Here is a 112,454-nt window from a genome sequence, read left to right on the forward strand (position 1 = left end):
ATTCCATTATCTTCTGACAGATTAAAAAGAGCCGTTATATTTAAAATGCAAAGTAAAGTGGATGTAATGACTGTCACACACTGGTAAAAGATCCCTGTTCATAACTGCTTTTTAGCACACAAGTTTCTAACTTGGATCTTTGTATATAATTTTTTTTGTACTCGTACTGTAACATGCAGGTTTTTTGTTCATCACTCGGACTATCTTAAAGCTAACAAGAGAAGTTACATAAATACGTTATCTGTTTTGTACTTTACACTAAATGATATCATTCACCTGAGTACATTAAATCAGGAGGAGTAAGCTTGGAAGTGATGGGTAGGTAGGCCTTGAAAGGTTTGTACAATATATTGGTTGAACGTTCATTCATCTAATACTGACTTTTTTTTTCTTGAGAGAATATTTTTATACTTTTCTTTAAATATCGGTCTTATATGCAGATCCTTTAGATTTTCCTGGCTTTAATTAGATATACTGGAGGAATGTGGAGAAACTCGGGTTTAGACGCTATTTGACATGGTTGAAAATGATAAAAAAAAATAGACTATGGTACATGTAACTTCATATAAAACATGGAATATCTCCTGGGTTGGGGTTAACGGCTGCCCGTTCTTTAATTACAAAACATAAGCCTTAAACACCCCCCCCCCCCAAGAAAAAGTAACCTTCAGAGGCTATTTTTAATACTGTCAGTGAGTAGATGATGAACCTATGGATAATTTAAGCGATGAAAACGAGGGAGTATCATTCTTTAAAAGTATAAGTCTCAAAATGTCTAATCAAATCTATATAATGCATAAACTTAATAATTTCTGCTTTAGATTCAGTATATTACCGTGAAACTGTTTGACCATGGATCCTGAAAATAATCTCCAAGATATTGTACGGTGCACAGTTTGTGAAACTTTAGAGGCCTCCATTTATTGTTGGATGTGTGACGTCAATTTGTGTAAGGGTTGCATAGAGGAACACCTCTCAGATACATTGAAAGGTCATAAAGTGATGCTTATCAAACACAAACGATTTACCCCAACATATCGAAGGTGTGAGAAACATCCCCAAGAGCATTATGAACTTGTTTGTCAAAAATGCCATAATCTTTTTTGTAAACAATGCATTGCTTCTAACGAAGAGGAAGGACATACAATAGTGCACATTTTAAAAGAATTTAACACAAAAACGGGAATTTTAAAAGAGGATTTAGCAGAACTAAAGAATATTATTTATCCAGAATATAAAAAGATTGCATTAAAAGATATACTTCAGAGACTTGATGTAGAAGATTCAAGAAAACTCCCAAAAGCTTAAAACAGCTCTGGACAAACATGGAGATAATTTGCGCAGAGAAATAGATAGGGTTATCGATCAACTTAAATCCGATTTTGATAACACAACTTCTGAACATATGGTTATTTTAAAAAAAGAGGAAGAAAAGATAACACAGTCTATTTTTGAAATAAAAGAAACCATAGAATTCATTCAAAATACACTGGAGGCTAATGATTTCTTCAACATTTTAGTGTTTCAGTCTAGAAACACTGAGTTTAGGAGACTGCCTCATTCACTCAAAGTTTCCTTGCCAGTTTTCACCCCTAAAAAGATATCTAATGAACAAATGCGGCAACAGTTTGGTTCTCTATCAAAGTTATTTCTTAAAAAAGAACTGCTGGTTGAATCAATCCATATCAAAACCATGAAAACTGATCATGATTCACTTTTCAATGTTACCTGTCTACGAGATGAGGTCAACTGGACCAGTGGCCGGGACCATTTTATTAGACAATATAACCTCCACGGAGAACTAGTGAAGACAATCGAAACAAAGCCAGCGCCTTATGATATAGAAGTGACAAAGAGTGGGGATCTAGTTTATACCGATTACGATGCTGGGACAGTGAACTTAGTGAAAGATACACATGTCCAGGCAGTAATCAAAGGAGGGTTGATAAGGCCATGGAAACCGCTAGGTGTATGCAACACCTCCGTTGATGAACTTCTTGTAGTTATGGTCCATGATCATTATACACAAACAAAGGTTCTGCGATACTCTGGGTCAACAGAAAAACAAAGTATTCAACACAACGAAAACGGAGAACCTATGTATACATCTGACCATGGCAGGAAATACATCAGCGAGAACAGAAATCAAGATATCTGTGTGTCCGACATCGGAGCCCGTGCAGTAGTGGTGGTCGATCAGTCCGGGAAACTCCGATTTACCTACACTGGTACTCCTAATACTAATATGAGAGAATTTCATCCACGTGGCATCACTACAGACAGCCAGGGTCAAACCCTGACTGCAGATTATAACAACGATTGTATCCACATCGTAGATCAAGACGGACAGTTCCTTCGCTATATTGATGTCTGTGTTTTACGCGAACCATTTGGTTTATGCGTAGACACCAATGATAATCTCTTTGTTGCAAAAAAACACAGGTGAGGTGGAGAAAATCCAGTATTACAGATGACATTCTGTCAGCATACCGTGTACATGTACAATATAGATCATCTTAATTCAAAATTGAATTAGCAAATTCTTGATATGATATCGATATGTTTGCCAACAAACTCCATTTTGTGATTGATTTATTTATTTGTTGATGCATATATAAATATGAAGAATTAAAATGTTGGCATGCTTGCCTAACTGTTGTAATTGGTGTCTAACTCGCTAACATGAAGAGTTAGCTTTATCTGTGTAAAAAAGGAAAGCAGCAAAGTATACAAAAGCTTCCTTTTGAATATTATAACGCCATAAAAACATAATGTTCGCCAACAGACAAACTGGAAGATCGTTACTAATATGAAAATTAATAAAACTAGACACAATCTCGTTGCGAGCAACGAGTGTGTCTTCCGGTTGATTATGAATAATGATATGGTTAAATCAAAATGTTGACATTTTGTACGAGTTACTATATCAACTTTCTTTCTTTTTTGGACCTACACTGCAATATTGAGATTTCCGGAAAAGGTCATTTTAAAACTGCAATATCTCTGCAATACGTTATATATATATAAGTATATACCTATAGGAATCACTTCCGATGATGACCGGAAGTAACGGACGACCTCCTCATATTAAAATTGATAAGTTTAAAACATATTCTGATGAAAAGAAATTGTAAATTTTTTATTTGAAAATATCTTTAATACACTATTTTCTAAAAATGCTGTTTGAACGGACCGGAAGTGACGGACGGTCATGGTTTTACCTGATCGGCACTTAGAATTCAAAAATATATTATTCCTGAAAATTTCAATGTTCTATCTTTAATTTAATCTTTAATCGTTTTTGAGAAAAAGGGAATATAAGATCACTTTATAAAAAAAAGAAAAACGAACATAACGGCCGACCGGAAGTGAAGTCATCAACAAAAATGTACATGATAAAAGACCTTGATATTTTGTATTATTCGTGAAAACTTCATAAAAATCCCTTGTAGTATATTCGAGATATTTGAGTTTTTAGAAAAATGTTAAGAAAAAAAGAATAATAATAATATTGAAAAATAGAGAAAAAGAAACCTAACAAAAACAATAGTATATTGTAAAAAACAATAATATTTTTATCGGTAGTGCCAATATTAAATCTTGTTTTATGTTGTCATAATAGTTTCTTTAAGTAGATAAATAACAGGTATTTTACAAGATTGCGAAAAAAGTATTTGCAATAAAACAAAAAAAGCCACCTTAAGTGATACTTTTTTATTTAACTTTTCAACAAATAGTAGTGAATATCAGAGATAATTTAATAAGTTTTTTTTCAAGACACCTGAACCGATTATATGAATTGAATACATGTATCAGTAATGGTGATTAATGAAGACCATCTACGTAAAACTAATTGGTACTCATTTCTACACCCTGCCAAGTTTCTTCACTTAGTATTTTTAACTTTTTAACATCACGTACACATGTATTTGCACTAGCATGCTCAAACGATAAAATTGTGCATTGGATTTTTTTAAAATGCTTATCGATTGACAGTTCACAACGTATTTCAATATAATATTAACACTATAGACAGCTGTAAGAAGATTAAGTTTATACAATTGCACTAAAAAATCACAACACAGGCTGTCACTTTAAATTTATCAAACTACTTAAATTATATAAAGATTTGGAGGTTTACAGGAAATGACCGTTTACATAATAAGCAGCATAAAGTGATAGCCAAAACTGTGAACCTTGTGTACTGGTACAGTGGGAAAGCCTGAAAACTCACTGTACAGCGATTGTCTCAGTTCATAGACTTTAACCAACATTGAAGAATAGACAACTTCCACCTTCTCTATCACACATCTTTCTTGGGCTTTTTTAAAAAAATTAATGCAGCTATTATCTAAACTAACTACTCAATTCTGTTAACTGACATACAAAATTGCTGAGAGCGAAAACACAAGTTTAAAACTGAAATCTTTTTATTGCTTAAAACATAAGACCTACTAAACTCTAAACAACGATACAACAGCTTTATCATGAAGATGGGACTTTTTAAAAAAAATATCGATGTAAAAATCAAACTAGAGGTACTGTGAGCAAGCTCACAACTGATACCCCCCGCTAAGAAAAAAATTATAACGCGTGTATTTATGTTATTATAGAAAATACTGGATGAATCTATTTCACTGCCCATTTTCTATAAATAACAACTGCTCTATTTTTTAAAACTGTTAATGCTAATACAGGTAGTAGTAAACAAAGCAATTTCTATCCTTTAATCCCATTTTATTTTAATTTAACTGTTTATGCATGAGGACATTTGCATCCTTCTGTTAACAACCATGACTCGTATCAAACGAAATCCACATGTCAAGCAGCCATTTAATATTAAAACATTTTGAATTATTGGTAAACTAAGCCCGATTTTTTCAAAAAAAAAACTTCCACACTTCTTTTTCCCAAAGAAAAATTTCATCGGGGCAGGCCATTTTCAGGGAGATGGGGATGAGAATCTAAAAATAATTTTGTGTGGCCTGAGAAGAGCAAGCTTTGTGTCAAATTTTAGCTTCTAATATTTCCATTAATACAAGACATGACGAAGACAGAATTTAGCACTTTTTCTGCCAGTGACCTTGACCTTGCCCGATTGACCTTGGGTCAAAGTCATGACACACCCTTAGGTTTTAAGCAATCTTTGTGTGAAATAAGAACTTCCAATGTTTCTCCATAAGGAAGATATGGACCGGACATAAATTTTGCATTTTTTTTCTACCAGTGACCTTGACCTTGCCCAAATGACCTTGGCTCAAGATCATGACACACCCTTAGGTCATAAGCAATCTTTGTGTGAAGTAAGAACTTCCAATGTTTCTCTATAAGAAAGATATTGACCGGACACGATTGCACAGACAGACGGACGGACGGACAGACAGACGGACGGACGGACGGACGGACAAGGTGATTCCTATATACCCCCCCCCCAAACTTTCTTTGCGGGGGGTATAATCAAACAAAAGTATATACTTGTTCTCAAAGTTATTAAGATTTTCCCATCAACAGATTTTTGTTCACATAGATATAAACTGACAAATATATAACAGCATGTACAATGTATTGTCACTTTATAACATGTACTGACAATTTACAGCATGGAATGAAAGCATGGAGTGAACGTTTACAGCATATATGCAAAATATTTTTACAAAGTTCAAAACCTGAAGTCTAAAGTTGTTTTAAAATCACAAAATAACAATGTTATTAACAAATATCGATATTGATATCCATCTTTTGTTTATTTGAGGAAGATATGCTACGACAAAAGTAGATTAATATTGAAACAAAGGAAATTCGGACTATTTTTTTAATTTTTCTTATTTTCTCTCAAAAACTTTTTTGTTGCAATGTAATTGCAAAAGTTAAGTTTTTATGAGTTTTTCATACCATTTTACATATTTTATGGTTGCATTAACTCCTGTTCAATTTTATATCATTGGCAGACGCGCAATTTAAAAATTCTTTTAAATACATATATTCAATTCAAGACAAAATATCTCGAAAATTTTTATCATTGACCTTATAAATGTTAATGTCAACCGACTAACGGCAATAAAGACAGTTTAAGGCAATCAATGGTTTGGAGATCCTATTAGTCATTATTTTTGTACTCAAAAATGGGTACAATTTTGAAAATTGATAGAGGAAATTCGGACTAAAATAAACTTAACATATGAGCTTAAAACGATTTATTAAAATATGAAAGTAGTAAAGCTTTTCGTATTTTATCATTTATCGACGAACAAATTGTTTTATTATCTCTTATAATTACAAAATAAGGAAAACCTTGGAAAGGGTGGACAATTTTGACAAATTTTAACAAAGTTTTCGATAAACATTCAGAGGTCACTAGCATAAAAAGTAGGTCATTGACCTAGTTATTTGAAAGTGAAAAATAGTACCACAATAGTGGGGCTACAATGTACAATAAGTAGTTTTTTTGTTCCTATTAGTGGATTTTTTTTCGCCCCTGAGGAAACATAATCCTTAACATTATAGACGGCACTAAAAAGACATAGGTAACACTGTTCACTGACATTACACAACACAAGCTGTCATTTCACTGAAAATTGTAACAATCTACTAGAAATGACAGTACTCATAACACAAGTAAACTATATGGCAGCCAAAACTATAAATCTTATAATCGTAAACATTCAAAAGTTAACAACCGTTAAATATGGTTTTACAGATGAAAATGGTACTTAACAAATCGTAAACTATAGTTTAAGGTTCGTAAACAAAACGTATCTTGGATTAATAATACGCATCGGTAATAATAATAAGTACATGTGCAACGACAAGGTATTTCTTCTTTTATATCTTAAGAAAATCGATTGTAATTCATACAGAAATTTACAAGACTGAAATTTTCGCGACAAAACACCAATTTTTAATGCAGTGTTTAGCTGACCGAAAATTAACTTGAGTTCAAGTATAGCTATATTTACTTAATAAAGTATTGCTGTCCATTGCTGTCTTTTTTCTACTTCTAGTGTCGACTTTGCGTAAATTACTTTAATTAACTCTAAGGACTTCCACAGGTTGACTTCAGACATCCATTAAGTTCTAGTACCTATGGTAACTTTCGCAAATATGGAAAATTAGTTTTCCTTATCGTAAATACTAATTTTATGCACCTTTACTCACTTCTTATGGATAATAATTAAATAACTCGGATATAAATCTACATATAGACAATTAAATAAGTTCGTTGGTGCATCACGTGGGCTATGAATTCAAAAATCAATGTGCAAAAATAATTTATATGTTTTCTGCAATGTTAGCTAGCTACTTTTATACCCAAAGTCAAAATAACTTTATTGTTTTAATAAATACAGAAAGAGAATCCACATCTTGACCTCTTTGAATTCTCTTCACTCTGATCACTGACTAGTGTTGACCACTCGCCACTTCCTAAACTCTAGTTATTCAATGGTTTCGTCCTTCCTTCCTTCGGCTGCTTTTGACTCCTAGTGTGTTTTGGGGGATTTTAACCAGGCTAAAATAATTTCAATTCAATTATGATTTTTTTAAAAAAATGTTTAGGTCAAATTAGTGTCATAAACCTAAATTATGGATACGTGTTATACATAGCTGATTTTGTGAATGGGGCCAAATGCCTTAATTGCTTGTTCTAATGAGACAGAGTGACCTATTTTATACACATTTTAGCTGATAATGTAAAGGGGGTCAAACTTTTAAGAAATTCAGTGAGGTATCTAAGGCGATCTTCAAATGATACGAAAAAATTACAAGATAATAAAATATACCGGTAATATTACTGCAATCGCTTCTATGAATTCAAATGTTTTGCAGAATATAATAATCTTACCATCGCCTTCTAGATAGCGATATGTCGAAATGCATAAGTCAGGATCGTAGTTACACTGCCGTAGGAGGGCCAATATGTCCTGCCTGTCCCCCCAGGTGGGCAGGGCTTCCTCCACCTGGTCCACCAGCTTACCCACCATCTCATGATGGAGCTCCCACCCAATGGACAGCCTCATCCACTGGCCCTGGGTGTGGTCGTAGAAACAGTGAACGTTGTGCTTTCTCTGCAAAACAGAGATGGGGGAAAACATATTTTCATTGTATCTTCTGGCAATGCTTGCTTGTGGAACTCTTTCCTATAAAGGAAGACTTAATTTAACACGAGGGTTTCCCATATTTAGCTATTCAACCACTTTAAAAATATACTGCTACAATGTCCTCATTTCTATTTTTTATTATAACTGAGTGAGATTTACCTGGAATATGTAGGTGGGGATGCGACCTCTCTTTGGGTGGTTGAGCACGCCCTCTCTATCATCCTGTCCACTCGAGGACTGTGCCTGGGGCAGCCAAATGGACTTCACAGCCCCGGACGAAGACTGTTGTTGCTGCTGTTGACGACGTCTATTCTCCTGTTTACCGAACCAAATATTAGTATCATCATTTCACTATTAATTCATTGATCACAAACTTTTGTAGATTTCTTAGATAATTAAATCCACGAAATCAAGAGTTTTACAAAGTAATCATTATCACAAAAAGTTATAGCACCCTTTTCTAGTATTTCACCTAGTCAGTGTTTCAATATTTTTATATTTCTGAAAAAAAGATATACAGGTACCTGTCGCATTAGAGCTTTCTAAACTAAGTACTGCATGCTTTGATGAAAAGATCTACGCATAAAAACGGATTTTTTTTTATATAAATTTAGGAAACCCTTAACGAGACGTGATCAATAAGTAAATTCAATGCAAAGATTAAAGATGGTGTGCATTGGAATATTTATTGAGTGTAAATACTTTAGAATACTAAACACAAGGGGACATTCTTGTATAAATAAAAAGCAATGGATTAAAAATTGATCTAATCATGTTATAGGGGGATGTGCAGCCATCTTGTACATTTGAGGATAAGAATGTAATCATTTCTTGAACTGGCTTGTCTCTGCCAAAAATAATGCCAAAAGACATAAAAACAATAAATATGAAGTCCCACATGTCATTTTGTTTGAAAATTATGCATATATGAACATGACAATGCCTTTTTTAATGATTCAGAACAGATGTCGAACTGCGCAGCTACATACATGTATTTATTTTAAAGATTTAAAAATCTGAAATAATATGAAGGAGGTTAATTGGTCTCCTCTCTACAACCATTTCCACTTTATGTTCATTCCTTGTGTGACCCACAAAAAGACATTCACCCGTTAGTCATTTCAAGTATTTATGCTGCCACACACCAGAAAATTATAGTGTTAAAATAATCGTTTCATATGACCTTTAACGAGTTTTAATTTACACTGCCTAAGGTTGCTTTCAATAAAGTTAAAGCTTTTTTAGGCAAATGGTTTTTTAAAAGAAGATTTTTAAAGGTTTTTCTCTATATATTCCAATGTAAATTGCCCCCCCCCCTCCCCGGTTGTGGCCCCATCCTACCCCCGGGGGTCATGATTTTAAAAAAAATTGAATCTACCCAGTCCCTACCTGAGGATGCTTCCACACAAGTTTTAAAGTAAATTTTTAAAATTTATTTTTTAAAAACACGAACAAACATTTTAAAAATTCGTTAAAAATACATGTAATATCACTATCATCAGATTTATATTTGGTATGTATATGTTTTGGGGTCTTCTTTAAAAATTGGAATAAACTGTGTGTGTATAGAGCCACCTTAAGAAAATGATTTTGATTTTTTTTTAAATTATACTTTAATTATCTCTACTTTTAAAAAGTCGTGCTTCCAAATTTTCACAACTCTGAATTCCCTTTGCCATAGGGTGCGTTGTGCCAAGTTTTGTTGAAATTCGCCCAGTGGTTCTAGAGAAGATGTTGAAAATGTGAGAGTTTACAGACAGACGGACGGATGGACGGTCAGACTGCAGACAAAATGGATCAGAAAAACTCACTTGAGCTTTCAGCCCAGGTGAGCTAAAAAGTGTTACTTGAATTTCATTAGTATAATATTGAAAATGGATGATGTTTGCAAAGTGCTATATTATAGACGACATTGTTTAGTAAGTGCACAATAGCTTTTTTTTTACAGAGCCAATTTTCATGAAATTGCCTATCAAGGGTATTATATGTCTTACAAAATATTAATGAAACTACAGTATTATATTTTAATAAACATACAACCAAGATTATGAACTTTTTAACATATTTTTTGCAATTAAGTTTGTGTTGACTTAAATATTTTTTTTTTTGGAGTGAATATTTTATTGGCTCAACAATCATGGTACATATATTTTTAGAACATAATTCAAAACGTTTCACAATAGAATAAATGATAAATGGCATTGAAACAGATCAATATATGAGTACCTTGGACATGGAGCTAAAATATTAACATGGATCTAAAATATACATGCATCTTAGTTTTAACATGGTACAAAGCATTAATCAGCAATCTTCAAACAATCAAGACAATCCATATAATACTGAAAGACTACAGTTTATAAGTTAACTAATATTGGCTGCCATAATTCATAAAAAATGAGCATTTGATTCTTCGAACAAAGATAATTTTCTTTCGCATGAAGTTTGTTTCTTAGAAAAATTTTAAAAGCAATGAACTCAATTTGTTTGCCAGGAGATTTTGAATGAATTAGATGTATAAAGCATTTTCCAAGTAAAATACAATAATTTAGTGGAACATTTTTTACTTTGTAGATACCAAATATGACATCTTGCATTGTTAAGTGATTGACATTTTCTATATGTTGTTGCCACCAATATATTAGATCTTTCCAGAAAATTTGTATGCTTCTACATTGGAAATATCTATGATGTATAGTGTTAATTTCATTACAGTTGTCTGTGTTACAGTTCGGACTTGGAATCAATTTCATATTAAAAAGCGACTTGTTATGTACTATGATTCTGTGTAATATTTTGAGCTGAAGAGATTGTGCGTTAGTTTGTGTGCAACACTGAAAAGGTAAATTAAATATCTTTATATAATCAGAGGCTGGAATTTCTACTTCAAATATTTCTGACCATTTTTGGATACAGAGAGTAATTTCCTTGCAACTGTTAATTAAAATCCAATATGCATCTTTACATTTTAATTCACTTAATGGTAGAAATTTTCCTTGAACAGACAAGGAGTGCATTATATTCCCTTCGCTATGGGGAGGATGTGTTTTGTCTTTGACATGTTTTTCCAGTTATTTGGAATAGAGGAAAGGAGACTGTTGTATTGAAGAAAAGAGGGTTTAAATTTAATTTTTTCGTAAAACTCATCTAAAGTTAAGAAAGAACCATCATTGTTAATAATATCTTTTAAAAACATTATTCCATTTTTATACCATTCAGAAAAAAAGATTGATTTATTGTCGATGCATATAAAATTGTTAAACCACAAGCATTCTGTAAAAATGGGTGGGTTTATGCTGATTTCATTCATACAATTTCTAAATATTTTCCATGAAGTAATTATATTATAATAAAAGGTAGGTAACTTTGCTGGAAAACTTGGCAGGCTACATCTTGTTAAGAAAAGATCAGTAATTTCTATTTTACTAATAAAAGCATTTATTAATTTTTTCCATTTTGCATCACTCTGACTTAGATATTGCTTTGAATCTTCTTTAGCATAATTATATTTTACAACTTCATAAATTTCTGCAAATGAGATCTTACGTTTTCCTGTTTTTTGACCACTGAGTTGGTGTTGAGTAATCCCTCGTTGTACCATCTCTTGGGGAACGGTTGCCATTCCTGTAAATCAGTGATGAATAATTCATTATATTTTATTTTCAGAGAAACAAACCATAAATATCCAGAAGATGATATAACTGTAAGGGAACTGCAACTAAAAATTGTGTGCACTATACCCGGTGCCTAATAAGAATATAATCATGTATATCTTTAATAGTACATTTCATCTTACCAAGTTTGTTAAAATACTATTTGTATTGACTTCCTCGTGGTACAGTGAACGTACATTCTTACTTACTACATCAACCGAGATATCGGAGAAGGTTCTGGGTTTCTTTTGCCGTAATCCAAAGGATCTATTGCGAAAAACAGTTAAATTCACCGATAGGGGAGATGGATTTCCCGGAACAAATCACTTTTTAAAATCAAAGTTTTTTTTGTTATTTTTTATCGTACATATTTCTAAATTGTTCGAATTTGCATTTTGAACCTATCATATTGCTCTTGCAATTTTATTATTAATCTTCAAAGTTTGTTAAAACAGCATTCTCTCAGTGAAACTGTATATTTCTGCATGGTTTTTTTCCTAGATATCCTTCAGGACCAGTCTGCCTCTAAAAAGTTTGATCAGTCTAGTTCAAAGGAATAAATGAAGGTAGAATTTTTTGGGGGCATCCCCGGCGCTGGAGTTTAATTTTGCAAAAATCCGTCAAAAATTTTTTGAAACTGATTTCAATAATAGTGTTCTATATTTACAATAGTATGAGTAACTTCTGGATAGCTCAGTAGGTTAAACCGCTGGCTACATTACATAGGACGTTTTTTGTGTCCTTGTTCGATTCCATCTACCGGCATGCTACCGGTATTTCTGTTTTAAATTATCGGTTTGTGTAAACAGCTTTTTTATTTTCATTTTTATACAGGATTGTGCATTTTGTATTTTACTCCTATTTTCTTCCTTTAATGGACGTTTGCTCTTCCAATTGAAAACATTTAATACAAAGTTTATTGTAAACTGGAAGCACTCAGCCGTCACTATACTTTAGTGTAAGTACGCTATGTTTGACGACAAGAATCATTCACTCTGTGTTACTTGAAATAGGTGCCACGTAAGAAAAATTTTGTCCAGCTTTTGCCTTTGTTTTTACAGAGAGAACATCAATAGGAAATGGTACAATTGTGGAAGAAGTTCTGCAAAGTATTTGCAGTTCGTTCTTCGCAAAGAACGTGTGCAGTGGTGACATTTTATACCAAATATGGAGTAGGAAGGTTTATAGATTAGAAAAATGGATGAGTCGGTTAGACAATTGACAACAAGCATTGTTTTAATGAATAACTGACAATATATATATATATATTTTTTGATATAATTTGCATCTTACAACAATGACATTTTTCATCTCCAAAAAAAATAGTTGTAAAAGGACGTTTGTACATTATTAGGATTAGCAGCTTCTTAACTGCCATGATTACATTTACTAAAGAAAATATCATGCGTGTTTTGAAAAAGAAATGCTAAGTTTGCGTTATCCTCCCACATTAAGTACCACATCGCTTAAAGCATCCGTATCAACGAGAGACATTAAAATAAGAACTTACTTGTCAATTGTTGTGGAATAATAAGTTCGAATATCAAAAAAAATCTTGTAAAAACATTGCTACTGATTAAAGCAAATGAATATGTTCTTCTTGCTGATACGGATCTGTTTCATAAATATTGAATTATCATGTTCAAAACTGAATGATATATAAGGAAAATAAATACCCGATTTTCCCGTCATTGTGGACACGGCATATGTTAGAATTACACCATCATAATTATAATCCTATACGGGAATGAAGTAAAATAATACAATCCTTATTTTTTAAAGGATATTGTGTTAATGTTCAAAAGAATAAGAAAAAATTGATGCATAAAACGATCTTTAAAATCGCGTCAACCGAGACTTTCGATAGTTGCTAATATGTCCCTGGTTGTAAATAAACGCATGTAAAGTACATGTATCTTATTATAGAGAGTAAACTGAAAATAGAATTTAAAAATAATAAAATAAAAAAGCGTCTATTACTCATTCTGCTCGAACAACGACTGTGGAATTTTTTTTCAATCACTATTATTATGAGAACTATAACCCAAATGCCAGCGTTCGCTGTGTATGGCCAAAAATCAAGAAACGGAGCGGAAATCGATATGGCATTTATAAAGACAGAAACCAATTCCAGCTCTATAGATCAATTCCATTGTAACAGACAACCGATCCTTTACTATCCATACTAATGCATTCTTCCGTCACTTTAATTTCAAACAGTTTTAGACTCAATAAATAATATATGTGATTCCTCACCTTTGACCCCCAGTCGTCCAGGTAAAACCTCATTCCATCTAGGTACATACACTGGAACTCTTTGCCGCTCTTATGATAGAACGTCTCAAATATGATGTCCTCATGGCTCATCTACAAAGACAACGTAATAAAAATCTATACCAGAATATCGACGGTTTACTGTTATTAATGTTTGAACACATTTATTTTTATGATTGTTCGTAGTCTTTGTAAAATTTCATTAAAAAAATATGAGTAAAGATTATTGTACTGAAAAATAGTATATCATTGGCGTCAGTAATCGAGTTTTAATGAAAACAAAAGGCCCATGGGTCCACATCGCTCACCTGAGCAACAATGGGCGTTCAACAGATATTGTGCCATATGGCCCTCGGTAGAATAACAAAAAAAAAATATTGTAAAGTATTCGAATTTTACACTTATTTTTGCATACACGTAATCTTTGACATTGCACCTTCATGAAATACTGTTTTTACACTAATAAGAAAATCCTGCGCAAGATATAGAACTAAATATTTGGTTGGGGTTCACTGTTATATAACTTCTATTTCCCTGTATTTTCGTTTTGCCCTCCCCCCCCCCTCCCCACTTAATACAGCGATCAAAATATATGAGAGCATATAGGTACATTTTCTTCCTCAACTACTTACTAGTTATTGTATTTTTTTTTTAAATATAATAGTTATTGTATTTTATCAAAATAATCCTACATGTATATATTTGAAGAAGAAAATTGCACCTCAATGCGCTCAATTTCTCAAATAAAAAATATTCAACAATTTTATTTGTGTTCTCCATTATAATTAAATGACTGTTGTTTACCTCGCGTACACTCGTGACTTTTATAACTTTACCCACACTTGATTGATGAATACACTGGAATGAAAAATGTTGTCACGTGACATGTTAAAGAGCTACAAGTGAAAAGCTGTCAATGTGACAGCAAACCTGTTTTTCTTTAATGTGAACTGTATCCATAATCCATGTCAACCCGTATCCAGTGAAATGGAGTACCTTATATGCAATATTTTGCCAAAAAAGTTCAAAAGCTGGTATTTTATCACAAATTATCGGAAATCAAAATCCTAGCAATATGCACACCTCTGATATATGTACAATTGATCTGCAAAAGAACAACTTCCTATCTTGAGAACTGTAAGAGGAGTTATCCGTACAATGAGGGTATCCTTGAGGGCAGCCGCCCGCCCGCCATTTTCACCATTTTAATAACCGGATTTTTCCGTTGTTACCATATTGACAGGCACATCACTATAATTTACTATGGCCCATCCATTATTTTCATTTTTATTCAAAAATTACAAATGGCTACAAACCAGGATAATTTTCCGCTGTAATATTTTCTTAGGAATAGCGATAATTCTTTTATCCCCGCAACAGAAATGTGTCAGAACTATGGAAACTGTTTTAACGATGTCGTTTTTATTTACTCACATTTCACATTATTCATTATATAAAGAGAGGGCCCCAGAGAGTATTTATATACAGCATATCATTCTTTAATTGTTTTGTGTACAAGTATTTAACATACTCTAATTCATATAGAATTTCTAATGATCAACCAAAGTTTCAGCGTCAATCGTAGAATTATAAGCAAGATGAGCTCTAAATTTTGCTAGTTTTGAGTTATATTTTTTTCACATGAGTTTATTACATTCAGCTTAAGATTTTTAACTTGGTATTTCCTATTCGGCATTTAAAATGGAAAAAAATGAATGGCCTCAGATCTGTGTACAAACATAGAATTGTGAGCAAATCTCTGTATCTTACTTATAATTCGAAGCTTAACACTCAAATATGGCAAGTAAATAGAAAATGTAAACAATTAAACACAAAAACATGCACCATAACAAATAAAGAACACAATTTATTTTTCAAAATGAATCATATACATGTATATACCTACATATTTCAGTCAGCGATATTAAACTCTATTTAAACTGAATAAACTCTAGAAAATACCGTGCATCTCAACAAAACATATTGCATTATTCTACCATTACGCAAAAGATGATACCGAATTACCGATAGCCTGAATGAATTGCATTTTAGTTCTTTCTTTATACATCAGATGTTGCTTAATTTGCGCAGGTACAGTTAACTGTTTGATTTACCGAAGTCTCTGTTTGATTTGATACGTAAAAATCAGGAAATACAAACGACAGTTCCCAGATTAACGCAAAGCATAAATGAAAACGAAACAAAAATCACAACAAGCTAACACCACCGTCATATGTGAAAACTGTCAATGCATTGAACTATTTAGCCTCTATTTACTTCACAAAATCGGCACCAATGTATTTTGCATGTTTCAAAGATTCCCTTCGTACACGGACTGTTGCACAACAAACAAATTCATCATTGTCAGATCGACCCGTTTATCATATAGTGTCATGGCTGCTTTAAACAAAGAACCTCGTTTTAGAATTATGGAATACGAGTCTTGGAAAAATGGGTATGCAAACCCGGACCGGGGCAAAATAAAAGCCGGGGCAGATCGGCAATCGTCAATTCCAATTACGCATTATTTTGCAGCAATATTTACAGCGAATACAAATATACTGGTCAGTAAATATCTTGAAACTTTAATGAGATTGGCAGATTAATAACTGTCAATCTTTTGTTTTGCCCTGGCCCGGTCATGCTTACCCATTTTACCAAGACTCATGGATGCTATAAATTGCTTGAAACACGCCTTTTCTTTCTACTTATTTTCGTAAAAACTCCGATTTGAAACAGAATTAGCCCATAATTTTTGCAATTAATATTTTCCTTCCCATAAGGATTATTCATGCTAAATTACGTTGAATTTGCCTCAGGAGTTCTTGAGAAGAAAATTTTTTAAAATGCACCCCCTTTTTTACAGTTTTGAGGTTTTCTCCGCTTTCAATGAAAATTTTTCTTTCATTTCTGCAATTTATATTCATCTTTCCATAAGAATGCTTTGAGCCAAATTTGGTTGAATATGGTTAAGTGGTTTTAGAGAAGAAGTTCAAAATGTGAAAAGTTTACAGACGGACAGACAGACGGACGGACAGACGGACGACGGACAAAATGTGATCAGAATAGCTCACTTGAGCTTTCAGTTCAGGTGAGCTAAAATCATTTGTTTCTCCAAATAATCGATTTAATGTTATTGACCACCTTTATAAACTGTGCAGGGTCTCTAGGTTACTTATACTGGTCTGGTCTTATGAATACATGAACGAATTTAGTCAAATTTAATTTCTTTTTGTAAATCGATTTGAATCACGTCATGGAAAGAATGATATCCCATATGTCAGCTGCCAATTTGTAAAACACTGCTAATGTAAAGTATACTATGTAAAAAAGCGTAAAGGGCTGATGCACATCTATCACAGGAAGGTGTGATTTGATATTTACATAATTAAGTTACATGTCCCTGAATTGATCGAAGGGTGTTTGTAACATAAACAGCTCATTTTGGGACGCCGACTGTAGCTGGATCACTACATGGATATCTTGGATGGTTGTTACAGTCTTCAAGTTGGTAGTGCTTGGGTTGCAGGCATAGTATTCTTCAGGTTGTTGTTTGTATTCTACCTGTGATGTTTAGGGTCAATGCATCATATCTTGCCAACTACTGAAGAGTTTAATATAGTTGTATGACATTCGGAGTTCAGTGAAGTGTTTTCCGTTAGTTTATTACTAATTACCTGATAATTATGGAGGCCTTAGTTAAACCAACAGTGTTATTCTTTATTCTTGCATTTGCCTGGGGTTGCCTTTCTCAAGATTTTAAGGTTCGTCAACAAAATCGTAACACACTAAAGTGTCTTTGATTAAGTCATTGCAGTCTCCGATTTATTTTTTTAAAACCTACCTGACGAGATTTTGGTTTTTGGGTGTCTTTCTTCTTTTCCTGTTTGAGACCCGCTCCTTCAGCTGAGTATCGCTTCTTTTCCTTTACTTGTTCTGTAATCAATTCTTCTCCTTCCATGACCTAAAGACAGTTAGCTTTGCAGATGTTATTTAGACTTTTCGTATTGATAATTATTCTTTACAGACCAAGGCTTTAAAACTACTACTAAAAGTATTGCGACTGATTACAAAATATTAAAAATAATCATGAATTTCTGATTTTGAAATAAAATTCAAGTCACTGAATATGATTTGTTTTTTATTACAAAGCAGTGTGTGCAGGAGACAATAGTTAAAAAGGATTATATCACTAGCAAAGTGGCGTCTGCTTTGCCTTTAATTAGAACAACAGAGCATAGCGCTATTGACGTCTGTATTCCGTAGGTGACAACCAGACATTTTAGGAAATATGACTTTTGTTTTGTCGCGTTCATCGCTATTTGCTTGTATTTTATTGCCCTGAAACAATTGTGAGTTGGTTGTAACCTAAACGACATGTTTTGCATAGACCAAAGTTATAAATGTACACCGTTTTAGGTGTCAATAAATTACTGGTTATTTTTGTGAATTTTGGGGTTCCATGCAAAGTATGTATTTTTTTTTGTATATTTCTTAGTTGTAGCTATTTAAATTCATAAAGATCAATGAACTGAATCATCTTGTTTGCTGTTTGAAATCTAATATGGTTGCATTCCATACGCATTATAGAGTGCTTGTTTGTCACATGCTTGTAAAGGTTTCGTTGAAATCTACCCAGGAACTGTTGTGTCGGTTGACTACATGGTTGTCTTGAGTTTGTTACCTAAGATACTTACCTGAAGAGATTTTGGTCGTTGCATGACTGTTTTCTGTTCCTGTTCGAAATCCATTTCTAGAGTCCCCTGTAGTTCATTTTCCTTTACATTAAATGTATTTTCTTCTATTTCGTCGTTGACCTGAAGATGAAAACGTTTGCTGTTCATTTTTATTACGCAAATTTTGACTTGGTTTTAACGACATTATTTATCAGGGAAGAAACATTGTCCCACGCTAAGGAAATATATTAACTAAAGTATTTCTCTATTGGAAAGTAATGGATGCAACATTTTTCTGATAATGACCAAAGACCAAAGGACATGTTTACATGTCACGGGCATTCATTGTGTCAAATTTTAGCTTCTTATCATTTTCCATTTCCAAGATATGGCCAGAAGAATAATAATCGATTTTTTAAACAATGACCTTAAACTTGCACAACTGACTCTGTGTCAAGTTCATGACATAAGCAATTGTGATGTGAAGTACGAACAGCCCATGTTTTTTTAAGACCGGACGCAGACAATGAAATTTTTTTTCCAATGACCTAAAACTTGCTCAAATGATCTAAGGTTAAAATCAAGACACATCCTAAGGTCATTAGCAATCTTTGTGTAAAGTAAGAACTTTAAGATGGATAGGGATCAGACACAAATTTTGCACTTCTATTTCCGGTGACCTCGAACTTGCCCAAATGACCTTGGGTCAAAATCAAGACACACCCTCAGACCGTAAGCAACCTTTGTGGTAAGTAAGAACTCTCAATATATATATATATATATATATATATATATATAATTATATATATATATATATCAAGTCAGACCAACAGACAGATAGATATACGAACAAGGTCTTTCATTTATACCCTCCCAGACCTTGTTTGCAGGGGTATAAATGAAGTAATGTTGCCCAAAAACAAAGTCAACTATTGTTTTTGATAGATAGAAGAGCAAAACTACTAACAAAGGACGTGTTTGGAAACATATGGTTGTAATTTTGCAAAAAAGAACAAGTTTAATTTTATGCTGAATCCATTTTCTAAAAATATCTTTAACATCAAACGATTTCTTGTCATATTCCACCTCTCGGAGCAATTACGCTACAGATGGTATAAATCCTTGTATCCGTTAAGCTATAGCAAACCGCTACATTCGGTCGTCCGTGGTTTAGTTGTGTAGACTGGTTTCCTTTATGACGTGACCTAGTTTAGGAGTCGCAAAGGTTCAGTTACAATATAATCAACGAAGCTAAGAATCAGAAGCAATTTATTGAAATGGTTGGAATATCCTGGTATTATTTCGAGCTAGTCGACATTAGAAAACATTGATCATACAATACTTTTTCGGACGAGCTGGCATTATTACAGTTACCAACAAGGATATATTAGTAATATTCTTAATCACAAAACTACAACTATACTTTAACTATTGCTTCAAAACTCTTCAATTACAAACAAACACTACAAGACCTTAATATCGAACATAGATAATTCTACAACTATAGTCCTACGTCATTACTGGCGATGTTAATAGATGTATAGTAAAAAACGAAGACCCAAGATCACTTATTATGAAAGGGCCTAAATGTAGGGAGCCTAGATACTTCACATGGCGTCGTAATTGAATACATATCATGAATTCTGTTGAAGATTACGCCAAGCGATTGGTCAATTTTGAAAAAGAAGACCTTGACATCTTGTCAGAGTGGGTTAAAAGCAAAATCCCGTATTGAACGACTGAGAGGCCACATGTAAACCATCTATCCTTCTTTTTTCAATAAAGCAGAAGTGAGAAAAGAACTAAATAGATTGTACGATCAGTATGTACTGGTCCCTGCTGACAAGGCATGTAACAACATTATCTTTGTTTGTAAGGCAGTTTATACTAATTGCATTTTGAAAGAACTAGGTTTCTAGTCTATATTGGTAATCCTACTTAGCAGCCTTTCTAAGCAGGAAATACTTCAAAATCATAAATCGGTTTTTGATATCATTAATATGAACCGCCTTTCATATTTTAGATTTTTAAATATTTAAAATACGTCTGTACCTGCGCAGTTCGACAGGTATTTTAAGTGATTAAAAGGGCATTGCCCTGTTCTTGTATATTACATACAAAACAACATATAGCATCTATTAATCATTGTTTTTATACATTCTGGCAACACCTTTCGACAGTTTCGGGCAGAAACAAGCCAGTTCAAGAAATGCTCAAATGTACAAGATGGCTGCACAAATCCCTTAACGTGCATCATTTGGGGTCTGAACTGAACTTTATTTATTTTACAACGATTTATAAACAAGTTCTACAACTTATATTAATATCTCTCGTTGGCACGGATGTTAGCGCGAGGGGGTCATTGGTGTAGGAAGAAGCAAAAGAACCCGGAGAGAACCCTTGTGTCCAAGCGGGCGAACGCCAAACCATATCACATACAACCACTGTCGAGAAGCGAGTGCTTTGTCAAATACGCTTCTTGGACACCTCGAGTTTGGTTTGGCTGTTACATACATTGTTGTTTTTGTGAAATATGGGTTCTTGCTTGATATTTCGTATACATTTGTTAGTTGTAACCTATATGAGATGGTTCAACGAAATAAGCCATCTTTTTACCAGTTTCAGAGATTAAGATAGTTACTGGCTCTCTTGGTTTAATTAGAGGTACTGTGAGCAAGCTCACAATTGATACCCCCGCTAAGAAAAAATCATAACTCATGTATTTTTTCTATTATAGAATTATTGGATGAATCTATATCACCGTCCATTTTCTATATATAACCACTGCTCTATCTATACAACTATATTAAAATTATAAACTCGAAGTTTTGGTCTTTAATACCGAGAAATCGGAAGAATACTGTCTTTTGTTTTATACATTTTAAACATCATTGGTACTTGAAGATTACCAGTTTGTTTTTATTTTTTTCAATAAAGCTTCGCCAATAAATAATCAACGAAAATTCCTTTAAAAAATCCGGAAATCATCAGGATTTTTTGGATTTTACATTCTTGCGCATATGCTTCACATTCACGCTAAATCACGGGGGGCTCTTTAGTTTATGTTTCCACAGTATCACATTTGCATGGATAAACTCAGAAACGATAAAACAAAATTAATACGTTTACATTTTCATTGAAAATTTGCTATATCCCGAGAGTTCTGAATGTCAACATGTGTGTAAATTCAAAGCGAGTAAAAACGTTGGTGAAAAAGTGTCGAATTCTTCATTAATATGGATTAAATTTTTAGATGAAAGGTATTTACTGCCTCAAAATGGTTTGTTATGTATATTTTGACTGTTTTTTGCAATGCAGCCTCATTAATTTTCTCCAAAATCGTTTCAGGGCGATTCTGCAGTTTTCTGCTACATATATATGGTATTTGTTTTGCCTCGGACTAGAATGTCGCGACGTCATTGGATGAAACGCGTCACGTGGCTGCCTTACAAATTTCGTTAAAAGGCAAGCGTCAAAATTTATAGGGCAACATGGCGGACGTAACGTTATTTGAACTGATTTTCTACACAAACGTTTGTTTACATATCAAACTTTAGGTCCTCGACAAAACAAAACATTTATTAGGTTTGTTACTGACTGTTTAAAGAAATTTGTGGGGTCGGTATAGTCCATAGAAGGCTCGGCTCCGCCTCGCCTTCTATGGACTTTACCGACCCCACAAATTTCTTTAAACAGCCAGTAACAAACCTAATAAGTAATAATATATGGTATATGGGAGACATTTTAACTCTGGTGGCCTGTTCCGAGACAGTTAGATTATTCTAACTGATCAGAGTGTAGTGAAATTAACATTATAGCATTATTGTAGGCTTAAAGCTTGGTTATGTAAATCAACAATGCGGTGTGTCGATGTATCTATTCCGTGAATGTCCGATATCAGATGCAATGTGTCAACCCGTGCATGCACGGGTCAAAGTCTAGTTTTTTTAAACTATTAATGCTAATATGATTACACAAACCAATTTCTATTCTTTAAATTCCATTTAAGTTCAAGTCAACTGTTAATGCATGAAGACATTTGCATCCATATGTTAACAAACATGATTTGAATCAAACAAAAATCCGAATGTCAAGCAGCCATTTAATATAAACATTTTAAATTATTGGTATATTGAGCCCAATTTTTCTTTAAACAATGACCTTGAACTTCCTCATTTCACCTTGGGTCAAAGTCATGGCACACTCTCAGGTTATAAGCAATCTTGATGTGAATTAAGAACTTCCAATATTTGTCCATTAGAAAGATATAGACTGGACCTGAATTTTGCACTTATCTGCCAGTGACCTTCGCCTTGCCCAAAAACCTTGGGTCAAGGTCATGACACACCCTTAGGTCATAAGCAATCTTTGTGTGAACTTGGAACTTCCAATATTTCTTCATAAGAAAGATATGGACCGGAATGAATTTTGCGCCTTTTTTTTCAGTGACCTTGACCTTGCCCAAATGACCTTGGTTCAAGGTCATGACACACCCTTAGGTCATAAGCAATCTTTGTATGACTTGGAACTTCCAATATTTCTCCATAAGAAAGATATGGACCGGAAATGAATTTTGCACTTTTTTTCAGTGACCTTGACCTTGCCCAAATGACCTTGGTTCAAGGTCATGACACACCCTTAGGTCATGTGCAAACTTTGTGTGAAGTAAGAACTTCCAATGTTTCTCCATAAGAAAGATATGGACCGGACACGAATTTTGCACTTTTTTGTCAGTGACCTTGACCTTGCCCAAATAAGCTTGGTTTAAGGTCATGACACACCCTTAGGTCATAAGCATTCTTTGTGTGAAGTAAGTATGTCCAATGTTTCTCCATAAGAAAGATATGGACCGGACACGAATTGAACAGACAGACAGACAGACGGACGGACAAGGTGATTCCTATATACCCTTCAAACTCCGTTTGCGTTGGGTATAATGAGTACTATTATGTGTCATTATTAACATATGTCTGATAGTATGGAATCATCGTAAATTACCAAAGAGTGTTTGGTTGCCATATTTTTGTTTAAGTTTGGTCGATACCTGCCCACGGACTGTTGAGTAGGTCGCTACATTCCCCAAAGTGTGGGATGATTGCATGGCTATCTTGGATTTGTTATCTACGATACTTACCTGAGGGGACTTTGGTAGTTGCGTGTCTGTTTTCTGTTCCTGTTCGAGATCCATTACTGGAGCCCCCTGTTCCTCGTTTTCTTTTTCTTTAAATGTAATTTCTTCTACTTTTTCGTTGACCTAAAGATGATTACGTTTGCTGATCATTATTATTTTATTGAAAAGGGTTGAGGGCAATATCTATCATGTAAGCCCTTGAGGGACGACATATTGTCCGACAATATATTTGTTTAAAGTGGTATAAAATAACCAATGTTGCCCCAAAACACAGTCAACATTTGTGTGTTAGATAAAAAATCTACAGAAAAATGAAGGATTTGAAAACAAAAACCTGTTATATAACATAAAATTAGAGGAGTTAAATTTTGAGTTTAGTCTATTTCTATCAAACGATCTCTTGTTAAATTCCGCTGCTTGTAGCAATTAATCTACAGATGTTCTACCTATTTCTACTACTCAAATGCTTGTATCTGTTAAGCTAGCAAACTGATAGATTTGTGCGTCTAATGTTTACTTGTCTAGACTGCTTTTCAATTATGACGTCCCCTTGTTTCAGAGTTGCAAATGTACAACTACAGTAACATCAACGAATCTACGAATCAGAAGCAATTTATTGATATTAAAGACTAATTTCCTATAAAACGAGCATTCCGTTAGTTTAAAGTGTATACAAGAGTGAAATGTTAGTAAGAGGGATCAAATTAGATTGTCTAAACAAACTTTTAATATATATAATTTTCAATTCTTGACAAGTTCTCATAGGTATAATTTTTTCTTCAAAAAGTCAGTTCCGTTATTCTTCTTTGCATGTACCGTATATAGGGGTTTCAAAATTTGCGGAAATGGGGAAAACAAGTAACTTTTTAAATTTGTCAGTCACCATTTTCCGATGTAATAAATTCCTTATTGAAATTATACCTGATATAATTACTGCGTATTTAATATTTTGCGATGTAAAAGTTATCGCCCAAAAATATGAGAAAATTGAAACATTGTAAAAATTACCGGTTGTACGGTAATTAGACTTTGGCCTTTGACATTTTAAACTTACCTCCTTCTGTAGTTTAGTTTTTTCAACGGTTTCTTCTTTCTCTTCGGCAGTTTTTGCTTCTTTAGTAGTTTTTGGGGGATTTAGCCAGACTAAAAAATTAAATGTCAAATAAATTCATTCGTGGTTCTAAATGAAGAAAAAAAATCTTGAGTAATGTATTACATTTCTTTATTTGCGGTCCTAAACCAAACTTTTACATATTTTAACTGATAATTTTAAGGGATTCAAAAAATCCTAATTGACAGTAAGGCATTTATAACCATTTACAAGAATTATAGAAAGATGTATAGGATTCTAGAGTGTGATTGAGCAGCAATGTCCGATGGTCACGTCGAAGTCCGATGTTGTTACATGCTTAAGTCCGATAGTTTAAAATGCAGTCGCTAAAGTCTGACAATCGAGACCAATACGCACAAAAAGGTTTGTCCCAACAAAACATGATGATTCGTTAAAGAATTCGAATAGTGTTTAGATAGCCTTTATGCAATGGCTCGATTAAATGACCCTTAAAGGGACATGGTCACGATTTTGATCAAAAATTATTTTTTCGATTTTAATGTTTACAATGCTTCAGTAAGACATTTTGAATAGGCAACAAAAATTTGAGTGTCATTTGGTTAGACCTAAAATAAATGTGTTAATCGTTAGGAACTGTTTATTTATGCAATGAATAATAAGATAGACAAACCAGCTTTAAAAGGATTTTTACTGGTATATTGAACACATGTAAACAAAAACAGGGCACGAGCCTTATTTACATGAGGAGGAATTGTGAGCCCTGTATCTTGCTTAAAACTCAACGACTGGCATCCAAATTTCATTTGATCATTAGAAATGCATTTTTAAAGCATTGCAAATAATAAAAACAGAAAAATAAATTTCGACTAAAATCGTTACCATGCCCCTATGATATGATGGTTTTGCTCGAAATACAAAAAAAAAATAAATAGGGGATAAAAAAGATGGAACTAGACTAAATAGGATTACTATTTTAACCAAACGTGCCTTTGTTTAATTAAGGTGGTATGGGACACTTCCATGTCGTGACGTATTGTTTATCGAAATATGGTAGAACAGATTTATTACTATCTATTTCATATGTATTTATTCGTTTTTGGATTTTCTATTTTCGTTTTGTGCAGTGTATTCTTAAATATTATTCATCTAAAGTTTAATTGCTCGCGTATGGTTGGTTCATAACATTATCCAATGATTCTCTATTAGTATAAGTAACAGTTTAAACTAAGTCAAATTGGGGAGTATTTCATTTTCAACGACGTCGGACAATCCAGTGTATATCAGCTGCATCTTGTGGAATGTTAGTTATTTATTTCTTTATTACCATGATAGTGATTTGGGCATATTATTTTAATTGCAAGGTTTATACTCTATCGTATTTTTGTAGTTAATCTTGCCATTGTAATTTCTGAAACTTGTTTGTAAGTTCTACTATTAAATTGCTAAAAAAAAATATGTTTTACCATATAAATGAATACTGAAGTAACGGTTGCTTTTTATCAACGAAATATCGAAACTAAAACAATTGAATGTACATGTAAAATTGTATTTTGTCTCATGTATTTTTCTTTGTTTATAGGTCAATGCTTTAAAACGTTTAATAAATCTGTTAAACGAAACGGCTGTCTTTTGGATTTCCTTACTGCTCGGTTACAGAATTAAACAATAAAATAAAGTGTAATTATATAAATAGTTTTTCCCCAAAATATTCACCTAACTCCGTAGCGCAGTGTGTTAGAGGATTCACAACGAACCTGTTAGTCATAAGTTCGAATCTCGCTAGGGGTTTTACTATTTTTACCTTTTTAAATACTATTAAAAGTTATTTTTTGTTAAATATTAAAAAATTTGAAAATTCTTAACCGGTGAAAGTTTTTCAATTTTATAGTACTATAATCCACATTAATATTACCAGATGTCCCATACCACCTTAAATAGGACTGGTTGGTCGTTGCTAACTTTAGAATAAATATTTTTAAGAAAAGTTTCAAATGAAAATATATAGACATATATGTATTTTACTTCTAAAGATAAAATATTTGATAATTGATTTTTCATTAAAACAAAGTTTATGGATATCAAGCTAGCTGTATTTCTTCTTTTTTCGAAAACGTAACCATGTGGAAACTGTCTAACGCTTTCATCTTTAATTTTCATTGAACTGCAATAATCTTAGGTTACCGATAACTTCTACAAAGCGTCAAAAAATGTCAAATATGTTTAATTTCTGACAATATTGGACTTCGGTGTTCATGTACTAGTATCTAAGTAGTTCTTTACCGTATAAAGTGTTTATATGCAAATCACCAAATTTTGGCGTAGATGATCCTTTGGCGTGTTTAACATACGGACTGACATAATGTAACCACAGGACTTAGGCATCCGTATCGGCAACAATGTAGTCTTACAAATTCACAACGGAACTTTCAATTTTATGAATTTAAATGTTTTGCAGAATATATCCAACTTACGGTCCCCTTCTAGATAGCGATATGTCGAAATGCATTCGTCAGGGTCGTAGTTACACTGCCGAAGGAGAGCCAGGATGTCCTGCCTGTCCCCCCAGGTGGGCAGGGCTTCCTCCACCTGGTCCACCAGCTTACCTACCATCTCATGATGGAGCTCCCACCCAATGGGCAGCCTCATCCACTGGCCCTGGGTGTGGTCGTAGAAGCAGTGGATGTTGTGCTTCCGCTGAAAAGAAGTCATGAAACTGGTAATTATGTGTATAAAATGTAATATAATAATCAAAAATTAATTTCTAAAATAAATGCGGTAGTAAAATACAACAAAGCAAGCGTAATGAAGAGATAAAATAAACTCCATTATGTCTGAATCACCCTATGCATTGTCTTTATTTATTTATTTATTTATTTATTTATTTATTTACAAGCTGTTTGTTACCTGGAATATAAAGGTAGAGATCCGGCCTCTTTCGGGGTGATTGAGCACGCCTTCTCTGTCGTCATGATCACTGGAGAATTGCAGTTTGGACCCACATCCTGACATCCTGATCCCAGCTACCTCAGACTGCTTCTGTTCCTTCTGTTCAATGTCCCCCTGATTAATATATTCACGTAAAAGGATACGTCTCGAGACTGCATTTATATTTTAGGCTGTGTGGATTTTATTGAAATAGTTTGCTGATTAAGTAATAAAATGACACTTGTTTAAATCTGGTAAATATGTATGTTTCTTTCAAATATTTTAAGGTGTAATGTCAATCTGCTTTTAATTTCACAATCTATTTCTTTAAAAATTTCATATTGATTTTCATCAAAGTCATTATCAATGGATTCAGATGAAACACAGTTGAAGTGATGAAGCCCTGCTAGATTTTTCAATAATTGATGATATGTCTAATCATGATATGAGGAAAACTAGACATAGTGATAAGGAAAAGCAAAATTTTACCACCGCAGCAAAAAATTTAAAATATTAAATGTACATGTATTTAACAAAATTTTAAAAATGTATAACAAAAATTTAGTTGTCCTTTTAAAAGAATTAATTCATCGGGGGAGGGGGTATACATGTAGATATTGCCTCATAAAAATTTGATCAATATGATGCGCTTCTTGCAATTTTTTGTAAAAGCTTTATTTACTTTTTTACCCCCTGCTAAATGTTAGAGTTCAGTTCGTTCCGTTCAAATTTTCTTTTTCTTTATTTGAATTTAAATAAATATCTTCTTCAAACATAAATTTGGACCCAGCATCGCCTCCCTTATTTCTACATGCCTTAATAATTGTGAGTTAACAGGCACAATTAAAGTGAGATTATGTTCTACAGAAGTTATCAGAGCGACATTCCACTTTAACAATCTTACGTTTTCTTTATTAGCTTTGATTCTTTCTGTGATGATTAAACCTTCGTTGTACCATCTCTTAGGGAATGGTTGCCATTTCTGTAATTCAATTAAATAAAGTAATCGTTTAAAGACCAAATCAGATGATAAGGAGTATGGTAATATTTTTATATCTATTAACAGAGCTCTTCAACGTTTCTTTTTAATTTTTAATATATATTTCACTTTGATGTTAAACACTAGATTAATCTACTAACTTGGAGATTCTGGCTAAGCCCGACTAGAATAAGTGATAGATTCTGGTTTATTCAAAAACATTTGGACTAAAAAAAAAAACCAAGAAATGTCATTCCTTTTTATTTTTTATTTTCATTATATCACTTATTACAGGCTTACCATTTATTAACAGATTGTGATTCTTTACCTTTGATTCGCAATCTTCTAGGTAAAACCTCATTCCATCTGAGAACATACACTCAAACTCCTTGCCACTCTTGTGATTGAACTTCTCAAATATAATATATTCGCAACTCTACAAAGAAAACATAATTTATATGATGATATCCATTGTATGCTTAGAGTTTGTATCGATGCTTTATATATATATATATATATATATATATATATATATATATATATATATATATATATATATATATATATATATATAGTTAGTTAGTTAGTAAGTTAGTTAGTTAGTTAGTTTAATTAACTTCTACAGTGTTTCTGGAATCTCTTAAAAACATTGGAGCATTCGGTTTTTATGATTTAATAAATATTGGCATCATTTAGGTATATTCCATTGGGGTTTGTTTGCTCATTCCAAACCTTTTTCTTGAATTTTAATATAACCCCGACCCCACCTCTTTTTTAGAAGTTAGGAGATGAAGGTTAGCGAGGTTGTTCCCTTATCTTTTTGTTTGTTTTTTGTTTGTTGATTTGTCAAGATTTTGGGTAAGCTGCATCCTCTCAATTACCAGTGTTACGTGCCTGTTGTCCAGTTTTTGGATATTTCAATATATTTACAGAAATAGTTAACATCTTTTTGTATACAAACAGGATGACCTTGACTTACATCGTCTGTGCCTTTCTTGGCGGCATTGTTTCTCTGACCGGATGCTTTCTCCATTCTTTTTTGGTGCTTTAGTACAATGCTTTTGCCTACTCTGTCCTTTGGGAGTACCTCTTCCTTTTAGAACTAGTATACGGGGTTCTTTCTGCCTACTAGATCCCTGTTTGAGGTAGAGGTCCGTAGCTACAACTTCAACCTGCTCAACATCAAATTCTCTCTCTGGAGTCGTTAGCGTTAATCATTCATGCCTCTCGGCTTGTCTATTAAAGACACAAACCTCTGTAATCAAATTCCAGGTTAAGTTGATCGACAGTGGGATTGAGTCAATTTTTACAAACCATCTTTTGCTCAATGTAGTCAACAGTGATGAAATCCAAAAGTTCTGACTTGTCTTCGATCAGCGACAGCTAGTTCCACGTTTTTGGTTTTTGGTTTTTTTTTTGGTCTATACACGTTATATTGTGCTCCGTCAATGATATTGGTAAGAGCACACAATATGTCACTTAATTAGATACTGGTACCGTAAATACAGTTTATCGATAGTTAACAGTTTGATTCCGATATGATTCTGTTTTCTGTTTCGTTCTGTTTTCTAGCAACCCGCGATCGGTTTTACTTTTGCTTTGCGGTTTTACTTTCGCTTTGCGATGAGGCTTTACGTTATGTCGCATTACCCAAAAGGCAATTTTTTTAAAAACTGAACATTATGACAAACAAAATCATCAGATAATGGAGTATAAAAAAGTATAATATATTATTGAATACAAATTATGATTTGCATTTCTCATATGTGTATCAAAAGGGTTACGAGAGTTACAGTATTGTTTCAATCTTCTTTTCGCGTATAAAAATGGTTACAAGGGTTACAGTCGGGGTTATAGACCTTGATTCAATTCCAATGTCTCATCTGAAACACGTTGCAGTTGCAGACAATTATCTTTCTACCAATATATCTTCTTAAGTTATGTACCACAGGAGTTCCGAGAGTTGTAGATCATTTTATCGCAACCAATTTCTCAAATAAGGGTTACAAGTGTAACATGTACATGTGCGAAGGTAACATTAATTCATGGTTTGTAGTCTCATCACTCGTAAACTTGCTTTGTTCGGAAGAGACAACTGAAGAAGTTCATTATATGAAAGTAACCCTGTTTTATGAGAGACATTGGTAGTAATACAAGGGTCTGTAATCCGCCTTCTTCTGACTGTAACCGCTAGTACTGTTACTCGTGTAACGATTTTGTCTTATGTAATGTTGAATCATGCGTACGGCACATGACGGCTGTGTTTGTATTGTCGCCTAGGAACCAGCGGAGATTGTCACGTGACCCGCTGAGGGTATATAAACGAGCGCGTCGCAGTCGGAGTGCTCTTCTTCAAAGAGAAAGACCGAAAGAAAAATTGTGAGACTAAGGTACGGTTTTGGTAGGTGGGTTGCCTGGGGAGAGAGGCCTACCACATTGATATTTAAGGTCTTCCGTTTCCAACGGAAGACCTTATTGTTTTTCTTAGGTTTCTTTTTCCCTATTATTATTATTTTTTTTTTTCTTACCGATTTTGTGCACGCGATTTCTCGGAAACGGCTCAACCGATTTACGTCAAATTTTCAGTTCTGATAGGTATTGATCTGAACCTTGTTGGAAATTTTTTTTGTTGATGACGTCACTTCCTGTCTTGAGATATCGTGGATTTATCAGTTTTTATAGGGGTATTTTGTGCGGAGAACTCCTCTTTTACTATTTAAGATATGATGTTGAACTTTTCAGGGCTGATAGACGAAAGACTGAAATAGTGTCTAATGGTCACTAATCATCTTTATCTCAAAGAGCGCCGAAGCTCGCCCGAGCTTGAAAATTAAGATAAAAAAGGCGTCATGATTTTTCTTGTTTTTTTTTTAATATCTCTTTTCTTGAAAGCATTTTGTTAAAACATGTAGAACAAAAAAACTTAATTAAATCAAGAGCTTTCATTTGAGATCATGAAAAAGGGGCTGGCCTTTCAAATTAGGGGCTGAGGGGGCTCTAAAGTCTTTTAATGATAACTTTTTACCGTGAAATATTTTGTGATGCGTTATAGAAGCAATTATGTTTATTCTTAGGTTATTAACCTAATCAAGGCAATCATTTACTCCTATGTTACGTAATAAGGGATTTTAAGGGGCCAGAAGTCCAAAACTTTGATGTTCAATATCTCAAAATAAAGAAACATTTGGATAAGCAATATTGAACAAAATATGCTCAAAATATTGAGCTTAACAATCTGAAACCATATTTTCCTTGTTATGCGGTCCCTAAAAGGAGTTACAGGTTCGGCCCCTAAAACGACCCTCTCCAGATATCTCGAGAACGGTACAAAATTTGTAAACACTTTTTGAACAAAATGTGTTTGAATTGACAAGAGCTTTCATTTGAAATCATGAAAAAGGGACTGGCCCTTCAAATTAGGGGCTGAGGGGGCTCTAAAGTCTTTTAATGATAACTTTTTACCGTGAAATATTTTGTGATGCGTTATAGAAGCAATTATGTTCATTCTAAGGTTATTTACCTATACATGGCAATCATTTCCTCCTATGTTACGTAATTAGGGATTTTAAGGGGCCAGAAGTCCAAAACTTTAATGCTTAATATCTCAAAATGAAGAAACATTTGGATAAGCAATATTGAACAAAAGATGCTCAAAATATTGAGCTTAACAATTTGAAACCATAATTTTCTCGTTGTATGGTCCCTAAAAGGAGTTACAGGATCGGCCCCTAAAACGACCCTCTCAAGATATCTCGAGAACGGTACAAAATTTGTAAACACTTTTTGAACAAAAAGTGTTTGAATTGACAAGGGCTTTCATTTGAGATCAAGAAAAAGGGGCTGGCCCTTCAAATAAGGGGCTGAGGGGGCTCTTAAACTTTTAAATGATTACTTTTTACTGTTAAATATTTTGTGATACGTTATAGAAGCAATTATGTTCATTCTAAGGTTATTTACCTATACGTGGCAATCATTTACTCTTATGTTACGTAATTAGGGATTTTAAGGAGCCAGAAGACGAAAACTTTAATGCTCAATATCTCAAAATGGAAGGACAACTTTGGAAAGCAATATTGAACAAAAGATGCTCAAAATATTTACCTTAACAATGTACAACCATATATTGTTTGTTATCTGGATCCTAAAAGGAGTTTTAGGACCGGATATCAAAACGATTTTCCCCATATATCTAAAAAAGGTTTCCAATTTCTAAACACTTATTAGTGGTTCACAAAAATACCTTTTGTCAAAACTGAATGAAAAGGAGCTGATCCCTCAAATAAGGGACACCAAAGGGTTAGACAGTTGTTCACCCAATAGTCATAGATCCCGCCTCCTATCTAGTTATAGGACCAATCGTGTTTGACCTCTAGTTGGTTAATATAGAGGCTGTCCTCGCGGAGACCAGCCTAAGTTAGTCGTCGCTGATACTCTACTAGTAATACTAGGGAAGGGGTAAGCCTTTAGTTAGAGGTTGTACACTGTCCGTCCTGCACAAGGCGTTAACACAGTGACTGCCTCTGCTGAGGGTTTGTATGGAACGCCATGACTGCCTTATAGCATTAGACTATAGGTACATTATGTCAAATTACCATTACATTATGTCAAAGTCCATTACGTGGTGTGAATATATCTTTACGCTAGGTCAAATCGTTATTACGTGATGTCAAAAGCACGTTAGGTGAAGTAAACATGTCTTTACATTATGTCAACTTTTTATGTTGTGATGTAAAATCACCCTTACGTTATGCCAACTTTGTACAACCAAAGGTCAATACATCATGACATTATTTCGACACTGTATTACATGGGGCGAATGTATCCTTACATTATGTCAACATTTTATTACATGATATCAATCTATCCTTACATTATATCAACACCGCAGTACGTATCGCGATTCTATCCTTAAATTATGTCAACATTTTATTACATGATATCAATGCATTTTTACATTTTATCAACACTTTATTACATGGTGTAAATATATCGTTTTATTATGTCAAACCTTTATAACTTGATGTCATAAGTTTATGACGTTATGTCTAAACTTAATAACGGGATGTGAATAAGTCTTTGCTGTAGGTCAGTTCTCTATTTCATGATGTACATGCTCCATTACTTTAAGTCGAAACATCATTTCGTTAAGCGAACACGGATACATCGGCCTTTCTATATACAAGGAAACGGTAAGCTTACCCAAATGTATCCAGGGGTTATTGAAACTTTGTGGAACAGAACGGAACCAGTAAAGGGTCATCCAATGGGAAAATAGAAATTTAAAAATAATGATTTATTTTGTTTTTATTCATTTCATTTCAAAATAAGATTGATCTTTAATTTTATTGTTTAAATTCGTTGTTTAAAGAAAAATATACATAACTATATTACTTACTACTCTAATATTAACACATTACAGTATTTTCACGGCAGAACTTACTAACTAGTTTAAGATTCTGGTTCCGTTACGTTCCGCAATATATTATTACCCCTGTGGATATTGGTATTCAACGGAACAGAACGGAATGAGCGTAAATTTCCTTCTCAACCTATTTCCACGCCTATTCTATACTTACAACGAAAATATATGTAACATGATCATACATTTAACTGTTAACAAAAACCAACACTCATGCTGTCGAATTATTTCATTTAATTAAAAATTAGTAAGTTACATGTATGGGGCAAACCCTGAAGACAGTATCGATTCTACCAAAAGTGTTTGCCTTTCTTTATAATAATTCTGAAATCGGCGAATACAGTTCCCCTCTCTTATCTGTGTGCGTTTTTATTATGACATATTTCTGATTTATACCCTCTGTCTGAACAATTACCTAAAATAAACTTTTCATAAAAACATCTATTTCAAGATGGAGAAGGTCTTTAAAGGGGTTAAAGATCTCTTGTAATTTATTTGTAGATTTTATTTCATATAAGTTATCAAGTCCCCTCTTGGATGAAAAGGAGAAAATTTATTCAGAGGAACGTAGCGTACCCCCTCCACAAACACCATTCCCACCCCCCTCTGCAGCAATAAGAAAAAAATCATTTTCATAGCATAATAATTTTGTAGCAGAACGGCCATACCTACATGTGTAGTTAGGGTCAGTATCCTTAATTTAAGATAGCAATAGCAACGTTTACTTTTAACTACTAAATACTTTATTTTAACTACTAAATACTTTGAGACTAAATTTTAGAAAATTAAATATGCACTGGGTGTCTGCGCCACGACATACAGGGTTTGGAACGATAAAGAACCCTGACTGCTAAATGACTGAGTGTGTAGTAACGAACGTAATTTGAATATTATTGAAGTAAAAAAAGTATCAATCAAAAATAAAATTTTAAACCCCCCCCCCCAAAAAAAAACCAATGAAGGGGTTATTTTTAGATTGTATATCCATTTCATTTTAAATATTCAAGGGCCGATGAGCACGAGAAAACTTGGATTTTAAGTCTTATTCTTATAACTTAGGTCTATCTAAACTATAAATTCAATGTTTAAATACGTAAATGTTCATTCACTCTCGAGAAATTAAATTGTCAGCAACTAAGTCTTTTACAGCTTTCAGAAGACCTATATATAGGCCTATATATATTTTCATTCTTGTATGATTAAATCACTGCTTCTTACTAGTATCTACTGTTGGGGTTTTTCTGGGTCCATTTGGGTAAATCGGCGTACCGTTTCTATATAGTAAATTTTGTATTTAAAACATGACAAATATACAAAGACCAAGGATTTCGTGTTTGTATAACGGAATGATGTTTCGACTTAAAGTAATAGAGCGTATACATCACGGAATAGAGAATTTGCCTAATGTAAAGACTTATTTACATCACGTAATAAAGTTTAGACAAAAAGTCAAGACATTTTCGTATCAAGTAATATACTTTTGACATAAAGTGATAAAGTGTTGACATAATGAAAGGATGAGTTAACACCATGTATTAAGGTGTTGATAAAATGTAAAAACGCATTGATATCATGTAATAAAATGTTGACATAATGTAAGGATAGAATCGCGATACGTACTGCGGTGTTGATATAATGTAAGGATATATTGAAAGCATGTAATAAAATGTTGACATAATGTAAGGATACATTCGCCCCATGTAATACAGTGTCGAAATAATGTCATGATGTATTGACCTTTGGTTGTACAATGTTGGCATAACGTAAGGATGATTTTACATCACAACGTAAAAAATTGACATCATGTAAAGACATGTTTACTTCACCTAACGTGCTTTTGACATCACGTAATAACGATTTGACCTAGCGTAAAGATATATTCACACCACGTAATGGACTTTGACATAATGTAATGATAATTTGACATAATGTACCTATAGTCTAATGCTATAAGGCAGCCATGGCGTTCCATAGTTTGCCTCTTGAGTAGGTTATGTAGCTAGGGCGTGCCGCAGGTATTCACTACCGCCTGAATAAGGCATATATAATAGTGTTTAACCCGTGGTATTAATAAAGTTTCAATCCCGGCCGACCAGATTTATTTGTGATTTTACCCTTAGTAAGGGAGGGACATTGTGTAAATATTTGTAGGCCAATTGTAATCACCAATCATTCTAGAGAGGAAAATTATTATTGTTTAATATTTTGATATTCAAACCCTAGAAATGACTAGGTAACGGACTCCTCGACACATTACAAAAATAAATGGTGGCAGCGCGATGGGATCTGGGTGACTGTTGAATTATTAATTGATTACTTTATGTGAGTTATGTCGTAATAAATTCTTTTGATTGCATTGTGTTTAATTTTGAATTATGATGAACGCATTAGAAAAAGAATTGCGGCAGTTGCATGACGGGTTGCCTAAGACAGCTGAGAAATCGCACGCCAGAGATTAAGGCATACCCGACAGCAGGAACACTACAATACTTGGGGACAAGTCATATAAGAGTTCTGGTGCGAAACCTAAACAATTAAAGAAGACCACCAATTTTCTTGGAGATGACGAGCCTAGTTTTGTGGAAAACCTCAACGAGCTGACAAGCCGCAAGCAACTTGTATTATAGGAAAAAGAGTACCAATTAATTTCCCATAGAACTCAATGTTAACCTAAACACCCCTAGCTACTTTGCTATATTACTTACAGACATATCCTTGGTAAATTCTGAAAGTTCATTCCAAGCACTGACACAAAATCACAAGAAATATATATGGTCCCATGGCGTTTATAGGTCAAAATTGAACTTGTTTACAACTTACAGTGATCCGCAGCAAATTAACCCAAGTCTCTAAAATGACACCCACCTCCCACTTTAACCCCTCTAATTTCTTTACTCTCTGCAGTACTTCCTCATTTCATCATTTAATTTAAACACTGATAATTTTACCTTAAAATGATCATTATTTCAACAACTTATTCAGCCAATCACCTAAGCCCTACCTTTTTCTGCTCGGCTCAATCTTGTATTAACACTTCTCTGATGTCAACATCCGGTGCATTGGTACTCTCATTCCATCTCAACTCTGCAGCCATTAAAGACCCTGATGACTCTAGTCCTTACAAGGACAAACAAGATGAAACTTTGTAGTTTGAGTAATGATGCTAAATAATATTTCTTGGTAGTTTTCACATTTTATTTACATGTCATCGAAGGCGTGGGTAGTGTAACGATTTTATGTTATGTAAATGTTGAATCATGCGTACGGCACATCCTTGCAACCAGCGGAGATTGTCACGTGACCCACAGAGTATAAACGAGCAGTCTTCGAAGAAAAAGACCGAGAGAGAAATTGCGAGACTAAGGTACGGTTTTGGTAGGTGGGTTGCCTTGAGTATGGTGTTCCGATGGGGCCACTTCGACCTTCGCACTTTCGCCTTTAGGTCGAGGTGCGAGAGTGCGAAGTTGCGAAGGCGAAAGTGCGAAGGTGCAACGGCGAAGGAGCGAAGATGCGACGGCGAAGGCGAAGAAGCGATACTACTATCGCTCCTTCGCCTTCGCAACTTCGCACTCTCGCCTTCGCAACTACGCACTTTTGCCTTCGCCTTTTTATAATTGTGGAGCTCTCTATCGTTTAAAGACACTTTTAGCTGTATAAAAGGACATCTGAGGCAGACGATGAACTTATTAGAATTTATTTTCAATAGCCTGCGCAGATCCATAACTTTTTCTAGGGGGGGGGGGTGGATGGATAATTATATTTGTCGGGGGTGGGAGAGGTGGGGGAGGGTTCCGAGACATACATGTATTTTGGAGAATTTATTATATATAATTAATGAAATTTAATTTTCCGGTGGGATGAGATCCGGGCCCCCTTCCCCCTTTACTGCATGTGTGAAGTTTTTAATATTGAATTTTTTTTTGGAGGGGGGGGGGGCGGACCCCCTCTCCCCCTCTAGATCCATACATCAGCAAGGGGTGTCGCATAATGAAATTAGAATGTTACGGTGTTTGATCCACGGTAAACAGACAGCTGGTAAGAGCGGAGGTTGACAATGGTTTTCGAGGGGTGTCAATTTCAACTGTTATCCTCCCAAACAGGCACTATTTATTTTGTTATACTGAATGTCTTTTTTAAAATTTTTAAGAAAATTTTACTGCTTTTATATAGGAATAACGTGAATTCTACAGCGAACCGTACGCGCATAATTTTCGCGCATGTAACATTTTTTAATGTTACCCGTTGCCAAGTGCGTTGCTAACGCTGAGGGTAATAGTAAATATTATTAACTGCGTCTTAACCAATCAGATTTCAGTATTTAACATGAAAGTATAACAATAATACAGATTACATCCCGGCCGACCATATTCATTCTATGATTTTACCCAAAGTAAGGGAGGGCCATTGTGTAAATATTTGTAGGCCAATTGTGATCACCATTCATTTTAGAGAGGAAAATTATTATTGTTTAATATTTTAATATTCAACCCCCAGACCCTAAAAATGACTAGGTAACGGACCTCTCACCACGTTACACTCGGTACTTACTGCACTAAGAAATGGTTCTGTTTTCTTGCTATTTGAGTAACAAGGACTGTAAAATCATTTTGAAAATTACTATATTTAGACACAGGTGCTTTAGGACAGGATCGACCCCCCCCCCCTAGATTTTATACCCCCAGGACTATATTTATTTTTTTATTAAATTATCCTTTTATGACATATTTCTAATCTAATTTATACATTAATTGCCCAAAATTACCTAAAACAAAATATTTTTAAAAAATCAGCCCCTCTACATTTTTAGGTACAGAGGGTCTGATTTTTTAAAAATGTTTGTTTTATGTAATTTTGGGCAATGGGTGAATAAGTTAGATTAGAAATATGTCATAAAAGGATAATTTAATAAAAAAGAAAAATAAAGTCCCGGGGGTCTATATATTGGGTGGGGAGGGGGGTGGGGGTGAAAGGGGGGGTCGATCCTGTCCTCAAGCACCTGTGTATTTAGAGTGTTTTAGGATTTCACAGCAACGGGTCTTGCTTCTGAAATAAACCGGGGCCATACAACTTAGACGAAAAGCTCACTTTTGATCTCAGTCTCACTTTTCCACTACATGTTTCTTTTGTAAAAGTGAGACTTAGATCAAAAGTAAGCTCGTCTAAGTTTTATGGCCCCGAGGCCAGTATCCACTTTTAATAGTTGATTCCACTATTTTCCAACCATAAGGATTCTCACAGTAGCCTATGCACCTTTTTGCACTGTTTTTTCACTTTGTCATTTAACGTTAAATGAGCAGCCACCCAAAATAGGACTAGTTTTGATAACTTGTTATACTCTGCAAGTTTATTTGATACTCCTGGGTTCGGTTTGTGTTTCATCATTTTTCAAAACAAATGCTTTTAAATGGTTGAAATAACAGTCAAAACTATTCAAATGACGACACAAGATAAAACGGAAAATATTTTATTGCATCAAAAATAAGACCTACTCAATCTGTAAACAACGGTATCACAGTTTTATCATGAAGGGAGGCATCTTCATTCAAATATCAAAGATCAAATCAAAGCAAACAGACAAAAATTCAAAATCATCAATCTTTGTCCACAGAGACTGTCAGGTTACAGCATAAACTGACAATTTACAGCATGAACTCACAATTTACAGCATGGAATGACAATTCAGAGCATGGATTAACAGATTACAGCATAATTTATTTGTTTACATTGACAGCAAACACAGCTAAAATAAAATACATTGTATACCATAAGTTCCTATCTTGGATTGAAAATTCACTGCCGAGATGGATACATTTATCTGATTGAGCTTAAAGAAAGATTTGGATTTTATTGTTTGCAATACAGACAGCATTGTCATGCAGCCTAAAATGTGAATATAGAAGAACAATTGACAGCCAATACGGATACCATATTAAAGCCTGCAGACTCATTGTACAGGGATTGTGTCACAGTTCATAGTTAGCAGCAGACTTCAACAAGTGAACATTGAGGAAGAAAAGCCTCCTCCATCACTCACACACCTTTCATTCAGTATGTTGGACATCTACTCCAATATGAAAACTTTCAAGCATATAGTTAGAGTCAATATGGTATATAACATGATACTACACAGAATAGACAGGGTAAGCATGGTTTACATGCTGTATAATCCATTCGGTTTGTTGATTATCAAATTAAAGAATAAATTACAAAGTGATTATAAAATAAATATAAATGATAATTGAATTGTAAATACAAATAAATATAACAAAAAGATAACAAATATCGTAATCCCTGTACAATGATTTATAACTGCAGACTCTTTGGTGGACATCCTTATCAATCAGTCTTTGGTATATACTGGTGATACTTTTTGCTTATCAGGATAATTATCCATCATACCAAATTTGACACTGGTATCAAGTGTGAATTTTCATTCAAGCTGATAAAAAGATAGGAATTTGTTTAATTCCCCCTTGGTAAGCCTGCCTCTATAATTTACTGTATTGGTACTGGTTTGTTTCAGTGATAAACAGTGTTATATCATAGACAAGGACAACAACACTCTACATGGGGGGAGGATGGTTGGACGGAAAGGGAGAAATCTCTCAAACTTCTATCACAGAATGGCTAAAGAAAAGACATTGATCATTTCCTTTGTAAATATGAACAATATTTGATGTAAACATAAAATTAAGATGTAAAAGAGAGTGTAAATGTACAATATAAATAAATACCCATATTCTCTATCTCTTTAAAGATTCAAGTAAATACAAAGGTATGTATATTATACCCAGTTTCGTAAGCACATATTTATAAATGCAATACTTGGTTCTGTTTGATGTTTAGCAACATAAACTCATCATAAATTATAAGCAATCCTCTTTGTGATATACACTGGCTGCATCTAGATAAACTCTGGACCATCAACCAATCAGTCTGTTCATTGTGTAATAATTCTACAAGACATTACAGTGCACCAAAGGCGGAATCAAAGAATTTTCTTCTGTGGATACAAACAATATTACTCCCTCATCAGCTGGCTATGTGAACATTATAAGTACAACAATTGTCTTGGTGTGTATACCATATAAAGTTAAGAGCAGATCGAGATGAAAAAAGTTGACATATTGATGAATGAAGCACTTCAACAGTAATACTGATTGTATGAAGGCATTATGGTATAATGTTGGTGTTTTCATTGAAAGATACAGGTACCTACAACTCCAAACTACGAAGTTAACAATAAATACAGACCATTCTAATCTCTGGACATAGGTGCAGATTCACATCAATTTCTTTTATCTATCACAGGGAGCATTTCATGACTTTTTACTGTGTATATACATATTATAACGAAGTTTTTCCCAATGGAAACAGACAGAGCACCCCAAAATTAATTCAAATGTGAAATGTACCTTAAGTTAAACATCTTAAACATGACAATACCTTGGTACGTGTATCATTATTGATTAACTAATTAAAACTAAAACCAATACATGTATCCCCAATGTCACTTTTTTCGAGATATAGTATAGCTCCTCTATCATTTTTTCTAAAAACAACTTTTAAGTGCTGGTATCATAAAAAGGGGGAAGGGAGGTTTTTTCTTAATAAATAATTTGAATTTATAAACAAGAAGTGAACAATATGAAGTTGGGGTTGTTGGAAATGCACGATCACATGATAAGAATCAGAAAACTATAATGCCACTGTTACAGATATCATGACATCACATCTTGTAGACGGTGTGTTGATCCCTGGGGATGACGTTCTCTCCTACTCCACCCACTGACCGGGGCCAATCACTGTGGACCTTTCCTGATGTTCTGTTTGGCCTGTCCTAGCGCGATCTGTTTGGCGTTGGATCCAAAGTTGAGCGTACTGACCGTCTCTGAGAAGTTGTTCACATCTGGGCTAACATTGACAAACAGGCAGGCCTGAAACAGAAAGGTCAGAAAGTCAAGCTCTGTAACTAGAAAAGCTGTTTATATGGTGTCATATACATTTAGCAATGTACTTGATTTTGGTGAAAGTGGTTCTCTAGGGGGAAAAAAAACACTTAAAAAGAACAGACAGCAAAAAGTAACACCTTTATTTTAAGGAGGCTAGATGGTCAACATCTACCTTAAATTTTTAAATCTGATCTTTTAAGCTATAAACTATAAACTAACTTTCATATAGTGAAGAAAAATTCAATACAATTTAACTTTAAAATAAGAACATTTTCCTTTAAGATGCCCACAACGAAGGAGCTCTTTTAACAGTATCACGCTCAGTAATCTGCATTGAAAAACATTTCAATTACCGGTATTGCCACATTGAGAACTTTACAAGATACAATATCTTGTGAGTTTAAACCAATTTCATTATTAAAATGTAATTACTTATAATGTCAAACTGTTAGAAAATTTGGTATATGAAGATTCTGTGTTAATAGTAACCAGAGATATCTTTTGAGAGAATATATGACCAGCTTACCTTGGCATCCCCACCCAGGGAGGGCTGTAGAATCTGGGTCAGTTTGGAGTTCCTGTAAGGTACATGTAACTGGCTGGTCCTCAGGGCAGTAAACACCTGGATAACCAATTGTACATACATTTATATGTTTATAAATTAACCATATCAGACATTCAATAATGCAAAACAATAAAAATGTTTCTAGAGCACATGTCATAGAAGTTAAGTACCGGTATATATAAGAATAGTTCATTGAAAGCAGTTATACCCTAATGATTTTACATTGCTTATGCTCTAGCTGTTGCTGGCATTAACACATCATGTAGATGTTTCGGGAGCAGACTACATGACCTTCTAACCCTGTGACCCCTAAGGTTGACCTACCTGTCCAAGGGCAGACAGTGACTTGTTGATGGCCGCAGCCTCCACCAATCTCTGGCCCTCCGCCTCGGTCTTTGAGATTCGTTCCGACCCCGCCAAATCACACAGAATCAGCGTACCCTTGGTTATTGCATTTGTGACCTTGTCTTGACCTTCAACACTCAACATCAGCAGCAGATGTGAGCGGGAACTGCACCAAACAAAAAATGGAGATTTGTAAAAACAGTTCGGACAAAAATTAATTAGCTGTGACGTTGCGGTCAAACAATTTCGAAGTTGGACTGGTAGACTGGTCAACACCGAAATTGTCAGACCGGTGAAATAACATTCAATTTACTGCACTTTTTAATAGTAAGAATTATAGAGAAGATTAAACAATAAACAATGCATTTACTGACAGGATTTTTTAAAGTGTTTCGATTAAAATGTTTATGTATATTAATAAATTCCAAAATTTAGAAGCAATCTTTTTTATTTTCACACTAACTGACCTGGTAGAGTTCATTTTAGTGGATGCCACGGTGCGGTTCTTGTCTCCCTGAGCCATTGTTTTCTTGATGTCGTCCAGATTACGGATCACGACCTCCTTTAGATTGGGGATGGACACCTTGTTCCCGGCCGTCCTCAGCTCCAGAGCCTTAGCGTCCGTCGTCAACAGGTCCTGTATGGTCTCATTGTAAATCTCTATCAGTGACACCTGGGAGGAAAATTAACTTAACATGATAAGGAAGAAGATGGATAGGTCTTGTGTGGTTCCAAAGCTGATTTTCTTTAATTTTGTCATTACTGATATACATAATTATGTAATTACGACGAGAAACCTTGATGTTTTTAGCTCTGGTATGACTGTGACCTGGGATACTGATTGTCAAAGAAGAACTACCTTCTAAGCCTCTTTTAAATAAATGCCATGTCGATAAGAATAAGACATTGATTGAAAATAAGACATTGACTTTGGTCAAAAGACTAAAGGTCCATGTCATAACACATCATCTGGTCATGTAAACCTTTTGTTAAGAATGAGTTTCTTATACACATGTTTCTTTTATAAAAAAGTGACTGGCTGGACACACATGAGCAACAGACAGATGGACAGTCATTATGACTTCAAATAACTGCCATCCTCTTTGACTTCAAGGGTAATATTAAATGTTGTGAGGTGTCTACTGTACTAACCTTCAGTGTGTAAGTCACGGTTTCTGCCCTTTCTTTACAGACATCAAACAGCTCCTTCATAGCCCTAGAAAATAAAACAGTAAATTTACCTTCACATGCTTATTACGGTAACAGTAACAGAGGGAGTCAGCGGTTTGAATGATCTGGCTTCTCTGAGACTTTGACAGCAGCTGCCTGACCTGATGTTGATTCCTGGGTTGTTGTCAGGTCCCATCATGGTGAATGTTTTTCCTGAGCCGGTCTGTCCGTACGCCATCAGACAGACGTTGTATCCATCCACGCAGGAAGTGATGATCCCCTTAGTGTCACCGAAGATCTACAAGTTAACCATCACAGTTAGAGCACGCAGCAAATAGTAGGTAATTTGTATATAAGAATATATCAAAAAGTTATTTTACCATGAAGTATTTAATTTTCATTTATTTTTAAGACCTGTATACAATGCTTCCTGAATATATAGCTATGTTACATTTTCAACATAAAGGGACCACAGAATTTACAGTCTCATGTAAAAGCTTTTCCTTCCTTCCATATAGTGGGGTTTGGACATCTAGCTAGCACAGAGATTGTGTTCCTTGTTAGATGGCATTGAAATGGACGTAAGTCACTTGCTTCAGGGTATGACTGAATAATCTCCCTAATTTCATGACTTTCTTTGGTTACATGGTACGACTGCCATAAGTATATTTACCTGTTCTTGTGTTGAGTTAGGATCGTAGACTTTGTCAAAAGAAAACATTTTCTTCTGCTGGTTGTTGTCAGTGGCAACAATGTCGCTGTCTGTGGGGAACTTGAGACAACAGCCGGCCCTGTCATCACGCCGGGCACGACAGAACACGCGGATGTTTCCTCGCAGCTCTTGTAACTGTCAATATTAGACATTAACGTAAGAAAATAAACAGCAGAATTTAAAGTACACAAATTTCATTGATAAATTATTTTTTATTGTAGCTGTTTTTAACAAGAGTGAAATATTTGCTCAGATTTATATACCAAGAATAGGATTGTCATTCAATTTATTGCTTAGTCTACTGTTCACTTTTTGACCTTTGACTAACTGAACCTTTGACCTACTGACCTGGTTATAGAGGAGCTTCCGCTGCATGGCCTCCTTCCTGTAGAGAGCCCGGATTTCCTCCATCTCCTCCTGACTGCCGCTGCTGCTTGACTTGACGTTCTTCATACCGTCAATGGCCTAAAGACATATTTCTCATCACTGCATTTATGTATTACTGTGTGGTCAGAATTGAGGGTTATTTAAGAGTTTAATCAAAAATAGTACACCCTGCTAGATTACTGGTGCAAAGTTTAATGAGACAAGATTAGGCTTTCATTACCTTAGAAATCTGGCCCCTGAGAACATCAAAGTAGCGCTGGACGTCCATCTTGAGATGAACTTGTGACTTGCGGAGCTCCTTTGCCGTGTTGTTGAGTAACAATATATCCTCTGGATCCACGGTTTCTTCCTTTACTACCTGAGTTACCACCTACAGAAGTTAACACTGTGTATGTTATCCAATGGCATGTACAATATTCCAGTACTAAGTTCTAGTGTAAAATACATGACATTGTGTAACCTATAATAACATCAATATAATGCAAAAAGCTATCAATGAACCTGATATGGTAAATGAATTTGTGTCAGGTTGTGCATGTTTTTGTAAGCTGTTATAAATGCCCAACAAATTCAGTCTAAAAGTTTTAGATAAAAGATGATCCACTTGAGAAGTTTTGGGTCAGTATTTAATTATACAAGTCATGTGTCAGTAATTATTTACTTGTATTTAGGGTCAGTAGTTATTTACCTGAGGAGTTTTGGGTCTGTAGTTATTTACCTGAGGAGTTTTGGGTCAGTAGTTATTTACCTGAGAAGTTTTGGGTCAGTTATCACTTACCTGAGGAGTTTTGGGTCTGTAGTTATTTACCTGAGGAGTTATTGGTCAGCAGTTATTTACCTGAGGAGTTTTGGGTCAGTTTTTAATGATACAAGTCATGTGTCAGTAATTATTTACTTGTATTTAGGGTCAGTAGTCAGTAGTTATTTACCTGAGGAGTTATGGGTCAGCAGTTATTTACCTGAGGAGTTTTGGGTCATTAGTTATTTTAAATTACCTGAGGAGTTTTGGGTCAGTAATCACTTACCTGAGGAGTTTTGGGTCATTAGTTATTTTAAATTACCTGAGGAGTTTTGGGTCAGTAATCACTTACCTGAGGAGTTTTGGGTCAGTTATCACTTACCTGAAGAGTTTTGGGTCAGTTATCACTTACCTGAAGAGTTTTGGGTCAGTTATCACTTACCTGAGGAGTTTTTGGACGCTGCATGGCTGTCTTTGGTCTGCTCTGCTGGAGGGACATCAGCTGAGCCTCGTGTTGCTTGTTCTCCACTTCTAGCTCCATAATCTTCTCTTCTTGTTCGTTGACCTTAAGAAGATTTTTATTACTTGTAAAACTCTACCTGTCCCACTGCTTTATTCTGTCTAAGTAGACCATACTGTTGTCAACTGTTTAATCCATTTATTGCAGCCATATTATTGTAAACTACTCTTAACTCTGACCAATGAGGCCCCACTGTTATCATCCCAATGAGGCCCGACTGTTATCATCCACTCACCAGTTTCTCAGCCTCCACTCGGGCCGTTCTCTCGTGTTTCAGGGATTCTTCCTACAAGCAACAAATATCACATAAATTACGGTTAAAGTGCCATTATTGTGTGATGGAAAATTCTACAGACAATGTATGGCATTGCCTTAGAGAATTTTTCTTTTGTTTTCAAATATAAGAAACAATGCATACCCTGAATTGATTTTCATATATGATAAACATATAAATGTAATACCAATGAGTCTTTATTTTAATCAATGATGAAATTAGAACAACATCAAAACCATATTTCCTCAATGTCCCTTTGACCTTGACCTTTGACTATCAATGACATTGACCACTCACCACTTCCTTTAACTGCATCCTGAGTTTTTCAATAGTGTCATCCTTCTCTTCAACTGCTTTGGCTTCCTTGTGAGTTTTGGGGGCTTTTAACCAGGCTAGAATATTAAACATTAATTCAATGTTAATCCTCAAAATTGAAAATGAAAATTCGGTATTAATAAATAGTGAACTGCCTTAATTGTTGCAATTTTGATACTGATATGACCTTGACTTTGGTCAAATGGCCAAAAATCAGTCATGACACAAACATACAAGGAAGCTTAGAAGAGCCAACAATGTTAAATTCTTCTTGTAATGAAAACCATAAATCCGGTTTGGGGTTTGTTCCGCATGTCACAAATTTTGCGAAAATGGGAAAAATGTGCAGCATTTTTAATTTGCATCAGTCATTTTTTGTGATTTAAAAAGTTTCTTCTAGGAAATAATACACTATTTTATTTCTGCGTAGCCAATAATCTGTGTTAAAAGAAAAAATGACTAGATATATTGGTTCTACTGCACATTAATCAGCTCAACTTACGATCCCCCTCCAGATACAGGTACGTGGACATGCATTCGTCTGGGTCGTAGTTACACTGCCGTAGGAGGGCCAGGATGTCCTGCCTGTCCCCCCAGGTGGGCAGGGCTTCCTCCACCTGGTCCACCAGCTTACCCACCATCTCATGATGGAGCTCCCACCCAATGGGCAGCCTCATCCACTGACCCTGGGTGTGGTCGTAGAAACAGTGGATGTTGTGCTTCCGCTGAAAAGACAGGAGAATATAAACATGTAACTCAGTGAATTCAACTTCAAAATCAATGTATAATGTATCAATCCTTCTAAGCAACCACTTTTTAATATACAATATTTTTTCAATACATGTTTCAATATTACTTCAACCTTGAAGGTCTCAATTTCTATATTTTTCATTGTAATAAAGTAAGATTTACCTGGAATATATAGGTGGGGATCCGGCCTCTCTTTGGGTGGTTGAGGACGCCCTCTCTGTCATCCTGACCACTCGAGGACTGTGCCTGGGGCCGGCCCCCGGACGCCCCCGCCCCAGACGATGATTGTTGCTGCTGTTGCTGTTGCTGGCGTCGTCTGTTCTCCTGTCAACAATAAAGGTTAATAATGCGAAGCTTACTGTTGCTTGAACATTAAACATTGAGCAACAATTTGATGGATTAAATGTTGAATGTATTCACAAAATCAAATGTTCATCAACGTTAGAAAAATAACATAAATTCATATTTGAAGAGTCAATGACTTCTTGTGTCTGGGACACTGCATGTTTAACAAAATCCACAAAAACGGATGCAAATAAATATCAATCAAAGTACTGAAGTACTGACGGGAGTTGATTTTATCGATTGTTATTTATTTTTAAATCAACGATATGTTATTTTGCATGGCAAGTAAATTCCTATAAGTATTTGAATTACGCACATTTTTATAATATGAATGCTACAGGAATTTCGTGAAAATCCAATATCAATCATGTTGTGTAATATTCAAAGAATTATTCCATCAAACTACGTATTAGTAATCGAAATACTTATGAGAAATTGTATGGATCCAAACAAAATTGAACTCTACTCTCGTTCAACCAGACTCTCAACTGTATCCGTTAATCTCCGACAAGCAAGAGAGACTCTATGCTTGTCGGAGATTCACGGAGACAGCCGAGCGTCTGGTTGAACGAGACTATATTGAACTTTGGCGTAGGAATACAAAAAATGTATGACTTCAAAAAATATCTAAATTGTTTGTACCAGTTAAATTCTGACTATTTACAAGGTATCTATATATGAGTTTCCTTGAAGAACAATGCTTAAGAACTCATTACATCGAATTTATTGATTAGAACTAAATGTTGTCAGCGGTGTTGATTTGTGCTTAGGTCCAAACACTGTTTCACTTTCGGTTTGCCTGAGTAACTGCATAGGAGAGTTGATTAAAATCAACTCCCAATAAAAATACAGTATCACATCAAATTTAAAGATTTTAGACAATGAGATCTTAAGTCCTACGGATCTAATACAGAGGTGGAAGTGAGTTAAATGTATCTTTGAATCTTTTTCAACACGCTAAAACTCTTCTTTTTCAAATTCAAAACATGATCATTTGATTTAAGCCATTGAGATCTTACGTTTTCCTGGTCTTTGACCACCGAGTTGGTGATAAGTAATCCCTCGTTGTACCATCTCTTGGGGAACGGTTGCCATTCCTGTCAATCAGTGAAAATACAAAAAACTGTACTTGTTCCAAGAAAAGAATCCTTATGGTAACCAGAATAGAATGAAAATGTAAGTAAACTAAGACATTAATTATTTTTTAATGATCTCTACTCCATGATTCATAAATAAAACATGTCCAAGGAGACTAGATGCAATTAGCAACATAAATGTTCATATTCTAAATTCTATATATTAGAGAGGTTGAGATTTAAAACGTGTACGGGTACACGTACGTGTGTTAAAACTACACGTACACGTTTTTTGTAATTTATCAGTTGAGATTTCTTAACTTGTAGGATATAAACGTTTACGTAAATCGACGCAGTTTTGTGACTTTAATTTATTAGTTAATTCCAAATAAATGGTTTATTTCTTATCACTTTTCATGCAAATGAAGTTTAAAATATATATAATGTACCACGAGAATACATTCACTCATCAATAAGATTTTATTTGTTGTATAAAGCTACACGTTTGTACTTACGTGTAGACGACACTCTACAAGTTTAGAGAACGTGTAGAAACTATGTCGTCACAAAAACTGATGACGTAATACGCGAAGAATTTAGGTGATTCCCCTAGTACACGTACACGTACCCGTACACGTTTGAAATCTCAACCTCCCTAATGTGTCAATATGTGTAATATAAAATTTTCCTACTCATGAAACAGTAGAAGTCTGATCGCCCCAAGCTACAAGTTATTTACCCAGAACAGATCTGGGCTCATTAAAACACAGAAATAGTAGACAAACTTAAAGTATATAACATTACCGGTAGTTAATAATTGATTGACATTTTTTAAATTTTGTGATTCCTCACCTTTGACCCACATTTGCATATATCTGATGAGATTCCTCACCTTTGACCCCCAGTCGTCCAGGTAAAACCTCATTCCATCTAAGTACATACACTGGAACTCTTTGCCACTCTTATGATAGAACGTCTCAAATATGATGTCCTCACGACCCTAGAGTGTAAAGAAAAAAAATCTTTTATTTACCAAACATGACACACAGAATAAAAATATCCCTACCTTGTCATACCTGTAATGACTCAATGTGCATATAAGTTCTTATAAAAGCAATTCAGTTTATAAATTTATACAATGTATGAGTTAATGATATCAAATTCTTTATAGCTTCTATTTCTTTGACCTTTTAAAATATATGTATTGTAAAATTGTACATAAATTTTTCTGATATCAAATAGACACTTTTTTCTATCCTTTTTAGGGTCTTCCGTTTCCAACGGAAGACACTATTGTTTTTGTTAGGTTTCTTTATCTCTATTTTTCACTATTATTATTCTTTTTTTTCTTAACATTTTTCTTAAAACTCAAATATCTCAAATATGCTACAATGGATTTTTATGAAAATTTCACGAATAATGCAAAATATCAAGGTCTTTTATCATGTACATTTTTGTTGATGACGTCACTTCCGGTCGGCCGTTATATTCATTTTTCTTTTTGTAAAAAGTGATCTTGTCCTCCCTTTTTCGCAAAAACGATTAAAGATAGAAAATTGAAAGTTTCAGGAATGATAGATTTTTGAATTTCTAGGGCCAATCAGGTAAAACTACGATTGTCCGTCACTTCCGGTCCGCTCAAACAGCATTTTTGGAAAATTGTGTTTTAAATTTTTTTTTAATCAAATAATCTAAAAAAAATTTCCCATCAGAATATGTTTTAAACTTATCAAATTTTAATATGAGCAGGTCGTCCGTCACTTCCTGTCGTCACTTTTTGTTGACATGTTTGTACTGAATACAAAACTAAAAACCGTTTTAAAATCGGACAACGCATTGCAGAGATATTGAAGTTTAAAAATGACGTTTTCCGGAAATCTGCATTTCGCAGTGTAGGTTGAAAAATTTGTTTAAAAGGAAGTTAATATGATAGTTAATCGTACCAAATGTCAACAGTTTAATTGAACCCTATCAATTCAAAATCAAACGAAAGACCCACTTGTTGCCTGCAACAAGGTGCTTTCAGGTAATTCAGGCATTCTTGAGAAATTAAGCGTCAAAGTTCTGAAGCGAGAGTCTGAGTAGCTCAGTCGATAGAGTCGTGGACATGGCCCAGGTGACCCGGGTTCAAGCCCCGATTGCCGCAAATTTTTTTTTTTACTATTTTACGCTTAGATCTACGATTTTATCTTTGAAGTGATAAGTTTAATCTAATCTATTCAAAAATCAGACAGAAGACCCACTCGTTGCTCGCAACGAGATCGTGTCTAGTTTCATTTCTTTTTTAAGAAAGGGTGGGGGGGGGAGGCAAAAAATTAATTAAATTTTGTGAATAGAAAGTACTAAATTTTGCTCTGGTAAAAATCATTGTATATACACCATTGTCATTAAAAACTTTCATAAACAAAGATTGATTTAACATATGATAAACCTTTTAAAGTAAAAGCATTCATTGTATAATAATAGTACATTGTTTCATATTTTTATTTTTTTCATAAAGACATGCTGCATTATTCAACTATTAAACAAAGTAAAGAATATCAAAAGAATAACACATAAACAATTTAATTACAGTCAAATATAAACCAGATATTAAAAATGTTGTTCCCCCCTACCATCCTGGTAAATGTGGTAATAATGAGTGCAATCTTTAAGTTCAACACATCAAATCATTCCTGTGTTAATGTTATAACTCCACAATTCAAGCTTCAGCTTGATCTTTGTCCACTACTTACTGACCATTAATATCACAAACAAAGTACTAAAGGCCAGTAAAGGGGGTCCTAGTTTCCCTAACAGTCCTATACAATAGATCAAACTAATACAAACCACTTAGAGCATTATAATACATGAATCTATAAAGTGTCTTGCACGTTGGTTTACATGTAAACAAGTCTCTCTCCCCATATCTCTCTCTCTCTCTCTCACTCTCACTCTCTCTCTTTGTTGGTTTCTATGTTCTAGATTGTCTGTCTGTCTATCTACTGTAAATGTGGTTATTTACACTAGTGGTTAATTACACGTTTTCTGGAGTCAAACAATATGCCTGGGTATTAAATACGTGGATGCATGATTTACCACAAGCAAGTTTTACTTTATTTACCATCCACACTTGGGTATTTTACCTGGTATTAAACTAATGTTTTAGAATTATTTCCCCCACGCGTAAATGACGACTTTTACAGTAAGTGCCTGTCTGTCTCCCTGTCTGACATGTGTCTCTCTTTCTGTCTATCTTTCTGTATGTGTGTTGCCACAATTCAATATCATGGTTTATTTGTTATTTTAAAAAAACTTTACATTAAAACACCAACAAGTTCTTTAAATACAAGAAAGGTAAAAATCAATATTAGCCCCATCTCCTCTCAGACTGACTTTACTCTGACCCCAACGCTGCAGCTAGCCAGCTGGAAAGCCATTTCCTGAACTGCTGGTCTCAAACCACCTTTGCTTGGTGACAATATGGATTTCTAATTTACAATTTTCAAAAGACCCCTGCAAGGCTACAAGAATATTACTCCTTGTAGGCCAATGACTTGATCAATACACCAGGTAAATCAAGGCACAGCGATCACTGATCCTCACATCTTACAATACCCAGGTATTGATATAAGTTATATCTATACCAAGATGTAAATATTTGGTTCAAACCATGGAAAAGCCTCAACTAGGGATTAATAAGACAATAAGTTCTCCTAGAACATGCCAATGTTTATGAAGTTAGCTGTCATATCTTTTGCTGTGGCACACACTGCTTGCAGTTCATACATGTATGACTCAACTAAAATATTCTGAATAAAGGAATTAGATTTTGAAGAAATCTATAATCATCCATATCAGATTTTGATTAAACACATGTGCAAGGGTGGAATAAAAATGCTTTTTTTCAACAGTGATTTTAATATGATAATACATTGTACTTAATTTTGGTTAATGATGTTATGACCCTGACCTTGGTCAAATGAACTAATGTCTTCATAGCTCAACCTCAAATCCTGTTTAACCTTTTTGCCAAGTTTGAGCTACTGATGGTGTTTTTTAAGTTATGGACCAGACACAAATGTAGGATCAGAAGACAAAGAGACAGAATTTGCACATGAAGTGTTTTGAGGGATAATGCTGACTTACAGCTAGTACATGAACACAAATGACAAGGACTTAAAATCCTGGAGCTCTGATGGTATCTGAGAGCATCCATGCGTCTAACAGACTCTATTTTGTATACACAAACAGATTCTGTCTTATAGTGCCAGTATAAATTTTCTGGTTAGACTCTGCATACAAGAATAGAATCAGCTGACAAGGTCCCTGTGACTTACAACACTGATGCTTTGTTTGCTAGGTTTTAGTTTTCTCTGAACATATTTTGTATACAAGAACAGATTCTGTCTTCACTAAGCTTTTTTGGTATCAGTTTTTCTCTTAATACTAGATTCTGCGTACAAGAACAGAATCCACCTACAAGAACCCCGTGACTTACAACGCCTGCACTCTGCTCAGCAGCATTGTTTCTCTGTCCGCTTGCTGCCTCCATTCTCTCTGTGGCCTGTTGACCCCCTGGTCCTGACCTCTGTTGACCTGTTAAATCTTGACCCTGGTTCCTCTGTCCTGGAGAACTACCCTCCTTCCCAGAACTAGTTTTGTCTGGTGCTCCTTCTTGCTTGGTTCCCTGTGGGATTTTAGAGTTCCCCGCAGCCTCCACCTGTTGGCTGGCCGAGGCCTGGCCTGATCCAGTTAATCCCTGACTTGAACTTTGACCCTCACTAATCCTTTGTTGATTACTACCAGTATTCTGTGCCTTTCGGCCTGTGTTTGTGGGGTTGCTAGTTTTGGGAGGGGGCTTGGAGGATCCAGACCCCATGGCTTGTTTCAGACTTACAGATAGCTGTGTTTCCTGTCATAGTCACTGAATTGTCATCCACTGTATATCACTCCCCTGTTGTGAAGGGATTAGGTAAACCTTTACCCTCCAAAAAATCACTGACTTCAACAACAAGACACAAAATCACACAGCCTCTCTACCCTCAGCAGCGGTAAAATTTCTCCTTCAAATTTTATTTTCACTCCAAAAGATCCGGCTCGTTTTAAGAGATACCTGTTGAATTTTCCTGTGCTATTATCCAGGACTATTCAACCGCAATGACAAAGTATTGATTGATTGTTATGTTAAGGTTTACGGAGGCCATTTAAATGATCTACCCGAAAGAATTGTCTACAAAGACCTTTTGCAATCGCTGTTTAATACTATATGATGCATGCACGAATTGCCAATGAAATGTTACACTTTTCAAATAGGTTTAAAAGACATGCAGTAATTGATTTGTACTTTTGAAATTTACTTTAGTTAGTACATTTATTGCCTCATGAATATTTCATTTAACAATTAAACATGCTTTTGGACACAGACTTTACAAGAAATTTTAATATATATGCATCATGCTTTAATTACCTTGAGAATTAAGGTAATATGGTGTATTTTCATCAGCATATTAATATACATATACCAGAAAAAGTGTAAGAACATGTTCTGAAAATTAAACGTTCTAAAAAAATTAAATGTCCAAATGTTCATTTGTCTTAAAGCTAGTCAAGTCTTTTTAAATCCGGTCCTTTGTAACCGTAAAACAAACTAGGTCAATATATGGTCATAATCCTTTACAAGTGTTACAAAAGCATGCAGATATCTGCTTAAATAAAACAGTTTGAAGACTATAGTGGGTGAACATCATGACTGTAGTTTTAGTTTGTATGACTGTTGCCAGGATTTTCCTGGCTGGTGGTCCAACGAGAACAAATGGTCATATGGTACACCGCAGTTGAAACGCACCGTCTTGACTTGCTACCTTAATTAAATTACTGTCAAACAATTAGTGACAAAAACCTACGGAAATTTAAAGAGATGTACGTTATAACACTGATGCTCCTGAGTGATAAATGTTTAAATAGAAACAAGAAGCCCATTGGTCATAATGATCACCTGATCATTATCATTTCTCTAAGACTTCAGGTCACATCATTAACTTAATCTTAATACATATCTACAACTAAAACTGATTTCCTAAACAAGATTTCCAGTTGTCAGCAAATATTACCATTACTCTTTTTTTTTTTAAATCAGATATTAAAAACTAGTTCAATTATTTTCATCATACATGTTATATAAAAATTATTGTCATATAATGTTGAAATTTAAAAGGATAAAATCTGGTAATGAATAAGAAATTATTGAAACAGTAGATAAACAGTACATCACAATAAGGTAAACAATATTTGCATGCAGAATATTGACATGCATTAAGTGAATAGAGGGGTGAAGGGGGAAAGGTCAAGGTTACAGGGTGGGTATAAATTAGGTCAGCAAAAGTTTGTAAGTTAAAGGAGACACTAAGATTTCATTCATGCAAACACTTGACAGCCAGCACACTGGACCAGATGGGTGTTTCAGAGGAAGCTTAGGGGACAGAGCTTATAGGGTCAGAAAGGGGTTATCAAATCCAAAACTTGTACATGCATAAAACCAGAATATAAGTTTCACAACACCATCAGCGGTCGGGGTTAGGGTAAAGCACACATTGATAACACAACACGCTGCTCACCGCCTCCTCCTGGCCTGATGGTTGAGAGGACTAGAAAAATGAAACGCTGGATTGATAAAGCAGAAGCAGGCTATTCTAAAAACACATGTAGCTAGTATCTTAAGTTTGTGAGATTGGTCTTAATGATCCTTACCCCTTAATCACTGTTTTACATCTAATTAATTCAACTTCATCCTTTATTTTGAAATAGAGTAAATTTGGTACAATTTCATATTTGATTCCTTTTTAAGAAGCAAAATTTAACTTGATATGATAATTAAGCAAAAAGTATTATCTCTTGAGATAGTGTTCAAAGCAATAAAATATTAATGTTTCTATGTGAACACATATATCTTACTAGCTCAGCATTTCACTATTAGACTAATCTAAATCACAGCAAACATCATAAAGGCTAAAAGGTTTTAAAAAGTTCAATTACGAGTAAGCAATTATATATTTTAAAGCACATTGCCACAATAGGTCTATAATGGCATTTTTCTACTGCTAAATTGTGACAAAAAAGTAAAAAAACATTGCAAGAATCTCACTCATAAAAAAGTTAAAAAATTTCTATCTACAGTGATCTTCTACTAAGTAACATGAGGTTAAAGAAAGTAGGCCTTACCCCACGCTGGTTACCCTGTCCGTGCTGTCTGGGAGTGCTACCCCCTGGGGCCTGACCCTGCCTCTGGGTGCTACCCCCAGGCTGACTCTGGCGCTGACCGCGCCCCTCTGAACTTTGACCTGGCCTGTTTGCATTCTGTCGCGGCGTATTGCTCTGTCGTGGCGTGTTGTTCTGACTAGCATGCTGCATTTCTACTTCCTGGAACCCTCCCCCTTTCCGTCGTGCCCGGTCTGGAGGTCCTCCATTCTGCGTCCGGTTATCCCGGGGAGTGGGTGTGGCCTGGACACGGATCGCATTGGGACTTTCATCAGCTGAGGCCCCATTCCCCATCTCTTGTACACCTAGTAGACCAGAGCACACAACATTACTGCCCCTGTCATCCATTTACAAAACATCAAATTGCCCAACCTATGAATTAGGGGATTTAAAATCTAAAAGGTTTTCAAAGTTAAATGATTGTTGAGGGCCTCACCCCTCAATATGGATTTTACTGATCCTAATGGCAACCAGATCAGCAACTGCTAACTATCTACCACTCTGAACCCGATAACTTACATGTACATCCTATTTATCAACAATGGTCACTTATCAGTGGTGCGGACCAAAAGGGATAAGGGGAACAACTCCTTTCAAAGATCAATAATCATAAAAATTCCAAAGAAAATATTTCTACTGAGGGTAGATAAAGGATAATTTTGTCTGTAACTTATCAACATAAAACCATACAAGAAAAATAAGCTCAATATCAGAAAAGACATTTTTTAAATAGTAGGGTGAGGGAGAGGGTTTATTGAAGATAGCACATAAAATAGGTTATAAGTTTCAAAGTACTCCACTCAGATTTTCTGGACATCAACATATGCAGAAATGTCCTAGAGTACTGGTATCAGTAACCAAAGACCCCACCCAAATACCAGAACCCACACCCACCCAAATACCAGAACCTACACTCAGTCAGAGATTTCACAAGAAGGATTTTTAAATATTAATTCATTTCAATCATATGAACAACAGAGCTGTTACCTAATACAGTTTCTTTTTTAAGCATTTACATCAAAATAGTCAGGCAAATAAATGCAGTTTTATTGACGTTCCAAGGTATTTAGCTTTATTTCTTCTCATGAAGATACAATCTTAATATTTAAAAATCTAAGGTATGTAATTTTATACATCAACTTTTATTTTCTTTTTAGTAATCGAAAAGCCACAAAAAGGCAACTACAGAAAATGGTCTGATATTTAAAATCTCCTGGAAAACGGACCATCATGATCAGTTAAGTGGAGTCCAATGTACCAGAACCCCTGACCCACTTCACCAGGTGGTCATGAATTCCACAATTTTAACAAAGGCCTGACTTTTGCTCTTTACAATATATTAATTAATTGCCATCAACTCAGGTTGCCTGCAAGATGCCTAACTGGGGTAAAGCAAATTTTAAATTATAAAAGCATTTTCACCATATAACCACTAGCTTTCATAGTCTGTACCATATATACAAGGACTGCTTTAATTACAAATTTAAAGAACTTAAAACAAAATCGTATATCTATACAGTCACATGTAATGAACTTAAGGAAGTAAAATTTATACAAGATCATTACCGTATGTCTTAAATATCTTAATAATATTATATGCTCAAACAATTGGTAACTTGAAAATTATGACAATTTTAAAATTTGGTCGTAAGTTGTAAATTCTTTTGTAAAACGCAGCCCTGAACTCCTGACCAGGGGGCCACAAATTTGATAATATTATGCTTAAGGGATCTTTGCTCAACATTAGCATGTACAAATACATGTACTTTGATTGCTAGAAACCTCGGAGAAGAGAAGGAAATTATTACAACTTACATAAATTTTTACAATTTTTACCCAGAACATAAGCACCCTGGAAAGTGAATATCAGTTTTGAATTTATGTTTCTCAGAAATACCATACACCCAGTTTGGTCAGGATTGACACAAAGTAGCACAGAGAAGTTAACAGACAGCAAAATAAGCAAGACAGGCGAACTAAAAAGCCATTATGATGTCATAGACATACATGTACCATTCATTCATGATCCAGGTTATACTGAAAGATCATGTCTGATTAAATGATGTTATTTACTGCTCTATGAAAGCAACATAAACCAAACTGTGGTGGTGCCAAAACTTAAATAGACCCTTTGATAATTCATGGTATTACTGCAGTACTGCTCTCATGGAGAGCAAATTATTCTAATTTGGTTAAATATGCAGTTTCGCAAATTGTTTATAAATCTTTGTCATTTATCAATAATTGCAATATTCTACCAACTTAATGTTTGCCACACTTTATAATCCCCCCCCCCCCCCTAAATAGCCGTATTACAGTTACTGTGATTTAGAGGTCTACTGTAAGTGAGTGAGTGTGGAATCATTAAAATTCGTGGGGGTCAATTTTCGTGGATTTCTTAAATTTTACAGGTTCATGGGGATGTAATTTTGTGTATTCTTTTACAAAAGTTTACAACAGGAAATATGACTTTATAACACTAATTTATTAATCCGTGGAGGAAAATTGAGCCACCATGAAATCTAATGATTGATTCACCATACTAATCTGGGTGTTTTTTTTGGGGGGGGGGGGGGGGGGGGTTTCGAAAATTTGCAAAAATGGGAAAAATATGTAGCATTTTTAATTTGTGTAAGTCATTTTTTGCGATTTTAATAGTTCCTTTTAGAAAATAATATAGGATATAATTTCTACATATTCAATATTTTGCGACATGAAAGAGATCGCAAAAATAGCGAAAATTACATCATTGCGTAAATTACCAAATATACGGTATTTGTTATACATGATAGTGAATAAAGAAATGTATTTAATACAATTAAAACCCTTTTATTATTCAATAACATTTCAATTATCGTAATTCATTTAAACTGGATTAAAAAATGGCAAAAGTATTTGAGAACTTTGTACCTCAAGTTACCGTAATTGTTGGTTTAACAAACTGATGTGGTAACGGCAAAGACAGCTCTTAATCCACTAAAGAACACTTACCGGTAAATTGGGAAGAGAATTTACTGTCGGGTTGATTCAAAAGCTAGAACATTAAAAATATACAGGGAGACACTAATTTATTGCTGGTATGAGGAACCTTTACATGGCGTTTTATTATACGTTCATTCCCCAGCACTCTCTATTTTGACTTCAATCTAAAGAGAGTCAACTCTTTATTGTGTAAGTCATGGAATGCACCATTATGTTGCCAGCCATAAACTATCCTTGCATAATGCTTCAATTTGATCAAGATAAAATACCCAAGATTTTAGTACATACTCTATAAATTGATAACATGTACATAACCAAAACACTTTTTAAACTCAAAACTTGGCAGTAGTCCATAGACTGCATGCACATGTCAATAAGGCCACACCAATATAATTTATTGTTCGGCGGACATCCGATTAAACAAGGTACGAGCAGGCAAGCATTTAAATATAATAAAGTTATTATTTTTTGTAGCCAAAATTTTTAGGTGGTTCATACATAAATCTGTGCAGACAGTTATATTTTTTCTACTTGTTTCTGGTTTATAAATTAAAACTATTCAAAATGCGAAAAATAGAGTGGAAATAGCGCAAAATGACATTTCTAAAAATGTAAATGCAGGTCTGTGACTTTATGGGAAAATTCAATTGTCACTTCAGATAGTTGAGATATAATTCTGTTAAAGCAAAAAAAAAAAAAAAAACTGGGGGCCCAATTTTTTTGCATTTTCCCCTCAAACTTAAAAAATTTCAATTAAAAAAAACAAATGTACCCATTTTGGGGCCAGTAATTACAGAAAATTTTTCACCTGCAGAAAAAAGAGTCAAACCATAATATTGATTGTGCATATATATATACTGAATTCTAGTCAATGACAAATGTTTATCCTTATTTAACAGCCTTTTGAAATATTTGACTTTAATCTAAGCTTCAAAATTCAATCTTTTATCAACCTCAGAGAGTGAAGAAGAGAGACTGTCAACCTATTGAATTTATACGAACAGATCTACAGCTATAAATTATATAGCTACTATTGATAAATGATAATTATACAATCCGATACCATCTGACTGCTTGTTAAAAGACAGAAATCTATCCACATCCAATCATTTTTTAAGGGTAAACAGTATACATGTTGACTGGGGTAGAGCTGCAACAGTTGATCTGTCGGACCGGCTCGCAAACTGTTGCCCAAGGCCGAAGGCGAGCCGGTCCGACAGATCAACTGTTGCCCGAGACACAGTCAACAACTGTTTTGATATACCCCTTCTAATCAATAACATATTTTTGCAGAATGTGACGTCACCGGTCAACAGTCGATTTTAACAGTTGATTTTAACAGTTCCAATCCAAAAGTTCCAGTCCAACAGTCAAAATGCTGGACTTTTTTTCGTATAGAGTTATATAGTAACTGTTTTACAAAGGTATAACAATTCAGCAATATTTGTTTTAACAGAGATTTTCAAATAAGTTGATGTGGTAGGAGTATGTGCCAATTTTTAGCCGGGCTCTGCTTAAAGCAGAGTCCTGGCTCTAGGCAGGCAAATCGCCAATGTTACTATAAATAGCAAAGTAAACAAAAAACCAAACAGCGTCAAAGTAAAAGCTTCCGCTATACTAAATAGTTACACAGAGAGCCAAGTTTTGGCAAAAGTGTTGGCATTTTGTTTTATTTTTTTTTTATTTTAGAGAGAATTGTCAATCATTTTTAGTTTTCTTATCAATAACGTGTTTTAAAAACAAGACTATGCATTTTTGACACATGTATACAATGCGCATGAATTTCCAAGAACTACTTTACTGCGCGTTGAAGAAATGGGGATTGAATATATAACGCTTCTTGCAAAATTCAAAGCAGCAACTGTTAATTTTTTTTTCTACTAGAGAGACATATTTTTGTTTATAGCCGCTTACAACATTTGGTCACTCTTTGACGCTTTGCCGACATTAAAAGCATGAGAGAGAGAGAGAGAGAGAGAGAAAGAGAGAGAGATTTTTTTTCAGTCTTTACTACACAATATGCATAATGACACCAAGAGAGCCCGGCTTTCAGTACTTCAGTACTTTGATTATTACATGTATTACAAAAATTAATAGAAATCCTTAACTTCTGAAGTCTGTTGATCTGAGATTCCAGCAACTAAGACATATTCAGTAATTTTAAGTTTTTGCATTCGTTTTTAGAGTTCATAAAATATGTAGAGCAGTCTAGTTTAAGGTAATCCTACCTGAATCGGCAAACCTGGTCAGTATAACTGTACTTAATCCTTCGTTAAGCTAATTGTCTGTCAGTTCCTATAATCTAGATCCACTTAATCTACACTAATCTGCAGAGTCCCTTTCGTTTGCACCAGTACTGTTCGTTGTTTGTAGAATGATTTCGTGTTTTAGATGGAACAATGCTGATCAATTTTTCTCATAATTATGATTGATCAATTTTTCCCATAATTATGTATGGTTCATTGCCTTTTGGATTATGTACCTCCATCAGAAATCAATTTACGTGCAATAAAAAACAATACCGGATACTCGTTTGATTTATTTCGATGCCGCACTGGAAAAGGGCAGAGAACTCTATGTTGAAGCCTATCATATGGTAATCAACATGATCGATAAGAATTAATTCATTAATTTTATGCGATTTTTATTCATACACCTAATGTATAAACATGTGTATGTGAATGTTATAGGAAAAGTTCCTGTTTATAATACATATATCCATTTTATTTAGGAGACTTGTGATACACAGCCTCATTGATATAGATACACAGAGTATAAGGGGTTCTAGTACAATAAATGCATTGTGGCACTGGCCAAGAACTTGCTTTGGTGAGGAACTGACAGACACACCTTGAGATGCCAATGGCTCCATTATGTTTACTTTCAATCAAACATTCAATAAATATTTCATCTTCTAAATACATGTACTTTGTTTAATGACCCTTCAATATTTCTCCTTCCCGATCATTTCTAGATGACTTAATGCCTCAAAATTAGCCGGACCTCATCACAGGTATAGCTTAATTTTGCATCTCAGTTTCTTTTATCAAGTTGAGAAAACTGTTAGTGATTCTGAGTTAAACTCATGTAGTGCATGGACATTAACTTCTTTTCAGAGCTATTATATACATTAACCTAGTTAGTGGACAGAACTTGCGTAAAACCATACTTTCATATTTGTGACTGCCTACTGCAAAAGACAACCAACACCATTGTAAGTATAATCTGACTTAAATTTGTGCAGCTTTATGGTCACACATGCAGGTATATACAGACACCGGGCTATTCATAGCAATGACTTGGTGTAGCTATTTAAAAGCCTTTTAGCTGTACACTACAGAATACTGTTAGGTCAACTGTAGCATGAAATTAAGCTCCTGAACACTGAACATAGCATCAGTTTATGCTGCAATGTTAAGCATCACTTCAAACTGACAGTTACCTGACTTTTAAAACAGTTGTGCCAAGGAAAAAGGGTGTATGCGTGTTGTCTCAAACTCTAAGTTTGGAAAAATGTTAAGCATAAAGAAAGCAGAGATATAAATAATGTTATTTATGCCTCTGAAGAAAGTAAAACATCAAATAGCAAAAATAGTTTCGAGATGAAAAAATTAAAATAGAAACATGATGTAAATACAATGAATTAAACCTTAGAAAGTGTACAGCTGAATTTTTAATGAACAACATGAATTGGGATCACAGAGAAGTTAAAACCCAGGATCATGAAGCAATCTTAGACTTAAGTCGAAATTTGTACACCGTCTTATTGTCTTGTGAATGAATACATCAAAAAATTGAAATGCTTTTAAAATGCCTCTCTATATCGTGTTAGTAGTTATAAATTTTAAACAAAAATTTATGACAAATTTTAATTGTATAAATGATGGTAAATTTGTTAAGTCTAAAAATGCTTCATCATACAGATCTCGAGGCCTGCCTCCACTCAGCAGTCAGTCAAGGTGTTACCTTGATCATTACCCGCTGACTCCAGTGTTTATTCAACTCATAAAAACAAGTCGCCTCAAATTAGATCTTCAACAATCAATATTGATTTTTGCAAGGTAGTTCAGTCTCAAGACCCCTTCTGATAACAAAGGGACGGCGGAATTCTCTGGCAGTACAGTACACGCATGAAATTTATTCCCAAATGCTTTAATGTGAGAGTTTCTGCTAAAGTCCTCTTTACCATTAATCACGGAAAAGCTGTTAGCCTATCAAAAGAGGAGAAAGGCCATAGGGGATAAAAATGAACACGACAGTTCAAACAAATCATATGGGCCAAAGTGTAGGGTCCCCCCACACCCAGCGCGGAGCACTTAAATCACACACTAAAAGCCCAGATTGGATTCATTCAGGTGTGTGATAATTATCATAAACTTGATTAGGGAACGCTCACGACATCTTACCTCTTCAGTGAACCCTTTAAATGGCCAACAGTATGTACCATCAATAGGCCAAACATCAATTGAGAATCAATCATTAAAATTTCTTTCAAAATTTGGTACAAAAACCAGGTATAATATGTACATACAGCTATGAGGAAAATTCTTAAATGTTAAACCGTTATTTAGCTTGTGACAATTAAATAAATAATAATTACACTTGCTTACAAGTATATTAATGGGTTACTATCACGCATGCTTCAAATAGTTCATGTGAAAATTCTTAATAAAGTTATATCCAGAAGTTTATTATACTTTTAATCCATAAAATGCTAGCAAATATTTGTCAGAAGGAACAAGATGTTTATAGCTACTCTAGGGACCTTATGTCATTACATCAAGTTTAAAGTTAAAATCATATTATAAACGAAACATCTATTTTACTTTAACATTATTTTCACAATATACGTAAAAAGTATTGAAGAAAAAAGTTCACAAATCCCGAAGACTTCAAAGTTCAATCAGATCCTTAGTTTTTACGGCGTAATCTTTAGGCCATTAATAAATAATGACAAAACATTATACCGGACCACTAGGTTTGAATTTTGATTTGAGATCATTAAGAGAAGAGCTATTGATCTGGTAGCCTCTCCAAGAAACAGGGAAATGGATTTTTCTTTGGGCTACAATTTAAATAGCACTGAGCAGTAGAACTTTGTACATACATATATATAATGCTACCAGTGAAAAATCTATACCATTAAACTTGTATATCCAGGATGTATTAAGCCTTCCAATACCTACCAATATAATGACTTTTTCTGTCTCATCAAAAGGGCACACCATATACTCTCTCTCTCTCTCTCTCTCTCTCTCTCTCTCTCTCTCTCTCTCTCTCTCTCTCTCTCTCTCATCACAATTTACTACACGTAACATATCACTGAATTTACAAATGTCTTATTTCTGTTAAAAATAAATATATCAAATTGAATTTAGATTTTTTTTTTAAATTTTTTTTTTGGTTGATCAAAATGAACGTACATGTGCCTGGCAGTAACATACATGTACAAAATGTAATGTGCATATCAAATGAACAGCAGTCAATATATCTAGTTCTAATGTTGATCCTGGAGATCACCAAGTCTTTTCTAAGGGAGAACAGGTCTTATATTTGGCCTCATTCCCAACCTCAAATATCTTTTTTTTTCAATTCAACAAATTCTCAATCAAAACATCAAACAGAAAGTTTATCTCCTGTACATGATCACAAAAAATAATGGCATTTACAGTGAAATTCATGCATAGTTTCCTAAATGAGAGATTGAAACCAACTTTTCCAAAATTTGCCAAAATTACGCAAAATTTCACACTAAATTTCTGAATCATATAAAATCTTAAGGCAATCCCCAGAATAGGTAGTATAGGTACTATAATCTAACAGATCATGTCACTGACAGTTAATCAACAAGACTGCTCCAATATCTGTAAGTAAACCCTAATACATGGAGACTAAGGACTATGTACCGGTATACACAAATCAGTATCAGCAGCTCTGTTATCAGAAACAGTCAGATACCAGAATGTATAATATAAGTTCTGAATATGACACCCCTTAAATTTTCTTACTGAAAGCATTATCTAAGTTCACTTGACATACATTTTGAACTATAAAGAGTAATCACTAAATATTTAATCCAACATAAATACAATAAAGTCCCACTTGAGGATATTTACATGTAGCTGTTAAGACTGGAACCTACTTATACTCATTACTGGTTGTCAGATTGGCTGGTTCCACAGACCTATATAAATTCTTGTGGTTCAATGACTCTTTATATTACTTCCATTCTTGGTACCGACCATAAACTTGTGTTTTTTTGTACAACCAACAGTTTGTTGTTCAACAGACACACAACCTATTGTACAATGTATGGACATCAGGGATAAAAATAATGATTTTTCCGGAGTGGCATTGGCTTTCAGCTAAAATTGGTCAAAGTCAATTGAGAATTTTAACTGTGCCTTTAGACCATGTATTTTTGGATTAGAAATAACATAACTGGCCTACAGGGCAAGTCCTAGTCAGTGTGTACTCATTAAACCAAATCCTATGATAACAAATTATCCAGTCTGTGACCATCAGTAGGTCAAGCCCCGAGACTTATAACGATTTCAAGACTTACAGATTAATTGTTGTACAGTCATACAAAAGTGAAAACATGCTGCAAAATCATTAAATTTCTAATTAGACATGTAACTACGTGCTGAACAGGCATCATCACATGTAACTTATTGTACAGACTTGTAACTTGCTGTACAGACATGTAACTTGTTGAACAGATATGTAACTTATTGTATAGACCTGTAACTTATCCTAACTTGTAGCTTGTACATACTTATAACTTGGTGTACAGACATGTAACTTGTTGAACCGATAGGTAACTTATTGTATAGACCTATAACTTATCCTAACTTGTAGCTTGTACATACTTGTAACTTGGTGTACAGACATGTAACTTGTTGAACAGATAGGTAACTTATTGTATAGACCTATAACTTATCCTAACTTGTAGCTTGTACATACTTGTAACTTGGTGTACAGACAGGTAACTTGTTGAACAGATAGGTAACTTATTGTATAGACCTATAACTTATCCTAACTTGTAGCTTGTACATACTTTTAACTTGGTGTACAGACATGTAACTTGTTGAACAGATAGGTAACTTATTGTATAGACCTATAACTTATCCTAACTTGTAGCTTGTACATACTTGTAACTTGGTGTACAGACATGTAACTTGTTGAACAGATAGGTAACTTATTGTATAGGCCTATAACTTATCCTAACTTGTAGCTTGTACATACTTATAACTTGGTGTACCGACATGTAACTTGTTGAACAGATAGGTAACTTATTGTATAGACCTATAACTTATCCTAACTTGTAGCTTGTACATACTTATAACTTGGTGTACAGACATGTAACTTGTTGAACAGATAGGTAACTTATTGTATAGACCTATAACTTATCCTAACTTGTAGCTTGTACATACTTGTAACTTGGTGTACAGACATGTAACTTGTTGTAGAAACATGTACATGTTGGACAGACATGTACCTTGTATTGATATATAACTTGTACACTATAAAAGCCAAGAAACGTTTGACTTTTTTAATTTCGGCTGCATTCTTTAATTAACTTGACAAGGTAGAGGAAATGCGAATTATTTTTTATTCTTGTAACAAATATTGGTTCAACTGTAGAAAAAATGTTCCCATGTCAGTTTTTAATGTTCTTTATATAAACATATTTGGACAAAGTTGTAACCATTAAATAATTCCATTTCAAAGACAATAATAAAAAGGTATGTATCAACACTGATTACTACACAGGTGTTTCAGTAAAAATGGTGACTTACCTAATGCTTTTGGTTTGGACAATAAGATATCCTATTAATTATAGCCGATTCCAATTTAATTTTGAATAAGTTTTAGCATTCCACCATAAATAGTCCCCTTGATATCTCAATACTCGGTAAAAATTGAACTTTAGTAACATTTCCAATCCATATTTGTGTGAAAATCAAATATTGTTGGTTTAATTCAAAGTTAAATTCTTCTCTTTTCCATTCATTCAGTTCAACTCCCTGTACTGTCCTTTGAAGCTGTCCTCGGTTCAAACTATCAGACCCTATCCAAATTTTATGACAGAAAGTTCATTGGAAGCTTCCATTTAAATGACCTTGCGTTCCAGTAAAGGAATGACTTATTCATTTTTTTGTTGACACTTCAAAGACGTCACATATTGAGCGATTGATCAAAACTCCCCGAATCGCCTGTCGCTACCTAGCAAGAACCAAACATGTTTACATCATATTCAGATAAACGTTTAAACAGGATGAAATTTTAAAGTGGAAATTACAAGTTTATTAATGACGGCGATCATGTCTAAATTAAATGAAAATACTGCTTGATCGAATTTTAAAGAGACGGAATAAACTGTATGGGTACCAAGTTTATTTTGAGACGACAATGCATTAAGTTTTGTGGGGCACTTACAATATAAGAATTTTCCTATGAAACTTCATTGTAAAATACGAGCAGGACTACGTCGCGTCTCGAGAAAGGGTGGGAGGGGGGGGGGGGGCTTGGTCCACCAGGGCGCTGCCCCAGGACGGTGTAAATAAACGGGTCGAGAACTCCTATGAACTAGATGTTGATTTAAATATCTTGGCCTATATCAAACAAAATTGTTTTTAAAAAATCGATCTTTAACTTTTACAAATGTCTCGGGATAATAATTTTATAAGCAATATCATATTCCATGAAATCATATGGTTGAAGAATTCAATTTAATTTTTAATTAGGGCATGAGAGTGATTCTCTCTCTCTCTCTCTCTCTCTCTCTCTCTCTCTCTCTCTCTCTCTCTCTCTCTCTCTCATTATTCTTTATTACGAAAACAAGATTTGCGCTCTTTTCTTTGTTTACATTCATTTATAGTTTCCAATATTTGTCACATTTAAGTTTGTTTGTTACCTTGCATTTTCTTTTCAGCATTCAATATGCAAATAAAAACACGACCTGCGCTTTGTTTACATTATTTATTAACAAAGAGTTAAAATAAGTCAGCAGTGTGTCTCGCTTTTACCTCGAAGACAGACTTTCTTGTTTGGGTTGGCCATTAGAAATACCTTGATTATAAAAGCATTCTCTGCATCAAAAATGGAAAACTGAAAGTTGAAAATCCTTTAAAGTGGTGTGATGTTAATTTTTCTTATGCAGTGATGCACTTTAACAATAGTTTAGTTATTTTTTTTAATTTACACTTAATTAATTATCAATTAAAAGAGAGATGTAAATATCCACAAAAAAATGCATGCTATCTTTGATGATTCAGACGGGCTAAAGATCATTGCAGAAACAAATACATGGTTATAACCATTTACAGATGTATAATGATCCTTATGTTTTATGACAATTGTAAATTGCATTATCCCCGAATACCCAAACTCCGTCACCATAAGCAGAAAACCTCCCGCGTTTCTCTGTAAATTATTTTTTGCGGTTTTTATCATTTGCAATCACTAAATATAATCTGAAACAATATAATTTATAAAATTATTAACAAAAATATTTTGATTTTTATTCAAATAAGCTCTCTGAATACGACGTTTATCACGCGTGCTTATAATATCTTATGAACCTAACTCCGTCACCCACATGCTCTATGATATGGCAGGGAATGAAGACACATTAACAATTTAGTTAAAACTCCATTTGTATCTAGGCCAAGTTATAATAAGTAAAAATGGTGCATTCAATTTAAATTGTATTTAATTTCATCGAAATGAAATGATCGCCAGAATAAAAAATGGGTCCATGTAACAACAATCACAATGGCCTTTTCAGAATGTATGGATGCCGTTTGATTTATGTCCTTACATATTTAAAATATTTTATACCATTAATTAAAATATTATTTATTATATTTTTTATTACATTTTTAGAAATGTAGCATATTCTACATAGCGATATACCGGAGATATCTATACCCTGTATAAGGCAAAAGTATCGGCAAGAGCGATTTGACGTTATCATCAAGAGTAGTGCATAAAGGCTATTGCGGACTGAAAAAATGTATTAATTACCTTAATCAAAAATGTATTACATGTGAAATGTTTCATCTTGACCTTTCTAAAAATGGCTGACCACCTTAAATGGTCGAATGGGCCCGCATGTCAGAAATATCGATATTTTAGTGCACCCGTGAAAAAGTTTTAGCTGATTTCACACAATTAATGGTGCATAAAATGAACAAGGTTTAATTCTGTTGTTTTTTGACACATTCTTAAATTTAACCGTTGCAAATTGTTGACATTTGATTGAAGTTTTTTGACATGCAAAAAATGACGTCATAATCGCACTTGATTTCAAACGGCGAGGAGTTTCCCGAAAGTGACGGAGTTAGGGTAGTGACGGAGTTAGGGGGCTATGCGAGATATATTATAATTAATTGAACCTAGTAAGTTGCAAGAGCTTGTGTTCGAACCCTTAATTTGTATTTATATATACAATAAAATATGTTCAAACCAACCAACCTGTTAACGGGTTCGAGGCCGGTGGATCAATTCAAAATTATATCCCAGATGGTGAAAATTGGCGTAAAGGGACAAAACTTCGTACTGTGTAATACCTACTTATTTCAATTCAGATCGGAAATTTTTAATGCTTTGTGTGAATTATTTCTGAAAATTTATGGCACGATCTACTTGGTTTACCGACCTTTAACTATAAATAGTTTACGAACTCCAAACTATTGATAACTATTCGTAAACTATATAGCACTAGTTTTTATCTGTAAAATTATATTTACGGTTGTAATCTACATTTACGAACGAAAATCTGTGTTTTCTGTCAGTACATAAACGTTAACAATAGATTTTGCTGATAAATATAGATTTACATCATTAAGTAAAGGACCCCAAATCGACATCTACAACATAGTCTGCTTCTATATGATAATGATTTACTACTGTCCCACTCAGAAAATGACATGCAACACATGCCGGATACCGTCGACGTCTGGTGCAGAAAATTGAAAAATCCAAGGTTGTTCACTTCTGGAAAGATAAATCGAATTTGAAGGGGCATGGTCACGATTTTGGTCGAATTCTATTTTTCTGTTTTTATTATTTACAATGCTTTAGGAATGTATTTCTAATTATCAGCAAAAATTTGAGAGTCAGTTGCAGAGTTATACGCTAGATACAGAGTCACAATTCTTTAATTTGTCATGTATTGTAAATTTTTAATTTACTGGGTGGGTGTAAATACAAAATTTACAAAATGACACAAGACTCGTGCCCTGTATTTGTTTACAAAGGTTCAATATACCAGTAAAACATCTTTTTCGAGCTGATTTGTCTATCTTCTTATTCATTTTAAGCATAAAGAACCAGTTTCTAACGTTTAACACAAATTTTAGGCATAAAACTGGGATTTTTGCTTCAACATTCAAAATGTAAACAAAATTTTTGTTTACATAGCAAAGAATTGTAAGCTCTATAACTCGCTTATAACTCAACAAATGACACTCAAGTTTTGGTTGCCTATTAAAAATGCCTTTCTGAAAAATAGTAAAGTTATCATTAAAATCCGAAAAACAATTTTTGACCAAAATTGGGACTATGCCCCTTTAAGTTTTCATTTAGGGAAAAATTATCTGGACTACGGTGCGTCTTGCAAAATTCTAGGAGTGATTATCGACGAAAAGTGGACGCTGAAATTAATGCCCTGGGATCCATCATCCCCAAAATCAACGCAATCAAATTGGATTCCGAACTTATGAAAAATTATTCATTAATTGTGTCGCCCCAGTCCTAATACAGCTGTAGGGTATGGGGGTAGAAGAGGCATAACTGTACTGAAAGTACTAGCACCAATTTTACTACAATTAAACTTTGAAACCGCGATTGGCTCAACACTATTCAAGATGTATCAAAACTTAGAACACGTAAAGGCACGTAGCATCGTTTTTGAAAAGGGGGGGGGGGGGCAGACTTATCCAAAAAATCTTGATCAGCAAAAAAAGGGGGGGGGGGGTTACTTTTCAAAATCCTATTCCGTGGGGGGTGGGGGGCAAGTAACTTCAATTTCACTGTTTTAAAATTGAATTTTTTACAAGGTTTCATAAAAGTGAGGGGGGGGGGGGGGGCAGCTCCATTTTAATTCAATTTTTTGTATGTAAATTTAAGAAAAATCTTTGCTGCGCCAAAAAGTGGGGGGCCAGCCCCCCCCCCCTTCCCCCGCCCCCTGATGCTACGTGCCTGGAACATACATCTTTTTTAAATCCAGTTACTAAGTCGAAAAATACGCTAGATCTGCCAAATTCATCATATCTAAATTGGCAGTGTGAGATGTACATGTACTTCCCTAAACATGGAAACAAGTGCTGCAGCGGAGAAATGTCGAGGGCAGAATATGTAACGTGTGGGACTTGAATGAAATTTAAACAGAAAATCATTTTTTATTGTCCTTTCTTTTTCAGAGAACCCATCTATTTCATAATATTGGAAATAATTGAAATATCTATAAGTCAAAATATTACTATAGATACAGTATTTTGTTCATTGATCTAACATGCAACTATCCCCACCATCCTCCTTATCTTTATGAATTATTATAAATTATACACATTTTTATGGGACAGAAACACTTGACAAAGCCATATATCTTACTCCCAAAACATGCTGATTTTACACACTTTGTAACAGTTTTTAAAAAGGTGATTTATATATAGGTCATTGGGCCAGGTGTTAAAAATGTGATTTATATATAGGTCATTGGGCCAGGTGTATCTATATTATATCTGAACTATTAAGTGTGTAATTGTTATGTAATACAAATATGCAACTATAATAAACTATTTACTTACTTGTAAACTATACAGTTTACATTCGTTAACTATAGTTAAGAATTGTTAAAAGTTCCACATATATACTTTAATACTGTCCGTAAAGCAGTTTACTTTCTAATATATGCCTAGTTTATCGACTGTGAAACTATATATGTTTAGACCATTTTTCTTGAACTTGCCATGTTATAAATTATTGGTAGAGCGTGAGGTGGGGATAGTCGCCGCACCCTGGCGACGTCATTTCTGGGTCTTAGCTTTATGTTTTTCTACCAATAACGAAGAGTTGACTGAAAACGCGCGACGCTTTATTCATTTTTTTTAAAATTATATATATATTTACAGTTCATGAGGATCAAATCATATTCAATTTAAGTTAAAAATTAATCCAAGATGTATTTAATTTCACGTGTATTTACGTATTCACTTTAACATTCATTGGAAAAAAGGAAAATCATAGATATGATCTTATCAATTTACCGTGTTAATGTTAAAACACTTGCCTTTTAACGATCTTGTTAACGATCTTGTATGTATGTGAAAGTGGAAGGGGGGGGGGGGTGGCTTTGTAAACAGTGAAAAATGGGGTGGGGGGGGGTGGGCTTGATTATGGAATATGATTTGTAAACTGAAAAAGTATGAAGGATATAGCTATAGCTAGGTCTTCCTATTTGTCAGTTACTTGTTATTCATGTGAGCAATGAGGTCCATAGGAAAGATAAACCTTACACATTTTTCAACGTATTATGTGTGTTATGTTTTTACCCCTAGGCCTTCGTTAAATTTGTGAAAAGTGACAATGGTCACTAACCAAATAAGTTCCTTGATTAAAAGGTGGTTTTATCGGAATAAATCCGGATTCGGTGTACCTATTACGATAGATCGTGTGCAAAAGTGCCGTGTGCAAAACAGCAAAATTGAGCGCCAAGAGGAAACGTGGTTATCAGGGTTGAGGAGGAGTGGAGTGGAGAGGAGAGAATTTTGGTAATACACTCCGAATTATTTTACTTCTGTAATGATCGACGCGTGTATTTATTGATCTTTTATCTGTTATTTATGATTTTTATACCGCTTATTTTGTATTAAAAATCGAGTTTTTCTTGCATTTGGGTTGCAATGGCGTCGAAGCACGTGGTCTTGAATAGAATGCGCAATTTACACAGACTGTAAATCGAAGTCTGAAAGAACCACAATAACACGACGACGATCTCAGTTAAAATATGAATGTAGTATAAATCACAATTTTGGAATTGTTACCTAGAAATTTGCCACTTTATACTCGTTTAAAAATTAGAAAGTAATTTGTTCTGTTGGACCTTGGTGAAATCGTATGAATTTATATATTCAGCCCTTACACTCCACTTGTACTCTATGGAGAATGATTATAAGAATTTTTGCCTAAAAATTTTAAAGAATATTTTGTTATAAATAATCCCATGTCTTCTAATGAAAACTAGTACACGTGGGAATCTCATAGTGATTTTTTTCCCTATCAATATAAGTTATGTATTCATATCATATTATGGTGAGGTACCAAAGATTGAAATGAGAGAAATGAAATATTTAAAGAAGTCTTAAAAGTTGTGCATTTGCTTGTTTTTGTAGAGAGGCGAGGAGCGAAGTGGTGTGGTTTTTATATTAACATCAGTTTGCAATAAGTTGACGACAGTACATCAGGAGAACAATGGGCGACAGTAACTGCTACAAGTGTGGAAAGCCAGGCCACTTTGCACGGGAGTGTAGAAGCGGGGGTGGTGGTGGCGGCGGCCGGGGAGGATTCCGAGGGGGTCGCGGCGGGGGAGGAGCCGGTGGTCAGTTCATTTATCTTTACATAGATTACAAATGTTAAATAGATTACAAATGTTACATAGATTACAAATGTGAACCAAGAGAAGAGCAAAAACGATATCTGTGAAATTTTTAACAGGTCACGATACCATAGTTTTGCTACTGTTGCATGTGACCCTGTGGTTTCACAGTTGCATTGTTATTAAACAAACAGCAATGTTTAAAAAGCACTGGAATATGGACTTTGTTAGTACATGCTTCTCAGAAGGTTTGATCATGTACCAAGGCTTCCTTGTAAACTTTATAACATTCCTGTTTATACAAATACCAATAAATGACCAATCAGTTCAAGGCTGCGTGGCTAAGAATGTGTGGTTTTCAAACAGAGTATGAAATGGGTATTTTAAGATGTTAAAAATGAATCTAAATTTGCAACTATAGCATGCAAGACTTTGCAGTTTCTATTACTTAAAAAATGTATTGATGATTGGGAGGGGGGGGGGGATAAATAGGCTTCTAAGGATAACAACATAGAGATAAATTTAAAGAAGTGATTGACTCTCGGATGTTTTTCTATTTACAGGAACCAAGTGTTATAACTGTGGAAAAACTGGACACTTTGCTAGAGACTGCACCAACGAGGCCCAGGAGCGCAGAGAAAGAAGCAGTGCATGCTATCATTGCGAAGAGGAAGGCCATCTGGCCAGAGATTGCCCCAACCGTGACACCAAGGGGGGCGGTGGTGGAGACAAGGGGTCATGCTACAACTGTAACCGACCAGGACACATCGCTCGGGACTGCCCGGACGGACGTAGAGGGGGCGGCGGCGGTGGTGGACGGGAACAGACCTGTTACAAGTAGGTCACTGATACCAGGCCATTTCTGATTGGTTGTTGGAAAGATTTTACATTTGATAAAGATTCCCATACTCTTGAGTAATGTAAATTTCTGATTGGTTGTTTAAGGTATTGATTTTGACAAGAGTAATTTCTTTCATTTTCTCAAGTGCCTGATTCCTGATTGAACTTAGATAAAAACAGGGCTTTTAAGAAATGTGTAAAAAAAAAAAAAATAAAAAAAAAATTAAAAAAAATTACTATAAATTTAATAGTTAGGATGAGTTACTGTTCCTGTTGGACAGGTTAACTCTGTTTACCTAAGATGTTGCTCATTTAGTTTATCCTGCTCTTTCAGCTGTGGAGAGTCCGGTCACATCGCGCGGGAATGCTCCAACAGTAGCAGCAGCAAGAACGTCAAGTGTTACAACTGTAACGAGATGGGCCACTTTGCTCGCGACTGTCCCACCGAGGACTAGACTTCTCTCCGGAGTTTGATGTTTAGAAAAGAACTTTAAAGTATCTTTAAGAGGAAAAAATTTCTTGTATTGTATTTGATTCTTGTGTAATGGCGCATCAATTTTTGTTTGGTAGTGGATAATCCTTTAGTCCTTTAATATGATTTACTTTGTCGCTTGAATTTGCCAAACACAAAAAAAAAATGAAAAATGAAACGGAGGCATAGAAATATACTGGCGTTCAATATGTTTGGGAGAAGTTGATTATGACATTGTAAATCATTTTAAGGCTGTTTGTGATAAAGATGATGTATCATTTTGTAATGTTAATCCGTATCTGATCGTGAGAAATGGAGAAATATTGTCAACATTATTTGCATTCCTTGTCTCGCATCAGAACCAAGAGCAGATAAATCAGGCTTAATACTTCAGATTAAAATTACTGGTAATGAATTAACTTGAACAAAGTTTTGATCATCATTTTAATTTTAAATGATTAAAAGAACTTAAATGATTCAGGGAATGTAGACTGATAAATGAGAAAGAAGCAAAGAATTCAAGGCTTAATGGAAAACGTAAATTTTGTTGTAATGATTTATCTGCTCTTGTGTAGCCCTCCAAGTTCTAACACACAACAGGGATGGTAGTAAGAAAATGTCATTAATTCACTGTCACAGCTCAGACGTGGAGGGCTTATGGACTCTGTACATAATGGTTTTCTTTGTTAATTGTAACTCCAGAGGTCGTGTGATGTCAAAGGTTAGAGGTCAAGGAGACATCCATTCCAATCTCGAGGTTTTCCACCTGTGTTTATGTCTGGTGTAGTTGGAAGGGGTGGACCCATCTTTGTAATGGTTGTAAACGGGGTTTCAAAAATGTAATTGTATTGCATTTATGTACAAGAGGTTATATTTGATCGGTCCACATGCACTTTTATTGAATAACTGTTTAGATGCATTGTGCCGATAGTGTTCAGATGTTATAAAGGAATAGTGATAACTGTTGGTCAAGATATTTTTATATGGGGCAGTATTTGGAAATGAATTCTGAAGTTCAAAGATTAGCATAGTCAACAGACTAATACTGAGTGAAATTGGGAATTCTTAAAAATTTCCCAAATGGTTTCAGTTGAAGTTAACTTATTTTTTCTCATTTGAAAGAAAAAATGTGCTATAAAAAAATAATTGGCACACCCCTGAAAAAAAAAACAGAAAAATGTGCAATTTTCATTTATATATTCCAATTATTTTCTAGGGGAAAATGTTAATCAAAGTTAACATTTTTTCCTTGAAAATAAGTGTACTTTGCTCAATTAGCATCTGACTTTTCAACTTGTTATTTGTGAAGCCAAATTGGGTATTTTTTCCATTATTTAATTTTTATTAACGGTTGATAATTGAGCAAAGTACTGAAGTAGGAGGTGGTGAAGCGTGACGGGAGATAATGTGGTCTCCGGGCGGGTGGTTGGGCGTGACTGTTGGTTGCGGCCAAGCGCCCGCTACGATGTAGAGGAGGAGTCGAGGAAACACACTCTCAAAGGCAGCTGATTCGGTGACCCACGTGGAAGGAGTTTTGTATATTGATAATGTACTCTTTTTATTTTAGGTAGCCTAAAGTTGGCTTATGAATTAATTTTTAAATCAACTTTGTTTGCTGAACTTTTACAGGTTTTGGAAGTTATAAACAATTATGAGAAAAATTCTATCTTAGCCTTTAAGGCAGTTGCCGTTTTGAGGTAAAGAGACGATGCATTTTTAGAATCGATGCTCAAAGCATTGTACAGCATTCAAGGTTGATTTAAGCTCCATGCTGCATATAATTTTTGTAACATGATGATGTATATATGCAGCAGTTATTTAGTTGATTGAAAGTGAAGATGTGATGGAAAATAAAACATATTAACAAGGATCACTTGTGACTTTTCTTTCTTAATAGAATCTCGAGAGGTTAGAGTTTGAACATGTTCAATGAAGAGTTCAAGTATGTAAGGAATGATCTTGCTTGTTATGGCTATAATTAGTGTGCTGTTGTGTAAATCTTGTGAATGTTTTGAAAGAAAAAGAGCAAAGCTGCTTCTCCATTCCATATCGGGAAGTATGAGATTTTGACACATGCAGGAAGGGTAAACGTAAATTAATCGATGAATTACAAGATATTTGAACATGCCAAAATAATTGGATGGCACAAAACTTTTTTTTAAGCAAACAATGGCTAAAATGTGACCGCTCATCAATAAGGTACCTCATTACACCTAGACTTGTACTTTTTAAGACACTACGTCGCAAGATGGCGAGTTAAATGTTGTTAAACTGTTTATATTGTTCAAATGGGTTGTGTAGCATCGTAGCTCAGTGGTTAAAGTATTGGGCTTCTGAACCGCAGATCATGAGTTTGAATCCACCTGGAGCTTTTGCTCATGTTTACTGAATTAAATTTTCGAAAATGTAACTCATCCAAAATTGCATATTTTTTGGCCTATTCGACTTAAATATCTTCGTATCATTATAATATTTATCATAATCAAGTAATTTTCTGCTGATTTGAGAAAATATTTCAAGGTGTAGTGAGCCACCTTATGAAGAAAAAAAAAGTGTGTGTACATATAGTATTTAATTCTAAACCGCTCTGGCTTGCACTTCCAAGTTTCACTGAAAGTTAAACCAATGAAAACTATTGTTTAGGGCTAAAAGTCATTAATTAATGTTGTTTTTTTTTTTTGTATTGAAAGTAAATTTTGTGGATATATCTAAAAGGCCTCGAAGAAGAATCTTTTTTTTCCTGGCTAGTTACTAAGCGACTGAATTATTTCAATTGAGCACTCGAAAACCTTTCGAATACTTTTGCAGCAACATTCAACTTCACTTGATAGAAATGTGTTGATAACTCGCTGCACTGTCATAAATGGCCGACCTGGAGGAGGGGGTTTGAAGATATAAACGTGCGTGGATCTCCCTGAAAAAGTTGTCATCCAGCCCCCTTGGAAAATTTTTCTGGATCCGTGCATGGATTATAAAATTTATTGTGGGCTAAAGTAAGCTTCATACTTGCACGTTATCCATGCTCCTAAATCATTGCAAGGAATAAGACTCCACCCCAGATTTTGGGAGTATGGAATACACTCCTCGGCCGTGTGGTTCGAAATGAAAGATCCATACCCAGATCAAACGGAAAATCAACTGTATTAACTTTACGGGGTAAAGTTGTGGATGACTGGTCTTGGACCCACCTCCCTTTGCTAGCAATAATATCCATCTGACCCCAGAAAAATTCTGGATTTGCACATGTATTCTGATATCTTAACAGCAAACTTATTCTGGATCCATACTTGCTTGGATAACAAAACAAATTTTAATTGAGTAACATTTAATAAATAATTCATATAGCATAATACAAAATTTTAAATGAGGTCATCAAGTAGTTCTATACAATTAATACTATTCTATCCAAGTTAAAACATAATATTCAAATTGGACATGAATTAAACCCTCTCTAAGCAGAAGAACACGACAGCAATGCAATTATTTCAGTCTCTCCAATAGAACGTGTACTTGTTACCACGGTAATCAGGTCCCATGCACATATTACAGCTACTTTGCATGGTTAAAGCTGTAATTAAATGGACAAAAATCAATTTATGGCCCCAAAAGTTTCAAATATTGATCTTTAATCACAAATGGTCCATTTTGAATATAACCATGCTGAATTTAAGTACCGGTACACTTACTGCGATCTCTGAAAGGAAACTGGGGTAACGAAGAAAAAATAATACAATTATGCTATCAAGTTTTTTCTACATTTATAATGTAAGGATAGCACCAACTGATGTGATATGTGTTTGGATTCTATCAATTAAGCAATAATACCAAAAATAAAATTCTGAATCGAGGGGTTTGTTTATTGTCATTGTAGTTTCTTAGAGTCGAGGAATCATCAAGAAATATAATTGCTAAATGTGCTTTCAAAGAGTTGGACACAATTTCATGAGGTGTTGGTCTAAATATAGCCCTATTATGACCTTAAAATTATAATCTCTAATTGTCTCACCTATTTAGAAAATGAAAAAAGGTATTATATCTTTTTTGGATTCAATTTGTAAACTATCTGGCTTACAATGAAGTGAAGCAGGGCTTTGAATGAGCACTGCGCACAAAACTCTACATGAACTTTAATCAGGAAAAAGAGTATTTTTGATCAGCATAATTATCATGCATGTATACTTTTACCGGGGACAAAGGTTTAAAGAGAGGAGTTAATGCCCCCAAGATTGGTGTACCTAAAAATTATTTAGGGTTCTGGTGGTTCAGACCCTTTCTGCACCTAAATACTGTGTCGATAAGTCAAATGTCTGATAAAGAACACAATGGCACTGATTATTACCCCCCCTCCCCCCATTCCCCTTCAAAAATCCCAAAGTTCATTTATTCTTGTTTTGATTGACCAACTTGGAGGGTATATAGCTAGGTTATATTTAGTTCAGGTGAATAAAGTTAATACCATCTCTTGTGTAAGGGAAGACGTGTAAATAATGTGCAGTTCTGTAGAATACATGTACATGTATATTAATATTGACTTATCACTTTAGGTCCAAATAAAATTATTGTTTGGAATTAATTGCCTCCCGCCTTATTGAAACACCCCCCCCCCCCCCCCAATTGATTAGATTTTGTGAGCAAAAAATAAAGAATGTTTATATATGGAGATTTTGATTTTTTACCAATTTTTAATTAGTTTCTGTAAACTTCCAAGTTCGTAGAAAAAAAAAAGTTCCCTTCCTCCATCCCGAGTCTGGAGGGAGCCCCAGGCGGCAATTCCAAACAAGCAATTTTTTAAGGATGACCATATAAGCTTTTAAATTTTGGAAAACACTTTACTAGGATTTTCATAATTCCAACACTTAAGTTTGTTTTCAAAAATAGTTTTGGTCAATTTTTTAAAGCATAAGAATTTGCTGTTTTAAATTATTGAAAGATTAAGTACATGTATTCATAACTGACTGCAGTTTGTTACATATACCAGTACAAGTGTTTATTTAAATCAAAACAATGTGCTAATCCTATCATATTCTTATATGCCTCTGAACACTCATTCAATCTAACAACAATAAGAGGGAACCAACTACTGTAAAATGTAGAATATTTCCCTGTATCAAAAAGAAAACTGACCAAAAAATTTCACATCTAACGTAAACATAACAAATTTTTTTTAAAAAGTGCAAGTATTACAGCAGTGTCATATGCTGCTGGTAAATACTTATTGAATGTCCGTCAAATTTTGATTGAAATTGCAAAAATTCTAAACAAAAAACAGAGAAGGATCAATATGGTGTGTTTTACTTCAAATGAGTACAACACAAAACAAGAAAAATTCTAGCTAATAGTACTGTTAAGTCATACGAAGAGGCAAACATTGGGATTTAGGTCTGTAATGCCTCATTTCAATATATAAAATACACAGCCATATGATGAAAATGATGTCATGTATGCATCAGTACACAATCTTCTCTCTAATACACATATATACCAAAACACACACAGAGCAAATAACGCATCTTTACGTCAATACACAAGCAAATGTTTAATACATGTCATAGACAGATCAAGGGAAGCCTGCTCACATTACAACATCTTGTGCGAGATAAATCTTGTGTTTTATGCACATCTGATCTGACAACTAAGCCTTCACTCCATGGACTAGCCCATAAAAGGTGAAATTATTGCTCACACCAGTCACGTTGATATATAAAACTGCCGACTTTCTATTGATTACATGTACTTGAAAATCCTTGGGATCCTCAAAAAAAATTCACACGAATTTGTTATAATTAACAAAGATTGTCAATAAATTCCATGGGATCTTAAAAAATCTAAGGGATCGTAGGGGACTAGGATTATATTAAGATTGTATACGTAAAGCGGGAGAACCAAAATATAAGACTAAGACCCACATCATTATTTGACCTGGAAACAACAGGCAAGGTCTATCATTAGAATGCACTACAATTTTCCTGTAAAAATAATCCCATCATACACAAGTTCAAGTGCCGGTTCCACATTTTATCTTCAGTTTCCCAAAAATAGTCAAATACCCTAATAGCTATGTCCACCAAGTGTTAGGCTACATTCACCTGGACATAACTGAATGACATCGCATAATAATCAATAAAAAATATATTCATATATCTGTATAAAAAGAAATGTTGACATCATATTCTCTCAGTTGATGGATGAAGATGAGGGTGACCTGGATTTCTGCTAGACCTTCTTGTTGCCGGCCGTACCGTTGACGGACTTGCTGAGGATTTTGGATTGTATCCGTGAGAGTTCAGACTCCTTCTCTGCCTTTTCTTTGATTGGTTTCATTGAATCTTCTTGCTGAAATTACACAAAGAAGCGTGTTTCTCATGACCGTCATTTCTCTTTTATTCAAGTAACATCAATGATAATTTTCTAGTAATCTAAGACAACTTGTATTAACTATTTCCCTCTACATTAACTCATGATTGACAAGAAAAAGACATCTCTATGATTGATACGATATTGGCTTATATCCCCTCTTTATTGCCGATTTCTGTTGATGGTTCACGGAGGAGTTAACATGAACCGGGCCAGACAGATAAAGTTCCAAACAAGGAAGCTAGACTTGAGCAGTTTGTGCTCTCTACTGTGATTCCGATCACTGGGTTATGTTACATGATAATATTGATTTAAATCAGTTCTAAAATTCCTCAATGGCACACAATGCCAGCAATCAATTGAGAAACACTACTGCTCAGTTTAATCAAGGAGCAAATGAAAAGATTATTTCAAAATCAATTGTTTCTGAATTGAAAATGATTTTTTGTCGCTAAGGGAATTTGTGCTTAATCACACCCCATAACCACTTTTCCCCCCTGGTTCTCGGCCTCCGAGTGACTAGCTAACACCATATTAGTCCCGATTTGACGCAGTGCTAACCACGACAGTCATAATATTACATAATTCACTGTGCAACAATCGATTGGATTCTGCATTCCCCTGCTGTGAGACAATTGAACTGTTTTACAGACCAGCATGTCAATTAGTCATTAAGGTCCCTCTGTCCTTTGTTTGCTAGATTATTCTGTCTCTGCAGTGAGCGTGAACTTTAGCCAGGCTCCCATTAGACATTCAGATCCATGGATATCTGTCTGTTTTACTTGTTATGCATCAAGAATATTGTTTTAGAACCATTACTCAGTTATATGCAAAATACAAGGTTCTGAATCAAACTCTCTGTGAATCATAGTCCTGAAGTTGTCTTTTGCCACTTGATAAGCAAGGAGCCAAGTTTTACATTGGTAGACCAGCTAGATAGACCTTGGAATAAGTACTTCCTCATTAAAACTTTATACTGGTATTTAAATTTTGAATTCAAATATGAAGTCTTGGACTTTGCCAATTCTAATTGTATATGGTTTCCACAACTACTGGTAATTCTATTAAACTTAATTAAACCCACAAATGATAAATACCGCTAAATATACAAAATCTATTAGATTTTTACCCCTCTCACTGGTTAAACTTGTATCATTCACAGTGATTTCAATGGCTAAACTATTGAGACTGAAATGATCTCAATCTTTAATTACCTCTTTCAGCCGTGAAGCCTGCTGCTCCAGTTTCATTTCTAAACTGGTTCGCTTATTTGGTTTCTTTTGGGACTCCCATTCTTGAACGCGGTGCTTTTCTTTCACTTTTTCGAACACTTTGTTAAGCTCGGGTTTTTCCAGGACATTTTTACCCCTGAAATTATAGATTGTACAAAATGATAACAACAACACAGCATAATGCATTAAACAATGGTGAAGTCACTCATACAAATATTTAACTTTAATTCATTAATGTGACAACAATAAAAGAGTAAAAATCTAAATGTTTATTGTCTAATTAGTCTAAGAAGACATAATATGAAAAAAAAAGACTATCAAACAGATCAACATTCTTCTCATTACAATAAACTTTTTTGGCAAATAAGAATCAGAAACTGGCATCTGTTAGTTTTGAAAGACACTTATTACAGAACATTCTGTTTTTGTACCATAAACCTACAATTTATAATTCAGTAGCAGCTCCTTGTGTACTGCCATCCTAGCGGGCGACGCTATACACGGATTAGCCAGCTTCTTGGGTTTTATGAGTAACTCGTCATTCCCGGGATCAGAAAGTCTTTTGTCTAGGTCTGAATTGGAGGATTTCCTTTCACGTAAAATCACTTTTTCTTGCAGAGAATGGGACAACATATCGATGGTGTTTTCCTTTTCCGTTGGCGCGTCGATCACGTCGTCATCCTGATAGTCCGGTTCTGGTTCAGGGAGATCGTAGCTGTCATCTGTAATGACAACACATCATCGCGTCAATAAAACTGTTCTAATCTGGCACACTAGGCTAGGAACACCTTTACCTTACAGTATTACAAAGTACAATTAATGAACACACAGGGTTATAGAGTCTGGCCTAAAACCCTTGAGACACGTTTCTACCTCACTGTAACATGAAGTACTATAAATGTACACACAGGGGGATAAATTCTCCATAAAAAGTCTAGGTGATAGGTTCATTAGGTCAAAGTTACAGAGGTCGATCAAATCGGTGAAATGAGCTGAAGTTAAAATTGTAAAACAACAGCTGTGTGCATTAACATAAATTGATTGTATCATACAAAAATGTTAAAATTGTTTTAGAAAATACTACATCACATGCAATATGAAGATGCGCATGCATAATTTAGTTTATGGATGTAAATTCAACATATTAGCATACATTACATGTAAAACAGCTTAAAGGTTACACTGAATGGTCAAGCCAGATATTAACAGACCATTAATTTAGGTCAGTTTATGAAGACATATGCACATATCACAGTATCTAATGAAAGGAAATGTTAGAAACCAAATGTTCAACACAAAAGGTATAAAAGAGAAAATGAACTAGACAGCCTAAGAGACAATTTACTGTCCTTAAAAGATCTCCGTTTATTAAGTCACTGGTCCTCTGATCTCTTCTACTTGTAAAACCTCATCCTAATGGTAATTACCGGTACTGACTGAACAGACAATAGAGAGACAGCTTAGCTATACTGTGGAATCGTTAGAATTTGTAATGGATCAATTTTTGTGTCATGTGTAGCCCCCCCCCCCCCCTTCCAAAAAAACCCAAATTTTGAAAGAGTCAGTTTTCTTTCTTGAACTAAAAACAGACACATCCAAGAAATTACATCCCCACAAATAAGCAAAAATCCCACAAATTACAAAAATTAGCCCCTGATTCCACAGTAATGTATAACGGTACTTATAATGTTGAAAGAAGGCATACTGTAAACAGTTAATAAATAGAGACAACCAGAATCACTGATTACTGATATGTTAAAAGTTCCAGTAGGCAAAAAAACATTACGACCAGTAAATCCAGGAGGAAACACTCGCTGATACATGACGCCCAGAAAAACAACATAGTCTTGAGGACCATATGCTGACTGAATTTTAAAGAACTACAGATACACAGAGAGGAAAAGTACATGGGAATTGAATTAAAACAACATTTTTTGAATAAAATTTAGTGTCAAAAAGTAAAGAAGAAAAAGATACCTAGATCCAGAAAAAACAAGGGGGGGTTGTGCAGCACTCAAGTAAGTAGATAGCTGAGTCTAACAAAGGCCGCCTTGTTCAGAATGAACACAGTGGTTCATATGTAGTTGCTATCAAGAATCTGATCTTTTGAGGGACCGAGCGATCTGATAACAATATGCATGCATGTCACTGCATAAATGTGCCGGCTCAGCTCTCGATCCAACACCCATCTCTTTTGAAAATCTGTGAATTCACTTTGATAAAAAGAATTACTTCTTCTGGGGTGATTTTGTTTTCTGCAACACTTTATCATACACTGTGTAAAAATCGCCACAATTTCTTTATGTCCAAACTTGACTGATTTGACACTGCATTCTACAAATTTACTTAAGAAGAGACAAAAATTATATTTCAATTCATATTAATAATAAAAATTGTAAATAAAAACTTGATTCAAGAAATTTCTTAACAAAAGTTCAAATTTTTCAAACACTTTAATGACTTGAAATTAATAGCCTTTCTAAAAACATAATCAACAGGGTCTCTCTTGAAGAAAAACAAACAAATAATTCACATGCAAAAAGTGCATTGATTGATAAATTGCTGCACATAGCTGTATAACATGGTAAATAGGTTCAACTACAGCTGAACCTACATGATTAAACATTGTTTATACCTGTATGTCAATTAGTGTTTAGTTGTGTCAGGAAATGTTATTGAGTGCCCATAAATGTTTATCTGTACAAGAGAGAGAGGAATACTGAATGTATACTTCAGGAGACAAATGTTTACAATTGTTATAATAGTGCACCTGTACTGGTCCAGGCACTTTGGAGCTGATGATAACAACTTCAGGTATATACATGTATTTATATAGCATCAGCAAGTGTCTGATGTCTGTTAGTCTTAGTAATGAATACATGTACCCGGTAGTTGTGACACTAGTGCTGTAAGAGACGGGTGCTTGCTAGTGCTTGATTCAGAAGACACTATCTCACACACACTATAGTGTTACAAGAGACAAGACACTATCTCACACACACGTGTTACAAGAGACAAGACACTATCTCACACACACGTGTTACAAGAGAAAAGACACCATCTCACACACACGTGTTACAAGAGACAAGACACTATCTCACACACACGTGTTACAAGAGACAAGACACTATCACACACACACATGTGTTACAAGAGACAAGACACTATCACACACACACGAGTTACAAAAGACAGGTGCTAGCTAGTGCTTGATTCAAAGACACTATCACACCATACACTGCACGTGGTAGGCGGCTACCTATTGAAACAATGCTGCTGATGATGTTGCTGAATTGCCGAAAGAACCGGCGCTGCTGTGGGCGGAGCCTCACCTCTTCCATGTCATCCTCGTAGTCCGGAATCGGAGTGTCCGGGGTCACGGGATCTTATAACAATCCAAGAAAAGACCATCATGCAAAAGACAGACCCCAAAACATGCAAAAACACAGGCACAATACAGAGACCATTTACCCAGAAGGATATCAGACAGATTATAATTGTCATGCTATTGTTTATCTAACCACCACTTTATAAATTATTATCTTCATGAAACAATACATTTTCTGTTTTGTTATAACACAAAAAATTTCAATAGCTATATTTACAGTGTATTTGTAGTTTGTATAAGTGTTATGAATTTTTGAAGAAATGAATTTCAATGGAATTTTTTTTTTGTAGCTATGAAAAACCTTCAACTTTATCAGTGACCTTGACCCTTACCTGGAGGTTGAATGCCCTTCCAATACAAATATCTTATTTTGGAACTTTAAACAGCCTGCATAATCAATTTAGAATATATGATTTTCTTTCTTGCAGATGCCCCCTACCCCCCCCCCCCCCAGGGTAACAGATATTATATACCTGTTACCTGCTGGAAATCCCCTCTACCCCTGGGACTATACACATATATGTTACCTGGAGATGCCCCTACTCTGAGACTATAGATATTATATAATATAGAGATTCTATTTACATATGTGTTACCTGGAGGTTTCATGCCCCCGCTCTTCTGCATGTCTTTCACCTCTGTCTGGGGCACAGCACTGGTGCTCTAAAAAACAACAGATCAAACATCATTTACAAGAATGTACTGAAAGTGAGCAAAAAACCATGTAAATTGATGGGAATGAGAGAACAGATAGGGATTCATTGACCCAAGGTAATGAGTGAATCCAGCCATGTCGTTTACAGTGCATCTGGACTCTGATATCCTACCAGTCATGAATACACTGACTGCAGAAATTTACACTCATTTTTCCAGAGACCTTAAAAGTTCAACAATATGCAGTTGATACAATTGAGAATCAAAATTTGTATTCCAAAACATTAAATTTCATTCAAGTCCCAGGCATGAATGTCAGTCCCCTGAACTGTGACAAAGACCGTTAAATTGCTTGGTTCACGGGACCAAGTGCATGGACCAATCCAGCTTCAGCATACAACCAGTAAATACAGCAATACATGTACATAGGTCCTCGGGACATTATATACTTGATGATAAAGTGAGCTATTTAAGTGATGAAACTATGATATCTTGCTCATTAAATTAATTGGACGGTCCCTTATCAAAAAGTGTAATCACAAGTACACATCAATGAGGAGTCAGATCATGTAGATACCCAGAGGCAGCAATGCCTCATATACATGTTTACGTTACACAGATGTTGCTTATATGGACTGCTTTACATTTAATGCAAGTTTTATTACTAACTTCAATTGGGAACCTACAATGCGATCGGCTAATCATTGTAATTTTAAATTACATTCTGTTTGAAATAATGGTCCATAGGAATTATGTATACATTCAACATTGAGTGATACACACATATACATATACAGGTGTTTAAAGGCTTAATACCATCTGTCATCATTTCACCCAATGCACAGACAGGAAAGTACTACATTGGTAGACACACCAGGTTCACAACTTATAGGTCATAATAAAATGAATCTCTCTTGCTCTTCCAAAACCAACATAGCATGGGACCTTTTAAAATATCTACAGGAACTAGGGTCCCATGGCGGGACACAGCACCAGGAAATTACCTGAATAAAAAACGACCAATTAACTGCAATAACAAGCAAGCTAGTCACTTGTTATTGCATCTATTACTGAGTTTGACATCAACAATTAAGGACCTGAATCATCTTGCAGTCCCTGCTTCCCATTGTATTGTCTGCACATATATATGGAGAGCAATGCTGTTACGTTTACAAAAACTGCATAAAGACAAATGAATGCTAAATGTAGACCAGTAAGCACTGAATGTATACACTAATAAACACTTTAAATATACAGTTATTAACACTCACTCAAATTAATGTATACTGATAAACCACTTAAAAATTGTGCTAAACGTACAGTGATAAACACTGAATAGAGACTGATACACTGAATATACTCTGATAAACACTGAATGTACTGATAAACACTGAATTTGATGAAGACTGATAAACACTGCATTTTCAGTGATAAACATTGAATGTATACTTATACACACTGAACAAAGACTGATAATCATGGGATGTACACTAATAAACCACTTATACACACTGAATGAAATATTGAATGTACGATGATATGCAAGAAATGTACCCTCACACATAAACACTTAATGTAGACTGAAGAAACAAGAAAATAATTCTATTTATTTGCTTGATTGTATTTTGTTCCGAATATTCAAGTATTGTTCTACATATAAATGTTTAGAGACAATTAAAGAGTATATTATTTGACATTTCATAAAGATCGTCAATTTCATTTCTTAAAAAACTATTAATAAACCTCTTAGCCAAATGTTCTGAGTGGTTTTAAAAAATGATAAATTAATTACTGGGAAGTCTTTTAAGAGCTCTCAGTACATATTAAATAATATTTCCTTGGGTTTAATTCATTTGCTCCCAAAATGGAAAAAAAACAATTATACAAAATAACTGAGAATACATAACAAGAGCTCACATTCTCACATTCCACCATTTTCTATAATAATCAATATGATAGTTGTATGTTGTTTTGTTCCCTTCAAGACTCTTTCCATAAACTCCAAGACAGGAGAGGGCTTCAACCTTTACCTCTCACCCTTAACCTTAATCATTATAAGGTCAGTAACACACCTTGTTAATCACTTTCTTAGCTAACTTTGGTTTGCTTCAATCAAGATTTGAACCCACAAGCACAAACATCCTGAACAATGAATACAAAACATTGACACTTAATACAAAATAACTAGCCCTGCATGGAGAGTGTGGATCTCGGGGATGACTTAAGGTCAGACGACACGTTCCTCGAGAATCTTTTTTGTATCTCCTCGTAATTAAGAGTTCCAATAAAAAATATTAATTTTATATTTATTTTAAAAATGATTAAAATTTAATTGGATGTGATTATGTGTCTAGATGGCCGAGTGGTAATAGAACAGTGGCCGCGCACTGCCAGAAGCGTATAGGTTCTAGAGGTCTTGAGTTCAAAGCCCCGCCCCGGCCGAGATAGATTTTCCAAAATTAGTGAATTTTGCTGTGCTGTATATGTATTTATTTTTATATCAGCAATTCAAGTGTATTTCCAAGAAGATTTTATAGGAAATTGCATACTCTAGTACTTTGCAGAAATGCCTGGTAAGGTACCCTAATTTTTTGCAAGAAAGCTTGTCAGAGTAGTTGTAAACCATCAACAAATTCCTGGAAAAAGTCATATAAAATTGAGGAACGTGTCGTCTGACCTTAACTCCTGTCACAAGCACATGTTGCAGTGCAGAGACCACCATTTTAAAGCCTGAAAGATCTGGAAGCTATTCTTCTATAAATGCAAGGAAGTGGGAAGTGGGAAGGGAAAGGTGCTACTTATAATGCAATTATGTATCTTTAAGAAGAGGTAAATCTATCACATCATTTCCTGGTATCTCACACAAACTGCATACATGCAGGTGGAGTGTAAGATACCCCGTCAACATGATCTAAGATACCCCCTGATCACATTCACTGCTTGTAGTTGTATCAAATATCACCTTAACCATACAACACACAATTTAGGTGCACACTGGACTATACCATGATGACTGGGTACAGTATATTGATTATCTGATGCTCTTGATCTCCTGTGACATAAACAGTGAAATAACAAACCTGAGCCCTATCTAAAAACAACATGATTATAATCACTTGGACTTTCCTGCATCAGCTCCGATAACCTCTGTAGTAAGAATGCTACAAAACTCAGTACCGGGTATAACAAAACAAGAGACTGGGTGAAGGAGTCGCACCAACAAAGCTCCCCCCTGACCATGCCTCCATACCTCTTACCCCAGAGAGTCGCGGTCCCTGCCAACAGCTATATCCCTCAGGCTTAGAATCGTGTTTATCCGTTTGAGTTAACAAACAGGAAGTAGCTCTCTAAGGACCACTTTACTGTGGCACCAGACAGTGTAACAATATCAAGTTTCCCTCCACGAGAATCCTTCATCGACAAAACACAAGATGGAGACACAATATTCAGGTCCAGGTAGAGGAGAAGAACTTCATGGCAGGTGAAATTCATCAGGTGTACACAGATTAATTCAGAGTCGTTCACCTGTGACTGGTATTTATCAATGAGCTTTACTATACCACAACATTCATTACCTGGTTAGAAATTTAAACCGTGAACACAAACACTGGTCAATAACAGCCCGCTGAATCCTGGCCCTGAAGCTTGAGCGTGCTTTCTGCTGCTAACTACCGAAGGCCTGTCTCCTCAAGCTCATTATGTCACATATCAAATGTAAATTAGTGTTGGTATCTGTGTTTTTTTCACTGTTAAGTAACACCTACTTAAAGGTCCAAGGTAACTGAACACAGGTGTGATGGGCCGTGTGTAATTAGGTCAATCCTGTGATCAATACACAAATGACAGAGACCACAACCGTGTCAAATATCAAGTCAACCTTACAGTCAAAGAAATTAAAAAGAGTAACGACAGTTGAATTGTAATTACTGAGATTTACATATAGGTAATTCAATGCCCTGTATTCCTTACAACTGTGGTGGGTTATGGCCCTTGAATCATACACAGACGGCTTCTAACAACAGAGGGCAATGCCTTACACAACTGGTCCATTGTGACACTACATCCGTGGTGTATGAAAAACTAGGCTCTTAAGCGGATTAAAATCTATTCTTGAAATTAGATGCTGATTATAAACAATATACCACATCTAAAAATATCTTTACACATTTATACAGGTTGTAAAATGAAATGCATATAATGTGGTCCAACCCCCATTATACACTATAACTACGGGTATACATTGGTTAATGACAATTTTTAAAGTGTACATTATCAAGTTTGTTCCACAGTCAAATTATCCCCCTGGAGTCAAGTTAAAATGTCAAGGCTGAATTTAACACTCATGATCAACAGATAAATTTGGGCAAAAACAGGCCCATTAGGATGTTTGTCGTTTGTCCTGTTTTTCACAACTCCTCTTTAACTTTCAAAGAAAGATCATTTGAAAAGACATTAGTGACATTCAGAATACTAAACTGGTCACTTTGTCGTACCCACCTTGAACTGCTGAAGCGACCTGGATGTTCTAAGTCTCGCTGGGTGTGAGGGTACTACTGTCACTCCACTATAACTACTGAGGACAGTTCTGCTATAACTACCGTAGATAGGGCCGCTAGCTCCACTAACTACTGAAGTCACAGTCACTACATAACATGACTCTATCACAAGCCCCCTCCAAGTGCTTCCTTCCTAAATCTTACATTTTCAATCAGTCACAACAAATTCAAACAGATCAAGATCTGATACAGCTTTAGTTATATTTCCCAGAAGCAAAACATAAAATGGGTTTTAAAATTGAACTCAGAAAGCATTTAGGATAACTCTTTATGTGTAAAATGTCACATGTGTTGCTCCAAGAGATGAACTGCACCTAAATTTGTGTTTACAGTAAAACACGGTTATAGCGAACACCCTTATAATGAATTGACGCTTACAGCGAAGTGAATTTCATTCCCCAAGTCTCTATTTCATGTTGTAAACTTGACGGATATAACGAATTACGCTTATAACGAAGTTAAATTGGCCGTCCATGGGACTTCGTTATAAGCGTGTTTTACTGTATACAAGTTAACTACATGCATCGGTATATGTAATTTATTAGGTACATCTATCAGTAAAATTCACAGATTAAGAAGAGAAATATCCCACTGATTCTATCATCAATGACTGCTGGTAATATTGAAGCTCTGAAGAGAGGCCGGCGTCATCTCATTGGTAAGAAGATATATCAGTGATAATGTTGATATTACGCCCCAGTAAAATCTAGAAAATTTCATCTCTTCCTATTCATAAATTCATTTTCATCATCAGGTAATGATGTATAGATAACATATTACTAAGTAATTCTATTACAGTATCTAAATCTGTATGACAATATGAATTCCTTGTCGTTAAAGTTTTAATGATTACTTGTGTTCGAATCATATCAAAAATCAATATGTAAACTACAAAGCACTCCGTGCACCTATAACAGCCAAAAAAGACAGCTCCCTGGTGGAGGAAGTGACAGGGTTATCCATCCTTCTGTCCATCTGTTGTGTAATGTATTTCCTTCCTGCTGACCGGTCAGGACTGACCATTCATTCATCATCTCCTTCCCCCCACACCTAAGTCTGTGTAACACAGGTGTACATTCATTCATCAATGTTTCCCCATTACACCTAAGTCTATGTTATACATATTTACCGTTGGTTGACCGTACCCATTCATCAAAGTTTTTCCCTGTGTAAGCATGTCATACATGAACATGATTATAAATAGGGCTCATTTTCATTCATCATCTCTATGGACCTCCATTATATAATACAGGCTCAAATAATGCAACGTTTGACAACCTGGTTATATAGACACAGCTGACTCAACCACGATCAGTCACAGGCCTGAACGTGGCCTAGTGCAAAGTAAAAATGTAAATGAATTAATACACAGATATATCATGGAATGTAATTGTACATTAATGTGGGATTTGCTGAATGCATCCCTGCAAGACACTGTGAATTCTTCATTGCGAAAGCTTCACTGTAAACTCCTTACAAACAGCAATGGTAAACCTGATGAAATTTTCAGTTAAACTTGGAGGTTGCAGACACCCATTGTCAACACAACACCCCCCCCCCCCCCCTCCACCCCCATGGAAGGTGGACTTGATTGTGTACCTGTTGTATGTGACCAACACTAAGTTCTGAATAAGCATAACTACATGTAGTATAATAGATAATTATAATTTAAGTAAGACTTTTACAGCAGCTAAACTTTGGATCCACATGTAGGTATACAGTCAGCCTATAATGGATGCATATCATTCCTAATCCACAAATTTGGCCCTAATCCCCCTAAAACCCTCCCATCATCAACACTAGGATTACTGACAGCTCAGTGTGATCTCTGGAGACGTCAGCTGTGACTCTCTGTCTCCCATCATTCATACAGCCTGACACAGTCTGTGGCAATGGTCCGTTAGGACAGGGAGGATGAGGCTAACAAGCATCATGATTTAAAAGTACTAGACCAGAAACTGGAACACAGGCGATATAAACACCTGTTGTTTCATTGCATGCATGGTGTCAGGTCAATAATGAATTAATAAACCTCAAATAAACAAGTTCTGTATTTCTAAGACAGGTGTGCTCTGATATGAATGCATAATGAACAGACAACCTTTTATTCTCCATTGTTACATGCATAAGTTACCGAGCTCATCCCGGAAAATCCCGAGCTCTCTGGCTGAATTGTACATCGGATACCTTAAAGGATAAACAGATCGATCTTGAAACAGAAAGTTTTAAATACACAAAGCTGCCTCATTAATAATGACTACTATTGTTTAACTGTGACTGAACAATACTGTACATTCAGTAAATGTACTAATGTTACCCCCCCCCCCCTCCCCCCCACTACTCCCATCTCTATATTGTAACAGGACTAACTTCTGAATGGCAGTAGTAAAACAGTACTCCCTCCCCAAGTGACTACTGGAGAGAAGAAACCAGTGAGTGATGGCACACTGCTATCATCTAATGTTGTTGTTGCAGTGTTCTAATTGAAGAGATAATAGCCAAATGATTCAAGGCTTTCACTGATAACAGGGCTGTGTTCCTACTAGAGGGAAGAATTGGCCACTTAACCATGGGGCCTATCAGAGTCTATCATTAACAGGGGCCAATCAGAGGTCTAGCATGTCTATACACAGGGAGGAAGAAGTCAGAGGATGTTATCTAAAACAAGCTCCACATCACTTAGATCTGGCTGATAAAGGTGGTATCAACAGCCCAATCAAACTGCGATTAATCACGGGATAAACGCAGCTACAGGTGACAGAGGTATTGTATTATCCACCAACTGTGGGAACATTCCTAGAGAGCTTAATTCAAGGGAGACCACTCTAGACAACTCTAGACAACTTCAGATTAAGAGGCTCAGATAGAATTGGGAGGGGGGGGGGGGGGGCATTAAACATGTACATATCTGTCCACAGGCACTAAAAGTTAACGAAAATTCAGTATGTCCATGGACAAACTATATTTTCATTTTTTTCCTTATACAATTGAAGAGCAATCAATTTTAAGCACTAGTGTCTTGAATCTTGATACTATTACATGTATTGTAGTATAACAACAAAATTTATTTATTTACTTGAAGCAGCCGATCTGTCTGTGGCTGACCACACAGTTACAAATATATTACAGGACATGGGAGAAATAGCACAGGAAAGTGTCAATGAATGAGCTTTGAAATACTTCAATCTTAACTGCTCCCTAGCTCATCGTTCATTCATATGCAATATATGTGGAAGAGAATTTCCTCCAAAAAAAGGAATATGAGAACAAAATTAGTCATGACACCTTATTGCTTCCCATGAATCATTTGGCATACATTATTTATCATGATAGACAATTTTGATGAATAAGTGCCATAGATACACAGTAAGAGACAGGTAAATCCTGGGAAGATCAGTGGTGATTGAAATAGACGGAGACCGACCGAGCACCTGTAATCTGAGCTACATGCTAAAACTCCCCACCTCCAATCTCACAACTAGGAACACCTATCTGGTAAATCCTCAGGAGATCATGTGACAGACTACTACCAAACAGCACCATCCCCCATCCCTCCTTCCCCCCATCAGTCAGTCAGGGACAGGTAAATCTAGAGAAAATCCAAACCCTCGCCCCCCCCCCCCCCCCACAAGCCAGCTGTTAGCTTGGAGGTTTTGTAAACACGGATCCAGGCTTCCTTTTACACCGGCAGGTTTTGTGTCAATCTGTATTTTATATTGATTCCACTGACAGGAGAAAAAAATCAGTGAGCTCCCCATAAACCACAAGACTCTTGTGACGGGTGAAATCAATAAACATTTCCTTTAGTTCTACACAATAAACTGTTACAATGTTTAATAGGGGGAGGGGGAAATGTGGTATAAAGGAATTTAGTTGTGTTAGTGTTGCAGTTATTTTAATCAATCTACATACACAAAGAGACGACTTTGGATCACACAAGAAGAACGGACACACATATGCTGACCTTGAATAATGTTATAATTAATTCGTTTTGATAATTAAAATAAAGAAAGGAAGTTGTATTATTATAATTGGATTGTTCCTGTTAGCCTGTTAATGAATGATTCTGTAGAACAAAGTACACGAAGGCACACAACAGGCATAACTCTTTACTCCCGTATCCCGCATAAACATGGCACATCTGACCAGGATATTCCGCATTCAAACTCTCTCTTTCTGCTTAAATCCAAAGACATACAGTGTACAATACAGGATACAAAAAGCTAACCAAATTCAAAGACATTGCTTCAATATTCAGAGAGGTAACCAAATACAGAGAGCATATCTTATATACATATATATCAACAGTTCCTGTTTAAAAAAACTTGTGAAGTAAACTGACAACATTCAAATGTCATCAATTTCTATATCCTGATCTAAAAACTTCTAAGGTGTACCGCAATCATTAATTTGTGATCAACACTGACCTTGACTTTCACCTTGACCCATACTCTGACTTGACTCTGAACTTGACCCCAAGTCGAAGTAATGCTGCCTGAATTTCAGCCACAGGCTAGTAAGAGTTCATTATAGTGGTAAATTCATTACAGTTCAGTAATTGAGTTATCTGAGCCATGTATAAGTAATGGTTTGTTAGGCATCGCTGCCCCTGAGGGTCTCCATAATGGGAAAAAGGAAGGGAACTTAATTCTTGGAAAAAATAACTTCACTTTAAGTCCACTCAATTAAAACCAGCCAAGCAGTGTCAGAAAATTGTTACCAGCTTTATGCTAGTCTAAGTCATAATTTGATTACATATTTATCAGTGCCCAGTTGCCCAAATGCTCTTTCATGAACAATATAGGTAGGAGATGTATAGTACCTGTGATCGACCACGAATGACCTTGCCCTTGACACGACCTCCGCCGATTGACACAATGTTAAGGTTCCCAGCTTGAATCATGGTTACTGTGGGTAACTGTTCACTCACGTAATAAAACAATAACTCCTTTTAATGTTCACAGTATTCTGTTCCCTCTACATGACTTCAGTGAAATCCAAAGAAGTAACCAGATCCAAACAGGGCGTCCAGCTCGGACAAACAGTAATTGATTGTGTCCTGTTTGAAATGTTCAGAAATTAATATGTCAACAGGCTGTCAGTAGGTTTACACAGTCAATTTACTGCTTGTTTTCCTACGGCCAAGTATTTATACCCTTCGTGCCAGTCTATATCGCGAGAGGTAAAATGGTTATCTGCCCAACCTGAGGACTACTATATACACTGCTAGCAAATTCATATACCTGTTCTTATCTTTGTCAACCTGCAGGTACTAGAACTTTTAACGAGATAGAATTAAATTTCCAAAGATAAAGAATTAAACATCCGAGACGCGTCCTGTATGGTTAAAACAAGACCCACATTAATGTTTATGTTCAATATTAGCAGAAAAAACATAATCGTGCGTGCTGTCCACAATTTGATTTCACACTGCTCCGAGTTTGGTATTCCCTTTAATCACTGTGACTTATTGTGTATCCACTTTATCCAGAATAACTAGTAAAAATACCAATACTTCTTTTAACAATTCGTCGGCATCTAGAAAATTGATATACGGTACATTATAGATGCTTGAGTTCACATCAAGTATTTGGGATATTCAGAAACAAGCTTTAATTTGATATGGTACCTGCGTTTTAAAATTCCTCCTTTAAATGTAGAATGTACATGTAAATATAAACATCCATTCATCAAGCTTTGTAATTAATCGACGCACATAAAAAAATCCACGTCACATTAGTTACAATCACGAAGACAAGCGCTTCAGTCTGTCACAATTCTATCGTCTTAATACAGGGGGAAAAAAATCAATTTAAACATTTCAGTCCCTCAACAATAAATATACACATGTGTATGATCCTCCATCTAAAGAAACAGGACGACTCAACTTGTTTCCCTCCATATTAAGCTACGTAAAACCACAGGCATCTCACAACCACATTGTGTAGCCTCTGCGATTGTCAAAATTAAACTTCACCCCCAAAAAAGGATATATTTTCTGACAAAAGATTCCTCATGTGCACACTGAAGAAAAAATTTTCAGCGGGAACACATCTTTAATCAGCATGCCCTCCAGGTAATAAAAAAAAATCTGGTGACATCTGCTAAATATTATAATGTGATTTCAGATAAAACTTGAAGGTCAGGGGAAGTCACTCTTTAGATAATGACTTAACAAATAACAGCAAATGACTGTTGTAATGTGCATGTAAATTATGCAGGGAGTGGACTTTTACCAGAAAACAAATGCCAACACATAATAACTCTATCATTGATATTTCTACCTTGAATACCGGTAATTAATGAAATGTTTCCTTTATTAAATTATTGATGCTGTTGTAAATGGTTATTCAAAAATACTTCAATTTGTTAATTGAGTTTCTTGATGTAATTTTATATACATATGAAATTGTTCAATGATAATTCTTGGGGAGAGAGCAGGAGTAACCTAGGATTTGTCATGATGACAACACTTAGAGTAGACGAGTTTGTGTATTCAAAATCAAACAAGGAGGAACATAACAAGTTTGACAATTATAAAAGTTTCAAAGGATAATATATTCAGGTATACTGTGCCCTGACCTTATGACATTTACACAAAGCAGGGTATAACTGATGACCTTATACAGTAAAACTCGTTTAGTACGAACACGGATATTGCGAATTCACGGATATAGCGAAGTCATCTTGGATCCCCAGCTATGTAAAAATGAATTTCTTATACGGTTATAACGAATTAATTTCTTAGGTCCCAGTGACTTCGTTATGGACGAGTATTGCTGTATGTTGAAAGGTTCAAGGGCATTCATTCTACAGAAATTTCTCAGGACACTTGATATTTTAAAATTATGAAATAAGCATACAGTGAATGCAAAATCATAATGTTTCATTTATTACCTATTTTATAAATTGTACATAACTCCCAGGTGATTATACAGATGTAACTGTACAGTAACCAAACTTCGAGAGGTTCCAGATTTTTATAAAAATCAGGTGATCCAGACCACCCTTACATCAATTACAAAAACCATCTCCATGACAACAAAACAAGAGGTATCAGACAACCATAGCAAAAGAAACAAACCCATGGCAGACATAGAATTAGAAAGCAACACAGAGGGTAATGGAGGTCAAGTTAAAGTTCTTCACTCAATTATCTCCTTAACAAGCGTAAAAAATTAAACCTCAGATATTCTTACACCCCTTCTCTGAAACACACTCTCTTTTACCGGGAGTTATATATTCATTTATTCACCAATCAAGGGCCCTCAGGGGGCATATACATTAATAAAATAATAATATCATAATTATAACAAATAATGAATGAAATAATAGCTCACAATGTCCAGGTTCATATTACAGGCAACAATATGCAAAATGATTCATTAATACAATGAAATATATGTATGGCATTTACGCATTTAACTGTGTGAAATAATGCATGAACACAACAGCTATACAGAAACAAAGTGGCCTGAAAACAGAGAGTACCAAGGGACGCTGCCTGCACAGTCGATTAGACTGGTCTATTTGTACTCAAAGTGTATAAGTAAACTTCAAAATAAAGAACTTATCTTTCTCCCTCACTCTATGACTATCTCTCTCTCACTCTATGACTATCTCTCTCTTTCACTCTTTTTTGAACTGCAATAAAAACCAGGATAATTAAGACACCCTGCGTGCTTCACCTCTGTGGCTTCTCTACATGTTTGTGTTGAGTCCCCTCTTCTGTAAACCTTGCCTCCAGAGAGTTTACCTCTGTTCCGTCCCATCTGGAGGCTTATGATGAAGGAGCCCCGCAGAAAAATTTCATAAAAATATAAACTATCACTTCCTCCCAGATGAACCCTTTCATAAGACAAGACAAGGGTTGAAGTGAAACCGCCTGCTGAGGCAATTAAAAAAAAAGAAAGTTTTATGCATGCTTCATGTTAACAGGAGAAGCTCAACTGTTTTTTGTAGAATTGGGAAAAAACCTATTTAATACAACTGGAAAGGAGCAGGATTACGCCTCTCCAAAACTCCTCTACGTGACATGCTATTTATTTTAAAACCACTTACCAACATGTCATGTTATATTACTTTTATCTGACTTGATGCATTAGTGCAATATACTTCATTTGTGAAAAAAAGAGACAAATATTTCAGATCTCTCTAAAATATACAGTTTTATTGAAGACATCACAAGCCTAATTCTTCGTCCGTCAACTCTCATCTTAAATATTTCTTATACGCAGTACGCCATCAACATTCCTTATATCGAGGTCATTATAATTACATATTAATGTGTTTTATCTCCCGCGGCAGACTTCAACATTTTTTCTGTCTCCCCAAACTCCTGAACCATTTGAAGTAACAACTTGAATTTGACTTTGTACACAATACCTGACAAGATCTGTTGACATATATATTAACCTTATCCCAATTCTCTGCTGAAAAGTTCCTAATACAAACACTGCCTCCTTTTTGTGGTATCTCGAACTTCCTTGGCAGTTGGTTGGGTAAACATGCTCTAACCTAAACACCCAACCACCCAAACATCCTGTCAGGCTGACCCAAATTGTGCACCCTTTCTATCCAATTACATCGATATCATTGAGATGCTCACCATCTCCATGGGCCCTAACATAAAGGATTATGTTTTGACCTTAACCTTTGAATAAAAAACTAGTTCAAGGTTACTACACACACTTTTCTCATGGTTCTTCTTTGGTTGCAGTAATAACCATTTTTGACAAAGGAGAATTTATCGGAAACATCTTCACAAGAAGGATTTAACATGAATATACTGGTATCCCTTGACTGGACAATCACTTAAAGGTCACTGAACTGCAATCCATGAAGTATGAGCCACATAGGGCAAAGATGATGATAATGCTTAAGGTACTTAGGATTGAACTTTTTTTTTAGACTTTGACTCTTAATCAAAAGATTTGTTGGAGGTTGCTGCATATTTTTTTTTAATGGCCAGAACCTAGTAATTACATGTACCAACAAGTTGTTAGATACATGAATATCATATACTGTGGAATCATTTAAATTTGTGGGGGCCAATTTTCGTGGATTGTGACCTTTTTGCTCATTAATGGGGATATAATTTCGTGGATGCGTCTGTTACTATTTCAGTAACAAAGATAACTGATAACTCTTTCTAAAATTGTTTTCGTTTAGGATTTAAATTCGGGGGGGGGGGGGGGGGGGGGGGGGGGGGGCTACCCACAAATACCATGAAAATTGAGCCACCACGAATTCTAATGATTCCACAGTATAATATGACACAATAAAAATATGTTCAAACCATCTTTTACTCAAAGGCACTGTAGGGTAGAAGTTTGAGCAGTCCAATATTTCTCATATTAACATTAGGAATCAAGTTTTTCTGTTTAAATTCTCTACGTCCTTAAAGAAAAAAAATTACTGCACTAAATAAACAGATTATTTTTTTTACATGAAAATTCTAACCCCAGAATAACCTGATGTATACACGGTAGAGAAAAGATCATAGAGAGCACTGGAGAGGAAGACTTTTCCTTGCACTTCAAATCATCTTGAAATAAATACTGTCTCTGAGATGTCAAAAACAATTAGCCTAGATAAAACTGAAGAAGCTGAGACCTTCCAATACCACCAAGTTTTCTACCAGGGCTAAATATTTGCTACCGGTACTTCCCCTTTTAAAAAATACTGATTTTCCCAACTTTATCCTAGCTTATATGAAGAAGAGAAATTTTGATACTATGTTTGAAAACTGTTTTTTAATATCATTATTACAATGTATAATATAATAAAGAAATTAATAATGAAATAGAAAGATTGAATATTAAGAAATAAATTAATTTTGCCTGCATTTTTTATTATTGGAACACATGATGCTGTTATAATTATCCAAAGATTATACAACAGAAACATGCATGGGTCTGGGGGAAGGGGGAATCAGGGTTATACAGAGATAATACATTACAAAAGAAATCTGAATGATACTCACACCATGTTGATTAGCCCCCCACTGCTCTATCACCCTCTCCTCATACTACAAAACAAAAAAATTATCATTGCTTTATTTTGTTATCTTTAGTATAAATACCCGGTAGTTGATTTTTGTACTTTCAAAATTTCTATGCCCCCCCCCCCTTTTTAACTGATTGCGAGACTGTTTTATACACAACAATTTGTGGAGGTTCTTTATGGTGTCTTATGACATGTTGTAAAAAAGTTAAACACCATAACAATCAATGGGTAAACACTGGGGAATGCATGTTGATCACAAGTTCAGAACAATTCAGTCTGTTTCATTGACATGTAATAAATCCTTCAAAGCGACGGCCCTTACAATTTCTCAAGTCTGCACTCCTCACACTCGCAGATTTTCCTTTACATTAGTACAATTTAAAAGAAAAATATAAAGGGGAAAAAAGAAAATAAGGTTACGCTAATTGTTTGACGTATGGTTACAAAATACAGGAGGCTGTGACGATCTTATGAAGCCATCCACCATCGGAACAAGAGGGTGACACATGAAAACTTAACCGTTCCTGGTACATTTGGAATTAGAATAATTAGAACTTGTAGTTGTATAAATAACTGTTCATTGTTCTCATCGACTGAATAAATAACAGTGTGTGTGTGGTCAGTTTAAGAGGTAATTTTAAATGTTTAATATAAGTCCTGGTGTCATATGAAAACGCATGAAGCATTGGCATAACATATAGTAGTACGTACATGGGACGAAAATAAATTAAGTACTAATATTTGTTGTACGATCGACCTTTCATACATCAGTGTTTTTCTTTCCTCTTTATGATTATTTTACTTGACCATCATTACTGCCAAGGATAACTAAAACTTCACTAAGGTGACAATTCTACAACTCAAAAAGAGGAAACTCAATAGGAAAACAAATCAAACTAAAGTAGATGTTACAAGATCATTATTTACCAAATATCTTCGTCTCAGAAGAATATTTCTATTATTATCATTTGTCGAATGCTTCGGGTTTAAACTACAAAAGGTTATTTAAAGTGTCCTATAAATTGTTCACTGATGTTAATCTCATATCCTATTCCTATCCAAACACACATCGCTATTCATTTTGCCAAGCAGCAAATTAGTAATGTACTTCAGTCCAAAACATTTCTTGTAAGGTGAGTGGCAAGTTTATCAGAAGACAAAAAATTATCATGAAAGAAATGGGGACATTTTTTTGATATATGGACAAGAAGTTAATGTAATTTGTTTAATATCAAATTTCGACATGTTCAAAATAATCTCTCTGTTAACAAAAAAAATACAGTAAAAAGTTTCGCACAATGTTAATGCGCTGTGAAATGAAATGGCATTGTACACATTAAGGATAAGACTAAACAGAAATATAAAGTGGTGTTGTGGGTCTTGAGTTTGAGCCTAACACCTCTAGCTACACTTACATTTAAGACCAAACACTATAAACAATCACTTAGTACCTGAAAATAAGGAAATTGAAAATAATCCCAGCCCCAAAAAACCAAAAGAACTTTCAAGGAAATTACCCCTCATATCTTACTCTTTTGAGGAAACTGAATGTTAAAAATATTTGACAAATTAACTGTTCTGGAAATCAGGAATGTGGGGATTAAATATTATATCCCTATGCACAATAATATCTCCTGTGGATAGAGCATTTTGTTTAGAGATATCTGTGTGTCCCAGGCCCAGCAGTATTTTACTATTTCCTGTTCACACTAATCCCCTCTCCATGAGGATGTAAAGTTATTGGGATCTGGAATTCCCTACTCACTGTTTAGACAGAAGTGAAAAAAATTATCAAACTTAAATTGAAGTAATATTGGAAACACATCTACGTACAACTCATGAAACATAACTGTGTTAACATTAGACTATTTTACACATGCTTTCAGTAGTCTAGTAAATAGTCAAGTACTGTATACAAACTCAAGACACCCCCCCCCCCTACAAAAAATAATAATAATACAAGCTTCCAACCTTTATTCAACCCGGTATGCCCCCTCCACCCCCCCCCCCCCCCCCCCCCAATACATAAGGTTTCAAGTCCTGTTCATACTTCACACACAAAAATATAGGTGTTTATGGTGTTGGTTTGACAGCTCTGACTATTCCTAGTGTCTGGTTTGTCACCAATGGTCACTGTCTAGTGTGTAGCCTAACTCAGTGGTATCAAGGTGTATCAATTACCTGTACTGAGCAATAAATATCACTGACGGCCTGGCTACTGTCAGTCAGGTGATAAAATTCTCAGGAGAGTCATCTACTCATGCATTTTGGACATGGATTGGTATACACAGAGAGAGAGAGAGAGAGAGAGAGAGAGAGAGAGAGAGAGAGATTGGTTAGTTTTATTTAACTAAATTGACAAACCTTCATATACTTTGAGGGGACATATCCCACACAGCTATCCTTCAGAGCCCTTGCTCCCCACCACTCCGAACTATTTCTGTGACAGTCATAAATTTCAAATTTATCACCTTTATCAAAACTAAGTATGTTTTCCGAGCCTTCCCCTTGGGGGGCTTCAAATGCAGACACTGCAAAATATACCTCCATTCAAACCGCTCTACACGGCATAGCGTTCACATGTTGAATGAACAATTTCCTTGTGCCGTCTGTTTATGATAACAACGTGGATCACGGAGTTATTCCCCTTGTCGATGCTATAAGCCGCGCTGCATTTCGTAGACACATTTCTGGCCATGCAAATGTTCAACTTCTTGTGGAATTGCAGACATCTACGGTCCTATTAGAAGTTTGTGTTAAATGTTCATTGCTCCGTTACGGAGATCAGCTGTCTAGCATTGTGGAGCATGGCTGCGCGGCCGGTGCCACTTTCACTCCTCCTGGTAATGTACTTTCAGATTGATCAATGAAGGAAAACGCAACAAAAGGGCGATAATCCAATCACTTTCTATAATAAAATTACATCTCTTTTTTTTTTAAAGAAATAAAAAATCGATATGCATTTTGTGTAATAATTCTTGGGCAGATGAAAAAAAGGAAAGGACAGCTGTTTCACGCATACCAAACTCTCTTGGTATATTTTTACAAAAGACTTTGTCTTAATTTGTATTAAATTATCCAAGATTTGAACATGTATTAATTAAAATCAGAATGATCAACTACATACATTTATTACAAACATTTATTTAGTTACTGTGCTTTAAGTCCTAAAGCTTGAAAATGAGATACCTTTGGACATTACATATTGTTGGAGAAACTACATCATATTTAAAATACTGTATTTAATTTTGTAAGATTTTACAATATTTTACGTGAGCATTAAAGGTAAAGATCTTCTGAGGATTTTGATTTAAACAGCTGTCTTTACTTATATATTTCTTTAATTGCCTGTATACACATTCGAGGTATTCCACGGACCTTTTTTTTTCAGTTTCGCAATTTAAGTTTCTGGTCAATTTTTGGGGTTTTTTGTTGCAAGCAGAAAAAGCAGAATCAGTTCAAAATGTTTTTTAAACGTGTAACTTCCTTTTAAGGTCAGACGACACGTTCCTCGAGAATCTTTTTTGTATCTCCTCGTAATAAAGAGTTCCAATAAAAACAATTAATTTTATAATTATTTTAAAAATGATTAAAATTTAATTGGATATTGTTATGTGTCTCGATGGCCGAGTAGTTAGAACCGTGGCCGCTCACTGACAGAAGCTTATAGGTTCTAGAGGTCGTGAGTTCAAAGCCCCGCCCAGGCCGAGATAATGTTCCGATATAGTGAATTTTGTTGTGCTGTATATGTATTTATTTTTATATCAGCAATTCAAGTGTATTTTCAAGAAGATTATATAGGAAATTGCATACTCTAGTATTTTGCAGAAATGCCTGGTAAGGTACCCTAATTTTTTGCAAGAAAGCTTGTCAAAATAGTAGTAATCCATCAACAAATTCCTGGAAAAAGTTATCTAAAATTGAGGAACGTGTCGTCCGACCTTAAATAAGACCTATACAAGGTACTTCACTGTTTACTATGCATTATACAAAAATTAGATCTCATCCTATCAGGAACGAATGTACTTTAGTATTATGCACGGATCAAGGGGGGGGGGGGGGGGATTATAAAATTACAAAATAAAAAGCCTCAAACTCCTCCCCCCCGGCAAACTCAAATTACCGACACCCCCCCCCCCCCCATCTCCTGTGGAAAAAATTTTGGGTCCACACACGAGTATATTTAAACAATAAAATGCTGATTTATGCGGGATATGACATTGCAGAAATCTTCTAATGTACTCTTACTATATATGGACAACAATGAATCATATGCACATCAGACATAGTTATATAACTTACTCTAACTTTCATACTATAAAATCTTTATACTTATTTGTAATATTTATGCAGTTTTGTTTAACTATTTTAATCTCTGTGTGGAAGGTTGTAGGTTCGATTCTGGTCGTTAAAGCTGACATGAATTCATAAATACGCATTAATTCCCTTTTATCTCCGACTACCGCCATATTAGTTGTCGATCTCTATTATTCTGCTCATCGCTACACACCCCCTATATAAGGCCAAGAGCATTATTCATGCTTCACCGCATTCAGGTATTTCATACAACCGAACACGTTACCTTGGACGGAAAGACGTGTAGAAACGCGTTTTGAAAAAAATAATATGACAACCACTGCGCTGGCAAGAAATATCCAATAAACAACGAAACAATACAGACTGAAATCCATGCACAGATACTTCAAAATTTCCTCGATAATTGTACACCGTTTTTCTGTGTATGCAATAACATCGCACATGCGCAAATCACATATTGTGGCAGATCGAGCAATGCAAATGATCTCATGGATTTTAGAAACGGGGTGTTTTTGTAGGAATGGATGGAAACGATGTTACTTTGTTACTTTCTTGGATTTACTATCATTTAGCTACTGTGTTGGATGTAGTGCCGCCGGTGTTTTCAAAAAGAAGCAGACGTCATTCACTCTGTATGAACGACACACGTGTTCGATGTGAATGCGTAGTGATGCAGCATTGTGTGTGTAAAATAATAAAGATTTTTGGGAAATCCTTTCTTAGAACAAATATATTTTGTATTTCATTGATTGTTGTTTTCTTTATTATTTACTACAAACATTTTACTACAATGTGTAGTTCATGCATTTAGAAGTCCGTGCAACCTGAATGCCTCGATCGGAAAGCAACCGACCGTAACTTTCTCAACCGGTATATATACCGCAGTGGTAGTAGAGGAGCAATCGAAACTAATATGGCGACCAAATGCTTTTATGAATTCATGTCAGCTTTAATTAATTACATATGCAGACAACTACAAAGAACCCTCTCTATCTTTTCGGTGAACATCTAGAAAAACTAAGGTCCTAAGTTAAATGCTACAGAATCCCTTTGTTCCTACCGAGGGTCAAATGGCATATATTTTAGAAATTTCAAAATCAAATAATAAACTTTGGCTAAACTTAATACCGGTAGTTGAAGCAATAAGAAACATCTGCATGATCAAGCAAAGTCAAAAACGGACAATAAAAGCAGGCAGGTAGCAAATAAACCCTCCGCTCCTCCCCTGTCAACAAACCTTAAAAGTCTTTTCTGTTAAAACACAAAAATGGATAGAAATGATAACGAAAATACAACCCACACCCCCGAAAACTTGGTGCGAACCTGCCTGATGTTATTTCTTTTAAGTGGTAGGTCTTCTCCCATTTTTGAAAACGTATCTTAGAATAACGTGCTTGAAAAGTCGAGGAAAATGAAAATATTCCATATTTTTGATTCTTGGTCGAAGAGCAAAACTTATTGGCAGAATGGGTAGAGCCTATGCCATTTAATATGCAAATCTAGAAATCGTTTCGCGATGGGAGTGGGGGAGGGGATGGAGGGATTATTTTGTTTACCATATCCGTGGCCTTAAATTTTTCAAGGGGATAGTGTCCAAACCTTTATAGCCCCCTGAACCAGGGCATCACATGTACTTGGTAGACATTAACACTGCTGCGCTGCATGGTTTCATGATATCATCCATTAAACTACCACTGCACCTATTTCAACGTTTCTGTTAGAGAGGCAGCATATATACGTCTTACGTGGTCATTCATTTCAATCTGTACGTACCTGTCAACTACGGCAGCTATCGAAAATATGACTCATCCTTCAATCTCTTTCAAAAGTCCAGAATTCACGATGAGTCACAGAAGACCGTACATCATGTAGATATACAATCTAAATCATTTTGACGAAGGGTAGAAAATTGCCTTAAAGAACTGACGCTGAAGTGGTATACAGCACCCAACCAGAATTACAGGGTCCAGACCTAGCCACAGATTGCACCTTACTTACATTTGGTCCTATAACAACCCCCCCCCCCCCCCCCCCCCCCTCTCCAGATTAAAGATTTAAAGGCAAAGATCATTTAAAAGCTTAAAAATATTAAAGTTATCCACAAAATTTCTCATGGATGAGATGTGTGTGTCAGATTGAGGGCATGTTCTCCATTACTCTGTGAATTTAACAAGTTTGAATTTTTTAAAGGGGGTCTCTCCCCCACCCCCTTTAGAGCCACACCTGGTTAATCTAGTCTTGTTCTCATAACTTTGTTGGTCAAGCACCTCACTAATCCCTAATGGGATGCTGGTTCAAATTCTGGTACAACCTTCATGTTTGACACACACCTTTTCCACTTCCACATCAATTTGGACAGTAACACTTGTTTCAAATACTCTTTCAAAGAAGAAGGAAAAATTGTACACAATAAAGCACATAATTTTATTAATAATACATACAACTTGCAAACAATATTAATTGTAAGTTGTAAAACTAAATTTTCTAAACATAAAAGAGAACAAAAGTTTGATTTAATTTATTTAAAATTTCCTTACTAAAACGATACAAATCTTGCACATTTTCAAACACATGATATGTTTAAACTAAATGAAAACTGATGAGAAGAGAGTCAAAATGATGAGCACTGTTGAAAAAATGTCCTCCATAATACAATTGTCCAGAATTATTGCTTGGGAATTTGTCATAAATCAACGTGAAAACAAAATAAATACTGCAATTTAAATCTTTCTCAAACATTGTATAAAATGCTGAAAATGGTGCATACGATCAAAATAAATGCCTTCCAACACACCTTGTAGTCCCTGAGTGGAATTAATTTGTAGATAATAAAAAAAAATTCCCTGCTCGATACAGAGTTAGGCAGAAAGTGCTACATGCGGTAATGAATAACGTCTGAAACCCGTTACAACACTTGTATAGTTCAGCGTGGGCAATGATACAAATGAACAGGACTCGATACAGATGATAAATATGATAAAATGAGATTTTGTCGTCTATAATGATAAAAATATGAAAATATATACAACCAGAATGCACCAACCTTACTTCATTGTTATCTCTCAAAACAAAAGATTTTTTAAAGACCGTTTCAAACCCAAGAAAAAGTAAAATTGACCAAAAAACTCTCTCAATTTTAAATACATTATTGTGGCATCAAGTACCTTAGGTATACTCAAGATTTCAATTTCACAGACATTCTTAATGTTTCGTTTAATCTACCATGCTATACTACTTCCCACTGTTCACCCCTATAGAGAAAGCACAGGCTGGCCTCAGCAGTGGACGAGTTGAGATCACTCCTTTATAGGTGCGTTTCATACAGATCTTTTTATTTGTGACATATGTAATGGACTGGCTTTGTTTTGGGTGGGAGACTTCCCCTCACTGGGACTCTTCATTCATCATCTTCATCATCATCATCTTCCTCCTCTTCTTCATCTTCCTCATCTTCATCGCCATTCTCCTCCTGTTTGGGTTTCTTTGATGGGGATGCACCTCCACCTCCCTACAAAGATCGAAACGGGCGGGATACAGTACTACTCTACCAACAAAGACCGAGATATTCCAGTAACAACAATAGTGGGACCATTGTGATTCTGAGTTTTGAAGGACACTATCCAATATCTTTATATATCTCATGTTTCCCTAGACATCTAAGCTATTTTCCAATCTGTTGATACTTTTACGTGGAAAAACAATATACATGTAGCATTCAGCAAGTCAATATACCAATACTTTTTGGGGCAATTTTGAACATTTACAATTAATTTCCACAAATTAGGCCCCCAATAAGAATGAGCACCATGACGTGATCTGTGAAAATTGTAAACATTGTCAGAAGACAAATGCTAACATAAGCTTACTTTTATCCTACTCAGCTGTTACGCTTACCTTTCTCCAGTCACTAAGAGCTTGTTCATATTTCTCTTGTTCTTTCTGGGCTAACTTTTCAAATGGCTTTTTCTCATTGTCATCCAGATTTCTCCAGGCTTCACCAGCTGAATGAATACAAAATAATTGTTAGTACTGATGCAAACTTATTCACAACACAACAGCTCCTATCAATCATCAAGTTCTACAATTTTACAAATTTTTCATATTATTTAAATCCAAATTTCTTTGAGATAGCAGCACAAGGCTCATAAATGCTGGAATGGTAAATCTCCGACCAGTTCAGATTTTTCACATAGGAATTCCCAAGGATTTGTTTCTCTTCCCCTGACTTACCCATTTTGATGATTTCTTTGTGATCAATATCCTTTCCTTTCATCTTTAACCTGAAATCGGCCAAAAAGCAGAAATACGCAGATTGTGGTCTCTTGGGCTTGCCAGCATCGTTGGGGTCTTTTCCCTTGTAGATGGCCATTTCAGCATCGTACCTATTCTTGTCTGTTAGGGCCTTCTTGGCGAATGGCTCCTTATCTTTCTCATTCATTTTGGCCCATTTTGCTGAACATTCTTTTGTAAATTCAGCAATCTGTAAAAAAAAACCGAAAGTAAAATAATTATCATTTATCTTTGCAAGAGAAAAAATTGTTATACACAAAACCAATTCCTGCATCAACTTCTCAAAAGTCTATTGAACTTTTTGCTGCTTAAATATTATCTTCAAATAATTTTTTATTGACTGAAGAGTAGGAGAGATCTGTCAAAGTAAACAAGGACAAGCTATTCAAAATTTCATCAACAAGATCAGAAACCTTTCTATAAATATTTATTTTATTTAATTAGTAGGATTAAAAACATTGCTTACTTTTGTGATGGGTTTTCCTGCTTTTTTGGAATCCTCCCTCATTTTAGAAAGAAAGAAGAAATAGGCAGATGTGGCCCTCTTTGGTCTGTTAGGGTCCTTAGCTTTCCTCTTCCTGCTGCCTTCTGCTTTTGGGCGACCTGTTTAAAATTTACCAAGAAAATAAATGTTAGGATTTCTCTCCTTTTTTCCCCCCGTTTTACATTTCAAAAATATCTTTGATTTATGTTTGGGTTTAAAAAAAAAAACAAACAATAGTCAAAACTATAATTTTAACTTCATGAATATTTATTCATTGCTTGCATGCATTAATAGTTATACCTTTTTTTCTCTCAGTTATTTGCATGCAACAATACCAACTTTTTCTAAAACAATATTGTTAAATTCATAGTCCAAAATTATCAAACAAAATCTATTAATATGACACTTGTAGCCTCTTTTAATGGATTTTGTAAATTGTATAAAAAAAAATCACTCCCAGAAATCAAAATCCTTTAAGAATGTTTATCATATTTAAAATTCAAAATTTCAACAAGACCTATATCATTTGAATTCTTTTTTTTTTACAAGCTATCCTTTGTTGAGGCCCTATATCTAGGTAAATAGGTCACATAAACAACGCATTTCTACCTCAAACACAGACTTTTCCAATTAAAAATATTATTCAAAACTAATAACATTCATTTTTATATGCAGATCTCAATATAGCAATGTCCCGTTTTCAACTCTTTATAAACCATTATGAAATCTTCCAAAAAATTCTTCCCGCCCGACTTATTTACCATTCTTTGCCCAAACAAAGGAATTCTAGACATTTTTCTTCATTTCCGATCAATATCAACTCAAAAACAACAATTTAAAACCTTTTCGTTTGACTTTGTTATTATTACTATATAACCCTTTATACATTCTATCATACTACTACATAGCGTATAGAAGGAAACTTACCCATAGTGTAGTATTATGAGCGCTGTACAATTCTTTGTGAAGGAAATATAGAAGCAGTGCGGCCGGTAAGACGCTAACTAATGTGGTACACGTGATTTTATTCCGCCAATGGGCGCGATTGTTTTTCCCGCCGCGGTCATAAACATCTCAAAGGGAAGTCACTCTAATTGTATTAATTAAACAGTGAGGCTCTTGGGGGTAAAAACTGGACAGGTGAGTATGGGTGTCACCTGAGGTAGCATTAGTGACTCGCTGGAAAAACTGCTCAAATAAATTATATAGATAATTGTAAAACGAGAGTAATAAAGGATTTACCAGGTGTTGAATAAATGGAGCATAATCATTTTTATTGAGAAAATATCACACATGTAAGTTATATTTGAGGATTATCAACCGCAATAAAATTGACTAGTCTATGTAAGTAAGTAAATTATTTATTATAGTGACATGTGTTTTATAAACAAATAAAGATACATGTATATGATATAATACCTTAATGAATAAACACCCGGCCCATCGGACCTATATATATGTCACTTTATAAACATGAATATACAAATAATAAATTTACGCATTGTTATTTTTATACAGGATAGATTGTCTGCACATAAAAGCTGAATATACAAATTTTGTTGTCTAGGAAAGTTAGATAAGAGAAAACCAGTGCAGTCTGAGTCTGACATGTTTAGTGATCGATTATTAAAGTAAATCCACCCTCCTGTGACGTCATACAT

General features: G+C 34.9%; 5 protein-coding genes across 10 annotated transcripts; 1 reads left to right on the top strand and 4 right to left on the bottom strand.

The window, feature by feature from the left end:
- Nucleotides 1-3,761: 3,761 nt before the first annotated feature.
- Nucleotides 3,762-30,352, bottom strand: LOC128157825 (uncharacterized). Its single transcript, XM_052820467.1, has 14 exons — nt 29,786-30,352; nt 29,135-29,242; nt 28,732-28,809; nt 27,807-27,962; nt 27,374-27,596; nt 24,885-24,973; nt 23,834-23,953; nt 18,721-18,840; nt 17,868-17,987; nt 14,006-14,116; nt 11,643-11,720; nt 8,256-8,411; nt 7,841-8,063; nt 3,762-7,507 (listed from the first exon to the last, which is right to left on the bottom strand). The coding sequence occupies exons 1-14, from the start codon at nt 29,837-29,839 to the stop codon at nt 7,479-7,481; spliced, it is 1,665 nt and encodes a 554-aa protein (XP_052676427.1). The 5' UTR covers nt 29,840-30,352; the 3' UTR covers nt 3,762-7,478.
- A 9,316-nt stretch (nt 30,353-39,668) lies between these two features.
- On the bottom strand, nt 39,669-67,838 carry LOC128159160 (kinesin-like protein klp-3). 2 transcript variants are annotated; one of them, XM_052822213.1, is made up of 19 exons: nt 67,396-67,838; nt 56,576-56,916; nt 55,972-56,001; nt 50,268-50,375; nt 49,319-49,396; nt 48,117-48,278; nt 47,707-47,929; nt 47,187-47,281; nt 46,851-46,901; nt 46,538-46,660; nt 45,577-45,726; nt 45,318-45,434; nt 44,931-45,104; nt 44,419-44,555; nt 44,240-44,303; nt 43,555-43,760; nt 43,067-43,253; nt 42,704-42,799; nt 39,669-42,162 (listed from the first exon to the last, which is right to left on the bottom strand). In XM_052822213.1, the coding sequence occupies exons 2-19, from the start codon at nt 56,903-56,905 to the stop codon at nt 42,028-42,030; spliced, it is 2,466 nt and encodes an 821-aa protein (XP_052678173.1). In that variant the 5' UTR covers nt 56,906-56,916; nt 67,396-67,838; the 3' UTR covers nt 39,669-42,027. The 2 variants fall into 2 exon arrangements, with proteins under 2 accessions (XP_052678173.1, XP_052678172.1); XM_052822212.1 differs by lacking the exons at nt 55,972-56,001; nt 56,576-56,916; nt 67,396-67,838 and adding an exon at nt 53,856-55,457.
- Nucleotides 67,839-73,213: 5,375 nt separating this feature from the next.
- LOC128159617 (DNA-binding protein HEXBP-like) lies at nt 73,214-77,380 on the top strand. The gene is made up of 4 exons (XM_052822763.1): nt 73,214-73,374; nt 73,996-74,201; nt 74,762-75,035; nt 75,373-77,380. The coding sequence occupies exons 2-4, from the start codon at nt 74,075-74,077 to the stop codon at nt 75,491-75,493; spliced, it is 522 nt and encodes a 173-aa protein (XP_052678723.1). The 5' UTR covers nt 73,214-73,374; nt 73,996-74,074; the 3' UTR covers nt 75,494-77,380.
- A 1,438-nt stretch (nt 77,381-78,818) lies between these two features.
- LOC128158963 (uncharacterized) lies at nt 78,819-104,552 on the bottom strand. 5 transcript variants are annotated; one of them, XM_052821957.1, is made up of 7 exons: nt 104,067-104,552; nt 101,680-101,724; nt 87,081-87,147; nt 86,356-86,481; nt 83,539-83,818; nt 83,079-83,232; nt 78,819-81,843 (listed from the first exon to the last, which is right to left on the bottom strand). In XM_052821957.1, the coding sequence occupies exons 1-7, from the start codon at nt 104,250-104,252 to the stop codon at nt 81,724-81,726; spliced, it is 978 nt and encodes a 325-aa protein (XP_052677917.1). In that variant the 5' UTR covers nt 104,253-104,552; the 3' UTR covers nt 78,819-81,723. The 5 variants fall into 5 exon arrangements, with proteins under 5 accessions (XP_052677917.1, XP_052677918.1, XP_052677919.1 ...); XM_052821958.1 differs by lacking the exon at nt 101,680-101,724; XM_052821959.1 differs by lacking the exon at nt 86,356-86,481 and having other exon boundaries at nt 104,067-104,549.
- A 3,970-nt stretch (nt 104,553-108,522) lies between these two features.
- Nucleotides 108,523-111,866, bottom strand: LOC128160512 (high mobility group protein B3-like). The gene is made up of 5 exons (XM_052823842.1): nt 111,721-111,866; nt 110,776-110,912; nt 110,250-110,499; nt 109,914-110,020; nt 108,523-109,527 (listed from the first exon to the last, which is right to left on the bottom strand). Exons 1-5 carry the CDS (start codon nt 111,722-111,724, stop codon nt 109,417-109,419), a joined length of 609 nt encoding a protein of 202 aa, XP_052679802.1. The 5' UTR covers nt 111,725-111,866; the 3' UTR covers nt 108,523-109,416.
- Nucleotides 111,867-112,454: the final 588 nt, after the last annotated feature.

This window comes from Crassostrea angulata, chromosome 8, assembly GCF_025612915.1.
Source record: "Crassostrea angulata isolate pt1a10 chromosome 8, ASM2561291v2, whole genome shotgun sequence".
NCBI classification, from domain to species: Eukaryota; Metazoa; Mollusca; class Bivalvia; order Ostreida; family Ostreidae; genus Magallana; species Magallana angulata.

What these genes read in the sequence shown, in the direction of transcription:
- LOC128157825 (XM_052820467.1), bottom strand. Translation starts at nt 29,839, where the DNA reads ATGGAGAAAGCATCCGGTCAGAGAAACAATGCCGCCAAGAAAGGCACA. An exon ending in TAGAAGATTGCGAATCAAAG is followed by an intron (nt 28,810 to 29,134) that starts GTAAAGAATCAC and finishes ATTGAATTACAG; the next exon opens with AAATGGCAACCATTCCCTAA. An exon ending in TGGACGACTGGGGGTCAAAG is followed by an intron (nt 11,721 to 14,005) that starts GTGAGGAATCAC and finishes ACTGATTTACAG; the next exon opens with GAATGGCAACCGTTCCCCAA.
- LOC128159617 (XM_052822763.1), top strand. Translation starts at nt 74,075, where the DNA reads ATGGGCGACAGTAACTGCTACAAGTGTGGAAAGCCAGGCCACTTTGCA. An exon ending in CGGCGGGGGAGGAGCCGGTG is followed by an intron (nt 74,202 to 74,761) that starts GTCAGTTCATTT and finishes TTCTATTTACAG; the next exon opens with GAACCAAGTGTTATAACTGT. An exon ending in CGGGAACAGACCTGTTACAA is followed by an intron (nt 75,036 to 75,372) that starts GTAGGTCACTGA and finishes CTGCTCTTTCAG; the next exon opens with CTGTGGAGAGTCCGGTCACA.
- LOC128158963 (XM_052821957.1), bottom strand. Translation starts at nt 104,252, where the DNA reads ATGGAGGTATATTTTGCAGTGTCTGCATTTGAAGCCCCCCAAGGGGAA. An exon ending in CGGGGGCATGAAACCTCCAG is followed by an intron (nt 86,482 to 87,080) that starts GTAACACATATG and finishes GATTGTTATAAG; the next exon opens with ATCCCGTGACCCCGGACACT. An exon ending in CAGCAGCATTGTTTCAATAG is followed by an intron (nt 83,819 to 86,355) that starts GTAGCCGCCTAC and finishes TTGTCATTACAG; the next exon opens with ATGACAGCTACGATCTCCCT.
- LOC128159160 (XM_052822212.1), bottom strand. Translation starts at nt 54,236, where the DNA reads ATGGGGTCTGGATCCTCCAAGCCCCCTCCCAAAACTAGCAACCCCACA. An exon ending in TCAGGGGCCAGATTTCTAAG is followed by an intron (nt 45,435 to 45,576) that starts GTAATGAAAGCC and finishes ATATGTCTTTAG; the next exon opens with GCCATTGACGGTATGAAGAA. An exon ending in CCCTGGGTGGGGATGCCAAG is followed by an intron (nt 42,163 to 42,703) that starts GTAAGCTGGTCA and finishes TTTCTGTTTCAG; the next exon opens with GCCTGCCTGTTTGTCAATGT.
- LOC128160512 (XM_052823842.1), bottom strand. An exon ending in CAAAGAAATCATCAAAATGG is followed by an intron (nt 110,021 to 110,249) that starts GTAAGTCAGGGG and finishes GTATTCATTCAG; the next exon opens with CTGGTGAAGCCTGGAGAAAT. An exon ending in CTCTTAGTGACTGGAGAAAG is followed by an intron (nt 109,528 to 109,913) that starts GTAAGCGTAACA and finishes CGATCTTTGTAG; the next exon opens with GGAGGTGGAGGTGCATCCCC.